General features: G+C 40.0%; 5 protein-coding genes and 1 non-coding gene across 7 annotated transcripts; 2 read left to right on the top strand and 4 right to left on the bottom strand.

Moving 5' to 3' along the window:
- Positions 1-26,595: 26,595 nt before the first annotated feature.
- Positions 26,596-34,811, bottom strand: ddx54 (DEAD (Asp-Glu-Ala-Asp) box polypeptide 54). Its single transcript, XM_040158353.1, has 20 exons — positions 34,692-34,811; positions 32,775-32,901; positions 32,533-32,603; positions 32,251-32,439; positions 32,055-32,104; positions 31,917-31,958; positions 31,724-31,819; positions 31,513-31,634; positions 31,290-31,351; positions 30,636-30,767; positions 30,276-30,486; positions 30,033-30,164; positions 29,664-29,885; positions 29,499-29,572; positions 29,186-29,392; positions 28,369-28,517; positions 28,137-28,250; positions 27,933-28,043; positions 27,697-27,803; positions 26,596-27,240 (listed from the first exon to the last, which is right to left on the bottom strand). The coding sequence occupies exons 1-20, from the start codon at positions 34,809-34,811 to the stop codon at positions 26,978-26,980; spliced, it is 2,601 nt and encodes an 866-aa protein (XP_040014287.1). The 3' UTR covers positions 26,596-26,977.
- On the bottom strand, positions 34,463-34,534 carry trnac-gca. Its single transcript has one exon. It is a non-coding gene; the product is annotated as a tRNA-Cys (tRNA).
- A 15,571-nt stretch (positions 34,812-50,382) lies between the features above and the next one.
- Positions 50,383-63,283, top strand: rab14l (RAB14, member RAS oncogene family, like). Its single transcript, XM_040157691.1, has 8 exons — positions 50,383-50,605; positions 55,605-55,663; positions 56,497-56,550; positions 57,421-57,598; positions 58,592-58,658; positions 60,135-60,222; positions 60,678-60,708; positions 60,813-63,283. The coding sequence occupies exons 2-8, from the start codon at positions 55,612-55,614 to the stop codon at positions 60,988-60,990; spliced, it is 648 nt and encodes a 215-aa protein (XP_040013625.1). The 5' UTR covers positions 50,383-50,605; positions 55,605-55,611; the 3' UTR covers positions 60,991-63,283.
- A 158-nt stretch (positions 63,284-63,441) lies between these two features.
- Positions 63,442-99,209, bottom strand: abl1 (c-abl oncogene 1, non-receptor tyrosine kinase). The gene is given in 13 exon segments (XM_040156994.1): positions 63,442-66,869; positions 67,458-67,586; positions 67,761-67,850; positions 67,948-68,100; positions 68,227-68,411; positions 69,012-69,189; positions 69,424-69,508; positions 69,791-70,063; positions 74,037-74,332; positions 75,329-75,493; positions 97,457-97,657; positions 97,660-97,824; positions 98,579-99,209. Coding segments are annotated over 12 exon segments (3,555 nt in total). The 5' UTR covers positions 97,775-97,824; positions 98,579-99,209; the 3' UTR covers positions 63,442-65,184.
- A 584-nt stretch (positions 99,210-99,793) lies between these two features.
- exosc2 (exosome component 2) lies at positions 99,794-103,678 on the bottom strand. The gene is made up of 9 exons (XM_040157625.1): positions 103,505-103,678; positions 102,847-102,948; positions 102,657-102,702; positions 102,444-102,533; positions 102,212-102,277; positions 102,051-102,119; positions 101,526-101,702; positions 101,072-101,200; positions 99,794-100,231 (listed from the first exon to the last, which is right to left on the bottom strand). The coding sequence occupies exons 1-9, from the start codon at positions 103,618-103,620 to the stop codon at positions 100,151-100,153; spliced, it is 876 nt and encodes a 291-aa protein (XP_040013559.1). The 5' UTR covers positions 103,621-103,678; the 3' UTR covers positions 99,794-100,150.
- Positions 103,679-104,391: 713 nt separating this feature from the next.
- ric1 (RIC1 homolog, RAB6A GEF complex partner 1) lies at positions 104,392-143,906 on the top strand. 2 transcript variants are annotated; one of them, XM_040157185.1, is made up of 27 exons: positions 104,392-105,056; positions 111,193-111,300; positions 124,808-124,887; positions 126,231-126,338; positions 127,971-128,116; positions 128,256-128,392; positions 129,541-129,632; positions 130,492-130,580; positions 132,032-132,176; positions 132,393-132,441; positions 132,631-132,801; positions 132,949-133,161; positions 133,784-133,822; positions 134,461-134,571; positions 134,996-135,085; positions 135,205-135,365; positions 136,302-136,440; positions 136,529-136,645; positions 136,863-137,270; positions 137,388-137,699; positions 137,939-138,097; positions 138,616-138,752; positions 138,914-139,194; positions 139,627-139,839; positions 140,009-140,186; positions 140,281-140,469; positions 140,801-143,906. In XM_040157185.1, exons 1-27 carry the CDS (start codon positions 104,916-104,918, stop codon positions 141,114-141,116), a joined length of 4,329 nt encoding a protein of 1,442 aa, XP_040013119.1. In that variant the 5' UTR covers positions 104,392-104,915; the 3' UTR covers positions 141,117-143,906. The 2 variants fall into 2 exon arrangements, with proteins under 2 accessions (XP_040013119.1, XP_040013120.1); XM_040157186.1 differs by having other exon boundaries at positions 104,393-104,443.
- Positions 143,907-144,179: the final 273 nt, after the last annotated feature.

Raw genomic sequence — 144,179 nt, 5'->3', positions numbered from 1 at the left:
ACCGAGGCTAAGCAGCCAGTGTAGCACCTCCACAGAGGCCAATGTGTGACTTGATGCCATCAATAAAACCATCATCTGAGATGGACTTCTGCTGCACCCCGCGCAGTTAGTCAGACCCTCTGCAATGAATCACCTTGATAGAGGCAGGCCCTTGAGGAGGCAAACACTCGATATCTCACCAGTAGGTTTTCTAGGATCCATACCAGTTCATGTTACTGCTTTTTTTCTGTTTTTCTCTGCTTTGTCCTTTAGGTCTTCAGGGTTCTGGATTAGTCAGCAACAGCACTCACCAGATAGAGGCAGAGTTGGTTTGAAAAGTATTAAAGTTTAAAGTGAGCAGTGGAAGAATGACAGGTAAAAGTCAAGCAGACATTAATCCCTCTAAAGTGGAGTAAAAAAATGGATCTAGAAGTTATTGCAAGAGAAACATTCGAAAACTGAAACAGCTAATCAAGGCTGTTAGTGTGATGGGAAGTTTAGAGCTGTTGTAAACCTGAGGGCAAAGATGCATTGCAGGATAACTGAGGACTGCAGATTACCAAGCTTTTTGTCTGTGAATCAGCTGTTCTGTTTTTATCTTACCCCTGACAGGTTGTTTGGTTTTTGCAACAGCTTATTATCTACGCATGTGAAAAAGGTCACACTTTTGTGTGAAGGTGTGTGTGTGTGTGTGTGTGTGTGTGTGTGTGTGTGTGTGTGTGTGTGTGTGTGTGTGTGTGTGTGTGTGTGTGTGTGTCAGAGAGAGAGAGAGAGAGAGAGAGAGAGAGAGAGATTCCGGGAGAGTCTGTGATATCATGTAGGTGGTCTTCTTTGTTTTCACACTTGAAAAACAAACTGGCCCTTCGGCCCTTTAGCGAGATCAAACCTCAGTCTATTAAAATACCAATTTCTCCAGCACTTGTACAGGATTAAGCATCAAGATGCTACTTAAACAATTTTGCAACCTATGGTCTTCTCCTCAGACGATTTAGTTTTGTTGTTCAATCCATGTGAGGCCCAGTTTTGTTTTCATCGGTGAGTATAGATACAAATCATATTGGGAACAAGCCAGCACCTCTTTAGTTGTCATTAGAAGTCATTTGCATGTTGAAAGCATTGCTTAATGCAATGTTGATACACAAGGTGTAGCAATGTGTGGCTAACACTTGAAAGTTGACAGTAACAGTATGGAAGACACCCCATGGTCCCATATCTTAACAGAGCGCTTTATCACGACGGATGGGTCTGAAAGGACACTAAATGGCTAAACTGACTGATAGGACAACAGGCAGACACCAGTCATGATAGCCAAGTCTTTAAATGATGCACACAAACATAACTGTAATCTCTAAGTGTCACTTAGATTATTCTAGTCTGGTCTTGGTGATATATTACCCACTAGTTTTCACACTGAAACTGACCAGATAAGTAACTACTGAAGTCTTTTGGAAGAAATTTAAGAAATAAAGTGCTGCAAATATAGAATCCGGTGATTTATGAAGTCACTTACTGCTATTAAAGTCTAGGGCAAGGCATGATGTTACAGAAATTCCCATCATAGTCCCTGCAATGTCTATGTATACCCTTGCTGGTGTAGTTTATACAATCTTTTTTTCTCTCCTTCCCAGATCCACATTGAAGGTAACCTACTTCTGCAGTGTTTGGGCTCTCAGGGAGAGAACTGCTACTCCCGGCATTGGTCCAGAATGGAGCTGAGATGGATGAGTGTGTGACAGCACTCTCCCTTTACTCTCTCTATGGGAGTCTCGCACTGAGCCACGCAGTGTATAAGTGTGTGTGTGTCTGTGTGCACTTGCTGTATAAACTCAACCAGAGGGACCCCAGGCTTGGGGGAGATAAAGACCTCTCCTAAAATGTAAACACTCTCTGAAGTGGTGAGCGGGGCAGCTGTAGTTGCACACACACACATTTAGAGAAATGCAGTACCAAGGTCAAGGTTAAGCGGTACACCCTTTCAAAGCTCACTTTCCCTCTTGACCCTCCATCTTGCTGTTGGATTTGTTCTGAAGTTTGGGCACTGAAACAAGGGCTACTCTGACAAAAGAAAAACATCGAGAATGGCCAAAGGGTTGGTGCTACAGAACATGTGGTACTGCTGGCACTAGTAGGAGACAAAAAATTTCTCAGTTGGGCCAACTACTGTAGCACTTTTAGTGTAAAACATTAAGGAAACAAGCAAGCAGACATCTGGAGCTTTAAACGAATATGTGTTTTTGCTGCAGGTGGGTTAAGCACAGAAATGTGCTTAATCAAATTACTGTTGCATTTTCAAAGAACAGCAGCAGGATTGTTTGGAAAATGGTGAAGATTAAGCTGGTGCCGCAAATTAGACGTGGGCCTTCATTTCTAAAATTATTTTATGACCAAATTTCCTCTTAAATTAATATAAAACTATATAGAACTATATTCATCCAAAGGAAATTTTCCACAGTTAATATACAGTCCCAGTCCCACCAAACATCGCAGTTCACAGGGTCTGCTTTAGAATACAAGCCATGTTCACACTGCAATATACTGCAGGTAGCAACTGGAGTGCAGACCGTGCAGAGAACAGCAACCACAGAGTGGGGCTTTGAGTACAAATGGAAACCTGAGCATAATCATTCTTCAATCAAACGGCTTTGCACTCAAAGATTTCATGACAACATGAGAACATAAACAGATCTGGATTTGGATAAATGACCACAAATTAAGGTCAAAATTCTCCAAAAGAGTTGCAAAGAAAAAGAATGATGTGGCATCAGCAATAACATGATTGCTTTTCCTTACTCCTTTTTGTGAGTCAGTCAAAGAAATTCGACAAAAAGGTCCATTTTTCATTAGACATGTTATGCATTTTAATTGCCACAGACAAATCCAACACACTGTAACACTTATGTAGTCTGTACTCTTACCTAAGATTAATTTTTAGGCCTGACATTAATATTACGTGAACATTATCTTACACACAGACCGCTAAAGTTGAAATAATCTCTTGCACGAAAGTGTCATAAGGTAGTAAGACCATGAGTCAGCTTTAAAAGGTGTATCACCAAATGTTTGACTCACATGGCTCTGTGCATGCTCAGTTGATATCCAAGTCCCTGTACAATAGTAGTTTCAATAAAATACATGAAAGAAAAATTGATAGTGAATATTTAAATGTTATACAATCAATATGTTGCATGAAAACCCAAATGAAGTTAGTAAACTGTGTAAAAGTAAACTAAAGATTTGTCTCACGTGTCTCCCAGAATAAAGTAGCCAGTCAACATTTAGAACACTGTCTGAATAAAAGTGTCCAAACAGAAATGAACACCTTAATGCACAAATATAAACAATGAAACTCACACAAACCTTCCATTCGTGTGTAGGTGTGTTATTACCAGGGTGATGTTTGTGTGTACAAAGGATAACACACTTAACAAGTACTTAACAAAGTACCTTCTGCTCAGTGAGAGTGCTGTGAAAAATGAGAGTGGCTGGCAGGAACTGCTGGTAATCTTTGCTTGAGTCCATCTTTATTATCTTGGTCAATGGACAGAAGTGGATCTTGAAGTAAAAATACCCAAGCCTGCTTCTCATCATTGTGATGCTCTTATCTGACATTTGAAATACATTCAGCAGGATGAGCGAGTGCATGATGAATGGAGCCACGGCTGAGATACGTCTGAATTTATACATGGTATAAGTAAATACATCACAGGCCTATTTTAGTGCAACTTTCCTGATCATTTTCTTAGTGTGTCCCTTGAATTCAATGGTACAGTGTCTCAAGTTGCCTGGAAATTATGGATACAGTTTCTCAGATATTTTACTGATATAACCGAAAAATTATTATGAAATTTGCAGAGGGTTGTGCTTTATTTGTATTCAAAGCTAGTAGATTATAAACACTGTGGGCAATAAAGGTCTAAAGGTTGGATATTATAGGTGGCATGGTTAGTATGACAAAGAATATTATGTTTGCCTAATCTAATGCACATTAGAAATCACATTGCAATTGCTGTAATTTACTGGACATCCATTTTAAATCACAATTAAAGATACTCCATTCCAGTCAGCCTGTCAGCTAACTTAGTTGTCTTGACAGTGTAGTCCTGTGTTACAAAAATGAAACAGGTGGCTTGAAGAGGACAGGAAATGAAATGTTTTCAGTTGCAAGATATTTAGAGGTTGAGACAATTTAATCACTCTTAATTTCATAAATTTAATAAAAATGCTTCACATACCCAATTAACTTTTGATGATGGTGTTTTAAAGTTTGTGAAGACAATACATTTCTATTCTTCCTGGGAATTTCTTCTTAAGAATTTGTGACTGTTCAGAGAGAAGTCAAACGAGAAAAAATACTTTGTGTAGATGTTTTTCACTTGATTGTGCTGTAATAATGGACAGAAACAAATGCGACCAGGACATATGCAAAGTTTATTTTTGTGACTGACAGACACAGTGAAAGGGTAAATAGGAACAACCATCTCCATCTCGGAAGCGCAACAGATATCAATCCAGCACAGGGAGGAGACAAGGGGGAACATTAGCTGTGTTTCAGAACAACAAAGTGAGAAATTGCAACCCACAGTCCACAATAGTTCCACTCTAGTGAGCTATTGATTTTGCCCCCAGTATTTCTAAGGCTCTGGACACTCAGTAGCTTATGGTGGCACTCATTCATCGTCCTCTGGGATGCAGGATGAAAGGACGCCGCCACTGAACAAGCAACTCAAATGTGTGGCAAATCGTTTGGGGAAACACCTCCAGAGATGGCTCTCCTTGTTTTTAAATGGAGACAATAGTAATCTTTGTTTGCTGCCCCATCCCTAAGCTGGTTAGGGATGCGAATGTTTGCTTTGAGTCGGTCAAGTGCAAAGGGAAGGAGACGAGGACCTGTAAACAAATAGGACTATAGGGAGGAAAATGAAAAACGCAGTAAGTGCACCTTGTATGTCCACACACATCAGGAGGAGTCAGTGACATGCAAAGAACGGTTAAATGCAACAAAAGGCACTTCAGATACCTGAAGGTTAAAGTGCTCACAGAAGTTTTAGTAGTTTATATAAGTTAGCACTTTATATATATATAGTATATAAAATATTTTTTCCACACTAAAATGCAAGAGTTTAAAGGAAGACAGCTGGTGTGAGGTTTAGATCATGTATCATGAGTCAGCGTATTGACGACGCAGACATGCATGCATAGGTGCCATCATGACAACAGAATAACCTCCTAAAACTCGGGGTTTATCACAGTGAGCAGTTTTGATAAAGTTATTATGTTATGTTTTGAAAGGCTATGTAAACCGTATCATGATCAAAAGTCATGACAGTATCCTCATATCTCATTATGGTCTTCTGGCTCCTTGCTGCTTCGTTTTCTTTATAAAGTCATTGGAGGAAGGGTAGTTACCAGCAGTTACTGGAAAGAAACAAAACAGTTCCTAAACTTGCTGATGGAAACGTAAAAACTGACCTCATATCAGAAACAGTGAGAATTTTGATCAGTAGGAAAGTTCTTTTTCCATTTCATGCTTCAAAACAAATTACAAACAGATATTCAGCACAACAAAAGCAACACCAGCCAGCACTGACAAAAGATGTCGTAATTAACACTTATTGAGAAAAAAACTTTGAAGTAACCGAATGACCTTTGCAACCACTGCAACAAAAAGAGACCATGTCAGGATGTAGGTCAATTATCAGTAGTTTTCAAACTGTCATATCTATATTGGTTTAAATTCGTGACCACTCTTCAGTTTTGCTTGCCATTCTTTGGCATACGACACCATGATTTTCAAGACCAATACCTTTGACATCTTAAATCATCTATTTGCTGTCTCATCTAACTCATATCAAAGGGGTTACTGCAAAATCTGTTTTATAGCGGAAAAAATTATGTTCCCTGAAGGGTTTCAGTTATTTTATTAGAGTCTCTGTACATTAAGTTGTCATGGATAGCTTTACTGCAAGAGGGAATGATCAGTCACAAGAAACAGGCATGAGCATCAGTTTTTCATTGCTACACCGATACAAGCAGGAGAATGGCAGCAGGAACGGTGAGGGCATTAGGGCATTAAGGCACCAGGCAAGCAGACGGGCGGGCGGCAGATAAAGAGGACTCTATTAGTCTCGGCTCATTGTGCCATTCTGATTTCTTTCTTCTACCTAATTGGCTGGCTTCTGTAGGCTTGGCGGCCATCTTTCAGTTTAAAGGAGAAGGCTCCATGGGTCACGGGAATAAAGGGGCCCATTTGACAGGTCAGCAGGCTGATGTCTACAGCATAGTCTCAGGTCAAAGGTCAAACTAACATCAAGATAGGCCGTGGCAGTGTGGGTCAGCTCCTACACCAGAGAGTCCAATAAGTAAGTCAGCAGACTGACTGGAATGTTGTATCCGAGCATTTTACCAGGAAAAAAACTTCTTAGAGTGAGCAATAGTTTTGACTCCCAGGATTTGATTTCTGAGGGAAGATTCAGGCACTATGCAGTTTTGAAACTGCCAAGTTAAAACATTACAGATTTCAACTTAAATATTTTAGAAAAGTCAAGCCCATTGCCAACAATGTACATTATATTCAATTTCTGAATTAATGAACTTGAAAAGATGAAAATAATCATGATCCTTCAATGCTGACAATTCTAAACTCATTATTTTTTAACAGAAACTTTTATGACACAATATAATGTCTTCTGCTGTTTATAATCAGCCTAAAAATGTTGACTTACTAAAACTCGAGGTTTAATGAATTAGCCTTTAGTCCTCCCAGGTTTTATCACCACAGATTTAGTATTAATCTACCAGCTACTTAGCTGTTTAGAATGAGATTAATCATTGTTCAGTGCTTATAGCAACAAAACACACATACAACACACGAGATTGACAAGATTTTTCACAGCATGGCTGCAGGATAAAGGGAGCAAATAAGTTGTGTACTGTTCGATTTGATTAATGTAATTAAGAAAATTTGATTTGTGGCTACTGAGTGTAACAAAAACAACATTGAGACTTGAAGTTCAAGTAAGACATGGTGATTTTAAATAAATTGTTGATTTTACTCTTTATATCATACATTACTGGAGCAAAATATAACAAAAATAACTAAAGTAATCCAATTATGAGTAATCCATGAATTGCAGTAGGCTGGTCAGAGGGCTTAAGTAACTGACAACAGTCTTTAGGAGGGATTTGGTTTGTACAACAGATCACATTGGAATCAGCACCCTCCTAACTCAATTAGCATTAACGTTCACCTCCAGGAGATGAGTAGCCTGAAAACATGCACATTTGCACCCGCACATACACACACATTTACATGTGCACACACACACAAACGCAGGACAGTCTGCCTGGCACCAGACAGCAGTGCACGGCCAAATGAGATGTGTGAGAGCCCCCTGCTGCCAAGAGGCGGACAGGAAGAAGAAACAAACCCTCTCTAATGGAGACATGACATGCTCGCCGGGGCGGAAACTCAAACAAACGATTAATGGGCCATGGAGCCTTCAGTACAGCAGCAAAATACCCTCCACTGCTCCCCCTCTCTGCACTCCCTCACTCTCACTCTGTCCCATTTTGGGCCAAGGGGGTCCGACATTTCAAGACCCAGGCCTCTACCCCGAGGCGACATATTTTTGCCATCCCCTTACCCCAATTCTACTGAGATCCCTGAACTGAAGTAATTGTACAGCAGAACATCAGTATCGTTAACATCTCAGAAGAATCTCATGCACCAAAAAAAAGTGATTTAGCAGTAGGTCAGACCGACCCCTGTACGTATATTTACTGTCCTCAGTCTGTTGCTATTCTGTGTTTTAAGCCTCACATTTTGGAGTTCTTTTTTAAAGTATGGTAGGCAAATATCCAACTTATCACTTATGAGCTGGTTTGCAAGGCTGTTCCAAGGAGCAAGAGACAGAAAAGTTCTGTCCTATCTAGACAAGACAAGAGTCCTGTGATCATGTCATCTGGTAAAGAGTAACTCAGCCCTGTTTAGCCCCCACTGGAGACGGTGACCTGACAACGGTGACCTAACAACGGTGACGCAGCACCAACTGAGACAACAAGGCCTGGGAAAAGATAGAGAGCAAAATCCAGAGAGAGGTTCACATCCCCCAAAAGATCCCATGTGAAACAATATCCAGGCACAAGCCTGGCAGAAGGCATTGATTATGTGGTAAATGACAAAAAGAGAACTGACAAAATGGGGGTCAAAGAGTTTTGTATAAACTTCAACTTTCATTGGTAGCTTATAAAATGGGAATGCAATGCTTATAGTGAAGCAGCAGAGGACAACAACAGTTTTGTAACTTGATCTGATTTATCTCCCTCTCCAAACTGTAAGACATTTTAGATATAAACTAGTAGTATTTCACCACAAAGCTAGTTAGTAGCTCCCTGAATGAGTCCAGGAAGTGATAGAGTATGAGGGGGGCTTCCAATTTTCATGGAGCCATGGAGGTCCATCCAGTCCAGTAGCTGTTGCCATCTTCTCCTTCGTTTTCCCTTCCATCTTCTCCAACGCCCCGGCTCAGCAAAGAGTAGCGAAAGAACAGGGGAAGAAAGGGAAGCCCCTTACGTTCATGTGTTTTGATTAGCAGGTAATGATCTTTGATCTAATGCGCTGACTGGGAAAGTGCGGCTCCCATTGAAATCCGGTGGATGCTTGGCCGACCTGGAGCCAGTGTCACTTCTCGTTAGGGCCTGCAGCTCCATGACCTCCCCAATGCCAGTCCCAGCCCCCTCCTCGCAGCATGAGCACCCTGCGTAATGATATCAATAGCAGCAGGGGTGCAATGAATACAAATCCGCGTGCAGAATGTTTGGACAAGAATTCACTCCCAGCCCTCCCTCCTCCTGCCGCCCCACTCACCACCGTTCAACCTCTCTCCCCCACACAAAGGGCTAGGTTAGGCTGTAATCTGGATGGTTGATTTGACACAAAATAGTTGGCTACTGCAAAGAACAAATGCCCCCTGCTGGTTGGCAATAACTGTACATGTTTCAAAATGTACTAGATTGATGTCTGTTTCTACATCCCTGCCATCAAAGTTAACTAAACTGAGCTTAAAAATCAGCGTGTGGAAATGTGTGTGATTGCGCTGAATTGTTTAAAATTATTCATGCATGCAAGTAAAATCATTCAAGCTGCAAAGTATATGATAATGACCGTTACATGCTTAATTGAAAGAAAACAACACTCAGTTGTCCATTTGCATGAAATAGGGCAGTTCACAAACATCTTCAAATAGAAATATTGTTTGTTTCACACTGACTCATATAAAGCATATTCTTCCCATAATACCAAACTAAACAATGTATTATCTTTACATCAGAGCTCTCATAAATTAATGTTTTGGCCTCACTGCAGCAACATATATTTTCATTACTGTATATCATATCATAAAATACACAACACCAACTGGCTCTTGAAAGAGAAAACTACAACTCAGTTCTGTGACTGTGCACAAAGCCATCCCCTATCGAACACTCTGTCCAGTGTTGGACCTGCAATAGCAGCCACCTGATTTCCGTCTCTGGTATTGACACAGCCGTTTAAAGCAGCCTGGCCACCAGTGCCCATAACAAAGGTATGTTCATGGAAAGAGCCAATGAAAGCCTCCGTTAAATCAGGAAGGAAAGAACCGATGCATTTCTCTTCTGAATTAACAAGACGGAAAAGCTATAAAATTCCTGCTATGAGACCTGTTTATTATCAATTACTGCGCCACAATGCAGCCACACTGTGAACTTACATACATGTGCTGCAGCCATGTGCCTCTCTGCAAAGATTGCTTGCCATGTGCACATGCCCGGTGCACACAGAGTCTTCTCTTCTTCACTTGCCTGGTTCATTACTGCTGTCTGAACACACCTCTGTTGCTTTCTACAAAACTCTCTGTTACATGATTCAGTGTTTAATGTGCTGTGAAATGGAGCAGTGTCAAGAACAATGTCCAAGATACCTTAGTTTTAATTATCAGTTTGGAAGAAAGGATAAATGGAGCAGAGGAATAATCCAAAAAGGCAAACTTCAGTGGTTGCTTAACAACACATAATCATAAAAGGGCTAAAATTCCTCAGTCAAATTATTGTAGTTTTAAATTTGGTGCAAATTATAAGCAAAAATTCTTAAAAATAAATACAAAATAAATACAAATAGGTTTCAACATTTGTTAGATACTATACTCAAACTAATATTTTGATTTGCCAGTCTTTCTAATCTATTTTGCCATTTAAATACCTGCAAATTCACGCAAAGTCTTTCCTATACCAAACCAGTATGTACCAAATGCCACATAACTAGAGAAACCGTCAGTAGTTGTTGACGAGCCTCAAAGAAGATTTAAATGCTTGTTACCAGACAGTTTTGTTTCTGTGGTGTTACTGTTATTTGTGGTGGGTCAGTTCTCTCACTTCTTACATTAGGTAAGGAGTGAAAACCACACGGTAAGAGATGACACTGCTCACGTGAGCAGGTCGGAAACTCCACCGTCACCACCCTTAAATTAAAGCGTGGTTTAGATTGTCTTGTAGCACAGAAACAGCTGGCATGAGTGTGTGCATCTCCATATCGGAGGCGGGCACTTTGCCACGGTTTGACAGAAGTTTCATAGCTTGTGGCCTGTCATCACAGAGGATGACACTGTTTAAAATCGGTTAATTGTGGACACACAAGTGCTCGTGCTGTCAGTCTGTGGTGCAAGAGGCAAATGTATAACTTCTTGCAGGAAGTCTGGCTTGCTGTGCCTTAAATGCGTTCTAATTCTTTCCTAAAATGCCCAGTGTGAAAATACAGTTCTAGTCATTATTTGTGGGAGATTACATTTTGTATCCATTTGTGCTTTATGAATAGAAATAGATAATTTTTTTATCAGGTTTGTTAGATTGATCAAAGGTTCAGATTTTAGATTTATATTTAAGGAGTCACAAAATAGTCAAAAAGACCACAGATCAGTCAGATGTGGACTGTGTTGAATATTTTACCATGCAATGTGTAGTCACTTTTTAAAAAAACCCCAGGATGACATTTACACCGGTGTGAGGAGCCCCATCTCCACTGACTCAACACTCAACACTTGTCTCAAAAGCTTTTAATTCAAGTACATCTCAAATGCATTAGCATTAATATGACTACAGGAAATTAAATCTTTATGTGTACATGAAGAGGCTTCCTTGGGTCACACATCTCTTGTCATACGGTGTCTAGATTGTTTCAGTTCAGAGTTATTACTGCACAGATTTTTCCGTTATTTTTGTTATTTTATATGCAATGCTGACAATATACTCAACACATCCAGATTATTTTCTCATAACAAGATCTCCTTCTAATGCTTGATAATGTAATGAAAAGTGAAATGGCCCCCAACTACATCCAGACTAAATGAGAGGAAAGATTAAGATAAATAGCTACATCTGGCCCTCACTTGAAACTCTAAAGGAAGTCGAGATAACCAAGGAGGGTCTGGTTATTCATCAACATCCAGACATGTGCCCATACACAACTGTAACGGCTTAGAAAAACAGACACAGACAGACGGAAACTCACCAGCCGTGCATACTCGAAAGCAGCACCTGACTTTGGGCCCTGCTTAAAAAAAAAAAAAAAATCACAGGGTTCGACTGTAGAGGAGCAGAAGGGAAAGCGAGGGATTGACAGCTGGACCAGGAGGGCACCTGGTTAATGTCACCTATCATCCAGACCCTTAGTACCCCACACATCCCCTTGCATCCCTCTCTCTTTTTCTCTCCACTCTTTTTCTCAAGGGAGCAACTTTTCCTCCAGATCCTGGCTGACATAAGCCCCAGTACCTCAGACCCCAAACAGAATTTGCTGCAGACCCCGGGCTGCTGGTCCTCTGTCTGCTTCATCTATCTCTTTTTTCCACGATTTCCATCCCCTTAACCATCGCTCCCTTTGTTCTTGCAGTCGATCGATGCACCATAACTCACTTGGCCTCTGGTGTTTGATGTCTGAGCTCTGGATATCATTTCAACCATTTTCATAGAACCAGTGAACCACACTGATAACACCACGTCTCACGAACACAGGCGTGCAAATGATGTGTGCATGCACATACACAGATGCTGACACACACACAATACACATTCATATATTAATAAAAAAAATAGATATTAAGAGAGAGGGATAATGTGACTGAAAAAAAAGAGACTGCAGTAAGTCTTCATACATAGGAAGCCTGAAAACAGTAGGAGATATGTCAAAAAGTCTTACCTACCTGCACGGCACAAAAATCGAAAAATAATGTTAAGCAGCCTCAAAGCTAAACTACTTGATGGTAAAGTGCTAAGTATGAACTGTGCAATGAAAAGCAATTACCATTCCATAGACAGCAAAGAAAGAAAGAAAGATAAACAATTGCTTATGGTTCAGTTAAGTTTCCTGTCATCTCATCTGAACATTAAGGAAGTGTCTATCGCAGCTCCTTGTTTGAACACTTTAATCAGTTATCCCAGGATTGTCTTAGCTGGCAGAAATCACAAAAATTCAGCGAAGGCTCATTTTCACAGAAAACTCACTCTCACAGCTTTATCTAATGGTCAGTGTATTGCTCAAGGGTATGTCAGCAGTGAACGATTACGAGAGGGCAAACACTGCTAAGTCACTTCTCCACAAGACTGAACTTATTCTTCACATTTGACTATTCCAAAATCTCCTGTTACTAACTCTTACATTTTCTTCACTTGCCTAAACATAAGCAATAGCTAGCTACACCTCACATGAGCAATAGGGGAAATGGTGGGGCTAAGCCACGCTGACGGAGGAATGTGCACAAAGGTTCACAAAAATACAGTACAATTAACCTGCAGTATTTCCCATTTTGAGAAATGTTTTCAGACTGTGTGTCAAGAGCACAAAGCTGAAAAAATCTCCAGACTGTTTCTGTGAAAGAACTTTAACTGTGTGAACAGCAGCAGCTTTCAGTTATTTAAAAAAAAAAAGAAAAAAAAAAAACAGGTTTGGCAAAGCTTTCATCGGCCTGTTAATATTTGTCTTTTTCAGTTGTATAGAGCATCAAGTGTCAGAATCAGAGTCAGAATCTCAAGTATGTTAGCACACACAAGGAATTTGGTCCCGACGGTTGGTGACTCTCAAGCAATACGCTATACAGACAATGTACATACTATTTAAGGGCAATAAATACTATACAAGCAACATATTATAATATAAAAGGCAAACAATATACATAAAGTGCAAGTGTGTGTGGTAGTGCAAACAGCAATAGTGTGCATGACATAGGGGAATGATATTAAGAAGTATGAGTATTAGTCTGCCCAACATTTCGGGCCATGTGATTATTTTTAACAAATTGAAAGATAATTCATGAAGCTATGGATATCCATTTAAGAATAATTGACAATGTTTTAATAATTATTTTCATTAGGTTTTTAAAGCTTAGTTATTAATTAACAATTGATTGTCAACCATTGCAGTTGCATTTTGGCACATTGCCTGTGCTATGCTTTATTGTCTTTTGTCAAGTCTCACTGAAGTAAAAGCCAGATTACCTTTTGAGGGGCAGACACTGACTGTAACATGCTAAGAGAGTGTTGCTCATATGGCATGTAGCGCAGTGGCTCTGGAAGTTTAGCCAACCAACACTGTTGAACTTTCCAAATCACAGGAAGAGATATTTGTCAGCCAAACACCAGGAATTGGGTTGTCAGCTGGTTTCTGCTCGCATCCTGAGCGTCAACCAATATTATTCTGCAAAAGTGGTTTGAGTAACTGCCGGCATCATTAGAGCTGCAATCATAAATGATGATAGATGTCAAATTGTGGGTGCTGTGGGGATTTACAGAGGTCATTGCTAAACTTGGGAAAATATTGATATTCTCTCCATTTAATAGGGAAGGAAAGTTATCAAAATGCCCTCTGGTGGTTGAAATTTCTTTAGAATTGTTCTTAATTTTGGGGTCTAAAAAAAACTGATGTTGTGTTTCAATATTTGTATTATTATATTATATATACATACATACATACACACACACACAAACACACACACACAAACGCATACACGCATATATATATATATATATCTGTGTATATAAATATATATATATATATATATAGTGTTACAATTTAGTTTGCTTTCATTAACACAGATATAATCAAATTTGTTCTGTGTGGAAAACCCTGAAACCTAACATATTAAAAAATGATTATGTACGAGGTGCAATTTGATAGAAATCAACAATCTATGAAACCCCTACCTCAGCTCCCATGTCTTGAAGCATGCTGACTTACCAAACTGTAGTAGTAAGAGATCTGATCTGACCTATCATGTCATGAGATAGAGGAGTGTGTTCAGGTGCAATGAGCTGGGAGGGAGTGCAGTTGTCATGTTCCCTAACGTGTAGCAGGATGTATTGCTGGCAGAAGCAGCAGGGGAGATCCAGAGTCTCTCCTGAACACTCATGGCCTCATGAAAGAATGATGGTTGATTACCTGCAGGAGATGAGCTACGTCGGCCCTCCAGAGTCACAGAATAGCACTTTAGCTACACTAGTAAAAGATGACTGAGAAAAGAGGAAGGAGAAAATCCATCTTTGTCCTGTTTGTTGATTGAGGGTTTTTTCTTCTAGATTCATCCAGAAAATGAGACTTCACACATTTAATGAACTCATATCAATCTAATTTCTTAACTAATGTCATTCTAATTTGATTTAAAACATGATTCAAATTTTGATATTTATTATCTGTGCATCTTTGAGTCCACGTTTATTTGTTTTTTGAAAGTAATTTCTGAAACAAATGTGCTACAAAAAACAGATTTGACTCAAAAACGGTGTATACAATATGTAAACCAGCATATGAAATGACCAGAAGTCTTGAGCTGTTTTTAAAAGGTGGCAACTTTGACAACCAGATATTGTTTTAGTCAGCAAATTCTGGCGGTTATTCATGAAATCACACATCAATATGAATGCCTGAAACTGTTAATTCTACACCAATCTTTACTTTACCAAACTTTATTACCTGTTTACTGTCAACACGTGTCAACGCTGTTACCTGACGCTGGTTTTCTCGGTTTAAAAACACAATCAAGTCATATTTTCTTTATAAATTCTTCTTCAGACTTCACTGACGATACCCTTTTTTTGTGCCACAGCCCCGCTCTCTGGGAGAACAAGGTCCAGATGGCTTGGGGGCCCCGTCAGTTTCCCCCCACCAGCCACTCTGCTTATCGGCAAGTTCACTTCACTTCAAGGAACCACTGACAGCTCTGTTAATTAGCACCTTTAGCCATTTTTTCCCAGACACGGACAACACTAAGACATTCATATGTCTATTAACACTTGTCCTCTTCCCAAATATTTAGCTTGTTGGCCTATTTGGCTTTCTTTGATAGTCTGTTTTGTAAGAATACCAAAATTGAGGAATCTGACAGCACGTTTTTTTTTTCCCATAACAGCCTATTTCTGGTTTTCTAGTCAGAATTGAGTGAATGTGTTGCTTAAAAAGATCAGCAGGAATCAACCAAAATCATTATGTGTCACAAAAGTGTCATAAAAAATAAGGAAATCAGAGTTTGAGTTATGGAACTGATGATTTGCTCTTTTTTGATGATAAAATGCATTCCTCCCACATCACACAGCAATACTTGTACAAACTAGTTTCATAGCAAACTGGAAGTGAACTTTCCATTGCCTCCAGATGTTTGTTGTAATCCCGACAATAAAGGAAAAATTGACGAACCCATGGCAACCTATTGCAGCACAGTTTTCATTTTGACCCCTTTGTTATCAAAATTAACATAGATATGATTGTCACAGCATTGGATACTCACAGTGACACAGTACAGACAATAAGAAGATAAAACCGAGTCATTATAAATCCCTTATCTCACCATTCTCATCACCACTGCCACCATTTGCACACCACCACTGAACAAAAGATCCAAAACCGGGTAGAGAGCTTTGTCCTAAACTGAAAGCCATAGGACACAATTTGCAGCAAAGTGGCATCAGTCCAGGGTCAGTCCCAAGCTCTTGGCCTCTACCCTCAGCGGAAACTGAGTTCCTGACCTGTTGGTCATTTGTCCGAAGTGCAGGTTCGACCCTGGACAGCCTGCAGAGGAGGAAAATCAACCTGGAGCTTTGATCTGCTGCTACCACGGATTGGGAGTAATGAAAGTGCCCTTGCTAAATTACAGTGGGGTTCAAAAGACTAATAAATAATCGTGTCCACCAGTTACAGGTGACTGGTACAGATCTAGGTCACGCTCTGTAATCAGATAGCAAAGATTGCTGATGGATCAATAGATATTATTACATTTATCACAACAATCCAGCAATAACACTTATAATGCTTCAAGCTGCTATAAATATTTGATCCAACTTGAGAAAGCAGCATTTCTTTTTAAGGTTTTCTATCAGTGAAATAATAGCAAGATCATTTTGTTCATGTGATCTGTTCATTTTTCTTTTATTATTGAGGAATGATTTAGTTCATTAAGAGTCAGAGTCTTCCTGACGGTCAGTGACCCTGAATGAATTTGGTAATTTATATAAAAGATTAATAAAAAGAGCTGGTCACAGGTCTAATCCCCCTGTATGTTTGAAGTGGTCGGTTGCGGGCGGGACAAAGGGTGCTGATTGATAGCCGTTTGGCCTATAGGGCTGGCCGAGCTTCCTCCAGAAGGTCACGTCCTGTCTGGCCCCTGTCCACTGCACACTTCCACAACATATCCGGGGTCTCGGCCCTCCAAACGGGCTGACACACACACACGCAAACTCTGTACCCCCTCGGCGCCATGCTGCGGCGGTGGTCAGGGCCTTGCGTGCCATCCAGGGTCTGGTGTGAGGGGGAGGGCAGGAAACAGGACGCAGAGAGAGATGGGAAAATAGTCTTAGACCAATCACAACCCTCAATTCTCCTTATGGAAAAGGTTACAGCACTCCTCCTCCCCCCTCTCGAGTCACTTTAACTGTAATTTTAGGTCACTCTGCCTTTCACGTCTATAATACTCAACACACCAGATGTAAAGCATATAACCTGTTAGCTCTGCACCTGGCTGTATATATATATTAGCCTTCAAGGGACAATCTACAACCACTAAAACCCTATACGATGTTACTGAAGAGTAGCGGCCACTTTTCAAAGATGCTGCATAGTGATCCCTGATGAATGACTCTTTTCACAAACTTTTCCACACTGGCCAGTTCTGACATTACAGTCGTTTGAAACCCATTCAAAGACTTCCAGAGCTCAGACCTTGATGGGAGGCCCAGACTGGCTTGCTGGCCTTCAGGCTTCTCTGTCTGACCTTGGACAATGGCTATAGCTCCATCTTTTGGCAAGTAAGTGAAGTGCAGTAGTAAATGAGGATAAGGGAAATGGCATTTCTTTCTGGGCTTACACTAAAAAAAAAAGAAATAAATTAAAAAAAAACTTTAAAGACAGTAATTTAAAAGAGAAAGTGCTTGCAGAAATACTATAAGAAAGAAAAAATAAAAACATACTTAAATCCTTTCATGAAAGTAAAGCAAAGTATAGCAGTAGTTTTATTTCAATGAAAAAAAAGATAAAATTGGATTATGCCGCCACAGTTATGCATCAAAAGCTTCCATCAGCAAGATGAAATAAGATAATTACAGCTATTTGTATAGATGGTGTTATAAAATGGAATATATTTAAAGAAACTCATTCTATGTTACCTTTTTGCCACAGTTGAAAAGTTGATTAAAATATGTAGTATTAGATGGAAATATTCATGATTTAAATTTTTACTCTACTTCTATGTGTATTAAATTAGTGTTCATCCCTGTGAATGAAGTCAAAATGCTTAACATAAATCTTCTGCTAAAAATAATGAATCATAAAATGTGCTTAAGTTTCTAAGGCATCCTGAAATGCTGTTTAAATATGACTAAATTCAATAATTGTTTGGCATGGTAAGCTTCTCAAAGGCTCTGTCTTAACAGGCTGTGTCATCTTGTTATCCAGGCTTTGTCTTAAGCGTTCTACTACTTCAATGTCCAGTGATTATTTAGATTTTCTGTGTTTCTCTGATCCTGGGGAAGACAAATGAAGTGTGTTACCACAGAGAGACAGAGCGCTCACAGAGGGTGAAAAGAGAGTCTGGGAAAACATTCCTTAGACAAGGAAAGGAGAGAAGGGTAAAAAAAAAAAAAAAAAGCGGTGGAACGGAAAGATGTGGTAATAACATTTTTCAATATGCCCAGTCTTGTACAACATCAAACAAAATTTTATAACCCAGATTAGGATGCACGGAAATTGCTCAAGTTAAAGTGAGTATAAAAAAGATGAATAAATAGACTCTCTTGCCTTATGAGCCATGACACTTTCACTGCTGTAATACAAATGCATGAACTAACAGTGATTGCTGTTGTGTACAATCAGAGGTTTGACACTGTGCATAATCACACTTATTCTGAATGCGCATATCGAAATAAGTACAGCAATTTTAGTTCAGATTTACACGGAAATCCCATTAACCCCAAGGTACTGTCATGATATGGTCAAAGCAAAACACATCTCTGCTCTTGCTGTTCATCAATAATGTAAAGCAGATGAGAAAGGGTAGATAGATAGGGCATGAAAAGGGTTGAGAAGAGCATACTGTGGATGTGAAAATTATTAGAACTGTATTTAGTTTGAAATTAAATAGATTGCTATAAGAAGTGGTAGAGTCTAAGTGGATATGCGTCAGAAAGAGATGTATTAAAAGTGCTCGGTAAGGGTCGCTTTAGGAAGCCAGGGTCAGATCTGTGCCAGAGAGGGGTGGAAGGTGTTGACTAGATGCAAACGAGTTGGCCTCATCGAGGAGCGACAGTGAAACTGATAACCCACTTTCCACCCGCCCAGAGAGGACCTCTTTATAAGGGCTTTCTGCAGGGGCCCCAGGCACCTGAACATCCCCAAAAATAACCCTCTCTGAGTCCAATGGGCTGTGGCTCTATGCCAACACGTTTCACCCTAACAACACAACACACGGCAGTCTCTCCTGCACTCACATTCATTCTTACAAACAAACCCTCTCATATATTCTAGGTTTACTTAATTGGGGATTAATTATGGGGATTAGAAAAAGGAAGAATTCGGATTTGGAAATCTGTAAATGCAATATTTTAGGTTTTTAGTGGATATTAAGGATCACATTTTCAACTTTCAAGAGGTTTTCTTGCCATTTGGTTGTATATTTAACCAGCTTTACCGCATATACATTTGTGTGCAATTCCAGCAATGGGTCCATTTTTCCACTAAAGAATACACAGATGAATCCTAGCAGCCTCTATTTTAAATGTTTGTGGTTACAGTGACACAAAATAGGAGAGAGTTGGGGAAGATGCTGATGGTAATTAAAAAGAGGTGCAAAACAAGAAAAATAAGGGGGTGTTTGTATGCAGACTATATTTCACTTTCATGGCAAACAGGCAAGCAGCGGAAACACTGTCTTGCAGCTTGCTTTAGACGTAGTTATCCCAGCTGAAAAGCCTCTTTCCCTTCTCAGTGGGTGCATCCAGATTTACAGCTTGACAGGGGCAACAGATCATAGCAGAGACGCGGCTTTCAGGCTATGAAAGACGTTCTTTACATTATAATTGGCACGTTGCGGTTTCAGACGGCATGTTTTTTCCTGTTTGATGAGAGCATAGGATTGGATCCTTGGAAATTTGAAGTTTGGGATTATAATAAAACAGCAGAATATTTATGTCAAACAGCTGTGAATTTGAGATCATCTTAAATTGTCCCTGACACTTGCAAATCCACAGGAAGTCGCTGACATATTAAAATTTGTGGTGTTGATAAAATGCTTTCTTGGCATTTCATTTCTGTTACTGAACATCACAAAGTAATGATAGCAAATCATACAGATCATACAGGTAGAGGACATGTCAAGCCGTGCTCATGTAGTTTGTTTAGCCAGAATAGGGTCATGCTGGGGATCAGACCTTCCCCTGTTATCAGGAATTATACATACAAATTCATACATTCATCATACGGACCAGGTAATTTTTGAAAAAAGAGAAGTTTTTAATAGACAGATCATAGTTTTCTATACAGCAAGTGTAAACAAACATTAGAAAAAGTTAAGTGGCAGATCATGTCTCCAAAAGTGTATTTTCAACTACAGCGGGCTTACATCTTAACTGCCATTTCGAAACTTCGGCTTGTCGCACTTCATCATAGAAATTTCATATTTTCAAAGGAATTCAGATCAGTGTGATCTTTTCCCAGTCTGGTTCAGTTTACTGTAAATGGCCTACAGCCCAGATAACCCCAACAGACATTTTGATTTCTATTTAGGACATTTCTGGCGTGAGACAGTCCCAGTGACTATGGGCCATCCCTTTCGATCAAGCTTATTAAGGTTCCCTTTAAGCGTCTGCATGGCAGGTCGGTCCAAACATCTTCATGAGCTGTCTGTTTCCAATACAAAGCCACAGCACAGTAATTACCGTATGACAATAAACCATGCTAACCAGCATTTGACCCAACAACATCTCAGCTCCACCCAATCTGCGAGAGCAGCACTGTATGGCCTTTATAAAAATAAATAAATAAATAAATAAAACGAAAGAAAATGCCATGGATGTTTTTGAACTGGTAATGAGTCGTCAGCATTTTTCTACATAGGAGAACCAAAAGTGCTGAGACGTGAGCAGTTAATGTCAGTCATGTTGGCCCTGTCATTCCCTGAGTGGCCTTTTGCCTCGTAAGCGATAGCCTGAGAAAGGAGAGGAGAGGAGAGCCAGACTTGCAGGGACGGCCGCTCAGGAAAGGAAAAAACAGAGACAACACACACACATATCTGCAAACAGATAGTAGGTCTGATAATGGATTCAGAGTAATGAGATAACTCAGGGGAAAAAATCTCAATATATTGTTTATATGCTGTACATTTGCAAGGCAATACAAAGCCACTGGGTAAGGTTGGTGGGTTTTTGGATTAAAAGCGTGTGTTCAGATTTAAAGGACCATGCCACTTCTTAACATGTTTAAGCGTATTGACCATGTATGTTGTACATGATGGCTGACATTTTTCCAAACCATAAGATTGTATTCAACCATTATATTCAATGTGTTCTTGTATGATATATATTTTTCTCAATATTTTTTTTCTATTTATGCCATTTCCATTGATTGGTCCAGACTCTTAATCATGCAGGTCACCACCACCTGCGTGATGAGCGTGTTTGCGTCTATATACCTGTATATTGCTTATTCTGCTTTGTGATGTTTATTCTAAGAAGATTTCTGTTCAACTGAAATATTGCTCTGTTAAATTACATTTTCTTGTAGCTCTCAGTACAGGATGGGTGTGTGCGTTCTACAATCTGTTCATTTTTCTAAACTATAAAATCACTTTTTACATTGATTTTTCAATCCTGCAGGCAGCCGCTGGTTATGCTTAACTTCCCAATATTACAAAAATCAACTTGCAGAAACCTGAAATGTTACTGATGTAGCAATGCAGCTGCATGCACAGGCTGTTTCAAAACTTTCCTTTTTAGTGCACTCAGTGACAAGCTGCCAAGTTTTAAGAGTCAGCTCATGAGCAACGCCTCAGAAAATCATGCCTAAAAATACAAAGCAAAACACGGACGATTGATTAGGTTAATAAAAATCTGGTTGCTTCTTGGATGAAAAAGGCAGCCATGTGGGAAAACTGTGAGGCCAGAGCGTCCTTTCTAGCAGCAATAGGAAGAGAGGTGCGTTCAAACACAATACTGAAAATGAACTGAAGCCAGTGGGTCAATCAAAGGAGCATGGTCAGAATCAGTTCAACACTGATGCAAAGTTTGTACAGATTTGTAATCAAATCTATAAATTTATATAACTATAACTATAACTATAAAAATCTATGACTTTATATAAAAAAGCTTGATCGGATATTTCATTTTCAGGCCTGTCAAAATGTGGACAGTGATCAGACAAATGTCCTCTGTCACTACATACACACATATGTAACTACTGCCTGGCATTTATATGCCACTGCTACAAGAGCAGCAGTACTCTGATGTGCAGGCTCTTTGGCATATCTCAAGTGGATGCTGTGTCAGTCCTGGGAACCCTAAAATAAAGATAAAGCTGCCGTTCCTGATGATTGGGGAGCTGCTGTCGCACTAGAGAGTGCTGGGACGGGGAGAGGGGCCATCAGATAGACAAGGGGGGGCGAGAGATGGCTTCACAGAGGACGGGATATGAGGTAAAGGCAGGCTGTAGGTCGGTATCTCTGCACGAGGATTAACTGATATCGTAGGCAATTTAACCTCCTTCACTCCAGCTTGTTCTGGTCCCAGATAGTTCAGGGACAGACAGTACAAACGCTCTATCTGGATGATATTTCCCACAGATAACTTTTTATAGCTGTCCTGTCGTATGCTCAGGTGTGTATTTCAACAATCAGTTGATATACAAGCCCCCCATTACCTCCTTCACTCACAGAGAGGCCTGTTCCCGGCAATGGACTGATGAGGATTAGAATTAATCAACTTGAAATTTTTGTTTTGATAAAGTCCAGTGTTTTCTTCACTTGTCTGTGTCACTCTTTGCGGCTCTTGTCTCAGTTTCAGAATAAAATGTCTTTATTGTTGCTCGATTAGTAAACAGTGTGCTGCTGAAATCTTTAATCTTTAACTTTAAGATACTTATATTCTAATTAGATTTCTAAATATTACATAAGGAAATTATTCACTCCAATATTCAGGCATCCGGGTGTGAAAATAAACTTAAGTTTCAGCCTCTCTTTTGCTGGGATTAATTTACTTAAAAGAAGGAAGAAAAAAACAATTTGATTTGGACATTTAATCTAAGATACCAAATAATCAGGTCTCTTAACACAAATGTGGAGAGAAAAAAATCGAAATATTCTTGTTTGTAAGTGTTACTGTCCTCTGTTCCATATAAAATCTATTCAAAAAAGTGTTTGCTCATCAAAGCAGAAGAACTCCAAAAAGTGTATATACATGTACACGTACTGTACACAGAGATTCAAAATGTCAGTGAGTACAATGAATGATATATCCTGGGAGTAGATACATTCATATTTATATTTACATGTTAATAAACTGTAAATGAATTCATTTATAACTTTTCTTGGACTAAGATCATATTGAAAAGTATTGTATCTGGGGTAAGATGCTTTATACTGACCCCAGATTCCATTATAGTTACACTATAGTTGTACATTTATCTATATCATAGATATCATATGTCTACATACATTTATATCTATATATTGAAATGTTTTTCTGTGAGATGTACTGTATGTACATGTACACAAATGCATGCATAATACATGAACTGTTGTCATGTAATTCCTCTATATATTGTATATACTGTATGCTATATGCACATATAGTACATGATTAAAATATAAAAGATTATTGTTCTACATGTGTGCTGATATATTTGTGTATTTAGCTTGTGTTGTCAATATTATATTAACAGTATTATATATTTTTTTAATTTTCTAATATTATTTAGCTTTATTTTTCTGTATACATGATATATACACCATAATAAAACACCATAGTCATTGGTAGAAGAGCAGCAAAGAGTTATGTAAATGTATGAATAAAACCATTAATAAGCTCTATATACTTGGTGGATTTGGTTCAATAAATATTAGGAATGTTAATACAGTTGTGACTTTTATTGAACTTCAAAGTAAACTGATACTTTATTTGCTTTACACCCTAGATAGAGTAGCTGGTGTGTTTTATGAATGGATGTTATTTGGAAGATCCCCCTTCTATGAAATATGACAGTGCTCTGGTTTGTGTCCCGTGACCATCTCCATGGTGACGCTACTGTGTTTGGACCAAATACATTACGCACCTACCGCCCCTTTTCTTCCATCTTTAGCAGCGTTCACACAGGCGACTGGAAGCCACAAATCTTCATGGAAGAGCCTCAGCCCACGACTAAATGCAGCCATGAATAACCTATGATAGCATGTACACATATCATCAAAAAACAGTCAGCAATTTAACCACATCCAGATGGACTGAGCCACATGTCTCTCTCACTTTCGTTGGTGTAGTGCTACACTTTCCTCTGAGGCTGCTGCGCATGTGGTCATGTTTTGCACCTCCTCAGCAGCTGAAGAAATAAGTAGAATTCTCCTTTGCTGGATGATCGACTGCTGTATCTTCTGCAGGAAATAAATTATACGATGATTTAACATGTAACCAAAGAGAGCAGTCAATCCTGATGCTTCACAGATGTGAGACAACCGGTCCATTATTGATGACAGAAGAACTCAACTCTAGTATGATATTGGCGATAAATATACCAAATCCCAAGATTATCATTTAACAGAAAGTTAAACGATAGCAAGTACAGTATATCTCAACGACTATTGAATTAAAACCCAAATTTGTTTAATTTGGTTTGAGTTTAGTTTGGTGAAAATTTTAACACGAGGCCTTGATATGAACAAATTATTAATGGCAATATTACCTAAAAGACGGCACAAAAATTAGTAACGTGATTACAGATGTCAAAAAGAAAATTCCAAAAATTCAAATCTGAGTTGTTTTTCAGTTATAAAATAAATAAAATACAGTAACTTACACACATTAATCATAATACTTATCTAATACAAAACTTACATAAGGTTCTTCTTGAACATTCTGTCTGACAATCTCTTAAATTCTAATATTAAAGACAAATTTGGCTATCCAGTCCAGACCGTAAGTATTTGGACAGTGGCACTTTTTTTGTTTTGTTCTGCCACTTCTGCAGCACATTGACTTTGAATTAATAATGGCTACTACATTACAGGGTCAAGTAGGTTTACATCAGTATAGAAAGAACCTATGTGGGAGATATAGCCTTTTAAACACACAGTTTAGGGATCCAAAAGTACACATGAAGTCAAAAAAATAATCAGATAAATTTTATTCATCATTTGTTTATTTATTGGAAAATCCTTTGCAGTCAATGGCTGCCTGAAGTCTTGGATCCATAGACATCAGCGGACACTTTGTGTCTTCCCTGGTGATGCTCTCCCAGAGCTTCACTGCAGCCACCTTCAGCTCTTGCTTAGTCTGGTCATCAGCAAGTAGAATAAAGCTCAGTTGGACTGAGATCGGGTGACTGGGTGGGCCAGTTGAGGATAGTTTAGGATCATTATAGTGCTGAATGATGAAATGTAGTCCAGTGAGTTTTGAGGTATTTGTTGTTTACGTCAGCAGCGAATAAAAAAAAATAAATAAACGCTCCCATTCCACTGGAAGCTATGCAAGGCCAAGTTATAACAGAACCACCGCCATGGTTGACGGATGAGGTGGTGGCTCTGGGTCATGAGCTGTCCCTTTTTTCTCATGAATATCCTCTCTACATCATTTTGATAGACGTTGATTTTTGTTTCATCAGTCCATAGAACTTCGTCCCACGACTCTACCGGTTTCTTTTTGTATGCGTTTGCAAACTGAAACCTGTTCTTTGTGTTTTTGAGGCTTACCGGGGTTTTGCATCTTGTGGTGAATCCTCTGAGGTTATGGTCACGAACGCTGAAATTACACACAGCTGCCCAAGAAACATTTAGTAGCAAAGTATCACAAAGCTGCCCAAGAAACATTTAGTAGCAAAGTATCCATTTACTTTTGACACCTCGCAGCTGGTGCACTGTGTTATATCTCACACAGTTCTTTCAACATTGACGTAAACCTTATTAAAATTAGAGCTGAGACTTGGCACGTTAATGTGGTATCCATTATTTTATTTCAAATTGAATGCGGTGAAGCAGACTGAGGAACAAATATTTAGTCTAGACTGTATTTTCTAATTTGAAGTAAACTGACACCTGACTTGTTTTGAAAAACGGTCAGTCCCTTTACTGTTTTGTATGGTTTTGTTTACTGAATCTGGATACTAATATTTGAGGCATGAATTGTCCCAGTCACATTGCTTCTCGCAACATTAAAGTATATATGCTATGTCAGTTTTCAGCTTCTGCACAATGTATGTAACCTACCATAAGTGGTGCTAAGTAGAAGGAGGAATACAAGAGTCCTGAAAACTTCTGGGACACTTGGTGATACACTTGCAGTACTACCTTTCCACCAAAAGAGTGCAGCATTGTAACTTGGAAAGATTAAGTTTAAATTACAATTTCAAACCTGAAATTGTAAACGACGGACTGCACAAAATCTTTGGTCTATATTTTTACATAACCTTTGGCTTCAAGGCTTTGTGCCAAAAACATTAACTTAGTGGACATTTTTACAGAGGAGATGAATAATGAGAAGCTCAACAATTTGGAGCATGTGGCTTCCCTAAAGAAGTGAATGAACTCAGTTTTGAGGAGCACAAACTGGGAGCGATCAAGACTTTACTCTAGCCGGCGCAAACGGCATATCGACAAACACGAAGGCCTAAGACAGATTGCAAAGTCACATCAAATAGGCTTTTTAAAAATTGTGGCTACCCTGACTGGGCTTTCATTACAGTAGCAACAAAATCTACAAAAAAATATCAGATAGAGACCACAGTTCCGCTGATAATATAACCCCATTTAATTGACCTGGATTGTCATCCCATATGTCGCTGGAGTTTTTCAGATGTGGTCGTCTGCTGGATCAACATGTGACTGACTGCAAATGAAGACATGACACAGAATATTGCCTTATTCAGATTTGTATTTTGCCATCCGTTAATAACTGGTGTAGGCATATATCAATACTCAAATTCCTTTAAACAGATTATTCTGCCAAACACACTTAAAAGAAGAAAATTCAGTTCATTGGATCATTCTTTTACTTACTTACTCTGTGACAAATACAGAGCTCAGTAAGTGAGGAGGAGAAAAGGAAGAGGTGCATCTCTACAAATGCTTTCCTCAACTCCTCTTCTCCTTCAATCCACAATCATACTAGATATCATGAAACTCTTGTGATGGATTGGGACAAAACTGGTGGTTATGATTCAGTCCCTCGTGGTGCCCTTGATCTCCAGTCTCTCACAGAATCGTCCCTCTGCGATCACTCTCTCTCCGTGTCCTCCTCACAGTCTCTTTTTCATCTTGCCCTTCTTTTGTCCGCCCCGTCCAAACCCTGACTTCTTAACTTCTCCGAGCCACTGTTTGTTCTTGGACCGAAGCTTCTTCAGCCCCCCGCTCTGCAGGAACTGGTGCTTCTGCTTTGTCTTGCGCTGCTTCAGGATCTGCTCTCTCGTCTTCAGCTCTGAGCGCGCCCTGCAGCCACCGGGCGTCTGCTGGGGTCCCACGGGGCTCTGGAAGTTAGGACCGCGACGACCACGGCCGCGACCTGACAGACGGATGACAAAGAAAGCAGGATCTTATTGTGTGACTTGTAATGTTTGAGGGTACATGTGGAAAGGGACTTTCGGCTGGGAAACTAAAGCAGCCAATCTGCCCAACATCTTGGCAGGTTACAGCAGAGAGTTAGATGAGAAAACTGATACCACACTCATGTTTGCATGTTAGCTTAGCTTAGCACAAAGACCAGAAGCAACAAACGAGATGTAATGTGTTAATTCATGAGCTTTTGAGGAGCTGGTAGGCAAATTGTGTTACCCCTGGACAGAGCCAGGCTAGATATTTCCCCATGTTTCCAGTCTTTGTGCTAAGTTAAGGTAAACCGGCAACTGGCTATAGCTTTATATTTAACAGACCAACATGAGTGTGGTATCAATACTCTCATCTAACTCTATAATTTATTATTTTTAAAGTGTTCAAGTTGTGACTGGAGCTTCTCCTTTACCTCCTGCTGGCTTCCTCCCTCCTCCTCCTCTTCCTCTTCCTCCCGTTTCTCCATCTGAGCCAGACCCTCCATCATCAATCCTGTATTTTTTCTTCCACTCTTCATAACTGTCATGTCATTAAGGTCAGACAAACTGTCAACAACACAACTAAATATTGTCAAGAGGGAGCGAGAATAGTAGCAGTAACTGTAATTTAAATAAATAAGTACAAAAAGACATTTGGTTGGAAGGATACAAGTTCTTCTTGTTCTTCTTGTTACTGATGACCTGACCACCATCTGTTTTGATCTTCTTCCTCTGGTCTTCCTTTCCCAATTCTCTCACGAAGCGCTTCTTCTTACGGTCCCTGTAAATGATAGCGATACACTAAATTATGGCACGGATGACAAAAACAGAAACATAAGATGTCAGAAAGAGGAGAGGAGAGACCGATTTTCACCATTTCATTATTTTTTTGTGCTGGTTGAACTTGTCTCCCTCATCTCCCATGAGGTCCAGGACAGCTGAGGAGGCCTGCTGTTCAAAAGCACTGCCCTCTCCGCTAAGACTCAACCTAGCACCAAACGGAACATGAGTCACAGGTTAGGACGCACGGATAATATATTTTAATCGTGTCTGATTTTACGCACATTTCAAAAAAAAAAAAAAAAAAGCAATGTTTCAAGCCTCACCCTCTCTCAGAGTTAAAGTCTTTGGGTCTGTAGGGGATGTAATACTCCTCATCTTTACCCGTCTGTCTGCTTTTCTTGTTCTTGGGCCGATCTATTTCATCTGCCTGCCAGCCACTTCTCTTGCTACCTACCACTGCAGAGAACACCCCCTGGTGGAAGCATAAAGAATTACACACTTCCTTAAATTGACATTTTAAAGTTACATAGCATAGCATTTATAAGTTACATAGCATAGCATTTATAAGTTACATAGCAGAAATGCTGCTCTGTCTTATTCAAGTTTGTACACAATGTGAAGTGAGTGTTAACTTTTACAGTTTTAAAAAAATGTCTTTCAGAGCTGATTTGATTAGTTGACAGAAAATTATCAATTATTTTAATACACCACTAATTGTTTGATTCATTTTTTTTGCAAAAATGACACAACATTAACTCATTGTTGCATCTTATTTGTGAGGATTTGCTGCTTTTCTTTACCTTATGAGAAAATAAATGGAATACTTCTGAGACATGGTTGGACAAACCGAAAATTTTTTAAAATAAAATGATTGATCGAGTAAATAATCTGCAGAATTAATGATGGCTCTAAAGTCTATTGACATAGTATGGAAATTAGATACGCTTTTTTCCTACTTGAATGTGGGACAGTGGTAAATGACCTTTCTTCCACCTGATGACCAACATACTAGATGTTCATCACCCGTGGTAAAATAAAATGCAAATGGACACTCACAAAGATGCTAAAGAAAAAAAAAAAACCACGCTGTAGATTCTTGGTTTCGAACCAAAATGCCACCAAGGCATTAGAGAGTCTTACCTTTAGAGAGTCCGCCTCCTTGCCTGTGGTGTGTGTGAAATCGTCGTCAGTGGCGGTAGAATTGACAGGCTGATGCAGGCAGCTCTCTGCAGCCAGGTCGTCTCTCTGTTTGCTGAATTTGTCCACCAACCGTGTGTCCTTGGAACGTTTGGCCCGCATCACCTCACTGGCCGGTGTCTTACTGTTGGAGTTGATTTCAAAGATAGTCTAGAGGAATATGAAAGGAGAATTTATTATTGTTTTAGATTTTATCACAGGTTAGCAGAAAATTACAGTACTTGAGACATCAGTATTATTACCTACTGTAACTCACCGATTTGGATTTGTAGCCCTTGATGGAATCAACTATTTGAAGGCGCACCAGTTCCATTTTCTCCAAACCTGACCCTGAAACAAGATCAATTAAATGCTGTTACCAGCCACCGTCTGAGCATCATCATCACAGTTCTGTTAATAGCTCATTCTCCTCCAAACTGACCTAGTAAGGGATGGACAGCCATGCTGGACAGATCTGTGTTTTTGACCCGTCTGATGGACTCTGGTGAGGGGTTTGGTCGGGACTTAAGGTACTGCTTGTATGCGTTCTCTGAGATACGATGCAGGTTTTTCAGGTCCATGGAGTTTTCATGAGCCGTGATGAGATGAGCGCCTTCGTCGTCCAGGATACTCTGAGGGACCCGACCGAACACACCATCTGAATCTGGAGGAGAGGGGAGGTAGTGATGGACGAGACAGTGATAAATAAAGCATACTTCTACAATTCTACTTGCAGCCTCAGAGGCGTAGTACATCAATCCAAGAATTAATTCCTCAATTCAGTGCCTGGCGGGCGCTCTGCAAAGGTTACCTTGTGTGTGTTCAGGTGTGGCGAACTGAACAGGCCTTCCAAAGAAGAGGTGAAGGTCATAGACAAAAGGCATCTCATCTGGACAAACCATACTGTAAGCCGTGCCACTGCGACCCGCACGTCCCACACGGCCTGATGGGAAAAGGCGGGTGAATAATCAGACGGTATCATATCAGCCTAATCACTTCTTCCACTTATTAAATTATCTTAAATTAGGGACAAATCAGTGTATAAGCCACTCACCAACTCTGTGCAAGAAGAGCTTGGCCTTAGAGGGGAAGTTGTAGTTGATTACGTTGTCCAGCATGGGGATGTCTATACCACGAGCAGCAACATCAGTCACAACTAGCACCATGGCTTTCCGATGCACAAATTTCCCTATGTTGATCTTTCTGGCAGTCTGATCGAGGGCACTGTAGATGTAGGCACAGTCCAAGCCTTCTGAAGAAAGCAGCTAGAGATCAAATTAAAAGAAGTTATTTAAAAAAAAAAAAAAAATCTGAGGGGACTTTCACAACTGGATTTACTGACAATGTGTGAGGGTTCACTGGGGACAAATAAACAAAAAGAGAGAAGAAACTTATTCTCCTGTCTGCATCTCACCTCCTTGAGGTACTCTACGTGGTGTTTGGTTGCTGCAAAGACCACTGTTTGCTCCTGAGGCTTCACTACATTCCTTAGGAGATGAAGCAGCATTGCCGGCTTGTCGTCCATGCGCAGATGGAAAAATGACAGCTGATGAAAGACAGGAGAAAGTAAAACATTGTGGAAGACTGGCGATCGGATTTTGCCCTGAGCTTTAGATGCACGTTTATGAGTCATTTCTGGGTAAAGAATACGCAAAGGTTTTGTTTGCAATTGTCCCATTCATGACATAAACAGGAGATTACACCTGAACGCATCACTATAAATCTAAAGAGTCAGTACCCTGCCACATCAGCTGTTTTGAAATCCATTAAGAAATAAATACACTAAACATGCAAACTAGTTTTTTTTCCAGTTAATAAATACTAAAAACATATCTCAAGCAGATGTTGCTCACATTACAATTCTGCGGCTAATTGTTATCATTATTCCTATGAAGTACATCGTAAATTTGTCAATCTATATTAATTTATTATAATGACACTATGTTAAAAAATAAAAGCATGCTTTCCCTCTCATAAAACTTAAGTTTCTATGGGAAGAACAATCCATAATCATTAGCACTTTATTGCCAGTTTTGTCACGTTTACATAAACCAACTCCTGTCTTTACCTTAATCTGGTCACTGAGCTTAGAATCAACATCCAAACGAATCAGCACTGGTTCCGTCAGCCCTGGAAAAATGTTAATTTAGTTAGCCTGGGCCTTAAGCACCAATATGAAGATGACCCCAAGATGTAGAGCAAAACCGATTCAAAAACCTCTTCAATCACGATGGATGCATGTAAAACAGAACTGACAGTAAACAGGATGAAAAATGTGAAGTTGATCTCACCAGCTCTGGCAAACTCCACCAGCAGTTTGGGCAGAGTGGCAGAGAACAGCAGAGTCTGTCTGGTGTCTGGAAGCCTCCGGATGATCTCCTGAAGCTGCTCAGCAAAACCCATTTCAAACAACCTGAGTGGAGGAGACACGTGGACACATTAACAAATAAATGCCAGCATTATGAAAATATGATAAATTTAAGGCACGGTTCCATTTCTCACCTGTCAGCCTCATCAAACACCACGTACTCCACATTCTGCAACTTCAGGTTCATCTCCGCGGCTACGTGCATGAGACGGCCGGGGGTGCCGATGATTCTGGGGCAAAAGGACAGACACCAGGTTTTTCAAGATACAGTATGTGGATTGGGAGCAAACAACCTTCACAGTCTGCCCTACAACAAATCACACTCACATGTCAGGGTTTTCATGAAGAGCGGCAAACTGATCATCCATTCTGGAAAAGAGCAGAGGCATTTGCTGTACATTCATTCCAGGTTTAAAGGACAACTGTACAACAGAAACAGCACCAGACAACTAAGGAGTCACATACCTGTCTCCACCAAGGATCAAGGCAGTCTTGAGGCCAGTGAATTTTCCCAACTATGAATCCACAACAAAGACAAAGCATATTAATTCATCTATAAAGATGTACTGAACCCAGAAAATATAGCTGCACAATACACCAGCCACCTAGAACTCCTAAATGAACAAGTGCAATAAGCATTCATCAGTCTGCGCAGCCTGACCTCTTTTGTGAACTTCATGGTCTGCAGGGCCAACTCTCTGGTGGGGGTCAGGATGAGGGCCCTGGCTCCTGTTTGGGCTTGAGGGGCCTTCAGCTTCTCAAACATAGGAACCAAGAAGGCAGCTGTCTTACCACTGCCAGTCCTGGCCATGGCTACTATGTCTTTGCCATCCAAAATCAATGGGATAGTCTGAAGTGGGGGAGAGAAGGATTGGGCATGAAATATTGTCCATCTAGCAGTAAAAATGTTGGATTATGGGATCCTGAAGCAGCACTAATTTACCTTTCTTTGGATTGGAGTTGGGACTTTGTAACCTTTCTTCATGACCCCTTTGTATACAGGGTAACTGAGACCTGAAATCATACAAAATGAAGTCAAATGATGTTGCTCCTGGGGAAACAGTAGATCATACTTTACTTATATAGATTTTTTCAGCTCATATGGATACATATGGGTAGATTTCCAATACTTTGAGTAACCAGTGGACATGCAGCCCTATCTGTACACCCTTCACTGGCTCTTACCCATGGACTGAAAGCCTCCAGACTTTTTTTTCTTCTTGTTTTGGGCTCTGACCAGCTCCCTGGTGTCAGGTTCCACATCTGACAGGCAGTCTGATGAGGCGGGGAACCGCGGCAGTTTCCTCCCTGGCTGCGACACCAATGAGAAAACACGACCATTGCTTCTTAACATCACGACAGAGCTAACATGACAGAGGTACCACATGACGCCTTCAAAAATTAACATAGAATCTTAATCTCGACATAACTTGAAAATATGTGTTCCTTCTGAGGTAAGGGGGAGAGCTGAATATTTTTTTAATGAAAATGTTATGCAGTGTGCAAGATTTTAAGAATAATTTAGGGAATATATATATTTTCTTTAAAAAAAATTGTTTAGACAAGGTGGTAAGCCACCTTCATCTTGATGCAACTGGTCTCATGATCAATTTAATTAGTAGACGATGGCCTAAACAGCAGTGACACTCATTGCAAAAATAATGCCTCTGCTCTTTTTCCCTGAAGGTTAATGATTTAGTTCATGAAAGTGTATTCATTATGATGTTAGCCAAGGGGATCTCTCTGTCAGGTGATGTAGCCGACATTTCCGGAAAATCCTGCTAATCTATCTACAGTATGTATGGATACACACGATATATGTATCACCAAAGAGGCAAATTCAAGTGTCAATGCGGCAACGAATACAAGTGAAAGACACAGGGGGATACTGGGGTAGATAAATAATAAGTATAGGAAATGGTATTGTTTTGTATAATTACTTTAGAGCTGTAACTAACAATTATTTTCATTATCTATTAATTTGCCATTTACTTCCGCATTAAATCACGTGGTCGATAAAATGTCAGAAATTAGTGAAAAATGCCCATCAGCATATTCCAGAGACTAAATTGGCATATTCACTGTATTTATTTCACTCAAACTAACAGTCCAAAACCCAAAGCTATTCAGCTACTTTCACAGATGACTAAAAATGTACATATTATCATTTAAAAATACTTTTAGACGATTATCCATATCATTGCTTCTCTCAGTCAATTATTTGACTTACTGTTTCAACTCTAAATTACTTACAGATTAGATGTGTTAATTGTAGGTAAGGATGTATCTGCGTATAGCAAGAGCTTACAGTACTTGTATGAGGGTCTTAGAATACATTCAGTGACACCTTTATTAGGTAAACCTGTACAATACAATGCGGTCCAATTCAACTGCCCTGTCATAAAATCCAACATTACAAGGTTCATAATGTTCACTTTTGGGTGACATTGTTGGAAATGTGTGAATTCATTTATACAGTATATTTATTACTGAGGTCACAGTTAGAGGTGGTATTCTACTGGGATACATTATATTGAGGTGTTTCTCTTCTCAAATATGAGGATTTGATGCTTTTCTTTGTCAAATATGATAGCGAACTGAATATCTTTGGATTTTGGATTTTGAGGTTTTTTCAGCCAAAACGAGGCATTTGAAGATGTCGCCTTGGCCTGTGGTAGATTATAATTCGTTTTTTTATTATTACTTTCACTCTTTACTGTCATTTTGTTGACAAAGCTATAAACTGATTAACCGATTGTACACAAATAATTGTCGGCAGATTAATCAATAATGATAATAATTGTTAGAGAAGAGCGGCTAATAATCCATCATACTATTTGTCAGTCATGCGAAAAGTTTATTAAGCTGTGTCCAGGGGGCATCCGGATTTGAACCGGAGACCTCTTGATCTGCAGTCAAATGCTCTACCACTGAGCTATACCCCCGACCGCAGAACGACTACGTTCAGAAAATACTTCTTCGATAAAACTGTTGGTGTGAGCACAGACCCTGTTAACCGTACATGCTACGTGTCAATAAACTAAACGTGATAATGCGGTAGAGCAGCTGACCGAAAAAGTAGTTTTTAAGAGTCGGACTTACAGAATCATCGTCCTTAACTTCGGCAGCCAGCTCAAAGTCTCCGCTGTCAGAGTCAGTCTCCGGCTCTCTGTTGGCTGTGTGTCTCTTCTTCTTCGTCGGTTTCTTCTTTCTCTGGGCCATCCCGAAGCTTTAATGCTCTTTTAAACGGCGGGGCGAAAACTTCACTGCGCAGATTATGACACAAATCGGCTCATGGAACCTCAACGCACAACAACACGGCGGGCAGACATGTTGGAAACACGTGTGAGCTTCTTCTTGTTCTTCTGCTTCCGTTTTGCGTGAGTGCTGGCGCATCGCTTAAAGCTAAACATCGCCACCTACTGCTACGGAGCGTGGCAGCGTCTGAATATGTGTTAGGTGTCCTTTACTTCCTTTACAGCGCCTTACAACCTAGTTTCTGATGTAACAATATCTTCTTTACTGACAGACGATGCACATTTAACGATCTATTCTTCAAAGCCAATAATGCAGCAGCTAATTCTAAATATATAACAGAAATTTCCACTCTTGCTTCTTCCACTGCCTTCAAAGCCCATTTTAATATCATTAATTCAATGGTGAAAACTCATAATTTGTTTGAAATCTATAAGCTTTAATGAACAGGAAGCAGAGCAGCATTTTTTCAAAATTTTTGGTGAGCAGATTTCAGGCTCTTTTGGTTCATCTTTAAGTATCTGCATTTAAGGTCCAATCTTTTCAAATTACCTATTTCCCCATAATAGTAATAAATATTTTTTTTGCAAGAATGGAGTGACATGCATGTCTAAATTTCTTTCATCAATTTTTCAACCATTTATTGCACAAATAGAACCACAAAATAATGTTTTGTTTACATTCAATTCCAGAGAAGCCAACAGTTTTCAAAGATTTTTTAATGGCTGGCATTTCACCTTACTTATGCAAGAGAAGATGTATACAGCATCCTCATCCTGTTTTTTTTAATATTGTGTTAGCATTTCTATGGGTACATGTGAAAAGCTGGCACAGATATATCATAGCTAAGTCTAAATTAGTCTTAATTAGTCCCTAATTTCCACAGCAATATGTCTGATGCTAACTGATTTAAATCCAATATGGGCTTTAACTCTTTGAAATTGTGTACCTGCAGAAAACAGGGACAAGTCAAGTCTTTATTAACTCCTTTATCAACATGTACTCACAATTTCCCTGTGTCTGCGTGATGTGACAAGAGGACAGAAGGTTTGCATGTTCATAACTAGAGCTGACAGTGCTTGTCTTGCAGTTCCAGTGTAACACTGTCCTGCAAACTCATATTAAGGTTTTTAGGTTACATATTTTCCAGAAATAATCTCAGTTCTCTCTGTCTATTTTAGCTTCTGTAACCCATGAAGTGGTAAAAATATTTTTTTAGGGATGCACAAATGAGAAAAGTAAAGCAGAAGAACATTGCCCTAGTATGCCTTTATTTCAAGGACCATATTGTGATGACTATACATATATTTATATAACTCAAAACTCATGGGGCCAAGGAAAATAATCAGTGCATTTCTGTCTGTTGCATAACCTTTCATGAAGTGAGTGCACAGGACATTTTGGCAGGCAAAGCCTACCCATCGACGCAACAACTGTCACACTTATGCTACTGGAATCCTGAAATATGCTGCAAGATTTCTCCCAAAAAAAAAAAACAGATTCTAGTTCGCTGCACAAACAAGCTTAGAGACAGGATCTCTAAGTTTCAGCAGGAATCGTTTACTGTGCTAATTTTAGGAATCTGTACTTAAATGCCATATTTATTACACATGCACTAAAATATCATAAGTAATTATTTAAAATGGTGTTAGTATTTAACACAAAGCCAAATTTTGTTACTCCTTGTCAAATAATATCATGCTGCTGCACAACCATCTTACACAACCAGTTGTATCTGTAAGGGGATCAAATATGAGATTTTAGGTTTTTACTTGAATTCTCATTTATATTTAGCCTTAAATGGTTTAGGATAAGGAACTCTGAAAAAATTTTGCCCCTGAAAAGCCTCCAGTACTCTATGCTTTTCTTCTTCTGCACATTGATTATTGGGTAAATATAAAGTCAAGTGATGTATCCTACACTTGGTTTCAGTGAAATGTGAGGGCAGCTGCTGTTCAAGAAAACAGCTGCCCAGGACATCAAAACCCCCACTGAGATCTGAGCATGTTATGCATTAGGACCGACACTGGGAAAAGCTCTCAACCATGTTTTTCTTCCTTTTTTTTACATAAATATCTTCTCTGTTTTGAGCTCATAGGGATGCCTTTATTCTATTAAGTGTATAATTAATGAAAACCAATATATAAAGGTGTGTGGAAAAAGAGGATAATAATGCGTATTGTGTATTGGTCAGTATATCTTCAGTTTACAGGACTTTTTTGCATTTGGTAACAATTTTCAGTTGTTTATAACCAGCCACAGTTTATTTTTTTTAATCACCCAGTGGAAATGTGTCCTTTAGATGATAAGAGTGACACTAATATTGCAGCCAAAACGTGTGCAGCGCTGTTTGAAGTCAGTGGGCTGATTTACAGTAAATAAGTCAACACCATGGCAACAGCCTGGAGCTAATGCCATTCATATTCCCTCACAGAGCCTGGCTGCGGTGGCCTGGAGCCAAATCTGTTCAGGGAGCTGAGAGGGATGCTGAGTTTACACACACAGGCAATAGGTGCAACAAGCCACCTATAGGATCCGTTTTTGTTCTTAAAGGGTGATTTAAGTGATAACGCCTGAGGGGATTAAGATATGAAGCTGGCAGGGATGAGAAGGTTGGGGCGGTTTCGACTTGGCATCCAAATAAAAAATGGTGCTGGCGTCAGTGTGCTATCAGGTCGGCCACGAAAAAGTCCTGGCAGCGTCTTAACTCTCAATTTCCCCACTACTGTATGTCAAGTGCACATGCTCCTGAATTAACTGCTTCATCTCCACATGATGTGGTTCAGGCGATTTGTTTTCAGATGTTGCTTATCATTCATGAGATAGAGCTTTTAATGTTTCTGCTGATGTGTGTCATGGACTACATTATGAAAAAAAAACAGAGTAGCATACTTTGATTTTCCTATTGGGAGTGTGGCTAAATAACACCCTACCTCTTAAAAATCCCCTGTGAGCCCTGTCATCAATTTCACAAAGTATAATGGTAAGATCTATACATGACAAACACACTGCATCCTGAGCTATAGCGGACTTGCAGTATCTAACCTTTCGAAAATCTATGGTGTAAATTGTGTAAGTGATGACATGGTTTTAGTTAGTGCACAAATACGCTGGTTCACCAAGCAGAGACTAAATGGGCACTAAATAAAAGTCATTCGGGGAACAGATGTCAGCATGTCTCAGGTTGGATGTTAATAAAGACGTTCTCCGGCAGACTGTGTTTGTGTAGCAGATGCTGTCTCTAAGCCTTGGAGATTGAAGGGAATTTTTAAATTAATAGATTATTGAGTTGTTGGTTTGTAAGGCTAAGCCTTTAAATGGGGGTAGCAGTTAAATATTCTTCCTCCCTATCTGTGTCGATTTAATTATTTATCAACCGCTCTTTAAAAGGCTGGCCATTGGTTCAGTGGACTTTCAAAAAATAGTCCAAACATCCAATTAGTACTGCGAGTGATGTGCTGCAGCATATCAGGCAGGCATGTCCCTCCAGCAAGCCTTCAGACGTCGGTTTGATTTTCCATGCCAGACGCTGTACATCCAAAGGGCAAATTAATCTCAGAAATCTGATAACAGCTCCTCAAAAAGTTTGAAATAGCCGTATGAGAGGAACTATCAGCTTTGGAGTTGCATCCCATGAAATGATTACATCCTAATTGTGAAATGTGGGATTTACTGTGAATGTTGAAACTGTTAAAAATCTCTCTCTTCAGAGCTTTAAACAACACTGAGAGACAATTTACCGTCCATAGTCTAAACTCGGGTCTGTGTATTGATTTAAGAAATATGAGAAACAAACTAGACATTTTGTCACTCAGCTAGGTCGTGCACAAAACCTCACAATTAGTTCTTCCCAATAAATCCTGCAGATTACGGCTCAGGATCAGCAACTAGTGTGCATCATGCAGCTATGAATAACCTGGTGAGGAAGACAGTAGGTCTTGGAGCAGTTGAAGAGAGGGTCACAGCCTAGTCTTAGGCTCTCTGGGCTGGCATGGCACTGTGAACAAGATAGTGCCACCCCTAGTGACAGCTCCAGATGGTGAGATGGCCCCTGGCTTTACCCCCGGGCTCCTGGGCACAGAGACAGAGCAGCCATGCACAAAATAACCGGCCACTGATTAGACCATGCCTCTTAAGATGCCATGGGCGGATAAGACGCAGAGTGGAGCAGCGCTTACATGCTTGAGAAGACTTATAAATTATGTTAACCCGGTAGTTACTTTGGACCCTCCACTCCCATCATGGTAGAAAGTGTAGCTTATTAGGTAAGGAAATGGTAAGTCTCACTGGGGCATTGGCTGGATTGCAATATATAAAAAAGGTGGTGTCAGCAAGACTAATTTTATGATTTTTATTTTGAGGATCATCATATGCACAAATATATAGAGCATACTGGGATAATCTTTGCTTCCATGTTGCAAAAATGATTATACGCATGCAAGGAAGCAAGCAGGCATTTAAATGAATTGCAGGATTATAACAATTACAATATGAAATTTTAATTCATGCAAAGCAAGAAAATACATAGTGATGTATTTTAAATACAGTACTATGTAGTTTTGTTTTTTTTAAATAAATATACTCTTTCCTCAAATGTAAAGAGTATACCTTGAGAATTAATGCAGTAAATCAACCCACTGAAATATATGTAATTCATATATATATCAATGCTGGGCGCCATAATTTAATGGGCAATAAAGCAAAATTCTGAAGTGCTTACATCTCCACAGCTGAAGCTAAGCCTTTGGTGAGACGTGTCCTTTGCTGTGTAAGGAGAATCCAGCTTTGCACTCCCTTTAGTGCAAAACTGCAGAGGCACGTAGATTCAGTCAAACTTTCAATTACTTGATATTCTGGGTGCTAAAAGGCAGTTTCCCCTCAAGGCTCCGGCAGTTAATCTTGCAGCTAGTGCCAGCATTAAGGCGATAATGATGCGACATGTGAGAAAAGCACAAATACTGTCCCTTAAGGGAAGCAAAAGAGACCCCTGAGCATTTCTCCAACCAGTCAAATTGGTGGGGTATCAACGTCTGAAACCTCACTGCTCTACGTGTAGTTTCCAGACTTTTGTTTTGATTTAGCTGCACATAGCCTGCAGAATACAGTATCTTTCCATGTTGTAGAGTATTTTGGTCAAACGCTGCTGGATTACTGCTCATTAACACTGCAGAGAACCCGCTGGGCTGTGGTTAATACACAAGACTTAATGGCCATTTTCAGTTTCATCTCCTCTACACTTTTAGGGGAGGGTTATATGCAGTGACAGATGCCCAGAATTAAAGCCCACAGAGCAGAATTAACTTTTCATGTATTTCCTTGTCACATCCTCGTTGTGTCTCTTTTTGGGCGTTGCTTGCACGGCCGCAGGCTCGTTTCTTCTTCTGGTGTCTTAATTGCAAATTCATCAAGAATTTAAAGCCATGTCGCCGTCCCTATTCTTGTTACTGTCAGTCCAAACTAGCCAAGGCAGGGGACTTCAAGAGTATTTAAAGCAGCTATTGTGTGTTATAAGATAAGTCAGGAGCTGCTTGGGGAAGACTCACTTTCATCATTGTATTACTGCCGGACCTCCTCTTCCCTTTTCGAATCCATCCTTCTCTCACTCTCTCTTTCATGGCTTTATCACTCAAAGGCTCAAGCAGCTCAGCAGAATATAAATGAATAAGGGATGTAAGATGTGGAGAGAGGGAAAAGGTCGAGACAAAAATTGCATGTACGCATCAGCACTTGGGCTGTTACAGGGACTGCTCTTTTATGCTTCACACCACTCAGTTTGGTCGTGTCGATGCAATACGAAAATCTCGCATTACAGATTCATCACCTCTGTCTATGACAAACTGGAATCTCTGGATGTTGATGTGTGTTTGCAGGGGCTGTGTTCGAGCCCGCGTGTGCAGTGTAATGTTACTTTTAGAATTAGTAATACACATAAGATAGGGCTTTTGTTATGGAAAGAGTTAAATGTTAAAGCAAAACTATGAAATTTTGGAAAATAAGCTTATTCATTTTCTGGCAGGGAGTATCTGTATGGTAAATATGAAGCTACGCTAGCAGAAATTTAGATTAGCTTAAGGAAGACTGGAAACAGTAGCCTGCCTAATTTTTGTACAGATTAAACAACCCAAGATATAACGTGTTAATTAGTAGGCTAAACTTTAGAGGTGCTGGTAGCTGAATCTTGTTACCACTGGGCAGAGGCAGGCTAGCTGTGTCTTTCCCTCTGAGCACCAATCTCACCCATCTCCTGGCCATATCTTCATAGTTAATGGACAGATATGAGAGTGGTATCAATCTTCTTACCTAACTCCTGGCAAGAAAGCAAATAAGCCTATTTCCAAAAATGTCAAACTATTCCTTTAAGGTTACAGTTTACACACACACACACACGCGCACGCACACACTCACACGCACACACACACACACACACACACACACACACGGAAGAATATTGATTAAAGCTAAGCTTAAAACAGCATATTTTTCCACTCTCACCCCCTTGTGCATACACAAAAGTCCACATGACCCTTTCTACCTACCATATGTCTCACACAGATAGTCCACACTACTGGCATTTTTTCTCGCCCTGTTTTTCCTTTACACACACACACACACACACAAGCAGTGACTCATGAATAAAAGCACACAGAGGAGAGACAACTCACATACAGCTGCACAGACTTACAAATAAAAAGAGGCACATGTACATGTGTGCAGGAACATAAAAAAAAAAGATGAACTGCAGGACAAGGTTAAGCCATGCTTGTTTTGTAAATGAGCGCTAATGAGTAAATCGTTTATCTGCATTCCACCGTAATGAAAACATATGTGGAAAAATCTGCACTTGCCCCTGTAAATATGTCTTAATATGAATGACAGTGATCATTGGCAGCCATCTATCAGGCCAGACCATATGTTGCTTTGGGTGGGGAGGGAATGAGGGCTTACTGCAAAGCCTGCCTTATCCTTTGGCATTACAGTCTCTAAGAAAGGATTTACTCTTTAATTCTTGATTAGATAGAATTTTCTCCCCAGTGTGTGAGCACAGTGATACACCGAGCACAGATAACCTGCCCTATTGGGAAAGTGCGTGTGTGTGTGTTTTTGTTTCCTTTGGCATTTCTGCCTCTCCGAGACACACACATGCACACGCTCACATACACACCAACCTGGCCCCCTGGTGTGCCATCCCATTTAGTGCCAGGGCTTTTAACACATTGTGATAGGGCTATTATTAGAAACATGGATTATCAATCAGGATTTAATCCTGAGTGATGCGTTTGCCCCAACTGGAAAAGGACCAGACTCACTGCTACACTATTTGTTTTCATCTCTGTAATGAGATAGGGTGGTTCTTTCCCTTTTTTTTTCTTCAGGAGGTAACATGAAAGATCTTTTTTTCCTTTCTGTGATCAACCCACTTGTTCCACCAGCTTCTCCTTCTCAGGACGTGAGTAGACCGCTGAGGAAGATATTCATTTATTTAGTTCCCTCGCTCATTTATCTTCCTCCTCCTCGTCTCTTTGCCTGACTGGCTTGCTGAGCTGACTGACTGTCTGGATGGCTGGCTCCCTCTCTCATTGCACTCTGACTTGCAGTTCACTCACACACTGCGTGAGCTTCGCTGAGGCTGGGCTGGAGAGAGGCAGTCAGGTTGCTCAGGCTTTGGAAAGTGGGATCTCTGTTAGATTTCTGTCTGTTTTGGTGGACTATTAGATGAGAACAGAGGAAATCTTTGGCTCTCTCTCCTCCAGCACTGACCATTGACCATCTCTACTGTGTTGCATCCATGACTTTACATACCTGGCTGGTGTATGGGCTTGGATTTATCTTGGTTTGGGCACTCTGCTTGAGACAAGGTAAGTAAGATGTGTTTTGGTGGTGAAATGTATGGAGAATTTTGTAGTGCATGGAGGCATATGAACAGGCTGTGCGTCTTTGTGGGTTTGTGTGTGCACGTGTATGTGTATATTTGTATGTCACGGACAAGAAAACGTGCACTGAGCACTAATGATATTACAAATACAATAGTCTTCACTTACAACAGCCTTTTGCAGGCAAAGTAATCAATAATAAATGTACAGTCATACAGATAATATATATGCTGCAGTGTATATTACAATATAAGTACAGTAAAAGTATTGTAAGAAATCAACTCTAAATGTTTGCAAAATGTTAACACAGAGGTAGTTTTACAGAAAATAGGCTTGTGAATGTCCCAGACCAAAACCAACAGAATGGAAGACATTGATATAATGAACAACTATGTGGAAAGGTGACGCCAATAAATATGCTTTGGTTCTGCATGTAATTGACTTGGGAGTTTAAATCTATGTCCCAACTATAGTTAATATCCATAGGTAGCGAACTAAATTTCCCTATAGAGCAATAACGATTGACCTGAGTTGGCTTGTCTGTAACCTTTGTTTCACTGAGGGCCAAACAAGAAGAAAGTGGGGTGATGGTGTGTGCTGAAATGTTGCTTTGCTTGATTCGTATCTCAGTGTTTGGTCTGAGTCAGATCACCTCTGATCCCAACTCCAAACCAGAGGGTGAAGTGAGCTCCACAGCAGATTAATGATATGGTGCTTGTCAATAAGGCAACATCCGCGAGAGGCAGTAGATGAGGCAACAAAGAACTGGCCATAGATATATTGCAGTACATTATAAACAGTACCTGATTTCCAGATTAACGTTATTTCTGTTTAAAAATTTTGTATTTCTGAAATATCATGAGAAGGATAAAACATATTATAGTCATGTGATATAATCCATCTGAATGTAATCCAATATCTGAGATTTAAAAAAATACAATATTCAATAGGAATCCTAAAAAGGTGATGATTATAATATTATGGATTCTTAATGAACCATAACTTTCAAAAAAATAAAATAAAAACATCAACACAGAGGACAGTGAGATTAATACCATAATTGCATAATATCTATTACCTATCAAGTATTATATCATTATTGATTATAGTAATCATACTGCTTTCAGTTTTAAGTGCTACTGATAAATCAAAACATACCAATATATAATGAGACATGCCAGCAGTATAACCTTTCCTAAATTAAATCCAAATTTTCTCATGATAATTCTTAAATTCATTTTTGTTTGTCTCTTCATGCTGCTTAGTTTTCTTAAAAGGTTTCTCAAGGAAAATCTATAATCACTAAAATAGCATTATGAATATGATTGGCTCCGTGTTGAAATGCAGATGAGTTAAACAACAGCTCAAAACCAATAGTTGATATTGAATACTAAATTAGATTTGGAAAAGAATACATTTTGTTGTATTCAGAGTTAATCGACATTTGCAAGGCATACTGGGAGAGGATATGTTGTATGGTCATACTAAATTGCATTGTACCATGGGAGTTGAATGTCTTTCCAATATGTCCTCATTACGTTGACAAATGCTCATACCAGGCAGCTTTTCAATGTTTCATGAGTGCTGTGTGTAACAACACTGCACAGTGAATTGTTATATCAGTTTGTTCACTAGATGTAAATGACCATTCCACTGCTTTTCATTTCCACTACCTTTACCCAGCTCTAATGAAATACTCCAGTATTTATGAGAGCTTTCTCTGCATAGTGTATCACCAACAGGGGACTATCAGGGGGACTATGACACATCCCCTAAAGGCTGGCATGTGCTCTCTGTCCCTGTTAGGCTTTACATAGATTCCAGCAGATTTCTAAAATGATTTTTGTAAGAGCATTTGCCTAGGATTAGTTTGCTCCTGAAAGCTCCATCAGAGCTTTTGGTGGGCTATTTAACAGAGCAGTGGCAGTGAGAGTCTCGCTTCCGCTCTCTGCCCTCACACTGTGTCCACAGGGCTGCAAAGATAAAGAGAAAGGATTGGTTTCAGCCAAAGCTGATCTTCTATCTTGGGTGTGTGGGATTTTGGAGGTCAGGCTCAGGTGTGTGAGGGGTCTGAATTTACAGATAATCCCTTTAAGCTCTGGTGGATTTGTTCTGTTTTGGCTTAGCTTTACTTTCTTGAGAGAGTTAGACATTTGGGAAGTGAGAGTGTGGCATGGGAGATGAAGGAACTTAAGATGAAAGAAGTTTTTGGAACATTTTTATTTTTTTTAAAGACATGCTTTAAAATTCCATTGTATTGTGATCCAATGTGTATCAGCGCCTCTTTTAGCAGCACAGGGGACAGAACTACTTTGGCCAATGATCGTGTTAACTGAGTCATTTTTCAATAATTTTTAGACATAGGTTGAGAAAGAAAATTTAACGGCATTGTCTAGCTGCATGTTGATTTATTCCCTCTAAAGTCCTCCTCTGTACTGTAGCTTCTACCACTTACAGGGTACTGAGTGAGACACGGCTTTGAGATCACAAGCTGGAGCTGGCAGGCAGACAGCTTGGGATGGGGTGTAATACTGCCTTCGACTACCTTCCGTTGAAGGCAGTATTTTTGCTTTAAGGAGTGCTTTTAAATTTGCACTGTTGAAGTGCTGCATAGATTCAGTAAGGACTATGATGCTGCAATTTAAGTCTAATTCTCAATTTCCTAGGGAGATCATTCAGATCATTCATTTGAACCAGAGTCAATGCAAATGCTTCTGATGTAGATTTTGAGTCAAATCAAAGTCAAGTGGCTGTTTGGGTGCAGTTTGGAACTTCAAAAAATTTAGCTTTGCGGTAAGAATATCGGCATTACCAACACTGCTACAAAGGTGGGTTGTTTTAGGTTGGATGTGTCAGTTTTAAAAGATTCTGAAAAAAGTGTGGCAGTTTCCACTTGGATATGTGAGGTTTGACACCAACACTGTACACACACACACACACACACACACACACACACACACACACACACACACACACACACACACACACACACACACACTGGAAAAAAAAAAATGTATGTGTCATTAATGTGTCAGTAAGCACATTAGGAGAATGGTCTTGAAAATGAATGATAACAAATTAGTAGTAGTATACAGTATAATGGTATTTTGCTCAAGAAAACACAGACAAACTGCATCAACAAATCACTCATGATATGAAACTGCGATAAGATGCAAAAACTGTTTATAAATGCTGGTAATTGCCATACAACCTCATATGGCCCACCCTCATAATAATCATAATAATCAGCTCCCAGTGTCACCATATGTCCTGTCTAGATCTCCTGCCTGCAATGCGTAGGCAGGTACAACACAGTATAAGTGTTGCTAAGACTCACACTTGATGTTGCAGTATCTTCCGACCACTTTAGTACATACATTTCTGGGCATAATAGTGATTCTACTAAGGTGATCTGCATATGTTATTATGCATATGTGCTATTGTTTATGTATCCTAGTGGCTTCACACAAACAAGCTGACACACCATATTAAACTGGACCCTAACAAGTTGTCATGTCCTGTTCTGTGCATCCCCTGCAGTCCAGGGGCTGCAGTGCTATGGCTGCAACATCATCCAGGGCCAGAGGTACGTGGACGTGGGCTGCTCCAACCCAGAGGTCATCACCTGCACCCACTCACACAAGGGCTTCAAACACCGTTTCTGCATTAAGACAGAGAGCAGTGAGTAAATCTCTATGAACAATATTTAATGACTAATAAACTGAAATCATAGTCACAATTTCTTCTCCTCACGTCTCTTCTCTTCTCTTTAGCCTCTAAATCAGTGAGCTAATGCATCTGTGCATGATACTTATTTGGAGAATATTTATGGGGTAGCAGATTAATAAATGATGAATTCACTCTGGCGTGCAACTCCACATTGGCATAATCATTTTTAATCACACTATCATGTGAATGTTCTTTGTCCAGTGTTGTGAATATTCTATTTCCTTGTCAACCAAGTATAGTTACATAACCCTACTTTGGTCTGCTTTGCTGAGTAAATTACAAGTCATTCATTGTTTGATGTAAGTCAAATGGAGGATGTGGACATCCATGACAGGATGGTGATGGTCAGATGAGTAGTTCTGCTGATATCCATGGAAGCGTGGACAATCCAGCTGTTTGCCTGACGTCTCAGGGAGCTGTTCACGTTGAAAGGGCTGATGAGGCCCCTTTTCCCATTTGCAGAGAAACAGCAAGCTCAGACAAGGACTGACAACAGCCTGTCTGACACAGTATGACAAGCACTTTGTCAAAAATCTTCACGCTGTGTCTTGGTAGTAATCTGTGGCCAGTCAGCCTGTTAATCTTCATGTGACCCTACCAAAACCAAATCAAACAGATGTTGATGAAGTTCCATAAGGGTCTTAGAGTTCTAGTCTCCTTTGTCTTCAGATACAAGACATCTCTCCTTAACCCATAACCAGTGTCCTTCTGTGCTGAACAATGTCCTCTCACTTCTCAATGGTCTCCAACCTATAACTGAAGTGAGGACTCTTGACAGGCAAAAAATGCCATAATGAATAATTATGTGCTGTGATGTTGAGATAGGCCAGACTAAGAATCACAATCTAAATTTGAAGAAGAAGCCAGGCTGATCTTTCCAGGTTGGCCCTGCTGCCCTCAGCTAGAAGACGGGATCACTCTTTGTTTTCAGCTTTGATTTGAAACAACAACCACTTCTGAGCTCCCTGTGTCTGGGGATGTATGGTTTAGATGTTGTCAGGTACTAATCACATGCAAATGGGTAATCAGTTAAAACACAAAACAAAACAAACAACGACAAAAAAACTGTAGAAAAGCTAAAGTAGGGCTAGGATTTCCCTTTATTTATAATTCACTAATGCCAAGTATTGCTGTTCTCAGATTCAAATTACGTGTTTGGATTCCACTGGTTCTTAGCTGTAGGGACTCATAAACACTCAAAATATCCAACAAACTGTACCACACTAATTATTGGACACCGGTTTCCGGTTCAATGACTATATGTTAACCACAAGCGAGAGAGACTCCAGTAGATTTGCAGCTCTGACATAAGTGTGGATTTAGGTTTAGGTTCACATGCTTCACTAGAATGCTAAAATGTCTTTGTTTGTATTTTTTTTTTCAATATTTTCCCATTTAAATAAAGAAACTACTGATTTTAAATATAGACTTTACAAGATATTCTGAATTTTGAGGCAATGCTTCTCCATTTTTTTAATTTTTTTAATTTAAGAGTACAAAATGTACCATTTTCAAAGGCTTGGTTTCTCAGCTGTGAATTGGAGTGTTCCTTTAAGAACTCTAAATGACTTCCTCATTACACACTTGCAGTATTTGGTGCTTACTTATGCTTTTTTCTTGCTGAGCCAGACACCAGCTCGTCACTCTTCTCTGACTGACTGTCTCCCTCTTCTGTCTTTCAAGCGGCCCTGGGTATTGTCCTGACCAGTGGTTGTGCCACATCCAGACACTGCCAGCAGCAGGAGCTGCCAGGGGTGCGAATCCACTGCTGTGACTCAGACCTATGTAACAGCTCCCCCTCCTGGCATCCAAGCACACTCCACTATATCTGTGCACTGTTCAGCCTCCTGCTGCTGAGGATGTGGTTGTGATATGGAGTCATTTTGGAGAGGAACATAACACCAGTGGACTATGGGAGAAACATTTTGTATGAGAAACTCTCATCTATTCTCTTTGCTGCTCATGTTTCGTGCTGAATGAGAGTTTTACTCAGTATGGTGTTACTGGTGAGCACCTTGAAATAGTAGCTTTTGCCACATTGTCATCTTGGATTTACAGTCAGAGAAATGGCAAAAATAATCCTGGGAATATGCTCGATCGAAATGATGATGAAGCAGCTAGCAGCCATCAGTGAATTTATTGTGTACATCCACTTATTCAAATGTAGCTTGAAGTAAATGGGATATTATGGGACCTTTTTTGTTGCCATGAGAGGAATATCTTCATTAGGGTAATATGTCAGTTGTTAAAAGCTTTCAGTAAAGACATCCATATGAGCAGAAACACACTGACTTCAGTTTTATAAAGGCTTAGATCCACTTGTACTGTAAGACATAAATCCCTTTTCTCTGTTAAGGAGTTCATTATCTTTCTCTAGATCAAGTATTTGTGTGCAGTATGTTCTTTTAAAGTCAAAGGCTGTTTACTTTGCAAAATGAAAGATATTTTTTTAGTTTGCTGTCCAGTTCTCCAGGCTGAGTTTGGGAAAGTACACTGCATGGGGTTCTATGTATGACTGTAAGAAATGTTGTGAATGTGAAAGCATGTAATGTTGTGAATTGCTGTATTAAAATATTTCATATTTTTCAAAAGAAAAATGCTTTGAACTCTGCAATTTCTTTTATTCAAAGACGCACTACGAATGTCACATACCACACATGATCAGAGAAAACTAAAATTACTTGTGATTCACATGATTTCATATTAGTTAATTCAACTGAGTTAATCAATAGGCCAGATGACTGGAAGAGTGCTTTCATGTACATATGAAAATATGTAATGCTGACATGGAATAAATAAAATAAAAATTGCTGAATTTTTACACTAAATTGAATATAACAGAAACAGAACATCCACAGTAGGCTGATATATATATTCTGTATATATTATATACAGAACATATTATACAAAACATACTGTGTATTACCCCATACCAGTCACACAAAGTGGCAGTCACAGAAAAGCACTGCTTGAGCAGAAATTCTGTCTTACACAAGGATATTTTGGCAGAACGGATGCTGTCCAGCTCCAAATATTTAATAAACAGCCCAGAGTCCCACTTTCCTTATGCTGAATGTTTGCATTTGACAAACTTGTTGTTCTCTCGGAATACAAGACATTTTTTCCAGTTAACACATTAACAGATGTGAACCTGGTTCAAATGTGGGCCTCAAGATGTCAGTTTGTTTCCCACAAATAGATGTGAAACAAACCAACCAAAGACCGATGCAATGAAAAAACAAAACAAAAACAAAACAGTGATGTATATAGCCATAATATCAGTGGAACAGTTTGCCATGTTTTATATCTCAGGAATCTACAAACGGTTTTAAGAAACAACTGAAGATCTTATTCTTGAAGACAGGACTGCAAAATAAATGAGCAAAATAAGTTTTCTTTCATTTCTTTGTAGTATGGATGTTAAAATGAACTGAGATTATTATTATTCATTTACCTGTCAACCCATTTAAATTGTTTTATTAATGGTTATTTTAATGGTTTGTATATGTGCAGTTTTGAAGTAGTTTTACTGTTGGATGCAATGGGGATGATTTAACTATATTACTTGTTGTATGTAGTGTAAATTTAAATGTTGGTTTATTTTATGTATTTTTTTTTTTTTTAATATGGACCCCAGGAAAAGTTTTCTTGCCACACAGCAACAACTAATGGGGATCCAAATAAACAATAATTGATTTTTAGGCCCTACAATGGGTCTGCTAGGCTAGAATTTACATTTTCCAATGATATAGGTCTTTAAAGGTATATAAGTATAAGTAAAATGATTCTGAAACAGTATCTGAACTCAAGTCAAGCAGGTGCCCCTGAACACTCAGTCTTGTATCTAATGATTTCACCTAAGTGATGGATTCATAATCTGATACGGCATTTTATCTGTGTTAAATACCATACCGGTACAGTATGCATGAGTACACCTGTGCAGGTGAGGTTGCCTTCCACGAAACGGTGCGCACTATTGGTGTACCCAGCGCAAACCGCCGCATACGATGCTCTTTGTCCCAGAAGCCCATTGCACACAGCGGAGGAAACCCTGTGCCGCGAGCAGCCATCTTGGATAGACAGATCATACTTGAGCCAGGATAACCTGCAGACCTCCTCTGAGCAGCTCAAGAACAGACAGCTCAAAAGACGTAATTCCTGGTAAGGACAGAAAACGTGCAATACCTGAACACACTCACACCCGTACATAGTTCCTAATAAACGTAGAGACACTGATATTTAAAGTTTAGCCAGCCTGTGTTTGCCGGGAGTCAGCTAATTGGAAAGCTAACGAAGCTAGCTAACAGATGGCCAGTACTAGCTTGGTGTCTTCCAAGAGTAGGGGATATTACCTATTGAACTGTTAGAAATTACTAATTTGGACGAAAAGGGGACTTGCTCGGCGATGAGTAAATGTGGGTTGACAAGCCAACGAAGCTACGTATCTACCATAATTCAACCCTTGCTGATAGCTGACAAAGTAACATGCTAAAGCTATCCTTAGCTATCGTTAGTTTGGTGTATGTTGGCTTTTCTGAAATTATGCTGAGGCCAAATTGCTTTTCTGACTTAGTTATACTAATTACATGATATTGAATCGATTGTCTGTGTGCTGATAGAGGCAACCGACTTACCTGTTTGTGATTTGTTGTCAAGATACATATCCATTGATGTCAGCAAGCAGGTAACCAGCTAACGCAAACTTAGCTGTCAAAACAGCTAATATAGGGCCGTAATATTTATTAGTCATGATCATCTAGCTAGTTAACCTAGTAAATGTAAAGTTTTATTTCTTAGTCTGCGTAGTCATGTTTTTAGCCCTTTGAGTGCTAACCAACAGTAAAGAATTAACCAAACCAATGCTGTCATATTGCCGGTTGTTGAACTAAGCTAGCCACCGTCGTTGGGGAGCAGGCGTGACGTTACAGTGTCAAATTAAAGAATTAACAAGAGACACTCCAGTCCGGTTTGTTTGGACATGTGTGTGCTGACCGTCCCTTTTAATTCTGCTTTCTTGTATGGAAGTGCTGATAATGCCCAGATCATTTGTATTGCAGCGCTGCACGTAAGGTCCGATGCTAATTCCTTAGCCGACAGTATGTTAGCCTCCTCTTTGACTTTATTTTTTCCAAAAAACAGATGTGTATCATTTCAAAACAGAATTTGTCTACAATGTAGATCATTAATGTCTCAAAGTGTTACACATTTGGATAGTTCTACCTTTATCCACCATAAAATGCTGCATCATTTCTGTTTCTTGTGCCAGTGCCCTCGGTGTATTTGCTGGCTTGATCTGAAATATAACATTACTTGTTGTTGTTTTTGCATTTATTTTCATCATACAAATTTTATAAATCATTAAATTCAGTATGTATGCATTGTGATGGTGTGCTCTGTCTTGCCTGTAAACGGTAGTGATGATCTCATTACATTGTTTTTAGAGCTTGAAATGAGTCACATGATTTGAAAAGTGGGCCTGAACATCATTTAGCCAACGTGACTACATATGTGTCATGATTTCCTGATAGCCCATATTTGAACGGCACATAAGTCATGCATCCTCCCCTCTATGGGAAGTGGCTGTTGAGCAGAGGAAAGGCTTCGATGCTGGGTTTCTGGAGAAAGATTCAGTGATTTGGGCAGTAAGTGAGAAGTGCTGAGGCTGCAGTCTGGTCACGTGGTCTTGACTTGCCTTCTGCTTGATAGATACTCGTGGGGTTTATTTCTACATAATAAGCATATAATGAGGTTGAGTATCACAGCTGAATCCAAGTTTGTGACTGATTGTAACTGTAATTCTGTAACAGCTTGCCTTCAAAGCACTGAAAACTGTTACACTGGGGATACAGATGCCACATGAGGGTCATGTGACAGGAGTCAGCCTAGAAATGGCCCTTAATGTTATGCCAGGGTTCTAAAGGATATCAATGGTGTAAGTATGTATGACCTGTTCATGGTCTCTGTAATACTTTGAAACTCTAGGCACCTGATCAATGTGTGTCAGACTAAGTGGATTGAGAATTGATGCATTAAGTAATAGGAAAAATGAAATTATACTAGTGTCATCCTTGAAATCACCACAAGTAGATTTGTAATGTAAACAAGCTTTTGATAGCAAGTTTACAGATATCATTATTGTGATATTAGAATTAGCCACGTTTTGTTTAACAAAGTAGGTAGGTACCCAGATAGTGTATGATGATGTAAGTAGCAACTTCATACATGCTACTTTTAGCTTCAGTTAACTAGTTGGTGTTAGCTTGAGTACATACCGAAAGTCAGGTTAAGTTGCAGTTTGTGGAGGACTGCAAGTGTTTGAGCCGAGTAATTTCTGAGGCCACCAACAAAAAAACAAATTCGTAGCCTGCAAGTTGTTTACATAGTTTCAAATTATAACATTCAGGTGCTTCTGCTGTTATTAAGTCATATTTTGTGCTAGGAAATTTGAAATATTGAAACATACTTAAAGCTATTTCATTTTATTGTCTTTTAAAAAAAAAATTATCTTTGCACATAAATATGCTTTTTTTATCATGATGTTTCAGGCACCAGATTTTCAGCATTTTCTTCAGAGGGTAGTAGCTGGAGTCGATGAGTGTCAGCATGTGCCAACATGAGGGTACCTGACCCAATGTTTTTATTAAAGCAGAGGTTTAGATGACATTGACCTTATTCAACCTCAACTACGTAGCAGGCCCTCTTCATTTCGTGTCTAATGAATTAGTGTCAATGATGATCTATGTTTCCTTTTTCTTATGCTACTGGAAGTGTACCCCTTTTATTATCTTTTTTTCATCCCTTTTTTCTAAATTCAATTTTTCGTATTACTTGCTTGCTTTATTTCCGTTGCCTCTCTCTTAGATTCTCTCATCACACCCCTATCCACATTTCTTCTGGTTGTGTCAGCATTAATCTGGCTAGTCAGACATGGTCACTGAAATGCAGATACAGAAGTAAGAGCATAACACTGGGCTCAAATGTGGCACAGTGATTTCAGCTTTCAGGAACTGCCTTAACTGCAGCATCATTTTCATTTAGCTTCAGATATGAGAAAAGCTCTGGTCTAAGGCAGACTATCTTTGCCAGGGACATCGAAACCATCAGGCTGCTGAATGATTATCTCCAGATTGTTATGCCTGAATTATTTACTTCTCTACAGCAGTTATGCTGTATAGCAGCAATACAGAATTATGAAGCAGCATTTAATAGGCACAACTACAGAATAGCCTTGATGTCAGGAAATGGCATCGAAAAAGGAATTTAACGTTGACACTGATCATGAGAAAAACTGCCTGCTTTCTAAACCATCTACATTGATGCCATCCATGACCAGATCTTTTATTTATGAACAAATCTGAGCAATTTCAAAAAGAGCTTCCCCTTGGCTGTTAAACCACTGTATTTGTGTGAGTGCTCTTTTGATTCACTAGTAGTGGTGATATTGTGTGATAAATCCAATGGCCTTTCCTTTGTCTATGTGTTTTGAATGGAGTGTGAGCAATGAAGCCTCAGTGGATATCAGATAGGTGTCAGGGCTATTTTTAGCTCTGAGCCTACGATGCTGGAGGTGTTCTTGTGTACATGTAAGTGCCACACTATTTACATGTAGACAGACTGTGTCCAGTGTCAACAAAATTAGCCAGTGTTATAGTGGAGACAGCAGGTTGATGTGGTTAGTGCCATAGAGTTCTAGCTTACTGACCACTGTGGGCCTTTCTTCACCCCTACATGTTAGAAGTTGTCCATCACCTCACTTGTCTACATGCCTACCTTGGGTTGTTCTAGTTCTGAATACCACTAACATTGGATTTGTATATCTTTTTATTTAGAGTAATGATGGTTTGTTTTTTTTAGGTTATTAACAAGTGAAGAAAAAACAAACCCTGACTGCCAAATAATTAAGATGTAGTAAGATAGAAATTATGGTTAATATTGTTGGGAATACTCTGATCACCTAGGTCAAGTGACCATTGGTGCTGCATGTGAAAGGTGTTCTGAGCTCTGGACTTTTCTTAATAGTAGAATTTGAAGCTAATTTTAGCTTCAGTGATGGCTCATACAGTGTGGCTCTGTATAACCTGAGTCTTTTTGGACCAGGTGTAGGGGTGGATACTTCCCAATGTTAAATCAAGTGATGTTGGGTAGATAGTAAAGTAAACCTACATCTTGGTGTATTGTCTCTACAACACTATAGCAGTTAGCTAACGGTTGGTGTCCCTTAAAACAAAAAAGACAAATTTCGTATCTACAGACAGATAAGTTTCATCACTTCTGTGGTATTAATACAATTAATATAAATGGGAGAGGAATCATTAAGGGGTAAATGTTAAAAATGACTTAAATAAAATCTTAGTAATTTCTGACCCTAATGATTAGTAGTGGGTTGTACACTGGTAGAAAGGATGCAGTGGATCAAATCTGAGCACATGTTTATGTTTGCTGATGAGTATGATAAGTTTGTAGGCAAACACTCAGGTTGAATAACAGTGGTAAGGATACATTTACATTTTATGTACTTCATGTCAACCAGTTTGTTATTAATGGTTTTGATCAACGTCATACAAGCTGATATTGAAGAGTACTGTATTTATAGTCGGATAATTTATTAATGTTTTTATTCTTATTATTGTTATTATTATCATCATTATTATAATTATTATTTGCATAATATAATGTGGTCATTATGCAAATGGTCTAACAGGACTGTTTTTAAAAAAATTATATGATTTGATGTGTTCATTCACATCGCTACAGAAGTGTACTGTTTTTTTATTTTTTTATTTTTTTGGTTTGTTTTTTTTTTGGCTGTACTTTAGTGTGCAGGGAAGACGGATCTGGCCTTCTCTGTCCTCACATTATTATGGTCCTATTGGTCTGATAGGATTACAGCTTTGGAGAATAACACTGACCCTTACATGACCAGTTTAAATTCAAGTCTGTACAATACTTCTTGTCTTTCATTTGCATCTACACATGATCAAATTAGATTTTATCCTATCTTCTAGTATAGCATGTTTTTGTCGCTTCTATATAACATTGTAAAGCACATTCGATTACTGTTCTTACTTGTATTGCCTGAAATTCTTTTGGTTGAAAAACAGAACATTCTCCTTACTGACAGTTTAAATGCCAAACCACCTCTGTCTTTTTTCTCTTTCAGAGCCACAATGGCCACAGCACCATACAACTACTCCTACATTTTCAAATACATCATTATCGGTAAGTGAGCAATGTAGTAAATTTTTAAATGCCTCTCCCCTTTTAGCATTATGTTCCAATTTTGCTGACATTTTTCTTGAAGTGAGACCTCGAATAAAACATATTGCTGCTTTTCCTTGTACATATACTTACAAACATAAACATAAACACATGCCAATAGCTCCGGGCTGTTTATTATCTTCTTCTGTCAAACCCATTACACCCTACCTCAAAATTTAAGTGGGTGTGTGATGAGTCTGTAAGAGCAGCCTGGATGGATAGTGGCTTGCCTTTACTTTTTGCTTATGCTTTTTTCCCCTTCAGTAGAACAGTGAAATTTTAAGTCCTCATGATCGTATTTGTTGCAGTTGCATACAATTTTCTAAGCTTATTTTGATTGTTTTTGCTGGGTAAAGTAAACAGTGAATGCCTCAACCTTGGTCCTGTTTGGTGTTTCTCAGCATTATCTTGTGTTAGAAGATCTCCTGAAATCACCAATAGTCACACCCAAAATATTGGCACCCTTTTAAATGTCAAGCTATTCAGTCAAAGCTATTGATTTTGTTGGTATTACCAAGCCTTAAAGCAGATGAATTTGTTGACTTTGTTACTATGGCGTCAAAATGGTTACAAACATACACAGTACTGACAAACTCCGCAGGACAGAACATTATATTAAAGTCTTTCTGTCAGTTTCCCCCTACTCCACATGAAATCTTAAGTATTGTTGCTGACTGTCACAGAGGGGCTGCTATATCATGCATGGTGGCAACACTGCAGGCTTGAATAGAGAATTGTTCTTCTGTCATTTCCTTGGTTGACCTGAGTTTCTCTCAATGTCTCTCTCTTCACAGGGGACATGGGGGTAGGGAAGTCATGTTTGCTTCACCAGTTCACAGAAAAGAAATGTAAGTGCTGCCTTGATTTTGACTCATTTTCATCTGTGTGTGTGCCTCAGTGTATGCAAGGTTGCCAGGTTCAACTGGAGTGGCTAAATCACTTTAGATTGCTTTATATGCCAGCGGAAGTCAGTGGAATAGAAGTCGAGTGTGAGCTCAGTAGTGAGACTCCTCTTCTGTGTGTGAGTCAGCTGCAGCCTCCCATTACCATTCAGCTCCGTTTTGTTTAGTGCTACTATTAACAAGCCAGATGCTGTGTTCCTTATTCACTGGTTCATCATCACATCCTGCTTACACACATGCACACTGGAGTGATTTGGAAAATGTTTTCGGTGTCAGTTTTAGACATTTTCCACTTTCTGGGTGTTGATACTTTCAGTTTACTGTGAGTACAATGACTGGGATTAATCATTGATGCACCTGCTGCTGGCTTACAATGGAGAGATGGTGTGTGAGTGTGTGAGTGTGTGAGTGAGTGAGTGTGTGAGTGAGTGATTACACTGGTACACAAATTCAATACAAAATGAGTATCACATTATAATTGTAAGCTAAAACCATGCATAATGTTTAACTTTTATCAACTTGACTATGTAAGTTAAAACTTGAAAACACTGTCCTTTACACTAACTGGACATTTTTTCTGTTAAAAACTTAAAACTTTGGCAATTATTTAAAAAAATGGTAACAACACAAAAATTATTTAAATTGAACTATAAGATGATCACAAAAGATGTTCACAGAAATACTTGCAGCATTTTCAACAGAAGAAAATTTGAGTAAAAATGTATGAACATTTGAGGATGTGCAAATACAGCAACAGTAAAACTAATTAATTGACACAAGAACCGAATTCACAGTAGCCTCACTTCGTCTCCCCAGTCATGGCAGACTGCCCCCATACGATCGGTGTGGAGTTTGGTACAAGAATCATTGAGGTGAGTGGCCAGAAGATCAAGCTGCAGATCTGGGACACAGCAGGACAAGAGCGCTTTAGGGCCGTCACCCGCTCCTACTACCGCGGAGCTGCAGGAGCACTCATGGTCTACGACATCACCAGGTACAGGATGATTTCTTTGCATTAATGTGTGTGGGAGATACACATTTACTACATGGTCGCCACTTTACACCAAAGCTTTCATGGAGTATCTGATAACCGTCCTGTGCATTTTACAAAAAAACATGTATGTAAGAAGAATTTAAATGAAAGCAGACGCATCTGACTACTGCAGTCCATCCCCACAGACTCCCTCCTGAACAAACACGAACAGGATTATAGCTTGTGTCCAACATTTGGAATGTCTGTCCACACCACACCCAACACCAGTAAGCCCCCCCTAGGATCCCAGAAACAGTACTTACCTGGAAAAAACTAATATGAACTGTTTACATTTCTGTTAAATCAGCTGCCCACAGCTTCTGCTGGTCTAATTAACAAAAATGGGAGACTAAGATGAGTGTTTGTTGTGTCATGCATGTTTGCTTTGAACACAGCTGATAATTCCTTATTCAAGTCCTGTAAAAACAGTCTTGCTTTAATGCCTGTTTTTACATTTGTATTATTACCTGTAGTTCTCTCAGTTTTATATGGTCCAATTTAGCGGGTACAGTGTGTTCAGTAAGAATTTGGTAGGTCACGTTTGTACTTTGGACCCATTCCTCTGTTACTTTGACTCATTGACGTGGTGGTTGTCATTAGGATCAAACTATAATGTTGAGGAAATGATACATTAAGTAATTAATTGATTAATTATTAATTTAAGATGAGGCTGTAACTTGGAAGAAATGACAGAATTGACCTGTTACAGTATTGTCAGTTACAGAAGGAAAGCTGTTGGGTTGAGTTTTCTGCATCTCACCTGTGAGAAACTACACAAATTTCAATGTCAAATGTATCCGTAACCCCCAAATTTGTCGCTTTTTGTAATGATGTTGTCCTGTTCTCATTGTTACAGCAGCTGCCAGCTCTTCTGATCTCTTATCAGAGATGACAAGATGTTATGTCTGTGCTTGTCGTCGTAATAACCTCTGTCTCTCTTTTGATGTCATGCAGGAGAAGTACGTACAACCACCTCAGCAGCTGGTTGACGGATGCTAGAAACCTCACCAACCCCAATACTGTAAGAACACATTAACATCATTTCATTTTGCACACTGGAATGATTCTGTATTCACTGTATATACCCTTTATGTTGTCTTTAACTGTGTAGTTCTTCCCTCTTGTGTCATCCCTCTAATTTCTTTCAAGAACACCCCTGTTGTCACTTCCGCTGCTTTATTTTCTCGCTCTCTCTTCCGGTTGTTTCCCTCTACCCTGAGACAGTTTAAAGTCACAGAGCCTTGTCTTATTTAAATTGGATTTCTTGGTAAATGTGATTAGCTCACAAGCATACTGCTCTCATTTACCGAGCTCTGTGTTTCTTCAGAGAAGTGCTTTTCTGCAACATGGCACTTCCATTCCAAATTAAAAATGTTTTCCTAGTGTTAAAACAACATTTTTATTTATATAAAACTATTTTTTATGGAAATGCATGGACTATGGAACTGTTTTCTTTTGCTCATTTTATGGATACATAAGACCACAAGGTAAACTTTACTATGTTATGAATATTTTTTTAATGATGAGGTTTTGTGTTACTGTTTGTGTTACAATCCACTCTTTAAAATTGGTGTTTATGATAAACAGAAAAATCAACAGCAGTCTACTAGCCGAAGCTCTTCTCTTTATCATTGCTGTTTTTGCTGAAGTGTCTTATAGTGGCCATATGATGGCACTGTTGTAGTCCAGTCATGGCTTGAGCTCCAGTTGTCAACATTTGTAAGTGATTTTTATTTCGGCTGCTTTTGTCTGAGATGGGAAACATAATGATCATATTATCTGACCCTCTAACTGAAACAATGTTTGTCAGTTGAATGAAGGGTGTTATGTAAGACTTTGTTGTTATTTAGCAAGAGCTTCAAAAAGTCTGGCCATCAGTTCTCATTTTTCCCAGTAACAGCCAACAATGCAAGACAAACAACTTGATGTTTAATCTATAAGTGTTATGTAAACATCAATATTAGCAGTACTTATATTTGTCTTAGTGAAATGATAGTAGTAATTCCATTTTATGTTGTGTGTGAATTTCCATGCATGTCATATTTTTTTGCTCTATGTGTGAAGCTCACTGCCATATCACTGTTTAATTTTCACCTGAAAACTGATAATTATTAGTTTTTAACACGGTGAGGATCGTTTGGAGAAATTCGGAAATAAAAATTTGGGGAGAAAAGAGCGATTTAGGTTGCGCATGCAGCAGTTCCAGTGTAGAAGAGTCTGTCACTCTGATACTAGAAAGCTCATTACATTACTCCAGTACATTACAGGTCAAATTACATCACAGTTGCTAGGGGCACTGAATAGTGTGCTCGTATGGGGGTGTCAGTTCCTCAGTGTATCTCCCTTTCGATTTCTTAACAAACAACAAGTCCAAGTCTTCCTATACTGCCTTTGGCTCTCTTATCTCCTGGAGGTTTAGAAAGCATATTTCTCCCCGAGAGGCCATACTGTCTATTGGATTGTCTCACTCTTCCTCTTCCTGTGTATATATTCTCAGGTGATCATTCTCATAGGAAACAAAGCAGACTTGGAGGCCCAGAGGGACGTCACGTATGAGGAAGCAAAGCAGTTTGCTGAGGAGAACGGTGAGCGAGACACAGAACGGTGCCTGTTAAGAAGACAGGCAGTGGTGTAAACTAATTAGGTGTTAACTAATTATAAGACACGGATGTTTTCTGCTAATGCATCTTCCAAAACTCTTGACTGTTCCATCTTCAGTTTTAACAAGGCAATAATCACAGGAATCCCAACAAAGCACCCAAATATTTGGAATCAAAATGACATTTAGCCTCTTCGTTCTTTTCTGAATGTTTATAATGAAAGCCCTTGTGGTTGATTTCAACAGACAAAAGTGAAGATTAACATCCTCTTCTGTTTATATTGCTGAGACAGAAACTAGGAGAAAGTGACTTGAGGAAAGATTAAGTGGGCAGAGATATTAATTGAAAGAGGGAGCAAATGAGGACTTGGTATTTGGGGTATGTGAGTTTGGAACAACGTGTTACTGACTCCGTCATCATGTTTATTTTATGTTCTACAGGTCTGTTGTTTCTCGAAGCTAGTGCAAAAACGTAAGTCTGCACAACTGCAGTGTACATGAAAATATCCCTTTGCTTACTTTCTTTAGCTCCCATTTGCCACCTTTCTCACGTTTGTGTTTATGCTCCACGTTCAGAGGTGAAAACGTTGAGGACGCTTTTCTGGAAGCTGCTAAGAAAATCTACCAGAACATCCAAGATGGGAGCCTTGACCTGAACGCCGCCGAGTCAGGGGTCCAGCACAAGCCCTCGGCCCCTCAGGGTGGCCGGCTAACCAGCGAACCACAGCCCCAGAGGGAAGGCTGCGGCTGCTAATGACCAAGCAAACCCCCTTCACCCTCCCCTTCACCCTCTCTCCCTCTCCCTCTCTCCCTCTCTCTCTCCCTCTCCCTCCAACTGTCCTGCCCACCCTCCCCCAACCCTCTCCATCCATTTGTTCACCTCCGTACGTTCAACCACCCTCACTGCACCAGGAACTGCATGAGAGCAGAGCTGCGGAGGGAAGAAATGGGGGACTTGGAATTGACTTGGGCCAGACTGAGCTGGGCTGTGTAGACTACATCTCTCCCCTCCTCCTCTTCCTCCTCTCTGCCTGTCTGTCTCCCTCTGTTGCTGTCTCACTCCTACTCTTTAAATTCTGTCAGTGTGTTGACGTCCCATCTTTTGCTCCCCTCGCATCATTCAGGCTAGTCCCCCTCCATAGTAGCGTAGACACCACCACGCAATACACGGGTTACTGACACTTTAGATAGATGTAATGTTCATACGATAATGATAAACCAAGATTGTTTTTATGTTTGGTTTTATAGCTATATATGAAATGTAAACACTGCATTAAGTTTCATCCACCGCTGATTAGTTCTGTATGAATCAGATCTAAATTATATTCCCAATCTCTTAGCACCTCTCCTGCATGGTTTACCAATCCAGCATTTTATCGAGACGTGGGTGCAATATCTCACTCGCGGTTCATATTTGTGGGATCGGGTCGCGAGGGCAATGAAGTAGTGTATCATGCAGCCACACAGGTAGAAGCTCTGAAGTGTGTGTCAGAGAATGTGTAGCCGAGTCAGCTTTTTCAGCAGGATTCAACCCTGCTTGTGGCTTTTAATTCAGCTGCTCGGCACAAAGCGAATTCCTTTGCCAGATTTGGCAACACTGATGTTCTCAGGAGAGAGGGGGAAAAAATTTAGAGAACCGGGAATCACCCACAAATTCCTTGTGGGTGATTCTTCAGTCTCTCCTGAGATATAATTGGAAGGAATATTGGGTGTTTTCCAGTTTGTCTGTCCATGAGTGTCTGTGTGTTAAGAAGGTGGATGGGGGTTTCTTTAGAAACAAAAAAAAAGGCATTTCTGTTTTTGATGGGTTCATTGACATCGGTTTCTTTGCACCAGCTCTCCTTCTCCTCACCCGTCTGACCCCAAAAGTCTCCCCCAGGTCATATCAACAGATTCTGTCTGTACCAGCATTGTCTTTGTCATTGTTTGTTGCCTTATTATAATTAGTATGTTACTACTCTTTAATCTTTATAGTTTTGCTGCACTTGCTCTTCACACTGCTGTTGGACTCACCCCGATTTAAAAAAAGAAAAAAAAATCAACTCTTTCTAGAATAATTATTGCATTTTACCGGAGAATGGCATAAACACACGACCGGTGGCTCACATGGTAAAAATATCTCAAATGGTCGAGTATCAGCAGCATGGTCTGAAGCCCACATCTTGACCATTCAGCTGTGACGCTGCACTGAAGAGCTGTTCTGTTCATTTTGACGGTTGTTCCTCTTGTATAATACAATACCAAGCAGCATGTCCCCCCCAACCCCCACCAAAAAACACGATGAAATTGTCAAAATCCAATTTTTTTTTAAATTTTTTTTAAGTACAAATTTTCTGTATCATAGTGATTCCCTGATTGGACAGCTGTATATATTGCTTCTTAACTATTGGTGATGACCTCGCTACTTGGGATTTAGAAATGTATTTGCTGGCTCTGCCAAGATCTGTACAGTTGATGTGCTAGTGGGTTGCCTGTAATTCATGCTTGGGAAATTCTGTAACATAGTTTCTATTAATAAATGTATGTAAAGGACAGACACCTAAACAGCCCCCCCAACCACTCCGTCTGCACACTACTGAACCTGCCGATTGGTTGAGGGGAGAGGAAGTGGATTGAGATAATGTGCAAACTTGTATTTATGTCAGCAAATATTGATTCCTCTCATTTCTACATGCAGTGGAGAATGGGGCACTTTTATGTTTATATTCTTTTTTTTGTTTTTCCACCCCATCATAGCTCCTCTACTTGGGAGGGGCCTGCATCGCTGTCTTAACTTTTGGGGTGTGGGGATTTGTTTGTTATTGTGGGAAGTTGGTGGGCTGGGTCTTCCTTTTTCCTGTGTCCCACCTCTTTGCAGTCTGAGTGACCACTTCCTGCTTTTGTCTGTCCACAAGTACAAAAAAAAAAAAACGTACATATGTATAAATTTTTAAGGAGCTGTGCTAACATTTAAATGCATTCTTGCGTGTATATGATTTTAAAATGTTGACATTTTGATTTTAATGACAAAATACTCTAGACAGAAAAATAAATTATACATAACCTGTTGCCGTGAGTCTGTTTTTTGATATGTTGTAGTTGATGTAAGAAAAAAAAAAACTGGCTTTGATGAATTCTGGGGTTGAAATGGAGAAAGAAGCCCATAAATAGGATGGGTATATAGGATCACGTGTACAAAAAGCACCAGACTCAGTAATGTATTTCAAGTAGCACAACTGCTTTGTATTTTATTGCAACAAAAATTGCACCAAGGCTAGAGGGAGAAACAAACAGGAAAAAGAAAACGTATTTACAAAGGAAAGCAAAGTTTGTTTACAAAATTGGTGAGGAGTGTTAGTCACAAAGAGTAGTGGTATGGTTGGTAAAGGGGAGGAACTTAAAAGAAAAAAGCCAACACCGACAGTACCATGTTCAAGTCAAGGCAGCTTGTGGTTGACTTGTGTCCTCAGGCATCGCAGTCAGACAGGGCACACGGGGTGAGACGATTACAGCACAAATACTGAAAATGTCCAAGAGATGCAGACAAGAATAAAGGTATGATGTTACAGTGGAATTTCATTGGTTCTTTTAGTCTATAATGGTCAGCTTCTCACTTGTACATTATTTTGTAAGACAGCAAGTGACAGATCCATAAACATTTCAGTCCAGTGTTTCCCCCAGGATATATACTTTTGCTGGGGTGGAAAGGCCTCTGAAACAGCATTTAGACCATGTGACAAACTCTCCATCAAAACTAATTCTCTCAGGCAAAGAGGCTCTTCAGTGGTCAGAGAAACACTGTTTCAGTCCATGATCCCAAGGCCAAGCTGCTACTGATGGCTTTTGTGACTAGCATATAGAAAAAGTTGAATTCATCTTTTATTTAAAAAAAAAAAAGGTCCAGTCTAAGAACAACATAAAACAACAGTCAGATCCACTGAGTTGCAGATCACCCTGGTCCCTCTCCAGTACAGACTGGAGACAAAGATTTTTGGTATGGCAAACATTTAAATCCAATAAACAAATCAACACAGTTATTCTTGGCAACTTGGCACAATTCAGGCAAAGCCACATTTCTGCACTTGTTAAGTGAGAAGTCTTAAACAACTCTGCCAATAGTGTTTAAGGCACTATTTGTTACCGAAGTGTGCAGTGAAGCAGAAACAGGAAGGCCAGTGGCTCATTCTCCCTTATTTGCTTGCTCCCATTATTATTTTATGGCACATGGTTGCAAATACTGCAAAAAACATTCATACAGAACAAACCCTGACATGTTTTCATCACTCAGCACACAACCAATCACTGATGACACGGTACATAGCAATGGAAAATGTTGGGACGCGTTGGACAGAGGCATCAGGCTATAAACACTGTGATTCCAGAAACTCCCTAATTCTTAAGGGTGAAAATGTAAACTATGAGATCAGTCGTTTAAGTGTTAGAAGGCATCCTAGAACAAGATGAGGTTAAGTGTTTTGTTTTTACTCATTGTCATCGGCATCAATGAAAAAAATCAAACACACAAACAGTGATGGAAACACATATCACAGGCCTTTTTTCTACTAGTGTCATCGATAAAGGGGAAAAAGCAACTAGAATACATAAGACATGATCATTTCAAAAATGATTGGTGAAAAGTCATGTTCATCAATAATTGGCCCCTAGCCTCTCAATAAGGCCAAAAGACAATGTTCATTCATAGTTAAGGTTTTTCAATATTGCAAACTCTGTCTGACCACATCTACGGACAGATTCCTTTGATTCAATCCACAATAACCACAGGCTTAAGTGTTTCAGAGTGTACTGTAGTGTGTAGCTACACTCTGCTGCCGCTCTCCAGCAGGCTTTACCCTCAGCTCTCCAACATGAGCTCGGTATGAACCGCAGTTCAAGCTCATGCTCAGAAAAAAAGGGGTAGTGTAAGATACAGTATCAGTTTCATGTCTTGCTATTATAAGCGTTTAGGGCGCTACCTCTGAACAATGTCACTTATTTCTTTGACAGAGGACAGGAGCTTGCTGAAGTCCTGCTGTGCGTTGGCGCCCCCTGTGGCAGTGGGGCAGATTTGCAGCTCACGCAGGCTGCTCTCAAGCTTGTTGATGGCCTCACGGAAGGCAAACTTGTTCCTCATCTGCTGGATGGAGTCGACGTAGCTCATGCAGTATTTTGACAGGTTCTTGCCGGCCTCCAGCACAGCGCTGTGGCTACCCGTCTGCTCCGAGTTACGGCAAATGGCTGCGCGGAGCAGCTCGGTGCCCTCCAGCACCATCTCGCGTGTCACAGCTGAGTTGGGGGTGCGCTCGGAGGCCTGGCGGGGTGCGGTTTTGCGGAGGGAGCGTCGAGTGTTCACTAAGGGGATGAAAGCAGTGGGTGAGCTCTGATCAACGGGGGAGGTGAGGGAGGAAGAGAAGCCTCCTAGGCTCTGGCTGGAGAGGGAGGTGGTTACTGAATTGGAGGAGGTGGAGGTCTTCATCGGTTGAGGTTTGGATGTGGAGCCCAGGGGCAGCTTCTTGGAGCCCTCACTGAGTGGTGAGCGGGCTTGGTCACTGGCAGTGGTTGTGTGGTGGGGCTCTGAGACAGAGGGGAGGCCCTTAGCTTTGAAGTCTGAGGTGGAGGAGGGGGAGGGGAGTTCTTGAGTGGGGCTGCGGGAGATCTTGCCCGTTTTAGCATTGGTGGGTGGTGGAGGTGGGGCTGGCTTGGGTTTCTGTAACTTTCCTCTTTCCCTGACAGATGAGGAGTCCACAGGGTGCTTGTGTCTGCGAGCCCTGCACTCTTCTCCAGCTGCCCCCAAAGCAGGGAACACATTGGGCTTGAGAAGCTCAGCGTGGAGAGCGCTGGTTTTGGAGTTCTCCAGCCCCGGCGCACCTGGTCTCCTGACCGCCTTAGGTGTTAAAGCCTGGGGACTGGAACCAGGGCTGGGATCAGTGTCTTTGCCTAAGAAGGCAGAGGAAACATCTGTTGAGGTGTTTAGACGTGGCGGGGGTGTCAGGGTGCCCATCCGAGGGGCGCTCTCCCCTTTCTGCTCACTGGTTCTCTTGCGTGGCAGAGCTGGCTTACCCCCCAAGGTACCTGAGTCAAAGTGGCGCTGGCCCAAGTCTCGTGGCAGTGTGACAGACTTCCATTCATTGCCATCTGAGCCAGTGGGCATGCTGGAGGACCAGAGAAAACGCTTCGAGTTAGACATGGATTCCTCCTCACTGGGTGGTGTGGTAGCCGCCTTGCCTCCTGGGCCAGGCACTGCAGGAGCTCCCTTCTTCCTGGGGAATAACGGTCCTGGGTAGGTAGGAGCCCCATTGGTGATGCCCCCTGCCCCGTTATTGTTAGTACCCAGGAACCTGGAGGAATCGAGGCCATGTGTGGTGTCATTAATGGCCAATGATGCACCATTGTTGAAGCTATCACTGTCTCGAGGATCCAGAGTCATGCCCCTCCTGTCAGGATGGACATCCATCTCTCTGAAAGAGGAGCTGCGTTTGGGCGGAGCTGGGGCATTCTTTTTCTTTTTCTTGATGAGGCTGAGAAAGCCACTGCCACGTGTCTTATCCTTGTCTTTGGGTAGCAAGCGGTCATCCTCATTCAGGTTGCTGTCCATGAGGGGGCGCTCTTTCCGGGGAAGCATGGGTGACGACACAGCTGCCTCTGGCTCCACCGGGTCTGAGAAAGAGCACAAAACAACCAGGGAACCATCAGTGATAAAGAAAAATAAAATACTTTAAATGCCATGACAGACTGAAAGGTAAAACAAAACAATGGAAAATACTGTTCAAGATAGGCGAGTGAATTTTTAAAAAGGAGACTGAGCTGGCTGGCAGGTGTTCCCAGAGCCAAAGAAACCTGAGGGAGTAAACTCCACCAGCCCTAGCTTGTTCTGTGGTTACAGCCAAACGTCTCAAACCTCACTTGATCTTACAGGGTTTTAAAAGCTCTCGACTCAAAGGGAAATTAAAAGGAAGTACGTGATAAGACAGCATTAAGAAGGTAACTTTAGCAAGGCAGTATCTCAACAAACTGAAAAGCATTTCATTTTACTTTTTACCTTTTATAATACAAAGTAAAAAGTTTAAAGTCTTCTCAGTACATTTCATCAAGTATTTTTATTTGAATGTGACTAACAACAATCCCCACTGCATACAGTATTCATTTCACATCTTCCTTTAAGTACAATAACAACCGTGATGGACTATTCTACAACAAGTTGTAGCAACAAGGGCAGGAGGCGCAGTGGCTGTGAGTGTGTCTCACCTGGACTATCTCCATCCCGGTTGTCCATGTTTTTGCGGAGAGTTCTGGTCTTGGTGGGCAGCTCTGGAGCCTGTTGGATGGAGCCTACTGTCGCCTTCTTCCCTTTTTTGCCCAGCTCCTTTTCCACCTCTAAAAATACACATACAGCCAACATCCAGCAGTTAACCAAACATGGCAATTCCACATATTAACAACTGTCACTGGAGAACAAGTGTTGTGTTCCTTGATGGAAGGTATCTGTGGCTATCACAAAATATTGCCCACACGAAAAGATGCTTTCGACAGAAAAGAAACAGCCCTGACCATCAGAGATGCTGGACTCCTGGAACATGGTTTCAAAGGCTTGGTGTGTTTCAGCAAAAGAGGGACGTTCTGAAGGGAGCCACCTCCAACCTGACAGGAAAACAAAAAAATAAGAAAATCAAAACAGTCCTTCCAACAGACACAGCATCTCTACTCATATTCTGGATAGAAGCGTTTTGCTACTTACACGCCCTCATGAGCTCATAGACCTTCTCGGGGCAGCCCTCTGGTCGGTCCATACGATAGTCTTTCTCCAGCAGCTCATAGACCTGGGACAGGTCAATGCCAGGGTAAGGAGACATGCCATAGGTGGCGATCTCCCACAGCAGCACACCGAATGCTGGAGATGTAGGCACAAAACAGAAAGATGCCTAGAAATAAATGGCTGGAATATAAAGTCATGGTAGGAATACAGTATGTGCAATATTATATAATTTTAGCGCTGCTTAAACGAGATCAAACTTACCCCAGACGTCAGACTTAATAGAGAACTTGTTGTAGGCCAGACTCTCTGGAGCAGTCCACTTGATTGGGAATTTGGCTCCGGCGTGAGCTGTGTAAGTGTCTCCTGTCATTAACCTGCTCAGACCAAAGTCTGCAACCTTCACCAGGTGGTTCTCCCCAACCAGACAGTTACGGGCAGCTAAGTCCCTGCAGGAGAGATTACAGAGAGGAGAATGGGAGATGAAAAGGAGGCAAAAGTGGAATACTGACTGTCTACAATCAAAAATGTACTGTAAAATAGTCCAAAAAGTTAGTTGATGAGCTGATTTGAACAAAGATCCATTGGTAAGAAAAAAAAAAGAAAACAAAAACAAAGATGATGAGAAGGTAAGGAAAAAATATCAGTAGTGTTTCACGTTACAAAATTCACTGTAGAATTGGATTTCCACAGATGTTTTATGCGGAGCAGAGTCACAAGCTGAGTCTTGTCGGGTTTAAAAATTAAAATTTAGTTTGGCAAATATGAAAGACATAAGTCAACTCGTTTCTTCTAAAGTACCTTGTTAAATGTGCCAGAACAAACTAGCAATGTTACAACATCAACTTCTCTGTGATGCAAGTCTGTTGTCCCATGAGATCAGATGGAAGAGTGAGAGGAGAGCTGCTGAGAGGAATGTGCTTTCTCTGGTATTCACACAGCTCTGAGGTCTCAGTGAAGATCCGTAGTCAGGTTTCTGACAACCTTCGATACTGAGGATGAGAACTCACGTTTTGTCCAAAAAGGAATTGTAAGATCTTTACACCCACCTGTGTATAAAGTTTTTTTTCTCCAGGTACTCCATGGCAGACGAGATCTGTGTGGCCATGTGAAGCAGCACCACGGCATTGACCTCCTCTCTGTTGCACTCTCTCAGGTAGTCTAGTAGGTTACCGTGGGTCATGAACTCTGTGATGATGTAGAACGGTGGCTCCCGTGTGCACACACCTGCCAAGGAAGGAGGGTTGCAAAAGAAAGGCATTATTATTCACAAAACATTTTCTTTATGTTTGTACAGTTTGGCCTTTCATCTGCAAATCTGTTTACAGCGGTTATAAAGAAAACACAATGAAAATATACAGTTGAACTGGATTATATGTATATATTTTTTTTACATGCCAACATAAGTACATCTCACACACACACAAAGCAAAGGCTTTATTTAAAAAAAAGTTTACACACCTAACAGCTGTACCAGGTTGGGGTGTTTGATCTCTTTCATAACAGCGGCCTCCTTGAGAAACTCCTCCACCTTCATCGTATCCTCCTGGACAGAGTTGTTGGCAAAAAAAAAGTGAGCAGATCCATAGTCTGGTTGCAGTTACATGCATACAGCACCAGATGGTAGCATTATTCAGCCAAATTAAAAAGATTTATACCTGACACGGTGTTAATATGTGTCAACAGTAGGTGTAAAAAAAACTTACTGCGCATCAACCTTTCCTCATAAGGTCAAATATACTGTATGAGATTAAGAGCCGTAGGCATAGACAAAAAAAAACCTGATCCTTTCTTGTAAAGACAACTCCTTTTTGACTGGTCTTCTTACCTTTAGTGTCTTGACTGCCACAGTGAGGTTGTACTTCTTCCAAACACCCTCGTATACCTCCCCGTACTGGCCCCCTCCCAACTTGTGCTTCATGGTAATGTCAGTGCGCTCCATCTCCCACTTATCGTAGTTGGGAGAAACTCCATAGATGGTGGGCTTGTTGCGCTTCGGCGCCGGGTAGTGCAGCGTGGTGATGAGGCCGTCGGCCACCGTGGAGTGGTGGTGCACCAGTTCCGCCAGTGTGTTGAAACGGCTTTCTGACGAGACGTACAGCTGGTGGGAAAAGAGATTCTATGTTTGAGTAGATGTACATGAGAGGTAAGTTCAGCTTAGGATATGGACAGAATTTATAATCAACTGTGATAACACTAATTTCTGAGTCCAATCAAAATATGACTTAGTTTTGTAATTTAATTTTTACGTTAATACAAGATAAATGATGTCAACTCAACTAATGTCTGTATGTCTTATCTTCCAAAGAAAGACATACAAGTTTACAATAACTTTTCATTACATTATATCTACTTGTGTTCATATGCATTAAAATGGTAGTGCTCACACATATGTGTGGAAACAACACATTGTATCAGGGAATTGTATAAGATCCAGCAATAACTACAAAAGTGTCAATAGGACACCATGAAATAATCTATTAAAGGTCACAGGCAACTAAAATAACTCACAAGGCATTTGTAAAGAAGCTGGTGGAGGGGAAGGTTCAATAGACAGTCTTTTTCATTGTCCATGTCTTAAATAGGCCTTAAAATGATTTGCTCTACAATTGCACTTTGCATTGCTTTACTTGTGAACAGTTTCTTTGTACAAGCTAGAGGCATGTGGAGGAAAAAATGAAAAAAAGAACAACCTTGACTGTAGTGAAAAGATCTTTGAGATCTAAAGAGGATTTAATGGTCAGTTGGCTGCTCTATGGCCTTTAACCATGACAACTTACTAAGAGAAAAAAGTCAGTTTTTCTTACAAACAAACCTTAGTTATTTAGAGCAGTGTTAATCACAGAGTCAGTGTGAAACAAAGCTGCAACTTGGGGGAGTGCTGAGGTAATGTCAAATTATTGGAGAAGTCTATCATACCAGACTCTTGAGTTGTAGCTCAGTGGGAGAATGGAAAACAACATGAGATGGGGAACCAAGTGTGTGTGTGCTGCCGCCTCTATCTGCGTTTGTCCATTTATTTCGCGTGCGCGTGTGTGTCTGCGTGCATACTTGGCTGCAACTGTCTGTGCTAATGCATGTCTTAGCATGGGCGTCAGTGTCTGGCCGGCCTCGGTCTGCTGGCCATTATGAGCAGCACAGTGGTGGTTAGAGACATTCTTGTCATAGCTAGCGTTCCTCGAGCTAGCTCACCTCGCTGCATCACAGACAGCATGGTGACCGAGCCAAAATGGCAGCGGCTTCTTGACTGACATTGCAATTTGGGGGAATCCCAAACCAAGAAATTCCGTTGTACATACAGTGAAATATGGTCTACACTGATCTATCATGACTATCAGGATGTGCTACCCTGCACCCTATTTAAAAGCTCTTACTTTAACATTGCGCCAGATACCCTCCCTTCTTCACCCAACCCCAACCTCTTCACGCCATTATGCAACATTTTTAATGACAATAAAATTATAAAATTATAATTTCAAGTTCTGGCTTTGTGTTGAAAATCTATCAACAATGGAAACCCTTGCCATAGCCAGGTTTAGAAGAGAATACAACACTGCACTGATCTGTTCTTGCAGGTATCTGTGTCATTTTTTGAGTGTGGGATATACTTATTTCTCGCTATTCTCAAAGTGTTGCACCAACTGAAAAGTAACACCTTTGATTACAGTACCTGACAACTGTAAATCAATCAACTACAGCAGATACATAATATCTTAAAATTGTGGAAGATTTAGCCATGTGCTGTAAGCGATGTCCTGCCTTCATGAAACAAGCAATAAACCAAAAAAACACATGTAACAATGAAGTTTAGCGATTACATTCATTAAGACCACAACTTATGTAAAACACGGTATCTGCAAGTCTTGAAAAGTCTTAAAAAGCACTGAATTCAGTTCCCTCAAAAAAAAAAGGCCTTTTATTTTATTACTACTTAATTTTGTTTACAAAAGTATTGCATTTTATTTCTTACTGAGGTAGTAACATCAGTTATAGCTTTTTTTTTAAAAATCTGGTTGCAGGTAGATGTTACACATTTATAAACTACAAATGAAACTGGTGCAACAGTACATTGTGCATGCAGGAGACTGCTAGTTATAGTAGCTTCTTGCCCATGATTGGCAAGTGTCAATTTCAGCAAAAACTTAAATGAAATTATATTACTTAATTTTTTTTTTTAAATTGGTTAATCCATTCGTCAATTTTCTGAAACTTATCTGTGTCCAGGTCATATGAATCGATTAATTATATTACCAGGATTTATTGTTATATACTGCTGGGAAGTACAGTCCTGGTCAATGTACAGAATTTAGAATATCTTCAGAAATAAATGCTCATAAGTTAATTTTGTATAATCAGAATATTTTAATAAAATGTCCAAAGTTATTGACAAAAAAAAAAGTTTTCATATAGTGAAATAAAAAATACAGACATAAAATGTACACTGGCCACAAATATTGGTGAATTTAAATTAGTTCCTCAAACAAAATGAAAAACAACAATACTCACCTGTGCTTAATGTTCAGTGTTCACATGACCTGAATTAACCAGTGCATGATGGTTTTACTGCATAAAAAAGGGGCTGATTGTTTCCAATCTCTTTTTCACAAAGGCAAAGACAAGAAAGCTGAATGAGAACATCAGAAATGCTATTATCAAAAGACATAATTCGCCGAAGATCTTGAAATCACTGTATTAGAATTTGTAATGTTATCAAGAAGTTTCACAGTCATAAAACTGTTAAGACGCTATCCGCTTCCGCGGATTGTGGAAAAACACCACGCAAGACATCTAAAGAGCTTCAGGATGACCTAGAGCAATGTGGAGTGTTGGTTTCAGCCCGTACCATACACCACACACTAAAACAAGTGGGGATTCACTGGCCAGAGAGGACACCACTATTGAAAGAATGGCACAAAAAGGTAGGACTAATGTTTGCAAAAACTTTCAGAGACAAGCCACAGTCTTTGGACAATTTTCTATGAACAGTTGAAACCAAAGTAGAGCTCTTTGGGAATGCAGTGCATCAGTTTGTTTATAGGCGACGAAATGAAGCCCATAAGGAAAAGAACACCACACCTACAGTAAAACACAGTGGAGGTTCTATCATGCTGTGGGGCTGCTTTGCTGCCTCTGGTACTGGAGGCACTCAAAGTATCAAAGGAATGATGAAATCAGAAGATTACCAAGGCATTTTAGAGTGAAATGTGTTACCTAGTGTCAGAAAACTAGGTTTGAGGCGAAGGTCTTGGGTCTTTCAGCAGGACAAAGAACCAAAGCACACATCCAGCAGCACAAAAGATGGGTTGAAAAGGAAAAGATGGACTGTTTTAAACTGGGAAGGAATGAGTCCTGACCTAAATCCCATTGAAAACTTTTGGAGAGAGCTGCCATTGCAAAAAGGACCCCCACAAACTTAATAGAGCTTGAACGCATAGCAATGGAAGAGTGGCAGAAACTACCAGCAATCAGGTGCAAGAAGCTTCTAGAAGGCTACAAGAAAAGTCTAGAGGCTGTCATTGTTGCCAAAGGTTCTGCAACCAAATATTGGTGAAGGGTACCTGTAACTGTGTCCGGGGTACATTTTGTGTTTGTATTATTTCACTATTATGCAAGTTTTTACATTTTTTTCTTTTGTTCAGTAACCTTGGACATTTTATTAAAATATTCTGGTTATACAAAATTGGTTCATTTTCATTTATTTCTAAAGATATTCTGTAGTATGTACTTGATATTCAAGGGGTGCCAGGACTATACTGACAAAAATGTGATATTAATGCCAAATAAATTGATGTATGAAAATCATTGTAGGCCTTAGTGTCCTTACAGATTTTCTGCCATTCTCTCACTGGCATGACCATGAAAACCATATAAAATTGCTTTCTATGTGGTATTAAAAATGTCTTTAAGAATCTTAAATTTGATTTGATGAATACTGAAGAAACCCTGGTAAAACCTGGATAAACTTTTAAGACATATGTGAGTGTGTGTTGGGGTTACTTAGAAAGAAATCATCTCATGGAAATCATTCTTGCTGTGCATATACAATATGTGTCTCTGTTTCCACTGAAGCCTACCTTGCCGTCAGACGCAGTGTTAATCCTGTAATGGTAAACTCTCCCCTCGTACCGAAGAGAAATGGACCTTTGGCCAGGGCTGCTTTCACTCTCGCGGACCAGAAAGCTTCCGTTGATGCCCGAGCTAAGCAGGTACTCTGCAGCGTTGCGTGACACAGGTCCATGGTACCAGCTGTGCTTCTCCAGGCTGTTGACTGGTGTGATGTAGTTAGACGGCACCCAACCCTGGCCATTCTTGGTCTGTGCCTCGCACCACTCCCCGTTGTGGTTGTAACCCAGCACACGCAGCTTCTCTCCTGTTCAACATGTGGGATCAAAATGAAAAAAAATATCCAGGCTAATTGTGGTACCTGGTTGGCTGCATACCCATACTTTAATATTATTTTTAATGGTTACAGCACATTCCTGTGATTTTGAAAAGAATATTTCCACAGCTGGGACTGTTATAAAGCTTCCATATTCTTTGCATTGAGTAACAGGCTAACACAACATGGACACTGTACAAGAGCTGAACTCAGCATGTTTTGAGTCAGACATGCAGGAATCCACTGTATCTAATGTCATCTTTCCTTAGATCAGGAACTCAGGGGCTTTTCTTTTCCACTGGTCATTTGGTGACCTAAACTCAGGAAATTGATTTCTTTCCTTTGGTTTAGACTGGATACAACAAAAATAGCTTTAAACTATATGTCTTAATCATAAAAGGAACCAATTCTGTTGGTCAAACTTCAAATTCAAGTAGTCCTGTAATCCATGTTATTTGAAAATATAGACCCAAAGTCAAATGAAATGTGCAATGGACCATCTTAGACTGAACTGAAAATTAATGTTGTACAGGACATATTCTTGTTTATTCCGTTGCATATGTTCTCTCCTTCCTTCCTCTGTTTGTCCGTGTGATCCATCTGTGGTATTGTTTGTGCAGTCGGTTCAGTGGGAGAAAAAAAACCCATGGGTGAGACCATCGTCAGGAAGTGAGAGTCAGACAGGGACGAAAACAAAGAGGGAAAGAGACTGGATGGGAAGCAACTAAGGAGATTCCATGACCTTATTGAGTCTGAAATGTGTTAAACTTTCTCTAGAAGTGCATATCCCTTTGCATGTCATTTTCACCACCCACCAATAGTGGCAGTTGTCAGAAATTTTAAAATTAATTGGGAGAACTGTCATATTGATTCAACAATACCCTTAAACCCTAATGGAAAATCGTCTGAAAAATTCCTTGTTGAACCCAAGAACTACTCTATATAAATGTATGAGACTGAATGGCATTATTTTCCTCTTTTCCTCACCTTTGGTAATGCTGAGTGTGTTATCACCACTGGCCACGAAATCGTAGAGTGCCACAAACAGGTTGGGGTCATTCTCGCTGGGTCCAGCCAACAGGTTTTCTTTGGAGTTCCAACGGGCCGCTTCTGTCAGACCCTGACCCTCAAAGTCTGGTCTTTGAAGAGCTTCTGAAAAAAAAAAAAGAGAATGAGAAAATTAGACCACATGCAAGTGACTAGAATATGAGGGAAAACATCAAAAAATTCATTTCTGAAGAGAGACTGAGGGAGATCAGTAGGCGTGTGTATGGTATGCAGCAACACTGTGAAGCAGTTTTCCCATACAGCTTCACATATGTTGAATGATTCAGCAACAATTTCAACTCTCATCCTCTGCATGTGTAATTTAAGTTCTTCTGCATCCCCTTCAACTGTGCCTAGCTCCAACAAGCAGTCCATCAACTGTGGGATTAGAGTAATAAACCTGATCATGTGACCTGCCGTGTCCCTGCTGTCTCTACAATTTGTTATTTCCTGGATTATCCCTGCTTAGTTTTCATTTTCTTAAAAACCTAGACAACTGCCACACATCAGACCATGAGAATGTGCCTCAGCATTATTTTACACTGTAACTGTAAAATGGATGTGCTTGCACTCACGGGTAATAAGTTCAGAGTGCCTTAACTGGTAGTTGTGTTAATTATATATACGCATCAGCAAAACCGACAGCTAAATCATAAAATGTGAGCAATGGAAAGAATGAGGAGAAAAGATGAAGACAGTTTTTAGGAGGAGGATTTCCCATTGGCACTGGCAAAATAGTCAATAACAATGGCAAACATAACCAAGGTCTCAAAAAAGTGATGAAATTTAAACAATTATAGTATGACTGGAAAAATTGGGGGCTAGCTACTAAGATGTAACAGCCTTGAGTGTTAATGGCCAGGCATAGCAATTCATATTTAAACACTTAAATCTGAAACAGCATTTGGCTGTTACATTCCTTTCCAATGCCTTTTGTCTAAAATACAGTACATATAGGTATAAACAGTTTTAGGAAATTAGGCCACATGCCCAGTTTAAAATGTTGCTAAAACCGCCAGACAAAAAAACAACTGAAAGAGACATCCTGTGACCTGTGGATTGTGGGGATTTGGTAACAGTGGACAATAAATACTGACTTGTAAATATGTTTCTTAAATAATCTAGAAAAGATTCCCATCAACAAATGTAAACTACACAAAAAGCTAAAGAAAAACATAATCCAAAAATGAATATTTTCCTCCTTGCAAAAATGACAAGTGAAATAAGAAAAAATTTGTAGTAACAATTGTGACATAATTTTTCACACACCGTGATATATATATATATATAACAAAATAACACATTCTACAACAGAAATATAGGTTGGGCTGGGGAAAAAGGCTATTCCCCAACATCACTGAATTGTTCAACAGGGAACAATGGTCTCAGGACAAAATATTAGCTTTAGAGGGCAAAAGAGTAGCATTCTCCTATACACAATAGGAGAATACCACTGCAAGTGTATGGCGTGTCCTAAAAGCTAAATAAAATAAAAAGAAGCAGCTGACAATTTATTTGATTATCACACCTATTGGCAATTAAAGAGTAAAGTTTTGTTAACTGGGGACACCACATAAACATTGAGTGGCTGTGATCTTTGTAGGTGTGTGCGCATAATTAAAATTTCCAGAAAGTCTCTGGTAACAGTGGAGACTCCAGCAAGAAATGGTTTCACTCACAGCACTGTCCTGCTGTCATAAACCTTGAGTTTCAACCTTCACAAAGGTATTTATTTCTAAGAATGGAAAGCATATTTGGAGCTAAAATGTCCCAGTGATATGTTGAGTTTCACAGCTCATTGGGTTAACAGAGATTTTAAGCTTTTGCTCAGGATAGCTCAGTAACATAAAAAAGCAGACTTTTGCCAACCTTTCTGAAATACAGGTCACAGTCTGATAAAACCTAAAACCAGCTGTCGATGACAGTTTTTGAATGAGTCCATCATATCACACCATTGGTACCACAGGCGGGAAAATTGTGGCCAACCTTAAATAATTCCCACTTGCCTACACACAAACGAGATGGAACAGTTATGCATTATATAATCTCTGTTAACTGAAAATCTGTAAATTTAGATATTTTTGACAGACATATTTTCCCTGTAGAATAAGTGCCAAGGTCTGTCTGGTCCGAAATGTAAAAGCGGCCAGAATCATCAAGAAACTTGAGTTGGAGAAAAGAACAATGTGTATGAATTGATAAAGGCACAGCCGGAAACAGAGCAGAGAGCTGGTTGAGCATGTACAGAAGAGTCACATGCACCTTCTCATTTGACTGTCAAATACAGAGCTAGATGCAAATACCAATATCCTCAGTACAACCCCAGGCTTTAAATGTGTCCACCTCAGATGAAGGAGTTTCAATGTTCAAACCATACTATACTAAAACCAGTATAACCTCAAGGAACCTAACAGAACATATGTGGCCTACAGCCAGTCACATGATATTGTTGACAAGTGGCAGGCATCATTGTTTTGGAGGCCGGTGAAAGACTCACACAGTGTCTTCTGCCAAGCTAGGCTCGCCAGCTTTAACACAGTGAGACAAATCAAAGTCAAATGTGGTGCTTCTTTTAGGTCAAAAACCTGCCATTTTGACTGTGTGAACATGTCAGATTTGATTTTGTCTGGCGCATACTCCTTAGCTCAGAATCTCATATTTATTTGAGTTCCAATCCTTGAAAAAAAAAAAAAAAAAACAGACCTGTTGCCTGCAACAATCAGGATTTCCCTAAGCTGGCAGAGATACAGGTATCTATGTGCCTCATGCAAAAATAAAGAGACTGTAGTCCCACATTCACATGGTTAAGAAACAGAAAAACCAAAAGGCCCTTTAGGAAAGAACTTTCTTAAAGCACAACATACCACTTTTCATTAAGTACTAGATCTACGCCTCAGAATGTAGTCATGTAACAAGATAATTTTTATAATATATCTGTTTAACATCTGAAAGACTAGCCAACAATCACTCAGTTCACTGGCATTTTCAAGATGTGTGACAAGGTTCTGTCTCCTCTTTGTCTCATCTTGTCTCATCATATGATTGTCCTTATTTAGCCAGTTTCACAAAAACTCACCTTTGACTTGTTTGCATCTTGAAATAGCAGGTCAGATTTCTTAAACATGTGATGGCAAAATCCATGGTTCAATAGAAATTTATACTGGTAGTAACTCATTGTACCTACTGGTAAAAAAAAAAAGAAAATCTAAACTGTCTCTTTAAGTGTTATACAGTCATTTAATGCTTGTTTGACTGTAGAATGAAAACTTGTCAAGCATGGCCAGTCATTTCTTCATAACTACCAAGCTCCATTTTAAATTTAGGAAGATTCCAATTTTCCCAACATGAAAACATGTTGTCAAAATTGTAAACACAGTTTCAACAAAGTTAAACAAGAGTAGTGTGCTCCCAATGAATATTTGAGATAGACAGAGAATACAAATAACACCATGATTCAAATCAAAAACACAGCCATGTTTTGTCAGATTTGGGCTGAAGCTGAGAAAAGAGATTGAGCAAGATATAGAAGAACACTGATAAACAAGACCCAGACCTGAGAGCAAGCTAGACATACCATATGTCCAGAGTTTGGCCTGGTCATAAAGTGTGTGGGGAGCACATTTGAGCAGCCCATGCCACACATGTCCACTTTACGGGCCACAAATACCACAGCTCTTTGTGAGATGGTGACAGCACACTGACACATGGGCCAAAAAACACACAGTCAGAGAGAGAAGAAGAGAAAAGTCATATGAAAAAGGAAACTCAGAAGGGAAGTGAGAAAGAATCAGAAAGAATGAGAAAGAGCCTTTATCGGACTGCAGTTCTCCAGAGTCATGCAGTGGGAGAAATTACACCATGTCCTGGCTGCATTACTGAGATGACACTCATATTGATTAAGTATGTGTGGAACTTGTAAAAAAAATTCATGGCTAGGACTGCACCCAAACTCAAACACTGATGCAAGAGAGAAATTTCTTCAAAAATCAGACTACTTCAAAAGAAAAAAAAAAAAATACCGTGTCTGGTTTCACTTGGTCCTGGTGCTCATGACCAAGAGAGCCCTGCTAGTTTGGATTCCATCTTAAATGTGCTGATTTACACCTTGGACGAAAGGCAAATGCAGTTAACTACCTGGCACAACAAAACCGTGAATCTATATAACGGTGTGTGGTCCACTTCCATGAAATCTGCCCTTGTCCCAAACCACATATTTCTAAGGGTTTAGAGTGAATCTCTAGCTTACATATTTCTCCTGCATCACCTGTCATTACCTGAGTGGGAGGTGGTGGAGAACAAGGCAAGTTGATTCAGATCATGAGATATGGTTCTACCCACTGTAGAGACAGAGATATTATGTTAATGAGAAGCTGTTCAGACCAGAGCTCTATAGAGGAGAGTAGGGAACAGCGGGTGAAAGCAAGGCAACTAAACTTGCACTCAACATCATATAGAATGACAATAAGGTGTTAAAAAATATTCAAATAGCATTTCTCTGCTGTTATGCTTATAGACTTTTATCCTAAAATTTAACTACTTGGAGCATACAACAAATAAGGGCCTCCAGTTTGGGTGATGTACAAAAAGTTAAATGTAGGGTGGAACATCATCTCAGCATGAGATTTGCTGTGCCTTCTGCCATATGGTCTGAAAATTAGAGACTCCTTATTACTGTCATCCACTTCATTGGAAAGCGTACCAGGACTATTAACTCTGTTAAATCATTTGGTTGCACAATGTTTGACACAAATAAGACGTCACAGGGTCTTCCATTACCATGCTATTGCTATGCTGATTATGTACATACTCAATGTGCCGTGGATTTCTTCAAATTCCCTCGTGTTTCACACATCACGGGCAAATCAATTACCCACGTTATCTGTGACAAGAACAGACTAATTAGAAGTAATGAAAAGTAAGTTCTCATACTACAAAGAAATGTGAAAAAACTGTATCTACACTATCTTCTAATAATCATCATGGAAGCAGTACACACGAGCCAAGTACTACAACATGGCAGAGAACTTAAAAAGAGAGTGCAGACTGACATTAGAGCCCCTCTCCTCATAAACAAGAGTTAAGTGGGACACAGCCAGGAGTCAGATTTCCTTGTATTCTCTTCTCCGTCTCTTTTTCCACTTCTTTCCTCCACAGCTAGCCAGTGTGTCTGGCCTCCCTCACCCTCCCCTGTGCTTACTCTCCACTTTCTCCTCCCCATTCTTCAGTTTCCACAGTCCAGAAATCATTGTTCAGACTTTACTTTGTACTTCATCTTTTATCCTTCTTTCTTTGTCTCCTAAGCCCCTGCTCTTTTTCCTTTCTGGCATCTCTGCTTTGATTTTTGTGTACATTTCATTAAAATAAACTTTAGCCCAAACTTAGAGACAACACTATAGCCATCACTAAATATTCTTACCTTCCAAATAACAGCTGGAGGAGGACGAGAGGCTTTTCTTAGATTTACACCCCACCAATTTCAGGCATATCTCCAACATTTTCATTTGTTTTCTTTCCCTTCCCTCTTGAATATTTTGTTGTTTGTTCAAAGCAGACGTCCCTCGAACGTTTTCCCTCTACATGTGTCCGACAGAAGAAAAATTCAAACACGAGAAAAAACTGAGAAAAGGTGAAACAGCACCAGGCCAAAATAGGTGATTAAATATTTAGCTTTCTTTTCCAAGGCCCTTCCAGCTGCTGTAAATCCTCTTTTTCTCCTTGCTCCTTTCTGAAATAAAAAGTGGAGTCCGCTGTCCGGCAAAGTCTACCAACTTTCTCTTCTGAGCGTCTCCATGTTTTTTTTCCCTCTTTGGCTTTTGGTTGGTTCCACTTTAGTAAGATACAGCAACTATCCAAAAGCATGGGTTTGGTCCAAAAGCTTGTTAGACTTTTAGATGTGTCAGTTGAGTGGGCAGTAGGGCAGTCTGAGCGGTGCCATTCCTCTCTCCTGTGAGTGTGTATCTGAGGCACAGGGACTACTCGTGCTACAGCTGCCAACAAAGGGCCTCTTTCAGGCTCAGCCTGCTGCACTCAATGACATCAGCTGAGCCGTCCCACCTCCAGCAGCAAACACACAATGAGAGGGAGAGACCGCTACCGCACACATATACACACACACGAGCATTCACCAAGAAGTATACAAACAACAGCACAGCAGCACCAAATCTTTATGCCAACATATTGAATAAAAGCTCCGGAGGTCTTATTTAAAACTTTGACTGAAGTTTAGATTCAGTAACGATCTTAAATCGTTTTCCTTGCCTTCTGTTGAAGTCATGAGATGATTACAAGAAGCTCCTCCTCCCACTTTTTAACCCCCCTTCCCCCCTTTCACTGTCTTTCTTCCCCTCTCTCCAGTCAGAAATGTTTACAGGTTAAAGAATCACTTCTGGAAGCAGGCCTGGGTTGTTAAAGACAGAGCTGAAACTTTCAATCATGGGCAGCTAACAGGGAGCAAAGTATAACCTTTACCGGTCTTCTCCGGACTTCACACAAGACTCATTTGCCACAAACTATTTCATATGGGAGTGAAGTAAGCAATACATTTAAATTCATCAAAATGACTATTAAACTTTTGTTAACTAGAGAAACATGTCTGACCATGTGATTTTAGACAGCAGCAGTGGTTTGGCCATTTCTGGAGGGAACAAATGATCACTGGCCGAAGGAAAGCACTCTTGTGATGCATTATAATTTTATCTCTCTTTCTTCTGTCTTTTCTCAGCAGTCTCCAAGTGTAGTGAAATACATCTTGTTCAGAAGTTTAGTCATACCTCTCAACTAAATCTACTTAAAGTAAATCAGTTGAAAAGTTTGAAAATGTGATAAAAACAATCAAGACAGGGATTTAACTATAAATTTGGATACAAATGCCTCCTTATCTAAATAAAACGCTGAAAACTCTAAACAAAATCCATTATAAAAGCACTTATTTTTCTCTAATACTAGCACTTCACTCTGAGGTCTTTTCCACTTTTGCTCCAGCTGATCTTCGTGCATATTTCTGCTCAACCTATTTTCACATTTTGCTAAAATGTTTCTTTTCCCAGTCTATATTACAGGACAACATAAGTCAGAATCGTGTATTTCTTTAACTCAATTAAATTTATATTTATATAATGTGTAGTTGTATAGTGTAGTAACACAGTCGACCATCTACTTTGGGTGAAGACAACTTCATGAACACCCAAACAACCTGATGTAACTCAAAAATAGCCATACAACAAATACTACATCTGGGAACCTCTTTTTTTTTGTCAGAGAGATTATTTAACTCTTTAATAATTGATGAAGGTGTACTTTCTATTTTATTGCGGGATACTCTTATGCCTTTCTGTTATTTTGTCCACTCGTGTTATATGGGCTAGAAGGATTATCGATCGTCATTACACTCAACATTGAAACCACAAAGGACCCGAGAGCAGCTGTAATCTACTGACTCTGTGTGGTAAATATTTTTACATTTAAATGTCAAACATCCTAGTCTGTGTGTACTTGTTTGACCTCAGAGATAAGAGGCCCAGTCGAGTGGGTAATTACATACTGGAGGGGGACTGGCTTGATGACACCATGCAAATAGCATGAGTGCCAACCCAGTTTACTGTTTGACCAGGTCACTGGAATTTTGAATCAAGGAGCAAAAGCACTGATTAAAAATATGACCCATTCAGAAAAGTATACAAGGTACAATGGCTTTTACAGCCTTTAGTTTTAGTTCGAAAATGCAAAGTGAAAGCGGTGACATATGAGTCTTTATCTATGTCTGTAGCTGCCTGGCAGAAAGTTTCTCTCAACCAAAAGTCCTAATGTGCAATACAAATTAATCCTGAAAGTGATATTTTCACCATTCCATTTTTTATCCATGAGGGTAGAGTAGATATTAGAAAGACCTCTAACTATCACACAATACAATTCAGCAGCATGACAATGTGCAGCCTCTTACATGACCATAGAGTTGAATCAACACCTCTCTAGAAAAGTTTCAACAAGAACTGAATATTAGAATATGAAGGTAATTTTATCGACCGCTGTATTACACTGCAGTAGTTTTAGCAAGGTGTACCTAATAAACTGGCAACTGAGTATAATGACAATCTGAAATTTTGGGTGGTTTGAAAACATGAAAAGGATTCAAGACAAGTAGGGTTAGCTTAAGGTTGGACCTTCACTGGATTGGATTTTAAAACTGCACAGAAATTTCTAAAAAACTTCATCTGGTACTAAAAAATGTCAAGTCTTCACAATTGATTTGTGGCAATACATAGGACAAGGAAAATGTGAGGAAAACAGATATAAAAGAGGAAATGACAAGAAGAAAAAAAATCGAAAGATAAGGCCATGTCTGTCTGAGTAATGGGCTAGTCTTACGAAACATTTTGCAATGTACGCTGTATTGCCTAAGATTGGATTAGTTCTTGCAAAAAATAAGAGTATACCGGCCTGAAGTATTTGCGCAGCTGGTAACAGTGACAGTGACCGTTGGAAAAGTTCTTTGAATGTGGGAAGGCATTGAGTTTGGAAAAGGTGCTCTCCAAATCAGAACATCTCAATGTGCAGCCCACCTCTGCAGCAACAGGCTAAATGGAATGATGTATAAAAGCGGCTGGAAAATGGAGAGCAACTCAATCACAAATTCTCCTTTAAACTTCTTAACACAACAATTTTTAGCAAGCTGCTTCATTTCTGATTGAGTGCCTGCCTTTAGCACCCCATAGTTGTGAAGAATTGAGAGAAGATAGTTGATTCAAGGCAGTAGGTTTAGAGAATAATTTCAAAAGCACTGCAGATGATGTATGATGGACCACTTAGCCTAGCCAGAGTGGGTCAGATCATTGACGACCAGAGACGTGCAAAAGAAATGAGGTTTTCCAACTGTTTACTGATCAAAGCTGGTACAGTATAGACAAAGACTTCAATGTGAACTTGGAAGAGTCCAAACAACTCAAACTCACTGGTAACTCTAGAAGTCAGAGGAAAATGAACACATTAATATCATGGATCGGACATGGACATGGACTACTACACACCCACATCTGATACTCTGGAAACCTCAACTTACTGTATGCTTGTCTGTTTGGCGTGGGCAGTGGTGCTTTTGTTAGCATCTATTGGCATTCTACAACATGGCTCAGTCTCAGTGGCTTTGTAAGGAATGACCTCAGTACCCTGAACATCCAGTCACATGGCACCAGGCCCTACATCATCGCTGCAGTGCTGGTATGGCAAACATTTGTGTTCCTCTCATGCGCCACCCCAAACACCAATTAAAAAGAAATGCAGGCTTCCTCGAACTCTGAGAAAGGCCCATTAACTTACCGCAGTCACAAAGGGTTGGGGAGATGAGAGGATGAAGGGAAGAGGAGAGGAGCTATAAAAATGGAGGAGGAAAGAGGAAAAAAGGTTGCAGATGGAGAAACATGAAGCACATTGTTTGGAAGTGAGCTCATAGGAGAATCGCTCGCTCGCGTTTTATAATCCGGGCCTAGTATGTTAACAGTTAGCTGACGTACATCCACCCACGGGACGATTTTTGGCCCTTTTTCTCTTATGTACCCCCTCCTGCTTTCCTGATTCTGTTCTCCGAACCTTCAAGCAGAGAACAGGTTGTATTCCCAAGCTCTTAACTGAGGTAGCAACTGTGCTACGATTCAAAGTATACTGGTGTTACAGATAATGTTGACACAAATCCATGTATCATATTTCATATCCTAACCATCAATTATGAACTGGCATTACTTTTACCCTTCATACTTTTTCTACCAGTGTGCACTGAGCAAGAGTGCACCTCAATAATTCATACCATTACATTATTAACTGCTACTGACATCTGCTATGAACATTTTGACTTGTGGCAAGACACTGAAGGTACAAGTAGGCCATGAAATTGTATGATAAATTAATCCTTGGTCATTTTGATGCTCACACAATAGAGAAATGAAGGCGATGGTGAGAGGATAGTGTCTTTGAGTGTGTCTGAGGACTGCTTGATTTCTGTCCTACTCATTCCACGCATGAGGGCACACACACAAACATAATCACACAGTCTAGCAATGTTAGAAATGTAAGCTATCCAACACCTGGCATAAATCTTGTCCATCTAAGTAATTAAATTAGAGTTATTATACTTTTAAACCAAACAAACTTTCTAATTACAGAAGAGGCGTAGCGTGGGGATGGGGAGAGAGACAAAGCTGCGTAGGTTCCTAATAGAGATTCTGCACTGCACATGGTTCATCCTTTCATTGCTGTGCCTAACTCCGCCATCACAGCAATCTGTAACAGCCAAGTGTATTTAAATCAGATGCTCAAAACCCAGGTACCGTGCATTTAGTGTATGGATGTGTGAGTATGTGTGTGCATGTGGCTGTTTACTCAGGGCCCTCTGGAGAATGCAGCCAGAGTGTCTGAGGCTTGCAGACCAGCAGATGAGGTTAAGGAGTTTAGGGTTCCACATAATTCTCCACTCAGTGTAGTCCACAGGGAGAACAGACACTTAAGAACAAAACAGTGGCTGATCTGGTTCAAGGTTACAGCATCTAGTGTCAGTCTGTGGTGGTAATGAGTTACCAATGTGGACAAGAGTGAAACTGCGCATACAGAGGTACATAAGTAAACTTGCAAACACGTTAAAATATTTTCTATAGTTTCTGATGTGCAGAAATTAGCAAACACACACACAGGGAGGAAAAGACAATTTTCATTATGTTGATTCTCTCCACGCTTTCTTAGAAGCTGTTTTCCCGCTGTATTTTACATGGAAATACTGAAACCGACCCACAGGTCATTAAACATTTTGTTATGAAATACATTTTATATGCATGCTCTTGTGTATCTGCTCACACACAATCTCTCTCTCTCTCTGTCTCTCTCTGTCTCTCTAGCCAAATCCCTCTCGATTGAGGTGACCCGTTAACAGTCCACTGTCAGCTCAGGTTTACAACAATCTTTAATAAAGACAGGCCCAACAGATCTGCTTGCACACATAGTGGAGACAGAAGGGAGTTAAACCCAGCCAACTTATTGGAACAGGACTGGAGGAACCATTTCACTATGATGACAGACATAAAATAGGGCAACACAAACCAGGTGACTAAGCAGAACCTTTTCTCATTTCTCAACTTGATAGACTACTTTAGGCCCAGACAAAAGTATGTAGTGCCAAAAATATGGAAATCTGCAGAGAATTTAAATGTATGGATGTTAGCCCAGAGTTAAAATTTTAGGTCAGATGCACACAACTAGTCATCATTTGTCAGGGATAAAATGCTTTGCTCATCATCTGTGTTGAAAAGGTCTAAGAAAATTAAGAAGGGAAAAAAAAGGCCAGACAAATGAGCTCTACTCAGGAATGACACCCTGTTTGTGTGTGTGTGGAGGGGAGAAGGTACTAATCCAGTCATTTTTTCTGAATTTAGCCAAACTACTCAATGGACCCAAAGTACTGGCATAAAAGCACAACATTTTATATTCCATTGTTTTATGAATGTGCAGACTAGGAGAGAAAAAACTCTTTCAGGAGGGAAAACGAAAAGTAGCAATGTATGCGTCTATGTATGAGTGGGAGGTATGCAATTCTACAGCAATTGCAAGAGAAAGCTATCGCTAAATCCTAAAAGACAAAACTGTAATAAGATAAGACAAACAAAGAAAACAGGTAAGAGAGAGCCAGTAAATACATTGTCTGCTTTTACACACTATACACACTAAGTATCTGCGATATTATCTAGATGCCTGGAGAAACAACCCATTTGTCTGTATGCCCATTGGGGTAAAAACAGAAACAGATACACAGATGAGTGACTCTGGATATGAGGCTAGCAGGCTGCAGCAGTGGAGCTACTTGGGCTCTTCTTTGTGTTTAAGTGAATCCAGATGCAGCAAGCACAGCAGGCACCCTCTTATAGTGCTATGAAGAGGAGCTTAACACGACACAAAGGGACAGGACAGCATACCAGTACTGTATTGACTGGACTGGTGAGGGAAAAAACACAAACCAGGTAATAATGTAAGGGGCCTGAAGATGGCTAGGTGGACAGGATTATGCTTACTCCTACTGAATGTAAATTATATTTGAACCATATTTTTAAAAAAAAAACAACAACAGAGAACTCTGAGTGTAAAAGAAAAAAACCGAGAGAAGCTGGTCAAGACAAGTAAAGGAACATCAACCAAATGCCCCCATGTCAAATCAGACAACCCATGGACTTTTATCCTTTAATCTACAAGGGGACAGAGGCTTTCTGAACAAGGGGGTCCATAAATGGCTGACATTTTTACAGACAGGCAGAGCTGGCCTCCTAGGTAGCAGGTTGTCTGCAGAGAAAGCAACAGCTGTGTCTGGAGCTAGGGCTGCCTGCTCGGACATGGAGCGGGGAACAAGGGGTGTCTTTTTTCCTTTACATGTGTGTTCGTTTGTGTGTGTGTGTGTGTGTGTGTGTGTGCGTGTGTGTGTGTGTGTGTGTGTGTGTGTTCGTGTGTGTTGGTGTGTGCGCGTGCATATGGACCCGGGTGGCGCAGAGCTCCCACGCTGCATTCCTAGCCCAACTTGGAGGTTCTCGGCATGCATGTGAGCATTGTATGCACCGTATGTTTATGTGTGTGTACAATGGAAGGATAACCAGCAAAGAGACGAAATGGAGGTGGGTATGCTGGTGGCCTCTTACTGTGGGGACATAATTGATGATTAGATGTAAAATAACATCTAATACCTGACCTGTGACTGGAAAGAAAACGAGGATGCCCACACAGTTAACATTAAAACAAGCCGATGAAATTTTGAGCAATGTATCAGTATAGAAAATCTAAATTACAAACTGATGCACAACCAATGAAACCAGGCAATCACAAGCCCAGATTTCATAACATATACAGTTGCGGATGCTGAAATGAATCTAAGTAACAAAAATCAGGGTGAGAGTCAATGACTCAGCAGGACTGTTTGTCCTAAACCAACATGCTTACACTTTCAATTGTTCTGTGCAAAACCCTGCGTACCTTATGTATATGGAAAAAGATTTGGTTTAAGCTTTGGTTTGTGCCTTTGTAATTTTTTTCTTCCTTTGTTTGCAGTTGAGATTTTTTTCCCTTCAAATTAACTTCATTATGAGTAGCTGATCATGTCTCAATTTTAGCAGTTTAATGTTTTTTTCATGCACAAGAAGTAAAAATTTTTTGGAACACAAAACATAATCCATCTTGAGGGCAAAAAAACCCCAATATACTGTCCACTTCCACACTCTGAATGCTGATACACTTTTGCAACTGCCTAATTTTTATGTTCTGTTTACTGTTTCAAACTGTGACTTTTTTGAGTGTCACAGTCACCATTATTGTCTGCTGATTTTCATTAATTTAGCCCATTGCTTGTTTTTGCTATTATTCTCCATGTCTATAAAATGTTCTACGCAATGTTAAAATCCACTTAATAAAAACTTAGAATGAGAGCAAGACAAGGAAATAGAGACAATGACAAAGAGAGAGACAAAAAGAGGAAGTGAGAAAAAGAAAACAAAGAAAGGAGGTAGAGAGGGAGGGGGATTGCACCAGTTATTTGAGAGAGGAATGCACAAGAGGTCACATTCTTCACTCCGCTGCTGTGGCTTGCCCTATGTTCAACTCTCTCTCTCTTTTTTTCCTCTTTGCAAAATAGGCAATATTACTCAATACACATCTGGTGCAACAGATCCGATACAGACATATGTGATTCACTGGAGAATATGACAAGGCCAGAGTCCAGTAATCCAATAATGATATAGTCATATTGATCAGATAAAATAACACTACAACAGGCCGTTTTCACATACGGCATTTCAACATGTAACAGTAGAAAGAGCACAAGTGTAAATAAAATTAACAGTAGTTGAATTCACATGGAGCGGCTTCGGTGCTGGTATTGTACATGCTGGCTCACTGTCACAGCTTCATGGGAGACTTTAATAAAACAGAACCATTGATAATGTCATTACTAACACCTTTGCTTCTCTTACTATGACAAGTTAAAATGTCTAGGGTCAAAAGGGCCTGTTTACAGCAGGAAAAATAATTAATAACACTGTTAATTACTGCCATTTAAAAAAGGACAAATCTTGTGAGAAGAGTGCATCTGTCCACCCAGTCTTTTCCCACAGTGTCCTCAAACCTAACTTGTTAACACAATGTATATCACAAAGACACTCAACAAAAATACTGCTAATGTTTAAATGCTTTTGTCACCTCTGACAGTGTGAGCTTGCTCAGTAGCACTGCAGAAAAACAATAATAATTGTGTCTCCTCAGTGTAGAAGACAGGCCTAAAAATGGACAGACAGAATAGCTCAATCTGCTTCATACCATACCTTTTCCAAAATTCAATTTATTAAAATTCTTCCCAACAAATATAGCTTGAAATGACATATGGTCTGGATTTGTAGGAAATGTGTGATCGTAAGTTTTTTGCGACGAACTACCTTAACTACTCAACTTCATTATTCAGACTTTTTGTCCTTTTCCTCTACTATTTCAGATCTGGAAGTGATCAAATACTGTATATTTGTCATCCTTTTTCAGACTTTATGCACCAGCACATGACTGCCATTATTGTCTTGAATTCAGGTTATTGTTGACCTTGATTAACAGAGTTAAAAAGAGGGAACTTGTGAGGCACAGACTACCTTGACCACCTTGATTTATAATCACAGCTGTTTTGGCTAGTCATCAGCCAGCATGCTAATAAAGCGGACTCCTTTCCAGGTGGTCAAGACTTGATGAGAGGGGAAAACACTTACTCATCAACAAGGTGTCATCCGGCAAGGGACAAATGTGTCTCACACCAAGACAAAAAACACATGCTTTCTGACCCAATATTATGACATTAACCTAAATTGCAGATGCACCTGTTGAAATGACATCACAAAAGATCATCCAGCCACTATCAAGTTTAAGAAGTAAATAGATTAGATAAGGGAGAACCCCTTTCAGTTGAGAGTTGCACAGGGTGTGTGTGTGCGTGTGTGTGTACCCACTAGCATGGACACATGGCCAGGCATGGCCAGGGACAAGCCACCAGGGGCCTAACAGCTGGCCTGAATGAGCATTACTATAAGGCGCCTGCTACGTGGGTATGTGTGTGGGTGTGCGTGCACACACACATACACACGCACACACACACACACACACACGTAGACCCCCTCCTCCCATCTTCAGGACCCACAGGGATCATGGGGGGAGATTTTGTGTCTAGACTGTATAGATTCCTCGAGTTCCAGCCAAGAAAGAGCTAGTAACAGGCTAAAAGAGAAATGGATTCACTTACTGCATACACGCTGAATACACACACACGCACGCACACACACACACACACGCGAACGCGCACACACACACACACACACACACACACACACACACACACACACACACACACACACACACACACACACACACCACACACACAAATAAAATGATGTCACTGAAAGGCTATATGGGGGGGGGGGTCAGACTGTCTACCCTCTGCCCTGAATACAACTTTATAAAGTAAAAGTACATTAACCACCACCACTCAAAAATTAAAGCCAGAGATGTTAAGATGTTAAGATGACATCTGGTAGCTCTATTGTTATTACAAGTCTGACTTTAAATTAAGATAGTTATATGGATATTCATGCAGATGTTCCCGCATCTACGAGCTAGGCTGTGGATGTTTATTCTAGTTTCATTGACATCAATGCATCAAGCTCCAGAGATCTTACAAGTTTTGCAAAGATACAGCGAAATGGAGTTGAATTGTTGTTCTTATACCCAGTCCCGGCTTACCTGTGTCAAGTCTTCATGTTCACATATTTACAAATTTTTCCTTTAAATTTCCTTCATTGACATGCAAGTCAAATGGTTTATTCACTTGCCTGTAGATGAGTGTGACTTTCTATTCGTCTTAACCGGTATATTGTGTTTTCCTGTTTTACGCTCTGTACATTTTGCTCCGGAACCCCATGACTCTGAATAGAAATCAGAAAATAAAGACATTGAATAAGTGGGGTGTCATCTCCCTAATCCCCACACTATAATGTGCCTTGATCATACTGAAGCTTTCTTGAAGCTTTGCCAGGCTAGCCTGCAGGCAGCAACCAGGGAAAAATTGTGGGGTGAAGCTCATGAGTAAGAAGAAAAGCCCTGTTGTGCCCATAATGAGACCTATCCAAGCAAGTAGTAACAGGCCAGAGGTTCCTACATTTTCTGCAACCCAACTCTTCTGGCTGATGACCATAGGTTGACAGTGTTCTATTTTTACTGTCTATAAGTAAAAGTTGGCTGTAGTTAAAATCTTAGATAATGAGGACAAATCAGTAGCCCATCGCATGCCAAAACCGCCATCTGCTAAACTCTTACACTGTTTCCAGCTGTCATTGTTTTTCAGGAGTACTGTTGTTTCAGGGGGATTTACAGCTAATAGGTTAAGCTTCATAAAAAGGCATATTCTCATGAACAAAATGACTGAATAAACAGAGCACTACAAACTACTCTGTTAGAGACCTGCAATGACGTAATGCATCAGAATTCAGACCCTTGCTGTATGTTTTGCATTAGATGTTATATTACTGAAACTTGTCAGGAATGCGTTTGCTTTGGAGTGATTAAGTACAATTATGTTAGAATGCACCTCTGGTAAGTCAAATTTTCCATTTGGTTGGGATACCAGTGATATACAATATGAAACCATGATCAGAGCCTATGATGGTATCTTCCATAAATAGAAGTGGCACAGTAAAGGATGCAGCTCATCTTTATTATATGTTAGAAGTTGGATGTTTGTCCTGTGGTACGCAGCTCTTGATCTAACCACTAATTTAATGAACAAAGGATTAGGAATTTCAACATGGCAGCCCATTCTTTCCAAAGAAAGATGCTCACCATGGCATAAGTCAAAATAGCTTCTACTGTCTCCCACCATGTGTACCAATAACACAGCCCCATCAGTCTTTCACTAGCTGAGAGAATTATTCTATACAAAGACACTTAATGAGAACACATTCTATTTATACAAGTATGTTTTTTGAATGAAAATGGTATCTAGATCACAGCTGCACTGTACCTTAATAAAACACATCAACCCCATAAAATAAATTTAACCACCAGGGGGCAAATTTTCCTTGTTATACCATTAAAATGTAGGCACTGCAACTACTAACTTCCCTACAAATCAGATGTTGTTGTGAGCTTTAAAAAAGTAGATCCACTATCCTTTAAACCCTAGAACCTCCAAATCCTACTCAGCTTTTCTGTTTCCCCGTTTCCTTTTCAGGGCATGGCAGGAAAACAAATGAAAGGCATCATTCTTTCATTAAGCACTTTTACACAACAATTCCGCTTCCTGCAGCTAGTGGTCAAGTATTGTTGTCTTTGCAGTTAACACTAAAATTCAGGGAGGAATGAGGGAGGCACATATTTAACGGACATGTGAAAAATATTGCTTCACTGAGTGAAAAAACACTGGTCACTAAAAACAATCTCAAACTAAAGTAAAGCTTATGCTAACACTAATCACGGTTAAACCACTTTGGTTGTAATTTTTTTAATTCTGTTTTTTTTTTTTTTCCAATTAAAGTCTTTTGGGCTTTCATATCCAAAATGGCACTGATGTTGAGGGGACAAGCTGGAATATAAAGGCTGCAAGCATACAGACATAGTAATAATAGATGGCTCCTAAACTGTACAACATATTGTCAACTCAAGATGTATTGTGGTAACTACAGGTAAACATCATACACAAAACAAAATTAGACTAGAAAGAAATGTTCAAGTACATTCATCTGTTGTGCTCAGACCGGTTTTTTTTCTTTTTTTTCTTTCTTTTTTTTCCAAAAACAGGCCTGGTAGCCTACTGAAGCTTTTAATCTAGTTCATAATCCACCGAGTTGCATGGTTAATTTAAGAGAATACTCGGTTATCTGAACTACACACAGATAAAACAGGTAAAAACGCAGCGCAATGTTTCCAGAAATTCACTACCCTGCTTAGTCCTTACAATCTGTGCTAGCTAGCCAGTGAGATCATACCTCCCCCACTGTACAGTACACAGAGGTGCCAAGAGCAGAGACAGGTCTTTGCTTGCCATTCACCGCCTCTGTCTCTCTCCCAGGCAGCTGCGTGCAGAGGTCTGAACCTGCCTGTTGAGAAGCAGCATGGCGCTGGCTAGCCAAGTGTTAACTAGTGTGGGCTCACCAGGAAGAAAAAAAAAAACATAGATGTAAAATCATGTGTTGATATTGCCCTCCTCTTTCACTATGACTCACATCCCCTCTCATGGTCTAACCTGCTCATCAGAAGTGGAAAGCGGCAGAGAGGGAAAACAAATGCGCCCCATGTCACTGACCCTTTGCCAAATTCGATCCATTTACCGGCAAAGGCTTTCATTCTGTTTTTCTGACCTTCCCTGTCCTGTCCCCCTCTGTGTTATGCAAGACTTAGAGTCAGTGGAAAGTACTCCTGCCAAGGCAATCACAGCCCTACAGACACATTTGGTAAACTTATCAGTTTAGCTGGATGCATGGCATGCATCCGTTTCAATGGCATGTGATTATTTGAAAAGGCTAAAAAAGCTCAGCTTTATCTCTACTGATGAAATAATTTGTTATGCACTGAAGCAATTTTAACTGAAATTTTGTTCTGCATTAATAAGAATATTTCGTGTTTACCCTCGACAATTCTTTCCACTGAAATGTTACAATCTTGATTTTGTTTTCCAATGTCCTAGCCTCAAACTGAGTATTAATTACATAATTAAGCATTCAGAGGCAGTTAAAAGACAACGCTTATAAACATAAATGCAAAAGAAATTTCTACTAACTTTTTTATAGTGAATTATGGTAAAGAACATTCCTACCTGTACCTTGGTTGGATTGTGTGTTATGCTGTCCTTAGAAATAAATTAAGAGACCACCAGAAAGGCATTTTCTTGAGCCAAAACTAGTAAATAACAAACCACTGACTATAAAAACAAGAAGTGAAGTACTAGATGATGTCACCGCTGGTTTGTAAAGGTTATGTTTGAAGTTACAAAAGTCTGCTTTCTGTGCACTTCCATGTTTTTAAAAAATGTCATCTAATGGGGGATTAGAAAGAACAAAAGGTTCTAACCAGGAAACAGACACACTGCTCTATAGGGTCACAAACTAAAAGATACACAAGCCTGGGAGAAACAGCACCCGGTATGACATCTATCTCCAATGTGATACATTGGACATTGGGTCACTGTTTTAAAAAGCACATAAGGCTCGGGGTCTGCAGCATGCCAGCCTTGCCCCGAGGCAAAAGAAGCTCCCTGAGGAGTGCAGTGAGGATGGTGTGAGGATACTAGGACTTTGTCTGAAATCATTCACTCACTTACTATTAATTTCAGATTTCCTTTCGACAGCAACTAAACTTGCCTTTTTGGCTGTCTTTTCATGCATCACATTTAAAAAATAATATACCAAATGGTCAGCTGCAGCTAACTGCAACACCACATATGTAGTGTATTGCCCCACTTGTCCCTCTAAATGTTTCTACATTTCATAAATAGAAGTAATTGAACAATCCATCAAAGGTGGTTACCACCGAATTAAAAAAAAAAAAGGCTTTTGCAAAGGGGAACCTACTGAATTCTTTAATTTGATGCCCTAATATATCCATGTTGGTATATCCAGGTATGAAAATCAACTCTACTGATTTAACCACATTATTCTGAGTGATATGATTTCTAATGTTGTCATTATCTCTTTTCTTTCACGGTATTTCTTTTGGTTGTTATTGTGATGGTTATTTCATTATGTTTTTGCAATGTTGCTATTTCTGAAAGTGTGTTGTCTCTTACCCGGTGTAAAAAATATGTTTTTACTGTTTCCACCTTGACCAAGACCTAGTGAGGCTGAAACCAGTCTTTGTTTTTTAACCAATCTACCCAACTAAATAAAGGCTTATAATTCATCTCCTCTCCCAGCTCTCCCTATGAGTGCCTGAAGAATGCTGTCTTTTCTTCAGTTTTTCATCTTCGAGAGCATCTTAGGGCTTCCTAGATTTAGTAAAACACAGAGACCACTAGGCCTCCTCTTTTGTCTTTTAATTGTGGAATTATTTAAATCCACCACTTAGGGTACAATAATATCACCAGACAATCAGACACCTCTACGAAATGCCGAACACACTATATAATGGCCTATACAGTCAATGGTGAATGATATTCAGACACAACCTGCATGTTCTCTGCCAAGTTCAGGATATCATAGCACTCTCTAGTACCACACTTCACACCATCCTGTACAAACACAGGAGGAGGCACTGTTGAGCTCTGCCACACACTACAGAAGCTGCTTTACAGCAAAGATGCGGAAATGTTCTTTAATGAATGTTTTTGACTTCTTCTCCATCAGTTCCTCAGTAAAAGTAGGCTTAGTAAGAATAGGGGTAGGGAATGGGAAAGATTTATCTTTTGCTCTGTGCTCTATGCTTAAGACTGTCTTTTATCTTTTTGTGTCCAGAGCATCATTCATACTGGCCACGCTGTACGCATCCTCATGGTGCACAGTCTCAGTGCACCTTCCTCCACAAGACTCACCAGACTTGTGATCGTTGTGTTCTGTTCATATATCTTTTTCTTGTAAACATGGGAACCCTAATGTAACAGTCTCCTAAGACCTCTCCCTATTATGGAAGTCTTTTGTTTTTTATATAGATTCAGACCACTCTTACAGATGCATCAAATGTCAAAAATACACTTAGGATTTTGCACTGGATTTATTAATGATGTTTTCATGTCGTGTTGTGGGTTCAAATGTTAATTTGAGTCCCAGTTGCTGCTGTTTATTTCTATGTGACAAACAGATGGATAGAAAATCTCTGACCACAGGATCAGTTGTCCAAGCTAATATATATGCATCAATATCAATACCAGTAAGTAACTCAAAAAGTATACCCCTTTACACTTTAATCTAATTTAAAAAAAAAAAAACTAAGTGTAATCAAAGGTCAACAAAATTCACACAAAAGTTACTTCAGTTAACATTTACAGTAATGTAAGAAAATATTAGTCAAAAGCAGACAGTAATTTTATCACCATGTCTTTTAGATCTAACGGGCTTTACATTGTTAAAAGTACCTTTAGCTGGCACCAGATACTAGTAAGTGCCTCTGTCGGGATGTTAGTCAGTTCAAAATAGTCTTAATAACGTTACAGTGGATGTACCAGTAAATAACACAGCTACAGTCTGAATGAACCTCACTACTGTTGCATCAAATTAAGAGTAACACAGTTTTTAATCAGAACCAATATAACACAATATTGGTTGCAGTTTATCACACATTATAAGCTCGATTAAAGGCTGCCTTGCTAGCAAAACTAAGTCATGAGTTGTTGTGTAATATTACAAAAGGAATCACACTTTGTAGTGCTCAATTGACAGACATCTGATCACGACAAAAACCAAGCAAGTGACCAATCAAAGATACAGATTCATCGAACCATCTCTAGGGTACGCTGTGTCAAGTTTGACAGCATAGAATGGCTTTGAAATGCTTGTGCCATTAGCACATGGAAGGTTGATTTATAAACTGTTGAAAAATGTATTATTGTCTGCTTCAAAGTGAACACTTTATCTTCTGCAAGTTATGTAATCGCAAGTCTGTTATTCAGCTGGCAAGCTGCGTTCCCGATGAAGCAACTGCAGTTGTGTTGATACTGTCTATACACTCTTATGATTTATCTGTATGCATGGTAACAGCTTCAACATCTTGAATTCTTGTTCTTACTCAACTTTAAACGCGATCGACTCGGTCCCTATCGGTTCAATGGTTGATCCAGTCTACTCATCTTTATTATTTAATTTATTTTGGTGAAAAGTAAAGTGGCAGACAGACTATAGGAACCACAAGTAGAAAAGTTTCTTAGTATTTGATCCTAGGCCAGGGGGGACACATAACACTCAAAAAGCTGCAATGCTTATCCCTGATATTCTCATTAAACAAACCTATACAACTAATCAAATTGATTACAGTGTGTAAAAAAAAAAATGCCTTTCAATCACAAGCAGCCTTACAAAAGGTCTTATTGGAAACATTTGTTCTTACCGTGCACAGCAAAAACATTACAGGGCTGGGTCCCATGGCGTGATGACTCTCTCTTCCCACCCTTAATGAAGGCCGGCAGACTGGGTCTCCTCTGGTCCCCTACAAACTTCCCCGGCTGCTGCCCCATAAGGGCAGGGTGCCAGGCCGCAGCCGGGACTCTCCAAGCTGGACTCAGTTGCTCACTGTCCAACAGATGGCCCCCCAGGCAGGGAGGGGAGCCCCTTTCCCCGACTCAGTCTGTCCTCTCCTGGAGTGTGGGTGATGCGGGTCACCTATGCAGATCTGTATTACTCCAGTATGTCTCTGTTTATCGTGCATTAATGAAGCCTGAGTGCTTCAGAGGTCAAAGAAAGGCCTTTCACAGGAATCTAGAGGAAAAAAAACGATGAAGACTCACTGATGATTTCATTAAGAGTGAGATGATACTTTCAAACAGAAAAAATGCATTTGAATACTTCACAAACAGCACGTGATTCGGACTCACACTTAAACTGCCAACATTCTCACAGTGAACTACAGTTGAATTAAACATGTCCAGGTTGAAATAAAAAAGTACAATCCAAGCAAATCTGCCAGATAAGTTTCTGTGCCAACTAACTTACTATGTGAACTTGCTAAAAGTATGTTCTTCTTTGATTTTTTATTTTCCCTGAACTATGTTGTCAGTACAACTGTATTATACATCATTACCAGCATGTACATACACCAGTACACCATACATGAGCATCCTTCTGTATACAACCCCATTTCCCTCTGTTGTATCTAGGATGCATGCCCACATTTCCTTTTTATAATGCCAAGCTCGAACGCTGATGAACCTCTGTATACTGCAGGTTAAACACTTAACTATCAAGACATTTAATGGTGATAGGCAACAACAACAAAGTGTTCGATGCAAAAACAATTTACATCGAGGTCATACAAAAGAAGTAGAGCGTTAACTATTGTAATCCTCAACCCTTTTGGCCCTGGGCAACTTATTTTATTACAAAAGCAATGTCAAAAACATTAAAACATGAGTAATTAGCACATAAGTGAAAAAGACAGCTTTTTAACCACATATCCCAAACTTGTAGCGCAGTTACAGACTTGGAATAGATTTAAGTGTGAAGAGAAACTTACATGTCCAAGGAAACATTTATTTTGTTGGTTAGCTGGCGACTTCAAGCTAGTGTTGAAGGTAGCCATGGAGGCTAACTGTCGTTAGCTGGTGGTAAGCAGCGCCAGACCCTTAAATGCACATCGAGCAGTCAACAGTTGGCTCTGGCTGGGTCGCTGCGAACACGCTGGTTATAAAAGTCGGACAAGTGCACTGTAATGCCTCACAAGAACATATCTGGCCAACACAATTAAATACTTTTGCAACTCGGCTTTCCAAAGCCACTTAAATCAGTTTGTTTCAAACTTCCGTGTCCACTCTTCCCGTTTTGCGGAGCTTCTTCCCCTGTGGTACCCGGACTAAAGGCACTTCAATCAAGGAGGCGAAGAGATATCGAGGGAACTCAGCCGGCGAGAGACCAACGACTCTTCCTGCAAGTCCTTTCCTCTGTTTACACTCGCCGAGCTCTTCCTTGGCGACTCCTCCGTGCGCGTACTTATTCATCGCTCTCACGTGAAAATCTGAGCAATAAACTTTGGCCGAGGAGTAGTTGTGTCGCTGGGGCCGCCATACTTCATACGCAAGGTGGTTTACAGAAATATGTGGGTGGGGCGACGTGTGACGTCCCGTCCGTGCGTGGGCCACTACATGGGCCCGGAGCGAAAGGTTTTATTAGGCTGAGAGGGCGAGAGGACAGAGCAGCAGGGCCGCCACTCCACTGAAACCCCAAACGGCATTCAAAGATCAGGTGGAGGTACACCCACCAAAACGTCCCCCCTCGAGGTTTGATTAGAGGATGAAATTGACTCCTTTCTACGTTACAGTGGAACTCGTTTACAAGATCATATGATCTTGTGAAGAATTGAAAGCTTAAGAGTTCAATTTCTGCACTCCCAAGAACCATCACGATGACACTGTAAAGTAGACAAAATTACCCCTCCCCCCCCCCCCGAATTGTGTACACTACTACCAATATAAGCCAATAATTTTAAAATGATGTATCGGTTGTGCTCTGGATGTTAGCTTGGTTTATCCACTGTTCAGTAGTAATAGGTTACTGCTGTCTATTGTTTATAATCATTTTGAAGGTGCAAATGAATTTATGCTTCTGTATTATTGTTAATTCTTATGGGAGAAGATGGCATAAAATACATTAACTAAAACCTTGTGTGAGGATTGAATTATAGTGACTTTTTTTCTTTCTGTTTCTATTCAACAAGACACACCACACTGAGAAGTACTGAAAATTATAGAAAATTTATTGTATACAACAGTTTTTTTGTATAACCTCACACATTATCAAAAGTGTTCCGCTATACCTCTGTAAAACGTACAAACGGCTGCTCAAAGGATTTCTGAATGCTGCAGTATTTTAAAAGTTACTCATCCTTATCACTAGCAGTCAAATAATGATCAGCAGTTTTGTTTCATAAAATAAACTTTGGGCGGCCTGACTGCCAGGCTGCCGCAATGGGGAGGTTTCTGTTTTTAAAAAAAAATGCCACTTCAGTCTTCAGGTAGGTGGTTAGACCTTGACATATATGTTTGATGTGATCCTAGTTTTGTGACAAGGTCACAGTTCAGATTCGTGCTCTCTAACCCTCCTGTTCCAGCAGCTTCTGTTGTGTCAACATTACAATCTCCTCCATCACTTCTGGTTTCAAGATGTCCTTGACCTGCAGAGAGCAAAGTGGAGAATCGTAGAACAGCTGTACTGAAAGACATCGGTAATTTAAACTCCACACAATCTTATGGCTTCTGATGAACAATATTTATATACCAAGGGCTTTATTAACAAAATGTTTAAAAAAAAAAAATCCCCACAGTATGATGCATTATGAAAATTAAGTCTCACATTTCTTAATGCAGTGTTTCCCTCGATCATCTAGGTATTAAATTAAACTTTTTTTTGTTGTTGAGACAAACAAGAAACAAGAAACACAGCAATAATGTCGACTTCAGTGTACTATGAGCAGCAGCTTGAGAGAAGACTGTTCAGTAACCCATAAAACAGGTTGCGTGTAGTTAACTACAGTAATTAGCAAGCAAGAAAACTTTGCTTATTAATGTCTACATTGACAACTATCACAACTAAGTATAACTATGTAATGTGTTCAATGAAAATGTGTTAACAACATGGTGAGAGCAGATGAGACGATATGCTGATGTTATATTACATAAACGGAACATTTATGAGTAGCATTAGTGATTAAGTCATTAGTTGCCCACCCCAAAGAGCAATGAAATGAACCATTTCTGTTCCACACTGTTAGAACAGCAGAATTAAAGTTGAGAACTGCAATCAGTTCTGCCAGGAACTGTAGATTTCCAATATGGCCACCAGATGGCACAATACATCATAGAAAAAAAAAAAAAAAAAAAAAAATCAATTTTTTTTTATTGTTATCTCTTTCCATTGCCATTGTTTTACATTTGTGAGACAGCGGGTGTAATTCAAAAACAGCTGCACCCTGTTAAAAACTGAATTTACTGACTGTCATTACAGTGCTGCCTACCTGGTGCTGAAGTGATGATTCATAGCAATAGAGAACACTGGTGTCATACAAGAGGACCTTGTGGGCAGCCAACGCTAGCAGGCAGTTCCTCAACCGTGAAATCACCTCTCGATCTGACAGGCTAACCGGCTGAAAGGACAGAGACGAGAGGGGCAGAGAAGATATGATCAAAATGTACACAGAAATGCAAATCTGGATACAGTATATGCAAATGAATACAAACCAAATGTTGCATCTTTGAAGTTTACTTCCATATTGTACTGTAAAGTATTCATATAAGACCAGATACATTTCTCAAACAAACTGTGGATATCAATAAATATTTAAATAATTAAATAATTATTTAAATGATTCTGTTCCGACCTCCAAACTGGTGCACAATTAGCTTCACAGTTAATAGAAAAAGTTACAAGTGAAACTACGAAATATTGCTCTCTGTGCATCCTATACCTACCTCCAAACTGGTGTAGAAGCCCCCAGCCTCCTCCTCCTGTTGTCCCGGTGTGGGATACAACCACACAAAACCATTATTCCCAAGGATGATGGATGCACCACATGGCAGGTTGTGGAAATGGGTTTTCTGCCTCTTGATCAGAGATGGAGAAAGCTGTACCAGCACTCCTTGACCTAACTAATGGTCAGAGAAATCAGAAACAGGATATTAGGTCAAATGAGGACTGTCACTAAAACAATAAGAATAATTACTGATTTACATTCTTTTTTAATACTACAGTTTTACATATCACCCATCTGGCACTGATCTCAATTACATATTCAAACATTTCCAACTTAGTGTGTAATCGCTGAGCCAATCATTTCCTGTTTATAGTAGCGTGATTTTTTTTAATTTTTTTTTTTTTTTACAAATGTGTTCTCAATTATGTATTAGTTTGTCGCTGAACCAAAAAAATTGAGACTTAGACTGAACCACGATTTGGGTGTATATACACATGTCATTGTGTACATTGGGATAACTTACTTTTCCATACTTTAAACTACGAGTGTGAAGCGATAGGGCTCCATCTGAGAAGACAGACTGCACTTCTGCCTAAAAGCAAGGGCAAAAGGAACAAAGATGTTATGGATAAAATAAAAAGAAACGGATCAGCTTATTAAATATTGTGATAAATGATCAGTTACACTGATGAGATCGCCCTCCTGAAGGTATTCTCTCATGGTGAGCTCATCTTCTGCTGATCTTCTCCTCTAAAAGATAAAATCAAATCAAATATTTGAACAATAAATAACAGTTGGCTTTTAAGGACTTCCCTGCCCAAACGCACTTCCCTATCCCTCAGGATAATGCTAGTTCAGCCAACAGTGTAATAAACAGACCACTTCTCCCAGCGAAGCACATTTTCTAGCATCTCACCAGCTCTCCTCCAGGCAGATTGACGGAAGACAACAAGAGGACAGAGTCCAGCCGGGAGTTGGTCTCCACCTTCCACCGTTTCTGTTGCACCTGATCATATCGCAAAAAACAAACATATATTTAAAAAAAAAAAAAAAAGGTTTACTGACCAAACTGACGTGCCAGAAATGTCACACATCATACAGGAGAAAAGACATGGAGAGAGTGCCTTACCTCTGTGATTCTTCCAACCACCACGTCTCCAACCTCACCATTGAACCTGCAATTCAATAAAATACAACACAAAAACAATTCGTAAAAATTCTGCAAAAGCAGCAGTAAATAAACTAATTAAAATCCCTGCATACGTCAGCCCATTTCCTCTACGCCCACTTGACTTTTTGACCTCAAATTAATCACTTACCTGGTCTTAAGTGGTCTGACACAGATCAGCTTGTCTACTCTCTGCACCTCTCCAGCGACTGAAGCCGTCAGCTTGTCTTCATCAACATAGGTACCATGACCCCTGGGGATAAATGGTATATGGCACTGTTAATGGGTAATACAGCCAAACAGATGTGATAAACAAAAAGCTGGGTTAACAATGAGAACAATGAAAACCTCCAGATAGTGCTCGTAGGCAACGCTGCCCCAAATTTAAAGGATCAAATTATGATTTTGTTCCTAAGTGTCCATATCACAATTTAACTTAGATGAGATATTGCATATCAGCATAACAGTGGAGAATTTAACCTACTCGGTGTTGATAGCAGACCAGACAGGCTGACTATAGGTTCTAAATCTTTCATAAACTGGTCACCAGTTAAACCAGTATAATAATGGAAGGAGCACAACAAGATTCAAAGAGATCAAGCTGGTGGAGTCTTTGTTCAAGTATTTTTATTGGCTGTCAAGCTTAGACTAGCTTTTTTTTTTTCTTTACAAGCAAGATACCAGCACCAGAACCAGTACCAAAGATCAGAAAGCTATTCAGTTTGATTTCCTTCCATGACAACATCGTGTGGCAACCATACGGACAGCAGGCTACCGGTCGCATCGCCGGTACACCAACCGGTACCTACCTCATGAAACCAGTGTCTGAAGTGATAACATCGCCGGGGACGACCAAATCTTTCCGGTCCAGAGCAGGAACTGACACTAGTTTTCGAATAATTGGTAATCTCATATCAGCTGCCATGCTTCTTTCTTTGACTCTTCTTCTTCTTCTTCTGAGTCTTTTGAGTCTTCTTCTTTTCTTATTCCTTTCCGGAAGTTGGCAAAAAGCTACACGTGTTTTACCGCCACCTACTGAAAAATGAGTGACTTATATTTTTCTACCTAACGTTAGCGTTACTTTAAAAACTCCACAGCAATGTCTACATGTGAGAAATGGAAAAAAAACTCCAAAGCATTAATCAGCCAGCTATCCCTAATATCAGAAGATGAAGGAAGATCAAAACAATTCTATTTTTTTTGTGCATTTTTAGCTATTTGGCAGTAATATGTGTATTTTGACATTTCAATTCAATCAAGTTTTGTGTGGCACAATTAAAAAGTCTTAATAATGTTCAGTTAGAAAATGTTACAGATCTATGCAATTATAATGGACTTTATTAAAGAAAATTTGCCCACAACTTTCCATTATGTCCAACTCAATCATGTGGATTGTGATTTGTAATCGCTCTCTCTCTCAAAAAAAAAAAAAAAAAAGAGATAGATTTGCAGAGCTGCAAACTGGATTGGAGCATGACTAGTTCGCTAACATTTCCCTCTGCGCACAGTTGCACAGTTTGCAGTTTCTGAGTAGACTGTAACGTGATAGTGAAAAACCTTTTTTTCTTGCATGGTTTGAAGACACTTTATTTTTTACACCACCAGATGTCAGCGTCGAGCCACGTTGGCTTTGACGCAACCATGGTTTCGCATAACGGAGAGATGACGTCAGATGTCAACACGACGCGAACTTCTCCGCTGTAGCCAATCAGCCTTGGCTCTCACAGATTCTTGTAAAGATGGCGACGGTGAGGCACAGAGGAATGAGAACTGGACGCTTTGCCGTTATTAAACACCGCTGGTCCAGACACCGTAAGGTTTGATACGGCAGCGGGAGGGAAAGCTAATCGACCCATTTGTCAGCCGCAGCACGCTGTTCGGTGCTGTATGGTGTCGACGCGCGCCTGCTTGCTTTTGTTTTCGGTTACACTGCAGTTGCCTTGGACAGCTCATTAGCTCCAAGTTGGAAAGCCAGTGCTAGCCCGGGGCTAGCTGTGTAGCTCCGTCGGCTGCTTGGAGATTTCTGCATGGAATCGATGGATTGATAGCCTCACCAGGGTAAACGCTGGACTGCCTATACCTGTTAAAAGTTTTTATTTCCACGGAAAGAGCCACCAATGAGTCACTTGGATTAAAAATACTTTAGGGGGGAATAAGGGGCACTGCCGATCTGGCATTGCGACACTGTTTGCAGTGTCGAGGCGCAGAGAGTTTGCCGTCATGTATTTTCTAACCGGCTGGCCCCGGAGGCTGCTTTGTCCGTTGAGGAGTGAAGAGGAGCCCTTCCACATCCAGCCCAGCTCCCAGAGGTTTTACTTCGCCGTGTTGTCAGAGACACAGCTCAGCATCTGGTTTAGTCGGGTAGGTCCACCAGCTGCAGGCTTTCGCCCCGGTCATACTCATGAACGCAGCTGTCCAGACAAAAACAATCCGCTACTTTCATTTTCGCAAAGATAAGCGCTGTGCGCTGCAGTAGGCTTCTCATACTACAACCGCCATTATTTTATTTCCAGACGCTTAGCAGCAGCAGCAGCAGTAGCGTAGCAATCCGGCAGACTGCCCTTCATGTTTATTAAAAGGATAGTTAATAAACATGGAGAGCAACAACTAGAGTCCTTAGTGATGAGCAGCTCGAAGGTATTTGCCCTGCTGTGTTGGCAAACGCTGCCATCGGCACACCTATCACATAGATGACAGGTGACATTGTTACGCATCACAACAGGTTGAGTATATCCGTATACGTGTGCCTTTCACATCGACATAGGAGTACAATTTATCACTACTTTGTATCTGTATGGCGTTCTTCCCATTTTCTACTTTTCTACTCATGGCAAAAGGGGCTGGTGGCTTTTCATCCTCATAGTGGTGAATGCTTTATGTCAGGCAGAAGGCAGTTTACACTTCCCCACCTGGGGAAATTTAAACTGGCTGCATTTCTCGGGTACATTCAGTACTTTTGGGGAAAAATTCTATCTTTTATCAAACTCAAAAGGCTTCTCAAGTTCAAAGTTCTAATCCTTATCAGCATGGGATTTCCAATGGTGTATAAAGCAAATACTAACAGACTGCATGTTGTGGTATGTTCTGTCAGGCTACGGCTCAACATTAATTCAAGATCTATTAGGCTGCCAGAATTAAATGATTAAACAATTGCGTCAGCACACCATTCGATCCCTTTATTTTCGTTTTTTCCTCCACAGCTGCATAAGGAAAAGGGAAATTTCAGAGGGCACATTTCAGTCACTCAGAAAAAAGGTTCTTTTCTCTTTATAGGCTTCTGTGTCGTTGAAGGCCAATGTTGATTTGTTCTTTTTTTTTCTGTTTTTTGTGAGAGTCTTTTCAACAAGACAATGATTTCTATCGTAACTTTTTACAGGAATTCGTGAGCCAAGGCCTTTACCCTTGGGATGTAAGTCATTAATTTAACTGCAGTGACTTTTTAACAAGAAACGGTCTTGTGTTGAAACCATTTGCCCTACCAGATCTTGAACTCTTTCGAGCACAGTCATGTCCAAAACAGATGGCTAAATTGATCCCATTATGGCCCCTGCACTTGTCAGTCTAGTGACAAGGGACATGTGATGTTAGGTCATGATACCATAAACTTGTCATTCGTACCAGCCTTCCAGAATCCCTGTGTGACCTTTAAGGTGCAACATTGGAAGAAATCTACAGAAATGAACGTCAATACTGTAAAACTGTGGTTTTTCAAAGATATCAATGTTTTAATTTCAATCTTTTCCTTGAGAGAAATGCAAATATTAAACATTTCAAAGGAAAGCCAGGTGTATCTTGGAAGGAGTATTTTCATTGGAACAAATAATTCACGAGTTGACACAAACTTTAAAAAGTAGCTTATAGTGACTACAAATGCAAACACAGTCAAAAGTGGTGCTTAACAGTTCAGTCCAGAAATTGATATGTAAATTTTGACTTGTTTCAGTCAGTACTGGGATATAGTCTGTCAACTGACCCAAGCTTTGAAGCGATTTGCGAGAGGGTGGCAGCTACCATAGATGACTGTGTTTATTTATTTATTTGCGCTCTTATTTTAACTTCCAGACAAAAAAATTTGTCTGTCAGTGTGGCTGTCCTGCTATTTGTCATCAAGGATCTCCTGTACCAAGTCAAGGAACAGTTCAGCTTTCAGTTTTGTGGAAATGCAGAATCGCTCATGAAATCTTTGGTGATTTCCCACTCAGCACAAATTTCCAGTGCCAGCACCAGCATCTGATGTCGTAGAAAAGTCCTATGGAATTTCAAACACAGCACTGTGCTGTGACCTGTATACTTCTGTTGTATACTAATTTGTTTGAGTACATCAGATTTTACCATGCTGATATGGAGAGGGCCCATTTTATTTGATAACCTACAGTTGTTTAACTCATTCAGTGTTCCACATTGTTTGAAAATGTTGAGTTGTCGCAACAATGGATCGGGGTCACTGTTGATTTTCCTGAGCCCCTTGCAGGATATGACCTTGTTTTGTTTCCCCTCTTTCTTAAGAACTCTGCCTGCCTGTGAGTATCAATAAGGCGTCCAGGAAAAGAGTAATTTCAGGAGCAGCTCCTTCCTCTTGACATGCACCTTTCACATCTGTTGTATCCATTTTGTCATTTCAGTTCACTATTTATCCCAATTCAGCAAACACAGATGTAGTAGAGGGGTTTGTTTACTCAGTTTTTTCAAGTTCTGTATTTCCTAAATAAATTTAAATACATTCTTAGCGGAAACAATTATGGCAAACATGACAATGAATCAATATAATATCATCATTGTGATATTAAATTAGGTATAGTGTAGGTAACGGGTTTTTGCAGTATTATGATATACAATTAATGTTGTCCTCTACTTATTCTAAAGGCTGTTACAGTTGTGACACAGTTTATTTTACTGTTGTAGGTTAGTAAAGTGGTCAAAATAATCTATGTTATGAAAGTCTCATTTTTGAGGCATGTGAAAATGTTTCCTAAAAGTTAAGAAAATTATATTTCTGTCTTTCATGGTTCATATCATAGCTCAACTTGGTCAGGTTATGTGGTGAATGTAGGTGATTGTAAATCTGCCATTTCTCCTCCCAGCTTTCTTGCCCCTGTTGCACTCAGCCATCATTTTGCCACCAGGTCTGTTCTCTTTAATCCCATCTATCCTCGACCTTGGCCAGTGCAGCCTGAGCCCGGCTAGTTTAGTCAAGGCATTATTACTAATCCATGTAGCACAGTAGATTAGCGTTGTAGCTGTTCTGTGTTGTCACCCTGCCACAGCTGTATGGGAGGGGGGGTACTGCTCAGGATCTCTAGTAATAAAGGGATAAGGTGTGTTGCTGTGGTAGTGCTATTATGCAATAGTAGCACCATAGTTGGTTCTGAGTATATGTGCAAGTTAGCAGCATTGTGTGTATAAGCACGCATGTGGTTGAACATAGTCGGTTGTGTATAATCCATTATGCTCACCTGGGATTTCTTGAATTACACCAACTGACTGCATGTAATTGTGGTAGACCACGGGAAATGGCAATGCGGGGTAAAAACATGAGCTTGAATCACTTCTATCCTGCAAACCATTTCAGTTTTAGCTCAGTTAGAATAATGTATTTTAGTTCTTTATTCATGTTGTCATGCAAATTCGGGTCCTTCTGGGCCAGTTTTTTTCGGTTGGCAGGTCTACGTGTGTGTTCGCAGGCAATACACCTGCCTGCCTGCAGGGCTGGGTGATGCTGTGACTTTTCCAACTGTGAACAATATTTTGAAAAGTACAGTAGCCAAAGTTATTGACGAATGGTTTGACAGTATCCTGTCGTTAAAAAGCAGGAGTCTTTTCTTTCACTCTTTATATTTAATGCAGATTAAGTTTGATTTATTTGTATTTTCTTGCAGTAATTGATCCAAAAATACTGTATAACTGTCAACAAACAGTGGTTTTGAATTTTGAGTGATTAATTGAACAAAATGATAACAAATAACGAATAGGAATGTCAGTGTTTTCCAGGTAGAGAGCAATGACAAGGGAAGTGAGGAGAAGACATTTACTGGCACAGTTAACAGTTAGTGTAGCTATGGAGAAAGTGAAGAATAGTTTGTTGTATGTAATCGCTAAACACACCCATCAATAGAAATTCATTTTTGTACCTGGAGACCTTTTGTGGAAGACTATTTTTAAAAATTCAAATACTGTCTAAATAGTTAAAATTATTTATTAGCTCGCATTATCACAGTCAATAAAGGAAATACATGATTTTTAGCTGAAGATTTCTTCAGAGGGTGGATTCTGATTAGCTTTTTGCTCTTAAAGGTAAAATGAATCAAAAAGGAACCTGTAACTGTAATGTCATATCAAAGTTTTGTTCCCTTCCATGTTGCCAAAAAGGTATTGGACTGAAAGCTAATAGGACTTGGTATGTATGATACAGACAACAGTTTCTACAGAGTTTATTGGATGTAGATAAGAACCACAAATTAATGGTGATAAGCAATTTAACCTCCTTGTAATTGTTTCATTTCAAATAGAGTGTAATGGAATACAATAGCAAAACAAAACTGTCATAATACTTACAGACTGCACCATATGTTCCTACATTGAGCTGCCACCAAATGTGGAAATGTGTGTGATTATCACTTTAACTTACAGACTCCCTGATGGGTTTGCAACTCTTATTGAGTAGAGAGGTTTCTCTTTCTGTCTCCCAGTAAGCAAGCTTCACTAGTGCAGGTATCACTGGCCTGATTAAGTTTTAATTCTACGAAAGGGACACTGAAAGGTAGAAATACTTAAAACCTGCTCTCTCATTACAGTTGCTGGGTACAAGGTCTAATGTTGCGTAGTACATGACATATTTCCCTGCTTTTGTTCGATATCCTGGTTTTCTCTTCAGTGTCAAGGACTATTACATGTCTCACTGAAAACAGAATTAGCTGCTTTACTTTAAACCCCCATTACTTTTGATAATATGGCTTTGAAATGATTAGGCTGCAGTTTCTTAGTTCCTATGTCTGTAAGTTAGAGGATGAACTGAATTGAAAGTGGTCACCAGAACGGTAGCACCACAAACTAAAAAAAATATTTTGTCTGACGCATTGGCAATGCTATTTGCCAAAAAATATGATAGATTAGCAGGCATACTACTCTTTTTTTAGTTATATTTACAGTATGATTCAGTATTAATTCATCTTCAGTAACAATCTGTGGTATTAAATCTTCATTGCATAGTAAAACTTTACAGCTTTATAACATGAATGAATTATAAATTCTCTGCAGGGGGATTCCACTGGTTGTTGAATAATGCTGGTGACTGACTGAATTAAGCTTTGCCAGGTGTTGAGGTTTCTGGCGTTCAGAAACTGACTTCATGTCCATTGCTCCTATTCAACAGCTGTATTAACACCTGCTGATGTCGCAATTTGCTGGTTGAATTTACACACACACAAATCATAAATTACTTGCTGCTTCTTAATAAGATTAAAAAGATTATTGTTTGTGGTGAAAAAGAGCAGACAGTGTAAAACGCAGGCCTAAAATATTACAAATCAGTGTTTTATCAGGGGATTTTGATGAACTGATCATGATGATGATTGTTTTGTGATCCAGACAAATATCTGCCATAGTGATTTGGGTTAGGGGCAAATTAAGGGCAACAGCCTCTGGCAAGGTCTGTGTGTCTACGCCTGTTCATCTGTCTCTCTGTGTTGCATGGTATTAACAGTAGCCTGAACATGCTTTTGGGAGATATTTTTTCAGGGTAGACAAGCATCTCAAGGTAAAAGTTAGCAGTTAAGCAGCGGCCAAGTTTCATTGCCATCCCATTATTTTGGGACATAATTTTATCTGTATTGTTTCTTTGCCAGTGAACCAAGATTTAAGCAATTAAATGACTGGTAACAAATCCCCTTCCACCGCAGTAGTGCTAAATATCACTGTCACTCATCACTGTAAATGTTATCATGCTTTCTAGGGCCACTATTTCCACGATGATTCAGCTGAATACATTTTTTTAAATCTATGCTGGTGTTTTGCTGTGATTCAAATTTCTGTTTAGTCACTTATCACTGCCACAGCAGCCTGTTAGACAAATTGAAGGGACATTGCATTCCAAAATAAAGTGTTGTTTTCAGTCTAAAAATAATTATTTTTAAGTTATTGTTTGGTTTTAGCTAAAATTACAATGTGAGAAACATCTTAAATTAGCAAGAATGATGTAGATAAACCTCTTGATACAAATGATAAATTATAGCAATATGAAAATCATAAGACTTCTTTGCATAAAGACTGAAATTATACTTTTTCATCACAGTTAGTTTGTGTAAGTGCTGTGCCTTTCTTTAGCTCTAATGTAATCTTAAATAAAACAAAATTGTTTACATTACAACTTGCATGCTTCATGATCACGTGATAATATACAGTAGAGCACTGGTGTTGTTGTATGTTGCAATCAGATATCTATGACCAGCAGGATGTTTAAAGTATTCATTTTCTTTCCCATATCCCTGTGTCCCTCCCGCAGCCTAGCGTTTTGATAGTCAGCTATATTGAGTCTGCAAAGGCAGCGGCCCAGTTTGGCTTCTACCAGAAGGCAGAATGGAAACCTGACAACTCCATGATAGCTGTGGCGGTAAGTACACCACTCTACCATCTCATCTTATATTTGTAGTTTGATTGATATTATTCTGTGGAAATAAAGAGTGTGGCTTATTGTATCATTGTTCACCCCACATCAAGCTCTAACACTGAGAAATTTTAGCCTCAAATGTTGCAAATCAATTGCAGTTAAGCATTATATTATGATAAAGCCATGAGAAGTCACCAACGGTATGATTATGTTTCATGTAATTTTATTATTAATGTTAAATGATTCTCAAAATGGGGTTGCCACTTAGGGTCGATTACAGTAGTACATCACAATGATTCAGTCAATATCATAATGGATAAAATCATTACGTTGAATATTGCTCCCAGGATAACTTGTTCTTCGGCAGTTGAGGGGTCAGGGAGTTTGTGGCCATATCTGACTTAAGTCAATCTAAGGACCTTGACACACCAAGCTAACAATCATTTGTCTCACATCTTATTCAATTTTATTCTCATTCTCCCCTCTATCTGTTTCCTGTTTGGTTCGTGCTCCACTCTCTGTAACAGTAAACATACCTCTTACCATTTTTTTGCCACTTTGACTTATTGCATATAGAGTTTCTGTCAGCTGGTCGAAGATGCTTCTGTAATCAGTCACTGACAGTAGAATTTTACCAGGATCCTTCTATTATATAAAAGCAAACAGGTAGCTTCCTTGTGGGTCTATTGCATAAAAGTAGAATGAGCATGACAAATGCTAGAAAGAGAAAATTAAAAAAAAAAATGTGTAGCTGCACTTTTCTAAACAGCAGTTTGCCCTATTTTTACCGTTCTGCTGAGCTCCAGATACATGGCAGTTAGAGCGGAACTGAAACACAGTCTCTGATGCTCTAAATCATGTTACAACTTCACTTTCAATCACACACAGATCACACTCTGTGCAGAGATGGGACAATAGTATGAAGTTACCAGCTTTTAGTACTGTAAAGATAATGGAAAGTAAAGAAAAAGAAAAAAAATTAATGGATAGAGATGAAAGAGAATTGTAACTGATTCAGTATAACTAATTTAGTCAATTCCAAGTCCCATCGTCACATGGGCAACCTGAAGTGATTGTTGGCCATATGAGCTGACTATTCCTAAACACTAGGTACACTGACTGGACATCTGTTTGAGCAGGAGACTTTCGGGAACTTCTGACATACTGCCTTAAGACATGCTTCGACTTGCCTAGCCATCACTTCAGGTGTGCATCTGGCAAAAGGCCACAAATATCTCAAGTACCAGGCTTACCGCTGCCAGAGTGGCCACTTGCAAAACAATTTAAGCTCTAAATGTGGTGATTTAGGCATATACTGCAGTTTCTTAAAGTGCACATTTGGCTCTTGAAGTTAGATCCTACAGTAACACCATGAAATTGGTAAATGGAAGTAATTTATCTATAGTAGATAAATCAATAAGAGTCACATTCCAAGATGATAATATTCAGATGCTTCAATTGCACTTTGCTTCTTATCTTCAGTTTTGTCATACTTTTTTCCTCTGCTGATCCCAGTACTCTAAGTCTGACTGGGAGTCAGTCAACTCAAAGTGAAACAGTAGTTCTCTCTCAAACTGGTTGTTGTTGATCTGTAGTTTACCAATTAATGTATTAACTGTCCTATCAAAGTAGCCAGAAAATCTCTTTGGTGTACAAATTGGTGATAGGGTGGGCATCAGGTCAAGCTTGTGGGTGAGGTTATAATTGGAACAGATTACAGCCATCTGAAGGATGTAGGATGTAGGATGTTTTGGGAGATTGAAAGGGCCTGATTCTTTTTGTGTTTTGTGAATCAATACAAATTTACCCAAATGCTGAACCTGATGAGAGGAAACACAGCCTGTTTTTTTTTTTTTTCTCTGTGTAAATTATCATGAAAAATCTCCCCCAGGATCTTCCTTCCCATCGTTATAAACCCTGCCTGGGTAAACTCTGGAGATGAACCCACTGCAAAAAGAATATGCAAATTATCAGCCCACAAAGCTTAAAAAAGACGTGATTTTAAAAATTCATTCTCATTTCCATGAAGATGAAATAACTATGTTCTCGCCAGCATCTCTCTGCATGTAAGCCCACACAAGCTTATTGTGTTAGTTTAGCCAGATCTTTCCTCCGCTGTCACGACTCCAGTATGATCATCTTATTCATTGCAGTTCAGCTCCATGATCACATCTAACTCCCATGAAATTAGCAACATGAAATGTAATAGTAATAGTTATGATTTAGGTTATGCTTGCAGTAATGTACCCACTATTATCATTTTCAATCAGCTCTCAATATTTATGCCTTTTTTTTGTTTGTTTTTTGAGCACATTGCGGGCAGAAAACCAACATACCTACATTATTTTGAAGAGTGAAATTCCACTATCCATGACATATAATGACAACTATATTGACCTTGCTGTGTTGTTGTGTGTTATAACAGAGGTTTCACTGAGGTCAAGAGGGAATTCTGTACTGTTTGCGCATAATATTAGTGTATAAACAAACAGGTTTTAATGCCCACAGGCAGCAGAGTGTCCCTTAAGGCAGCAGAGTACATCATGGCTGTTGGAGATGCCGTTATTTATTTTCAGGATGGAATGTTAATTATTTTCAGGGTGAAATGTATATCACTCTTATCGTGTATAATCCCTGGTAATGAGCCCTCTCTGTGTTGAGCTAATGGGTTGATAAATATTGTGAATTCAGAGAAGTAACAGGCAGATGCTGCATGTGCTGTATCCAGCATGTTGAGGCAGACAAAGGAGTCCTCGCGGTGGTAGTGGAATCAGGCTGTTTATCTTAGGATCTTCAAAAACAGAGCTTATGAAGATAAGCGTGTAATAGAAGCCCTAATGCAGGTGGTTAGTGTTGCTTGTGGTCTAATGCCCTTGTTTGACGGAAAATCTTTCTCGTAATGATTAACATTGTGTTGTAGTGTTCACCCAAGACAGGAACAGCACAGCGTTGACGTTGCTCTCCATTGTTACAACCTTGATACAGAATACTTCAGAAAGAGCATTCTGACACAGACAGGCACTGGTAATGAGAATCAGATGTGTATTGATGTAATAAAAGCGTCACACTCCACCTATGCAAAATTGGGGACAACTGAACTTCAAGGATCATCAACCTCTCGTTGTCTCGTTGAGTAATCTCACACAAGCTAAGTGCCGGAGTCAGCAGATGAGTCAGTCAGCTTCCAAAGGCGATCAGCAACACATAGGACTACCACCAAGACCCAGAACAGAAGCAGACGGCATCAAAACAAACTGCACACAGGGAGTTGATTCATTAGAATCATTAGCGTCTAATGGAAAAATCTACTGTTTTGTGTTTGCTTGTATCAATGCTTTCAAGTATGGGGACTCTGTGAGCTGCCGGGACTTTAAAAGTTTTTGCAGTTCAATAGAAGAAACTTTGTTAACATAAAATTTTTTTTTTTTGAATTCTTCCTTTTCAGTATTTCCCACAGAATTGGAATTTGTGGTGGTAGCTGACTGGTTGGCCTATTAATCAGGTCAGCATCTGGCATTTTGAGATAATGGGCATAAGCCAATGCCTACGCTCCTAAGGCTGATACACAAAAAAATGTCTGTGGACACATCTGCAGGCAGCCTTGTCTCTGTGGCTGTTGTGGAACAAAGTTAGCGCTCCCCTTGTCAATTTCGCCATTCTACATTAAAGATACTTTGAACTTTGAACGGGCAGACATCAGTGGGTGATTTGGAACAGTGGGAAACGTGCTGGACGTAAAGTTACCTGAGAGAAAACAACAAGACTTAAATTCCTAGCTTTCAAAGCTCAATACATTAAAATTGGCCACTCTTTATAACATATACAATGTTTACTGTCTGTATAATCAGATTGATTCCAGTCTTTAAGTAAGAAAATACGAATAACGTTAGTTGAGAATTGTAACAGTAGCAAACCAAAACCTAAACTAGTTTACAGGGCTGTAAAATCTATTGTATGGGCGTCCCCAGCCCCCACTCCTACTCCCGATGAGCCGGTGTCGTAAAACATTTATCAGATTTTTTATTTCGGATGGTTGTGGGATGGTATGCAAGTGTAACTGTGAAGCCTTTTATTGTTGGTGAGCCTGTGATCTTCATTTGTTCAGCATGTTACATAAGAACCATAATTTTCTTCATCGATGGCGCCCATATAAATGATGACGCCAATGCAAAGTTTGCCAGCAGTAGAGTGACATTAATAGCCAGCTGGCAGAACTATTCTGAAGTGGGCAAAAATCAGCAGCTCCTGCTCACATTGGAGGCAGAGGTTGAAGACAGGATTGATGAACCTCTCCTCTCATCTCAAGTCAACAAGCTGCAATCGTACGCGATTGAAATGATGGTTATGAGATACCCAACGTTCGTTACAGTCGGTCAAATTTGCTAATGGGCTAGAGATAGCTTGAATTTCACAGGTGGGCTTAGGTTCACAGGAGACTGAAAGCTAGTGTTAACGTTATCTACTTGCCAGCAATGTTTTGGGGAACGAACGTTATATGGGCTTATAGCTAACATAACGTTTCTGCACTTGTGTGCGTGTCTCTCTCCCTCTGCATCTGTGTGTATCTGTGCTTCAATACACCAAGCTAACTCGGCACAGTGTTTAATGATAGATTGTGGGGGATTTGCGGGACGGAATCTCTGCTCCATCACATCGTTGTCACCTCTAATCACTTGGTAGATGATATGAGCAGGCTGTGTAATGTGAGTGAACCTAGTTATTATTTTTTAATGTGTTTGATTGCTTCGATGGGCTTTTAGGCTTGTAATGGAATCTGTCAACAAACATACACAAATACGCTAAAGTTCAACTTGATCCCTGTACTATAACTCTGATGCACCCTGCTATAAACACTTGAAACACTTGAAACACTTATAAACGCCTGAATTTCCTTTGTCACCATCATCGTTCCAAACGTTAACACATTTCTCCCATCATAAATGACATCAAGTCTTATCTAGAACCGTTACTGGCTAGTGTTAAATTTATATAATGTTACATCGTAATATATAGAATAGATACATAGAATATATTGAATGACATTTCTTCTGACATACTGTACCCTGTTCTCCCTTAAATCCCATAGAAATAGTCATTGTGGCAGACCGCATTACATGTTTGTCCCAAAACACCACCACTTGTCCTTGAAGCCATTCTGTTTAACATAATCTCTAAGGTGTTAAAGGGGTTACAACAGATAAGAGACACAGTCAATATTATGTCACCTTTTTTCATTAAAGTATTATGAAAAAAGTAGTATAAATGTATTTGTGCCTTGGTCCGAAATGTTTTCAAACGTCCAGATAATGCCCTAGAAATTAAGGCTGTTGGGAAAAACAATCGACGGAAAATGTCAGTGGGCAACGCAGTTTTCAGAGGACACTAATGGTGTCATGTAAATGTTTTGACTACCCGCTCATGGCAACAACGAAATGGCAGATTGATTTAAAGAAGTGAAGACATGACATAATTTATTAGAAAATATTAATTCGATAACCTCTTGGTGTCTATCTCTCTCGCTCTCCTCTCTCTCTCTCCTCCCTTTCATCCCACCCTCTTGTGTTGGTGCCAAAGGACACATGAGTGAATGCTGTGAATATGTCTGGGAAGGCAGTAAGTCGGGCTTGGTTCCAGGCCCACCCAGCCAAACACAACAGGGAGCAGGTGCAGGAGTTACTAAAAATACCAGGGCATACTTGATCACTCACTTCCTGGGCACCAAAAACAGAGTTTGGTTCTGACTCTTGACTGATGAAAAGTTTTAAAAGGTAATGTGGGGAGGAGTGGCTTTTCTCTGTGGTTGTGTGCACTTGTGAAATGTGTTGAGTTAATCTATGTGGCAAAAATGTGTATTGACTGGACCAACCCTTGTCACAACCACAACTGTATGTGATTTGCAACAGAAATCCCTATTTATTGCCAACAGTGTCGCAGCCTAAATGTGAGCTGCAGCTCTAACTGTAATGAAGCTGTCATGCTCTCATGATCATTAGTCCCTGATGGTCATCTCAACTTTAATAATTTCACTTAATCAAATTTAATTTGCCCTTTGGGAGGATATTCTTGTTTTGTGTGATGTTTTTACTTTTCTTTCCCTTCATTGGGTTTATTCTTTCTGCCACTTGCGCTTCCTTCCAAACAGGAAATGTTTACGGTAAGAGGTTGTTAATTTTGAAGCAACCGTTCGTTTGTGAGTACTTACACTGAGTTCAATCTCACAACACTCACTAGAGGTCAAGTCGTTATGAGATCTACTGACTAGAAACTGCTCTTGTTACTCCAGTGACTTAAAGTTTTGTTTTTAAAATTTGTTTTGCATTATAGTACCTGTAAATTCTACTGAGGTAGGAATTAAAGCAACTAAAACTGAAACTGGTGTTTCGTCAATATATGTTTCTCCTTTCCTAAATCTGACCCCAACCTTACCATAACCCCAACCCCCTAGGCAGTAGGGGTGGGCAGTACCACAAAATTTAGTTTCAATCCAATACCAGATAATGTCAGGGCCAGGATCATTGATATCAGTAGCGATATTGATACCTTTTTTTGTTTTTAAAAGCAGCTAATGTAGTGTCATGTAAGGAAGAGAAATGCGTCATAATTTATGAAATCAATTCATTCATGCTACTTCTGAACATATTTTAATCACCACCAAATAATTTGCCAAACATGAGGAATTTGTTTTAGTATTATCTGTTAAATACTTATTCACATGTATACTTAAACACAAGACAGTTTTTTGGTAAATAGCAAATAATCATTATGTGAATTCACTGAATTAAGAGGTCATCACTGCGCACACACACACACAGCAGCAGGGATTCAAATATTGAAGCACTAAGAAGAGTGTGCATGTGCTCAGGATGTGATCTAACGTGATAGATCGAAGTTTCTGGTATCAATCCTCTTAACACCAGTATTGATATTGAAAGCAAGACCTAATATCAGTAGTATCAATATTTTAGGGAACTAGACGATAATCATTACGAGAAACATTTTCGGTCAAACAAAGGCACTGGACTGCAAGCCAGACCAACCAGCTGGATTATGGTTTCTATTACACACTTATCCTCATGCGCAAAAAGAACCTGAGTTGTTTTTCTGTCCCAGCACGCACATGGTTATGATGGCGTATAAAGTACATGTCAGAATGTTTTGAGTCTACCTATATACCCATAGTCTATGTGGTGTCTTGACTAGCTGTTTTTTTTTTTCCCATCTCCAAGAACCCATAACTTTTCTCACCCTCATTAGTATTGTAGTTTAATTACAGGGTGAGCAGTCTTGAAGAAGTTGGGGACTACAGAACAATAAAGACCAGCGTTTCCCAGGCAGTAGTGCTTACCAGCTGTTTCCCAGATGTTTGACTGCTCACACACCCTGCAGACCTTGAGGCTAACGTAATCACCCTCCTCAACCATTGCTAGGACTATCTTTAGCTGAGTTGTGTGTGTCTGTTTGTATGAGACAGAGAGTACGAGAGAAAAGAGTAGAAGCAATTGACAAGGCGAGAGGGATGGATTATTTTGTATGGCAGGAGTCAACACAGGATGAAGTTCTTCAAACAGAGGAAATAGTTTTTCGTATTTAGCTCTGCTTGTGTGTTTTGGGATCTGTCCGAGGCCAAAATGTTCCCTATTATTTTAGACTCTCACTCAGCAGTACTCAGGAAAGTGTTTTCACCAAAGACTTTTTTCAGTGACCAATACTTTGATGCAGTTTTCTTTGGCACAAATCAAATGTCATGTACATGCAATTGTAAATTATTGGGTTAGATGTATATAAGGATTGTAACTAAAAAGAAAATATGTTAAGGTAAAAAAGAATAATAAATTAAGTATATAAATGTTTTACAGGTACTTTCCTTGTTACTGGCCATTTTTCAGCAGGAGCGAGCAGGGTGAAAGAAAACTGAAAAATAAGAAGTAGACTCTTAAAATTGGACGGTCAACATTTTCTTCAACATTTCATGTTTTGTGTGAACAACTGTTACATACACACGTATACAGGGTGTGGATGCAATAACCGGAGAATATATTATAGCTGCAATAAATTTAATTTTATCGAGACTGTATCAGAGAGATGTTTCATCTCTGGGATTTTTTAAGGTTTTACTCTGCTGCTGTAGCTGTACTGAATTAGGTGTGTGTTTTTTCTGTGTCCACTCCTTGATCACGCAAAGCTAGTATATGCTGTCCTGTTGTTTCAGGTCTAAACCATTTTCAATTTATGCATTTCTATTAGGTCTTGTTTTTCTGTACTATACTTTAATTAAAGAGTTTACTTAGACTTTGCACTTTCACTGCTTTGCTCCCAGTGACACACCAGTTTACCCGACAGGGATGAACAAGGTTTAGCTACCTAATGCACATAATTCCCTTCCTGTTGGGTAAAATGAGGCATCGCTCAAAAGCACTGGAAAACAACTGAGTGATTTTTTTTTTTTTTTTTTTTTTTCCATTTTTTTTTTCAGTTGCTATCTTCCCAACTCCTGTAATCACCCCTAAACAAAAATAAATGGATGGTAATGAGATGGATTAGCTGTCTCCTCATGCTTCACTTAAGACATCCTAACAGCCATTTGCTTCCAGGCCACTTTCAGTAAGACTGCAGTTACACATATCGCGGTTGTAGATACACATCTGTGCTCTGCCATTGCATGCTTGTGTACTGTTTATACTTGTTTGCAGTCCATGCTGGTAGCTACTGTCCCACAGCAAAACACATGTGATTTTTTTTTTTTTTTTTTTCAGGTAGGAATGTTGCATGCATTTCTTGCCAATATGTTTTTCACAGACGGCCACCGCCATCCACTAATGTCTGTTAATTGCTTGAGTGGTTTGTAAAAGTGAACTCAACTTCAGGGAACCACTGCAGATATCCACAAGCCTTTGTGTGTGTGTGTGTGTGTGTGTGTGTGTGTGTGTGTGTGTGTGTGTGTGTGTGTGTGTGTGTGTGTGTGTGTGTGTGTGTGTGTGGACCTCTGGAGCATGTTAAAACATGCAGAGGGGAAGCTTCGGTACACTATTACAGTATGGATAGTTTTCTGCTGACTCGCCTCTTTCTCTGCAAAATCCTTCGAAAGCTTTCATTCTACTTGCAAGCCTAAATTAGACTAGTTACCAGTAAGCTTTTTCCTCTTCATTTCTGTTTGTTTGTTTGTTTTACGGTAGCATGAAGTCAGTCCTTTGATGTTCCCCTCTGTCAAACGCAGCATCGAGTCGTGATAGTTGGTTTACATACTGCAGAAGTGCCAACTGAAGAGGAGGAAGCGTCACGTTACAAGGGCTAAAGCCCTGTCTTGAGTCCTATAATTACAGTATTATCTACTCGGCGCCTCTCATATTCTGATTATGAAGTATGTAATGTGCCCATAAGTTATTAGGAGAAGCCAGGTTAAGGCAGACATCATAAAACATAGTTTCATCTACTGCAGTAATCTGAAACCCATGTGTGCACACATTTGGTCTATAGTTAAATTTTTCCCCTACTCCTTACCTTATTTTTTAACCAAGGCTGACATATTTTAAGTGAGTAAGTCTGAAGGAAAGCAAGGATTATTGATTACATGACATTAAAAAAATAAGGTTACTTTGGTTTGTTTACCACAAATGATGAAATTTTAATATATGCCTCCAGTTGGGCAGTTGTTTTTCTGATGTTGCAAGTATGAGGAGAGTATGCATCCCATTTTGCAGACTCATGAAAGATTCTTGAGTGTACCACCGGCTGGTTGAGGAGCTGCAGCTCTTTGTTGCCGCTCTCATTTGTCAGAGGACATAAAGAGAAAACTTTTTCAACTTCCCCTTTGCTTGGCCTCTTGAATCTCATTGTCTGTGTGTTTATTGGCCTTCAGGTGACAAGGACCAGCGTCCTTCCTCTTCTCGCATCATCATCTCTGCGTGTGTGAATGTACCAGGATCACCAAGAGTCCTGAAGATATGAGATGCATCTCAGTTATGGCCTTCTCTCTTTATCTCCCATTCCCTTAATCCACAATTTTACACTTATCTGACAAGATGAGTTGAAGTAAACCTAATCATAGCCCCATGAAAAGATGAATGGGTTTGTAAATGCCTTCCTGTGTGTGGTGTGATCAAACTACAGATGAAAGGAAGAAGATGTTGAGAGTGGGAGACACTACTGAAGTTTGTCAAATGTTGCCAAATAGCTTTTCCCACCCCTCCCCCTCCCATTTTTGATACTTCACTGAGATTCCCTGCATCCTGTAATTGACGTGCTTTTGAAGTAGAGTAGCTCGCTAGTCACACTCACATTTCCTTTCTGAGCCCACGTTGCCCCTCAAGGAAGCCAAGTCGCGATTTGTGCTTATCTGAGTTCATTTGTTGCTTTCTGAGATTGAAGACGTTACATTGACAGGACTTTGTTATGATGTGAACTCTCTTCCCAACTTTTAACTGGTTAAATGGAAGATACAGTATTTCTGCTGGCCAATCTTGAAGACGTCTCACTTCTCATTCAATAGGCTTCTTCAGTTCAGAGGATGCCTCTTGGATGAGAGTTGAAACCTTGGATGAAAGGTGAAATGTCTTCAAGATCTACAACCAAGTCCAGTTGCCCTCGATTCAACTCTTCTTGGATAACCATTACCTGGATGACTTAGAATCTTCCCAGACATCTTATACAACTTAATATCACTTTCCCCCTTTGGTGATGATTGTTGGCAGTCAAGCCATGGAAAAAACATGTTATTAATGTGTGAGACTTTTTGTGTGTTTATAAACTTCTCATTGTCTATTTCGAGATCTGGAAACAGATAAAGTCTAAAACTTTCTAGACATTTCCTATTGTCGAAATAGCAAATATGGAGACCTGTGCAGCCCTGGTGGAGGTATGCACTTATTGAGTGCTTTCTCGTATTCGTGTATGGACTACTTGAGCATATGGGCCATAATAGGTAACTAGGTCATTGTAATGAGACTGTGTCCTACTCTGATCATCTCAAATATATATAGTGCTAACATGAAAATGACAAAGTGGCTATATTATCTCTGCAACCTGGGTGAACAATGACTTTTCTCAACACACTAAAATCAGTTTAACAATGACCTCTCTAAATCCACTAATGTCACTTTGATTCACTTACACAGCATATTAGACTCTTTTATAGGCCATGATGCATGGGAAATCATGTACATACAGTATAATCATTAGCCTCTTGTTTGTGATAATACTATTCCTCAGACCAAACTACTTAGCACATGGTAGTTCAGTTAATTATCACTTGATAAGCGACAACCCTGTATTTTTCAGTATGTTGCCCTTTCACTTTCCAAAACTACCAATCCAACCAATTTTCTTGAGTTATCTTTAATGTCAACCAAAAGACGGAATCAATGTATCACAAGTGCTGACATAAAGAAGTGTAATGCATGTAGCTGATGTGTGGTACACTGTATACCATAAAAGTTGTATTTAAACCATGCATGTATCCATCTCTGCAAACAACTTGTCAGTCTGTCTTTAACAGCAAGAAAAAACTTGAAAGAGGTTGAGGTTTGTATCACAGATGCATTACAAGTTTGCAGAGTGTTTTGTGATTTAAGTAAATGCCTTCTGAAAGTGGTTACTTCATGGACAACTGTGCAGTTTATCACTCTCATCATGTTTAGCAATTAAGCAAAAACATGGAAATCTTTTTGGCTTGAGTATTCCGACTGTAAAGTATGGAAACTTTGTACGGTGTGAAGTTAATTTAACATTCACCACATCTAGATCTGTGTGGCTGATGTTTTACTTGAATGTTGACCCTGTCATTACTCTCTACCTCAACAAATATTTGAACAGTACTGTTTGCACAAAATTTTTGTGTTAAGATGAAACTTTGAATATCATGCCACCATTCTTACATGGTTCATGGAAATGACTCTGTCAACTGATGATATTATTATTAATGTTAACAGTCCTCAGATTACCCCAATAAATTATGTCTATGTAGATTTAATGTGTTTCTTCCTTGTTTTGTTTTAAGAAATAGAAGTATATAAAACAAACTTTTGAGTAATTGACAATTGTCTTTTTGAATTAGATTTTATGCCTGTTAAATTGTTGTTGTGAAGCAGTTTTTGCCTGTGTGTGCATCAGATGCTTTGTGGAGCTCCAAGGCTGTTGATGAGTTTAGCAGGCCTTAGTCTGGCTCCCTGTCCTGTCTCTGGCTGTGGTTGCTCTTTTATAGTCAAGCTGCATTTTGCTTCTGGCTTTATCCTCTCTCTGATTTGGGTTTTCTCATTGCTGTGGTGATGAGTTGGCCTGCTACCAACAGCGCTGTCACCACACTAGAAAAGTCAAGGGTTACTGCAGTGCCCGGCCACAAAATATGAGCAAAACAACGGCATACAGTGAAACGCATCTGAATAAAATATTGTCAGTAGTAGAATCATGGTTTGTGTGTCCAACTCACTCTGGTTCTAGGCGGTTCTGTTGTATGACTGAAGTGTTTTTGTGCACAGCCATTGCAAAACCATGGCACATTATTGCTGACAATGGAGTCTAGATCAGGTTTCGTTTCATGTTTCAGTCTACAGGCTCAATTTCAGCAGTTTCCCTCACAGCACTGGTTGTTTGCACTTGTGGAAAAAGCCCGGTTGTAATGTGTACTCGCATGCAAATATTATACTTTATTATTATTTTGACATCAAAGATAGTGTGAGCTTCTCCACAGAATGGATCCTGCTGCATGTGTGTTTCAGCTGTTTTTCAATGCTGACAAATTTATTTTTGAGCATTATTATTAGTAAGAGCAGCACTTTAGATCTGTATATAGTCAGTGAGTTGCTACAGTACACAATAATAGGTTAAATAGGCTTATTTAAATGCAGTTTTTTAGTCAATGTAAATTCAGTTTCAAGACTTCCATCTTGTTCTTTCCAGTAATAACAGTGTAACAATAATTGTTTGTTAAAGAATTTAGATGGACTTTGCCATGGCAAACACCTTTACATCAAACAATATACAGTAAAAACATATCCAAACACCTATAATCAAATTAAAGTAACAGTTGCAGCAGTTTAGACCTACATTTTCATAGGCATCTTTTGGCCATCATATATGTACAAGTACATATTGGTAGCTTACTGTATAACATGTTCACACCAACACAGCCCTCTATTTTTTTTTTTTTTTTTTTTAAAAACAGTGCTATTTCAGTCTCAATGAGCCCATAAGCACACTCTCTCCTTCTCTCCTCTGTGATGCTAACATTAGCTGATGTTTTTATTTACTGATAAGCCCCTTTTCTTCCTCCAGTCCCCACATTAGTTCTCTCCTTGGCTGCCTGAAAAGGCATTAAATGACTTTGCAAGTTTGTGATGACATTCAAGTGATTAAAATTTAATTTTAACCTTTAAATGATCATTCTCATACCTATTCGTTTTTACATTTTCTCAGTGTCTGACACTTCTCTTTCCATCTCCCTGTCGGATAATAAAATAGTTGGAAAGCAAATACATTGTTGTGTTTTTTAATGACAGTCCTTTCTGTCTGTTTTCAGTCTGCCAAAGGCTACATCCTCCTGTTTGATGTGCTGGGTGGAGGGGACGACAAGTACCTCTATGAGCCTGTCTATCCAAAGTGAGTGCCGCACACAAACAAAGTCACACACACATTGATACACAGCCACTTACGTAAAATGAGCCAATTGAAAGGGACAAAGCTGTAGCTTTCAGGGACGCTACACCATCAGGAAATCATTTGTCCCTTAATCATCATTATCGTGTATGTTATATCAATCTTGAATGTTACCTGTATCTACTGGGGGTTAAATGTTGCATATACAAAACACAGCTGCCGAACAACTCTATTTATTTGCTGTTAGAATCGATCAGTTGAAACAGTGGATATCTCAATTTTAGTCCTGCGACTTTGCTACTGTTATGACTGCTAATGACAAATTATAATAACATTGCTAGTTATAAACAAACACATGATTCATTTATATGAACACTCAGCCTCAACTACTTTTTTTTTTTTTTTTTTCACCATTTGGGTATTTTTCGCTTGCTGCAGTTTTTCTTTTGAAGAAGGTCAAGTTCCTCATAACACTACACCCAGCGCGTGAAACCAGCGGAGTCTCGTCAGCTTGCAGCTGTCTTTCAGTTCAGATGGAAAACAATGCCAGTGGGAATACAAGAGCGCTTTACCACTAAACCCTTTTAATGTAGTGTTACTGTATGTTTGCTCATGACCACATATATAATTTGCTGTTGTTATATGGTTCATGAAAGCAGGTAGTGGAATTTTAGAAACTAATTGGTGCAGCTGTCACAGCATTATTAATGTGACAAATACAAAACATGACCAAAAGTATTGGACCCCCCAAGATTACACCCATATGTGGATTGAGAACTGTCTGCAGGGATTAAGTGCACTGAAGTTGGGCACTTTTGGCATTGTAGTCCATCCCAAAGGTGTTTATGGAGTTGAGGTTAGGGCTCTCTGCAGGCCACTGAAGTTTCACCACACTAAATTCAGAAAACCATGTATTTATGGACCTTACTTTTTGTATGGATACATACAATTAGGAAGCACACTGTTGCCTGAAATACCATTCTACTCTGCAGTATTAAGTTTTCCCCTAACTTACTAAGGAGTCCAAACCATCGAAAACAGCCTCTGCATGTATTTCTCTTTTCCTTTACTAAACCATGAAGTTCTTTCTTTGTATTCAAGCATCCGTGTGTGTGTGTGTGTGTGTGGGGGGGGTGTTTTGTGCCTTTGGGTCTGCAGTGTGTGTGTGGATGTGTGCCTTTCACATTCCTAGACAAAATACCAGCAGAGGTGGGGCAAGTCTGGGCATAACAAGCAATCTTTTTTCAGCCCTATGAGTTGATAATTAGTTTCATTTCGAGTTTTCAGCACTTTTCTTAACACATCAGTAAAACTAAATGTGCATTTGTATTAATGTGTTTGCACAGGGGAAGTCCTCGTGTGAAAGTGACCCCGGGTTATAAGGAGGAGCAATGTGCCCCTGCCCTGTCTTTAGAGATGAAGAAGCCTGTGGATCTGGAGGCCCCCATCACCAGGTAGATGCTCTCTTATTGTCCTTTGTCTCTCTGGTTCAATGTGTTTCTTCCTGTTTTGTCTGCCCATGTCCCTCTAAGAGAGAGTGCTGGGAATCATGTTTGTTTTTGACAATCCCCCTTGTGCAGTTTCACCACTGTCTAGATTTTCACATACACAAATTTACTTCTCATTTCAAATCTTTAATCAGAAGTCTTCCATCAAACGCTCTGAAAACGACATAAGTCAAAACTAAATCTATTATAGCATGTTATTCTAGCTTGGGTATCGGCTTGCCTTTCAGTATCTCAAACACTGACCTCATGATTTGAACTACGTTTACATTGTTTTTGCTCAGACAGTTCTCCAGTGGGTATTTTAAAGAAATTCCACCATTGTTGTAGCTGCTAAAAGTGACCCGCTCTTTGTGCATCTGTGAAGGGCATTTGGCTTAGAGTGATAGCTTGAAAAATTTTCTGCTTCATCTCACGGAAAGTCAGCATCGGCAGTGAGAGATAGCCATGGTGCAGTGAAAAGCTCCATTATGTTAGTTGAAAACACAGAGGCCTGTAGAGAAATATACATGAATCTCCACCCTGTTAAAACACAAAAGTCTCACACTACTTTCACAGCATTGCAAGTTTTTCTAAGCAAATGTGCATTGTGGAAAAAACTAAACAGGAGATCCCTTGTTCATTGTTACCATAGATGTTTGTAGAGGTTTAAATGAGGATTTCTAAAACCTAGTCCCCAAATTATAATAAAATTGATGAGAAGAAATAACTAAGACCAAAGAAGAACACTTGAGTCTGTTAGATAAGTGCCAGAGTTTGCTGTCTCTATTTTCTCTCCTTCATGGTGGTTTCAGTCTTTGCTAATTTCAGTTCTTTTTTTATTTTCTTTCTTCTTGTTTTTTACATTCTCTGTTATAACTCCCACGTCCTATGACTTGATGTCTTTGTTTGCCAAGTGACAAGAGCTGTCACTCCACCAGTTTTCCGCTCATAGTTTCGTTTATCTTGTGTTCGTATTGTCTGTGTCTTTCATGCCTCTATGTTAATCTGTCACATCTCTTTCACTTCCTTCACTTGACAGAGATTATAGGGTAGTCATCTGAACGAGAGCACTCCATCAGCATTTCACAGGCACAGCTTGATTGTGCAGGAGATGAGTGGGTGTCTCCTGCTGTGAAACTACCGTAAACGCATTGCCTCCTCGGCAGTGAATGTCCACTGTGCTTGACACCCTCTGTCGCTCTTAATTCTCTCCTTTCTGACTCCTGCTTGTCTTCTCTTGGTTTTCCCATTGAGTCATCTTCAGTCTTAGGCCTCACAGTTTTTGGAAGACAATGAAGCGCTATGCACACACACAAGCACACTGTTTGTTTCCTTGTGTGTTAGAAGACAGTGAGATTTGGCGATGGCAGCTATGTGGCCTCATCACAGCTGGCCAGTAAAACATTCAAGCTTCAATGAGAGGGCACAGCTGGATGATGACTAGCCCACTGTTTTCTAACACTCTGCTGTTTGTTATCTTGTTCCCACTTTTCCTACTACAGCCCCTGCCTTTTTTTCTTTTACTACCTGTTCCAAATTTTTTCTTTTGTCTTTGAAATCAAAATGCTAATTTCTTCTGTTTCTTCTTCTTCCTACCAGTCTGCAGTCCCTCCAGGAAGACCTACTGGTTTGTACGGCAGACGGCTACCTTCATGTGCTGCACTGGGATGGGCTAGGCAGCAACGGCCGCAAGGCCATCTGCCTCACTACAATCCCCTTCTCGCTAGACCTGCAGTCTGCTCGAGGTTAGATTTTCCCATCATTAACTGCAGCTTCTGATTCATGTGAAAATGTGCTCATGAAGTCTTTGTTGAATCTAATACTTAAGACTTCTTTGTGTGCGTGTGTTTGTTTGTTTGTTTGTTTGTTTGTTTGTTTGTTTAGGTGGTCCCTCTCTGGACTTGGAGGGAGTGTATATCCGTTGTATGGAGTACTGTGTGACCCTGGACGGCTTCGCTGTGGTTCTGAGTGACGGACGCCTGGGCTTTATCACACCACTCAGCAACACCATCACCGCAGACGTAAGGACTCTTACAGACACACACACACACACACCCACTGTTGATGTTAAACTGTACATACAGTTTCCTAAAGGGTGAACACAGGGTGCAAACCCAGATCATGAAAAATGTATCATAATTTTGGCATTGAAAAGCTCTGATTTTTCTCTATGAAACTTGTAGACAGCCTGCAGTTGGTACAGCTTATGTTGTCACTGTGCAAATCAGCATATGACATTGTGACCCCATGACAGGGGAGGGACCACAGACCTATTTCAATCAGGAAAATCACTGATAAAATAACAATTTTTCCATTTTCTAATGATAACCAAGATTTGTTTCTTCAAAGAAATCGAATATTCTGCTTGACTTTTGAGTAGGTAATGGAGTCTGTTACCTAGCCATGTTTTATTTTTGTGTGAAAAAAATCTATTTGGGTATCACTTAAGGAATAGATGTAAAACCTGGTAGTACAGGCAAAGTGAATATACTTTGTTCTGTCTGAGTGCTGAGTGCAGGTTGCAAGATTAGTGAGAGAGCTGCCGATGCCCTTTCTGGTTTCAGTAAAGTTTGATTTTGACAGCAGCACCAGTTACTTCAGCTATCCTGAAGAAGAGAGATACACAGAACCATTTACTGAAAACCAAATATTCAAACTGGTGATGCAGCTTGTTCAGGTCAACAGATTTTCATATTTTATAAACAGAGAAGCACAAAATCCTTTATTAATGTCATGAGAATATGATTCGGTACAGGGCCTGGAGCTATTACTTTATCTTGGCTTGGTTTGAGCAGTGATGACTGTATCAGTAGGATCTTTTTTCACATTCGAAAAGGCAAAGAAAGCTCAGCATTAACAAGATGTTCTAAAATTTTGGCTTGAAATTATGTTCTCGAAATTGGAAAGTGGGTGTTGTAGTAACCATCAAGATATAAATGTGTCTAGATACAAAGGTTAAATTAAAATCGTGACCATGCAGTGTGCTGATTATTTGTGTTTAAGTTACATTAAAAACATTAAAACATTAAACACATTAAAAACATTTTAATGTTAAATATAAAAGATGTGTTTAAAGGAGACAGCAGTTAAAACACATTCTGCTTACCTGAAACTGACATCATACACACCATCAGTTATCTTCATAAAGGTTTCATGTGTGTGTTTACAGCAGCTGCAGGGCGTCTGGGCAGCAGACGTCACTGATGGCACCTGTGTGGCTGTCAACAACAAGTACAGACTGATGGCCTTTGGCTGCGCCAGGTACGTGGCTGTGCAACTGTCTGTAGCCTATACAATACAGTATTGGGAAGTAAACTTGGGTGAGTTTGCTTGCGTATGTGTGTTACAGAGATTGATTGTTGTCCATGTGGTGTGTGTCCACTGTGGGGATCTGTCAGTTTGAGTTTGCATAGGCTACCTAGTGTGTGCTTGTCAGAAACTCCTCCTGGATTGTGCAATCTGCCAGCTTGGCAGGAACTTCTCTTCCACACTGCTCCATACTCTCCTTCTTCATCTTTTTCTACTGTGTTTCGAACCTTATTGAAACAACATGCACACACAGTGTTACAGTTTGTTATGTCATTATTGTCCGAGCATTCCTTCGTAGACAGTAAGAGAAATGAAACCTAGAGTCTCGCAATACAGGGAGAAAACACAAACTCTGTGTGGTCAAGTTAAACATCTTTGTCTGAGTCTTCAGAACATTATTTGTACACATTTGAAAACAAACTTCAAAATAAAAGTGCTGGTTTCTCTAATGTAGATTGGTGTAATTTTTACCACTGAATGAGTTTAGTGAATGAGATTAACTAACATATCATTAGGCAGCAGCTGAAGAAATTAGATTTAAGCCTCTGTGATTAACCAATTACAATCACCCACATAACAAAAAAATATCTTGATATTGTGTTGTTGGTTTAGAGATAGAGACACATGCATGCATGTGCGTGTCCAAATTAATGTGCAGTCAAGTACACAGTCATGCTCGGAGTAATCCAAAGCGTAGAGATGCAGCTTGGAGGTATGGTTCCGGCCATAGGTCCCTCGCACTGTAGCAGCGTTCAGCTCCTCAAACAGGCAACAAATTATGGCTGTAAAAGTGTGTTTGTTCTCATTACAGTGGCTCAGTGCTGGTGTACATGATAGACACCACAACAGGATCCATGCAGCTCTCCCACAAACTGGAGCTCACCCCAAAGCACTACCCAGGTATCACCCATATGTATCGCTCTCTTTCCCCCTTTTTATCTCCCTTCTCTCTTCATCTGTTTCTCCTTCTCATATCCCTACACAAATTCCTCTTTGAGATAACTTGCATTCCTTCAGCTGTCTCCCTCTCGGGTATACTTGTCTGTGTTTCCCCTTAGCTCACATCTGTTTCAGCCAGACCTCTATGGTGGGATTTAATACCATAGCTCCACCTAGTGGGTGAGCTGACATGTAGGACCATCACTGAATCTGCCTGTTTCCAGGTTGTCTTAAAAAGCAGTTAATTTAGTTTCCTTAAACAAAGGCCTTAGAGGGTACTAAAAAGACTTCAAATCAATTTACAAAAGTTTTCTCCTGCCTACTTTAGACAGAAATGTTAGTTGTACAATGCATTTGTAATCTAATTTCTAGCTGCTGGTAGAGGTTACACACTTATAAATTAAAAGTGAGATAGTTTCAACAGTGGATTGTCCTTTTTTTGTTCAGTCAGTAAGTGCGGATTTTAGCAAAAACTTAATTAGTTATTCCATCCATCCATTTTTTGCTGCTGGTTGCGAGGCTTTAATTAAGTTATCATTAGGAATTATTGTTGCATGCTGCATGGAAGTGCTGAAAACATTTTGATATAATAATAAACAATTCTAGGCACACATCTGTGGTAGTTTTGTTTAGTGCTTTCGTACTTTAGCCAGTTTGATAGTGAAAGAGGTATTAAATTCCGTTCTATGTGGTGTTAAAAAGGACCTTAATATTTTTAGGTTTAACTTGGTGAACCTGCAGAAGCACTGATCTCTCTGCTATCTATACAGTGAAGATCTTAGCGCTAAGATAGGAACACCGGAATAGACTCAAATACACAGAGACAATACAAAGGATTCACACACAATATTCTCCCTCAGTGCTTAAAAAGCAAAATAAATGTGGACTACTGCAATAGGGATGATCTCAGTTGCTGTTTTTGTCCATTTGTTTCTTAGTCTAAATCAAATTCTGTGTGAATTAAATTATTTTTATCAGAAGGTCATACTCTAGGGAGCCATGAATCGCATGGAAAAAAAATGGTTATTTTGTGGCTACCATGCAAGAGGAAGAAAGGTACATACCTGCATTTCAAAACACTTTGCTCAGTTACTGCTAGAGTTTTCATAAAATTATATATCACTCAAATAATGAATCACTCATTTGGTGTTATTCAGAGCTTTTGTTTCTGAAAACATTTGAAAACAAAAGAGCTCAACGGATCAATGAAAAAAACAACATTCAAAAATATTCTTGGTTACTAACTGCAATGTGTGTGAGAAATCACGGACTATGTCACAATTTTCGCAAGTTATTCAGTAACCAAGATAAGCATAATATAAATGGATTCAGTCCTTCAAAAAAACCATTTGCAAAACCATTCGATTAGTATTTTTACTCTCATAACTTCTCTGAATTTTTTGCCTCTTCAGACATCTATAACAAGACGGGCCCTGTCAAACTAATCTGCTGGTCACCAGACTATAGCGTTGCTATGGTTACATGGGAGTGTGGTGGCCTATCGCTGTGGAGTGTCTTTGGAGCTCACCTTATCTGCACTCTGGGAGAGGACTTTGCGTGGGTGGACACACACATGCACACATTTGTGCACACCTTTTAATGCCATTTCATATTAACCTTTTTTTTCTTGCTTTTGTTTCTTGATTATTTATTGATTAATTAATTTATATTCAGATATATGTATGTATGTATATATGTATGTGTGTGTGTGTATATATTTATATATTTTATATATATATATATATATTTGTATTTTTTTTGTCCCCCCCTCAGGTATCGTTCTGATGGTACCAAGAAAGACCCCCTTAAAATCAGCTCCATGGTTAGTGGAGCTTCAAAAAAGTCTCACTGTCTATGTTTTAGCATTAAAAAAATTTAGATAAAACTTTTGATTTGTAAAACATATTGTAGAGATTTAAGGCCTTACAGATCAATAAACTAATTTAAATAATCATAAATAATGACAGTAAAGTTTTGTTTATACTGAAAACTTGCACTCTGCCCCTTTCAGAGCTGGGGAGCAGAGGGGTACCACCTATGGGTGCTCCCTAACAAACCAGAGAGGAGGAGGCAGGAGGAGCAGCAAGGGGTGGAGATGGGGGAACTTCCTCATTCCTCCCTGCAGGCTGGCATACTGCAGTTCCACTTCATCAAGAGTGCCCTCACAGTCAACCCCTGCACGGTGAGAGGAAAGATGGAAACATATTTTCAGTTTTGTGTGTGTATACACACACACACACACACACACACAGACACACACGCGCACGCCCACACCCACACACACACATTAAACATTCATGCTCTGTTTGCTGCTCTCTCGGCTGTACAGAGTAACCAGGAGCAGGTGTTACTCCATGGTGAAGACCGCCTCTACCTGACCTGTGGTGACCCCACGCAGGTCCACAGCACCTCTGACTCACACCCACACACACACTTACAGCCATGTGACGGCAGCCCACTGCACCACCCCCCCAACCCCGACTCCTCTCTCTCTCAGGGACTCAGCACTTTACTGGGACACAAACACTGGCACGTGGTCCAGGTGAGGATGCACAGTCACCACGCCTGGTTAGGTGGGATTCATGCGGCGATGACTGGGCAGTTTTATACTAATTTGTGAAAAATGTAAGAGCTGACCGCTGCCTTGACAAGATTCTTGGATATTGACAAACAGGCTACCATAGAATTGCAGCTTCAGGCCATCCGTATAGAATCACCGACAGAGGCTTTATTTACATCATGTACTTATCATTCAGAGGTGTAGGACGGCAGCTAATGATTATTTTCATACTTGATTAATCTGCAGATTATTTTCTCAAACAATCAATGTATTAAAAATCATTTTTTTTAAAAAGTCTATAACATGATATAAAATATAGTTTACAGTTTTATAAATAAGAGAAAAGCAGCCAAAGTTTAGATTTAAGAAGCTGGAAGCAGTGAATGTTTGGCAAGTTTGCTTAACCATTAGCTAAACAAACAATAGATGCCAATAGATGCAAAATAGATCAATCAATTAATTCACAAATAGTGTGAGCTCTGAAGAAAGGCAACAAATACCAGGGAGCTTGCCTGCGTGTATATTGTTCAGTGGATACAAAGTATATTTCATTATTTGGTGATGTTTTTTTTTTTTGTTTTTTTTCCCCTTTGTTTTCCTACAGATTCACAGCACATACCTAGAGAGCAACTGGCCTATACGGGTAAGTTTGAGAGCATGTGTTTGTGAGTCGGTTACCTGGTGCACCAGGTCAAGTTTCAGAAAAGTAGTTAGTCACACAAATGTGTTTTAAATTGTCCTTGAAACTCTTTCCCATGAGGCTTCCTGGCTTTGAATTTGATGTTATGTGTGGAAAATGTAGACATCTGGTACCACAAAAAGGTTAAAACAAACATTAATTACATTTATTATTTCAGCCGGGCCACATGTATGCTCAGACTCTAAAAGCTGCAATAATCCTGAGTTTACAAAGCCGTAATGTTTACAAAGTAAACTAATTATGCTGCGATCACAAGTGTGCGTACATAAGCAGAATTATTGTTTTACAAGATGTGTGAGCAAGAGGAAAGTCCTTTTTCCTTTTGGAGAGCTTGGGGCCCATTTTACATGATCTATGGCTATATAAACAATATCGACTTGACTTGATAATATGACAGTATACTAATGTACAATCTAAATAGTCTATCTACAACCATCAATCCCGTGTTTAGTTTTCTGTGTGTATTTATGTACGGGGTCAACACTTGAACTAAATTATAATATTGTCTGGCTTTTGTGTGGGTGCGTGTGCGTGTGTGTGTGTGTGTGTGTGTGTGTGTGTGCGCGTGCGTGCATGTGTAGTTTGCAGCCATAGACACAGCAGGCCAGTGCATGGCTGTAGCAGGGAGGCGGGGCTTTGCACACTACTCCTTATTCACAAGGAAATGGAAGCTGTTTGGAAATATCACTCAGGTACGTGACACTGTAGACTGGAGGGCAAAACTCAAAATGTAACCCTCTCTCGATGGCATTATTGCAACTATCGATGAACGACTGGTGACAGGAAAGTGTTAATATCTGGACAATAGTAATTTTATTTTGTTCAGAGTGAACATGTGGGTAATTATCTCCACTTACCTTACGAAAATTCTGCCAGGAATAGCTTAAAACTTTTAATGTCTATGTGGATCTATATCCTAGTTTAATACATGCCATGCACAGCTAGCTTCTTTATCATAAGCTAGAATTTGTAGTGACATATTTTAAGGCTGTCAAAATACCATTAAAATGTATAGAGTCATATGTTAGGGTAAAGACTTGTTATATTTGAAAATATTTCCAGTTGTGTTTTTTGTGTTTAAGAGAATAAAGTTGTTGTGTTTGTATTTGTCCATAGGAGCAGAACATGACGGTGACGGGAGGTCTGGCTTGGTGGAATGACTTTGTGGTGGTGGCCTGCTACAATTTTACAGACCAGCAAGAACAGGTGAGACTGAAGCACCATTTTTTCTCACACATCCCTCTGTTTCATACTATCTATCATGATTTTAGTTGTTTTAGTCTTGTTAAGGACGTCCCCCTCTATTGTCCCTCTCTCGACACTAGTTGAGGCTCTATCAACGCTCATCCAACCTGGACAACGCCTTCGCCTCAGTCACTAAGCTACACTCAGACACTCTGCTGCTCAACGTCTTCAGAGACATGGTCATCCTGTTTAGAGCTGACTGCTGCATCTGCCTGTATAGCATAGAGAGGAGGAACGACAGGTGGGCTCTTTTGTATAGACATTTCACTCTTCGGAACTCCATGGCTTTAAGTAATACATATCTGACAATAATATTTTCCCAAGGATAATCTTATTTGTTTGTATTCTGCCGGGCTTTTTTTTCCAACTTTTTCGTCTTTTTGCTTAGAAGGGACGATGTGCTTGTTGGCTTCTGCAAACCTATACGTTTATCCAGAGTAATGGCAGATTTTCAAAGTGACGATTGGTTAAAATTCTTCACTTTTAAGATCCCAGGCTCAAAAAGAAAAGCCAGTACAGTTTAGAGCTGATCTTATCTTTTCCAAACTGGATACTGTTCTGCACATTCAGCATAGTTTCTTCCTTTCATACGCTTCTGCACCAGGGAATTCCCTAGCACCAGTAGTCATAATAGTGGTATTGGTGATATTGTTACTCGGCTGCATTTTCCCTTGGGAAAAGACACTTTTAGTTAAAGCTACTGACCTAAAACCTTTCACATGATACAACTGGGCCTCAGCATTATGTCTGATGTTGTTTGCGATGAACAGCGTTTCGCAAACCTCAGACCTTTAAACCATTGTCTAAATTGTCATTTAATTCAAAGATTTATGCTTGGTACAGTATATATAGTCACCTTTAATTTTATTTCAATGACTTTCCAGTCAGGTCCAGTACAATCAATAAATTTAGACAGGAAACCAGCACGTATAAAATATTTCAGTATGCTATATCTTTTAAGTTCTTCGCCAGCATTTCAGAACATACAGACTCAAAGAAAATGAGATTCTCCTTAGCAGTCAAATGCTTTTGCCTCTCAAACTAAAAGCTTTTTTAAGCACTTTGTGGTTAAAATAGTCCAAGTCTTTGTCTCAGTGTCTTCCTCGTGCGTTACAAGTTCTTACCTTAAAGTCATGATTCTGACTTACAGTGTATTAACTTGTACTTGATGTTCTAGTCCAAACCCGTCAGCCAGCGTGGAATTGCTGCAGGAGGTGTCAATGTCTCGCTACATCCCTCACCCGGCTCTAGTGGTCTCTGTCACACTCACGTCAGTGCGCACCGAGACTGGCATCACGTTGAAAGCGCCGCAGCAGGTAACACAGGAGCAGTTACACACATACACATGCTAAGTCTCCGTAGGTGCATGTCCATTCATGTTTTATATGTGTGTATCCATTTCAGGCCTGCATGGCAGAAAGCATCATGTTGAATCTGGCTGGCCAGTTGATCATGCTACAGAGGGACCGTTCAGGACCGCAGGTACGAGAGAAGGAGACACCCGCTAATAACAAGAAGCTGGTGAGTTGAAACGCTTTGCTTGGATTTTCTTAAGATAACCAAACAGTAACCAGTCATCACTTTCTGAAAGATATTGTGAATAATTATTGTTGTAGTTAATTAAAATCTTTGAAGAGAGTCTTGCACAAACTATAACCCACTAAAACAGCATGTTAAGTGAAGATGACTCTCCATATTTGTTAAGGATTCCCTGTAACAGTTTTTCTTTCTCCCCTAGCTACCATTTTGTCCTCCTGTCGTGTTGGCCCAGTGTGTGGAGAATGTGTGGACCACCTGTCGCTCCAACAGGAAGAAGCGCCACCTGCTGGAGGCCCTGTGGTTGTCATGCGGTGAAGCAGGCATGAAAGTCTGGCTGCCGTTGTTCCCCCGAGACCACCGCAAGCCCCACTCCTTCCTCTCCAGACGCATCATGCTGCCCTTCCACATCAACATCTACCCTCTGGCTGTGCTGTTTGAGGATGCCCTGGTGCTGGGGGCAACCAATGAGACTGTACTCTATGATGGGCTGCAGGGATCCTCGGAGCCACTGGAGGCGCTGTTCCCCTACTGCACCGTCGAGAGGACCTCCCAGATCTACCTCCACCACATCCTTAGGCAGCTGCTGGTTCGCAACCTGGGTGAACAGGTATGTGGAGCCTTCTGCCTTTTCACCGGGGGAAGAGCAACAGAAATAAACGACTCATACACAGTCTGCAGACAAACAGTCCATTCTATCCACTCCTTAATGTTCCCTCTCCCACAGGCTTTGATGCTTGCTCAGTCATGTGCCTCCCTCCCCTACTTCCCCCATGTCATGGAGCTGATGGTGCATGTGGTTCTGGAAGAAGAGGCAACATCGCGGGAGCCCATCCCCGACCCTCTGCTGCCCACTGTGGCCAAGTTCATCACAGAGTTCCCCCTCTTCCTTCAGACCATCGTCCACTGTGCCAGGAAGACAGAGTACGCCCTGTGGAACTACCTGTTTGCCGCTGTGGGAAACCCCAAAGATCTGTTCGAGGAGTGTCTCATGGCTCAAGACCTGGACACAGCAGCCTCCTATCTGATTATACTGCAGGTAGTGACTTTTACTGCCAGTTTGATTTTCACAACATAATGCAGAGATTATCAAACATTTCAGCCTGGGGCAGAAATATTCAAAAGCTTTATCATTAAACCAAGTGTCATTCATAGTACCAGCACAACTAAAATCACTGTGTGTACCTGACTGAAGCTGTTTAGGGTGTCATGTTAGCTTCAAATGCTAACATCTCCAACTTTCTCTGTCTCCCCTTTCTCTGTTCACTCCTTCTAAAGAACATGGAGGTTCCAGCAGTGAGCAGACAGCACGCCACCCTACTCTTCAACACAGCGCTGGAACAGGGCAAGTGGGACCTCTGCCGGCACATGATCCGATTCCTCAAAGCCATTGGCTCAGGGGAGATGGAGACTCCGCCCCCAACACCCACCACTCAGGTGAGCAAGATCTTTTCTCAGACCCTGGCTATAGAAATCACTCATGACTGGAATTCTTACCAAATGTCCAGAAATGTCATCTCAAGGAAACTTTTGCAGTTCTAGCTTCGGCCTTGTCCACATTCAGGCAAATTAATCTGAAAATCCTGTTTACATATGACTTTCAGATTGAAAGGCCAGAAACAATGAGATATGTTTAAAGGAGCCTTTTCTGCAATGTAGTTTTCAGCTTTCAAATATATCAACGTTTAAGTGTGTTTTCAAAAAAGTCTGCCTTTGGTGGCTTAGTGTGTACAAAGCCAGTACAAATAGACTCATTAATAATGTTCACATCATAACAACACTTGAAAGCACACAAGAAGCTCAAACACATGACTCTCGGCAACACAGCACAAGTGGTTGGCCACTTACTGTGTTGTGAGTAGTAAGCTGTACTTGATAGATCATGCTTGGAATACACAAAAATTTTAATATAAACCAGATAAAATTGAACCTAATGATGTGTATCTCTGTGTTAGGAACCCAGCTCAACTGGGGGTTTTGAGTTCTTCAGAAATCGCAGCATTAGTTTGTCTCAGTCGGCAGACTCCATCACTACAGGAAAGTTCAACCTGCAGAAGACCTTCAGTATGCCCGCTGGACCTTCTGCTAAAGGGTATGGACACACACACACACACACACACACACACACACACACACACACACACACACACACACACACACACACACACATACATATAATTGAGATTGTGAGTGACCACTGTTCATCTGAATGTTTCCACATTTTCTTTTTTTTGCTGCTTTGACTCCTGACAGTCGGGATGTGGAGTGTGCAGAGAACATGTATATTGATATGATGCTCTGGCGCCACGCCCGCCACCTCCTGGAGCAGGTACGCCTTCGGGACTTGGGATGCTTCTCTGCACAGCTGGGTTTCGAACTCATCGGCTGGTTGTGTCGCGAACGAAACCGTGTGGCCCATGTTGATGACTTTGTTTCGGCGTTGAAGAGACTCCATAAGGATTTTCTGTGGCCATTCCCTGTTATTCCTGTGGGAAGCCTCAGCTCGCCGCTGAAGAACGGACGGTGTCGCACAGGTGAGTGTGGGGATCCAGGTAATATAGGAGCTCTCTAGGAAACTGACCTAACCAACCGACCAGCTGCTATTGTTTTTTAATTGTTCCTTTGTTTTGTTGTTGGTTTTACACATCAGACATAACTGAAAGCTTAGCACTTTAAACCTTGAAGTTAGGCTGATTAGTGGCTGGTCTAAACACAACACTTTGATGAACACATTAATTTGGTCATGAGGTCAAAAGGACGCAGAAAGGAATTGATCCATGAATCCGTAAAATTGTACAGTTGTTTTAAATAGCATTATATGTGCATCAATAAGTACATTAATAACATTAACATGGGAACATAAAGTTTCTGCTGCCCCAGTTCATGCATTAAATTTAAAGCTTTTTACACAACTTGTGACTTCATGCCAAAATTTCATGCTGTGTTTTTTTTGTCGTTGCTCCAAGTGCTGAGCACACGGCTGCTGAAGTCGCAGTCAGCTGACAGCCTGTTGAACAGCGACATGGACACAGTGCCCCCTCAGGCAGCCCCCACCAACCATAACTGGCTGGTGGAGCTTGGGCAGAGGTCCAAAGACATGGACACGGCCTCTTCTGCTCACTCCAACCAGCACTCAACACAGACACATGACGCCTTCCTGTCACTGCTCACCAACAAAGGTAATCAAACCTCAACAGGTGATCCCTGTCCTATCCATTAAAATAGAAAAAAGGTTGTGATTTGCCTTTTGATCTTATCGACTTGTGTTGTCTGTTATTTTAATCAGTGAAGTGTTCACCGGCTTTTATTTATTTTATTTTATTTTTCTTTAACTTCTCGTCCCTTTAGTGGAGGAGTACAGCATCGGCTCGGCCACAGACCTGACAGAGACCAGCTCAGTTGTGGACGGTGATTGGACGATGGTCGACGAGAACTCCTCCACTCTGAGCCTGAGCCAGGCTGAGCTGGAGCACATCTCCATGGAGCTGGCCAACAAGGGCCCACACAAGTCACAGGTGCAGCTCAGGTGAGTCCACTGTAGTCTTGTTTTATTATTTGATTTAAGTCAACATGAAGCCAAAGCCAGTAATTTGATGGCTGTGCCTCTCTGTGTCCTTCAGGTACCTCCTCCATGTGTTCATGGAGGCGGGCTGTCTGGAGTGGTGCGTAGTGATCGGTTTGATCTTGCGGGATGCAAATGTGATCAAGCAGGTGATCGGCTTCCTGGACAGCCCAGAGGTTCCCCAAGAAACTGTGCAGAGTGTCCGAAACGGCTTATTGGCTGTCGACACGTGGGCCTCCACTGACTGGTGGGTATAACATGTGGCCTGTCCAGATGTGTATTTGCTGCTCCTGTTTATCTCTTTCAGTTGTGTTAGTTGAACTTTGTCATTATAACAAAGGTTGATAGTTTCTATACAAGTAAACTGCAAATTTAAGATCCTTTTTTAAGTGTGATTAACTTTACTGCACCAGTTCAGGCTCATGTGATCACGAACATGTCAACAGCATACTAACATTCTGAATGCTTTCAATGTGTTTGTTATAGTAAAAAAAAAAAAAGACTGTAATGGTGAAGAATGTGTGTATAAAGTCATGACATGCTAAAATGTTTCCCTCTACTGACTCTTCTTTTTCCAGCCTGGGGTACAAACCATTTCTCAACCTGATCCAGCCGCAGCTGCAGCAGCTGATGGACTCGGCGTCCGAGCAGGTGCAGCCCGAAGCCTTCCAGCCCACCAGCCAGAGCTCCAAACTCGGCAGCTCTGAAGGGCCGGGAGGTGCTGCTGTACCACGAGCCGAGGACAGCAGAGGAGTAGCGGCTCCTCTGGGCCTGGCCCTGCCCTCCCTCGAACCTGCAGGAGGATTTTCTCGCCCCCCCTCTGAGGACTGTCCTCCTGAACAGACAGAGGAGCAGGGCGAGGAGGAGGGAACCTACGACTGCACCTTGTCCTGAACCCCAGGAGCCTCCTCTGGACTCTAACCTGTGAACTTTGGCCCCTGGAAGGAAAGAGAGGTAGCAGCAACAGCAGTGGCTGACTGGAAAAAGACTTTATTTTTGTGTGTCTGTGTGTGTGTGTGTGTGTGTGTGTGTGTGTGTGTGTGTGTGCACAGAAAGTACCTCCCCTGCAGGTTCTTATAGTCAGTATTATCCACTCTTCACATTTCCCTTTGTGTCGACTATAGCCCCTGTGGATACTGAGCTACCAAGAGAGCAACAGACAGCCCGACGGGCACAACAAGACTTCACAGCACAACCAGAGACAGGGTTCAGTCTGCAGGTTCCTGTCTAACGGTCATGACTTTACCAAAATGTTCTGTTAGAAAAAGGTCACCTATGTCAGATTGTTTGTGGTGTTTGGAAGCTGTAGACCAGCACGAGGAAGGCACCAGGCTTTCTGTTCCAAAACAGATTTATTGTGTGTGTAAATTTTCTTTGGCACTCATTCAAGTGCAATCAGAGACTTTGAATTTTTTTTTTTTTTTTTAAATTCCACTGTCCAGACAAAAAAAAAAAGCTCCATTGTTTCCTTTGGTTAATGCAAACAGTGCAAGAATCGGTTCAAAGACACAACAAACCTGAGGGTATTTGATCACAGCCTCATGCTGCACTGCTAAGCATAGTGTAGAACAAAGCTCTAGTCATGAACCATTCACGAGATGTACTGGAGTGTGTCTGAGCCTACAGTACGTGTGCAGTTCTGTTGGTGTGAGCAAGGGGTGTTTCATACTTTCATACCTCATATGATTTTAAAATATTTTGTGATACCTTTTTCAATAATGTAACAGTGTACAAGATAACATTATTTTTCTATCAATTGCACCTTGTCCCTCTTGAGTCTCCCTGTAAAAGGAAAAAAAGAAAAGAAATGCTCATGGTATGAATTCTATGTAATTCTTGAGAAGCGATGACCTTTTAGATTTCTAAGAAAATGGTCTCTTGAGAAGAATCCACCCTCGCAAGTGCAGACTAGTTTCATGCCACCGATCAGTACCTCTGTTCATGTACTTCTCACGCACCAACGCCCCGACCTTGCTGAAGTCCAGGCCCAACAGTGTCTTGAGAGGAGTCTGAGCCAGAATCAGCCGTCTGCTCTTCTCCGCGTGGTCCAGGTTTTAGACAACAAGCAAAGAAGATCGGTGTTCCTGAGGTGAGCAGATTAAAAGCTGTAAAGGGATGAAGGTCTGGGGTAAAACACATGCTATAAAAACCAAATCATAGGATACTTAATCCAGCTTTTAAACACACACTTGGGTTTCAGTCTGTCGGAGCGATTCAAAATGTGTTTCCTGTCGAGGCAGATCATTCGTTTGGTCTTATTTAAGCCATCCTACTCTGTAGGCTTTGTACCTATCCCTTGTCGCAAGAGCACCATTTGATTCCCTCGTCGGTAGTGTTAGCAGTGACGCGTCAGTATCTTCCCGAAAAAGAGGATGAACTTGATGTCATCGTTGCCTTGGCTGTGGTGTAGTAATGGAAGAGTTGTTGCGTACTTCAACCCCCATCAGCGGATAAGGACTTACCATTTCGTCCAGTCCAACATGCATATCACATCCCTGAACCGCTTGAGACAATGATTCGCTGCATGCGTTTGTGTGGATTTCTGGATGCATGTACCACATTGTATTGATAATGCATTGACATGTTTGGTGACTTTCATCACATGGAATTGATTTTATTGTATTAGTCATCATTATTACTATTATTTATTGGCATTATAGCTGAATGACCATTGCTGAACTGATACCTGGAGATGTGCTCAATTTGTTTTTATGACTGATAACAAACGTTTCCCCTTTTAGTTAATCAAAGTCGTGTATTGGCTCTCTACCATAAGCACTAAAAGGTTTATCACAGCTGTGTCAGTATTATGTTGTGCAATGTATTGAAATGTTACTCAGCTTTATCTTTTATGTTCTCTATTTCTTTTCTGTTTTTCCCCATCTGTTTGCTTTTACTTTTCATGATAGACCAAATTATATTTTATAGATACATTTTTGCTCTCTTGTCAGCGTGTACAAGACGAGTTGGGTGTGGTATCTGTTGAAATTTAGATTCTTAAATGGTTTCTGTTTTATGAATTGCCTGTATTGTTAGAACACTCTATTGACAAAAGGGCAAAGTGACGTTGCGGCACAGCGCTGCTGTCGCTGACGTACTGTTGTCACTCAATGTAAATCCCATTGCACCCTCGTTCCAGTGGGCCTGTCTCCACTCCGAACAAGCCTACAGCTACACTACGCTGCTACGCTGTAAGCTTTACTTGACTTGAAAACGGTAACTTGATGAACCAAAGACTTTACGTCCAGAGGCCTTCTGTTTTAAGCGGTTGCTTTGAGCGCTTGAGTCATTATGCAGAGGGGACAAAACCTCACACACAGACACACAACCCATTCTTCTCATCAGAAACATGCTGACAGCATATGAGACAATTTCCTACGGAAATGATATCGCAGATCTTTTATGGTTTCCTTCTGTGCAGACGAGGAGCGGTCGGTCAGGTGTGTCTCGTGGTACTCAGGTGTCACGTTCACTCTGAGGTGGACAGCGCTCCCTCCCTCCCATGTACAGTATAAAAGTATTGCCTGTTTCCTGACTCAGAGTAAAGTTTTATTTCTGGGGCAGGAGCAGCAGACATCCTCAATGCAGTGTAAAGATAATCTCTTGTACATTTGCCTTTTCTACTCATGTTTGGTTTTCTACTTCATTTTTTCCTTGTACATAAAGACCAATAAATTATTTTTAAAAATGGTTAGTTTGCCTCATTGAGAACAATTAAACTAGAGACTTTCTAAGTACGATCTGATCTGCCGTTTGTATGTACATCCAATGAAATGACACGTGTTGTAAATCGAGGACAATACAACCAACATTAATGTAATAGGCAATTTAATTGCTGTACGATTGCAAATTTAATTTAAGCCTTTTGCATAAAGTAAAATCATCCCATCCATGCAATAGATGGATACTCCGTTAACCAGATCAATCCCAATAATCCCAGTCACAACAGTCATATCA

Source organism: Xiphias gladius, chromosome 20, assembly GCF_016859285.1.
Source record: "Xiphias gladius isolate SHS-SW01 ecotype Sanya breed wild chromosome 20, ASM1685928v1, whole genome shotgun sequence".
NCBI classification, from domain to species: domain Eukaryota; kingdom Metazoa; phylum Chordata; class Actinopteri; order Istiophoriformes; family Xiphiidae; genus Xiphias; species Xiphias gladius.
The sequence above is the reverse complement of the archived record's forward strand: the minus strand, read 5'-3'. Positions and strand labels throughout refer to the sequence as shown.

Coding starts and splice junctions, on each gene's coding strand:
- ddx54 (XM_040158353.1), bottom strand. CDS start 34,811: ATGGCCCAGAGAAAGAAGAAACCGACGAAGAAGAAGAGACACACAGCC. Junction 30,165..30,275: donor GCTCTTCTTGCACAGAGTTG/GTGAGTGGCTTA, acceptor TTTTCCCATCAG/GCCGTGTGGGACGTGCGGGT. Junction 28,044..28,136: donor CACAAAAAAATAATGAAATG/GTGAAAATCGGT, acceptor TATCATTTACAG/GGACCGTAAGAAGAAGCGCT.
- rab14l (XM_040157691.1), top strand. CDS start 55,612: ATGGCCACAGCACCATACAACTACTCCTACATTTTCAAATACATCATT. Junction 55,664..56,496: donor TTTCAAATACATCATTATCG/GTAAGTGAGCAA, acceptor CTCTCTTCACAG/GGGACATGGGGGTAGGGAAG. Junction 60,709..60,812: donor CTCGAAGCTAGTGCAAAAAC/GTAAGTCTGCAC, acceptor CTCCACGTTCAG/AGGTGAAAACGTTGAGGACG.
- exosc2 (XM_040157625.1), bottom strand. CDS start 103,620: ATGGCAGCTGATATGAGATTACCAATTATTCGAAAACTAGTGTCAGTT. Junction 102,278..102,443: donor ATCTGCCTGGAGGAGAGCTG/GTGAGATGCTAG, acceptor TTTATCTTTTAG/AGGAGAAGATCAGCAGAAGA. Junction 100,232..101,071: donor AATCATCACTTCAGCACCAG/GTAGGCAGCACT, acceptor TGCTCTCTGCAG/GTCAAGGACATCTTGAAACC.
- ric1 (XM_040157185.1), top strand. CDS start 104,916: ATGTATTTTCTAACCGGCTGGCCCCGGAGGCTGCTTTGTCCGTTGAGG. Junction 133,823..134,460: donor AGAGCAACTGGCCTATACGG/GTAAGTTTGAGA, acceptor GTGCATGTGTAG/TTTGCAGCCATAGACACAGC. Junction 139,195..139,626: donor GAACGGACGGTGTCGCACAG/GTGAGTGTGGGG, acceptor CGTTGCTCCAAG/TGCTGAGCACACGGCTGCTG.